We start from the raw sequence: 144,179 nt of genomic DNA, 5'->3' as shown, positions 1-144,179 counted from the left end.
GGCAGTAGCAAGCATCCTCTCAGCCCATGTGTTGATTAAAAGGCCCAGCACACATACATATGTTCCCTGTCTGTCTGGCTCAACAAGATACAGGCTGGTTACATGCTTTACTAATCATTCCAACAGCTCACGCTCTCCAGGGATGCAAGCCAAACCCTGTAATTCAGCACACTCTTGTCAACATAATGGTATCAACAGCCTTAGAAATATGATATTAAAAGAGAGGAAGGGAAACACTATCTTGGCATCATTTCCTGCCTCCTCAAAGAAAAAGAGACACTTAAATTAGCCAGTCATCGTAAAATGTCATTAACTCATGAAGGGCTGTCACGGTTGTTTATTTTATTATTGCTTAATCTGCTTATATTTGAACTTATCTTTAAGACAATGCAATTTCAGAAAATAATGTAAAACAAGACGCCTAATCTAAAGTAATTAAATAGCTTAAAGTCTAAAGACACTCAGTCAACCAGGAAACTGGAAATTTGAAATAAAAGAAAGTCTGGCATTTTTGCTGGACTTTAATAACCAATCAGCTGTCAGATTAGTTTCTCAATTGATTCTCTATCAGCTGATTAAGTGTTTCAGAAGAAACAGTCAATGCTGTGGGTGAAGATCTCTTCAACCACAATGTCCTGAGAACAAAAATGTAAAGAAGAGCAAAAGGTCAAAGCAACTGAGGCAAGTTTAATTTGGTTATTATTCTTCTACATGGTTTCTGATATTTTACCTATATTGATGTTTTGCACAGGTAATCAGAGAGTTTTTAACTTTGACTTTGTATTTTTTTCTTATATCAATTGTGTTTCTTTTTTTCCTCTGATGCTGATGCTGGCCAACTTTCTGAAAAGAGTTCACTACTCATAAATGCGTGCTAAAATCTTTAAACAAATATCTGCATATGAATACAGAGAATATGTAGGACCTGAAAGCTTTGTGGTTTTCTTGTCTGAATAGTATTTACAGTACCAATCCCATTTGATTTGGTATTTGGCCACATGCAAACAAACAGTCTCTGTGGAGAGCAAAAGAGGAAGACACTGGCCAAAAAATCTTAGAAATAAACACAGTAACAATTATGTCTTCATGAGTCCAGCTTAACAATCATTTAAACTCATCATCTCACTGCTTCTTTCATTTCTGCCTAAATGCACAGATCCCCTAGTGGTACTTTTCCCATTTTTAAGCATTGTATTATTCAGGCTTATCTCAACCAAAGAGGGAGATTATACGTGAAGAATGAACCCTCTTAGACATATGGTTTTCATTTCAGAGCCTTATTCAATTTAGATAACTAATGATGCTCTAATATTATATACTCCCTCTGGGTACACAGTTTAGTTTAATCTCTTTTGAGAGCGTCATTTACCCAAATATCAAATATAGCTGAAATCTAGTTGTTAAATTGACGTATTTTAGCACTTTATACTGAAACAAAGCAAGCCTCTAATGCATATTGTAAAACCTGCTCACTGCATAAAGCTCTCTGTCTCTGTGGCGTGAAACTGGAGGTACAGAGCAGTCGATCATCTTCACCCTGTCAGCACAAAGACAAAGAGCTGCCTCCGAGCAAGCAGAGCTGGTCATAGGTGAATCACACGTACGCATAGATACAGAGATAGCTCCGTGTGCTGTGACACACACACACACACACACACACACACACACACACACACACACACACACACACACACACACAGACACACACAGACACACACACAGTACCACTAGAGACGGGCCTGGCTAGAAGCGTAGCTGGCTGGAGTGCCCTTGGCGTGATCTTCAGGCCACTGTCAGTGGACACAATTGCTACACACTGCACTGTTTACACACACACACACACACACACACACACACACACACACACACACACACACACACACACACACACACACACACACGCGCGCGCGCTTTCATCCTGCCCCTCCATTCACTAACCTCTGTTGTTCCTTCGACCACCCACCTAGGGGCTCCTGCTGTCCTGTCACACTGCTGTGAGATCAACCCAAGTCTCCTGCTGGGCAACCAGGAGGTGGTGATCGGAGTGAGGGGCACGTTGTGAGAGTGTGTTTATGGTGGAAAAAAGGGCTTGTGGCATACTAGCATTTGACCGCCAGTTATCAGGTGCTCATTATTTCAACATCTCTCCCCTTTCATTTGTTTATCTTTTCCCTCTGTCTCTTTCCAAAGGTTGAATGGAAGCCAGCTGATTTTGAGGGGGGTGGGGGGGTGGGGGGGTGGGGGGTGGTGGCGGTGGTGGGGTGGTGGGATAAACAAAACCAAAAGCCAAAAGATTTCTCCTCTATTGACCTAGTGGCTTGTTTGTTTCGTTCAGGGTGCATAATTTCTAAAGCTGCTAGGGCATGTCATGTGATCACCTGCTACCCATCTGTAGTAGTTCAAATGACCAGCACAGTGCAGGGAAGGGAAGGGAATTGAAGGGAAGTCGAGATTGGTAGTGGTGCCACACTCACTCAAAGTTCTCAACAGTCTACTCTTGTGTTTTATCACAAACTGCCAGCAGGGATACTCTATGTGAGACTGGCCTAAAGACCAGTCAGTGACCATCTGGAAGCCAACGGTCGCTAGGGAAAAATGTGTATTCCCCAACTGGTTGGAGAGTGGTTGCTGGCAGCTGTTGTGAAATTGATTGCTGAAGCTCCATTCATGCAGACCCAGAGACCAGTGGCCACAACAGTGGTTGCTGGAAGTTGCCAGAAGTCGCTAGCTTGAAACGGTTGCAAAGAGGTAAATGGTGCTGCACCAAAAAACCTCCTTGTAATTACTTTGATCACTAGTAGGGTGCCTTTTCTGGTTTTCTGCTAACCAGAAAAGGAGATCATTCCCCCTCAAAGTAAAAGCTGAGCCTTTTGAAATGTGTTGGTTGCAGCAGTAACACCTGACATTTTTTATGCTTACAAACAGCATCTTCCACGCAAATTACGGGTGACTGCAGCAATCTGCTAGCAACCAAAGCAATCACAGGGAGGTTTATGATGCAACAGATGCAGGTCTGATATTCAGTCCATAAATAAAAAAAAAAAAAAAGGGACAAAAACAAAAGCCCTATTTGAGGTATTAATCCACTGGCAGTAATAGTAAAAATGGCTACAGTATGTAACTAGTTGACATCAGATTTTAGAAACAAGTTCTCTGGTTTCTTTGTGTGTTTTCCAGCCCAACCACAAAGCTGTGAGAATCGATTGGAAGGGAGCCACACTTCACGAGAGAATTTTTTTTTTTTTTTTACTGGAGAAAGCTTCTAAATATATGAATGCTTCTTCTTTAGTAACTTTACTAACTAATTAGAAATTATAAGAAGCGTGCCCGTTAATGCCAGATTTCCAAAATTCTGCCCTCTTCTGCAGTGAACTCCACCAATTTTATTCAGAGCACAGCTAGAGTCTCTGCAGCTGCGGTTTTAAGCCAGGACCACATTGCTGACCAACTGTGTTGCAGAGATATGAGCTGAGGCCGTAGGAAGTGTCTCCTGAAGGGAGATATTTTGGGGGAGGGGAAGATTACAGAATGCTCAGTAAAACCCACTCAGAGGGAAGCAGTAGGCAGTTTGAGCAGAGGCCAGATTATTAATTGATGTGAGTCCTCAATGGGTGTCCTCGCCAGTGTTTATGGCTTTTTCAAGACAGTTTTTTCCCCCCATGTCTTGGCACCAACAATATCCTTACTTTTCAGTTTTGCAGTTTTCTCTGACCTTGTTTTTTGAACAGGGTTTTGTTGTTGTTCTTTTTAATCTACTTTTTTCTCAGCTGTCTGATTCTTCAGCTTGAAAATGTCTGACTCTGCTGAACCTGACCTATGTGAAAGTTTGCTGTCCTTGGTGGAAATGCACATTTAATCCCATGCGACTATATATATATATATATATATATATATATATATATATATATATATATATATATATATATATATATATATATATATATATATATATATTCTGCTATTCTGCTTGTGTATGCATAAGGTTCACCCATATCCATGAACAGATGTATGTACAGTAAGTAGTGTGTGTGTGTATGCATGCAGCGTACAAATTCACCTCTCCCTACTCCTTCTTTCCATGGAGTGGTAATTCCTGGCCAAAGAGGAGCCTGTCCAGAGCCAGGGGACTTGCCCTCTGCTCCCTCCTCCTGTTCCTGCTTTGATTTCCAATATGTCCTCACATCACCACAGATGGATGCAGAGGAAACATTTCCTCGGCCGACAGTGCTAGCGAGGCCCCTGGGCCCCAGAAGTTGATAGGGGGCAGAAATCGGAGAATAATGTAATAGAATATTTGATTGGGCTCTGATGTGCGGGACACTGGGACGTCTGCCATAGTAATGTGTATGAGCTTGGCTGGAAAGGTGCACTTATTTCTTTTCCCCCTCTCTATCCTCCTCCTTTTCTCATCTTGGTCTAGCTGCAGGTTGCGATTTAATAATATTTGCTACTTGGCGCACATAGTCTGACACGCTTTTGTCAAGAAGGCCAAAGGAACCTTTCATTTAAAGATTTTATGGCAAGTCGAGGCACCTGACCAAAAACTATCTCATCTGGACTGAATTTAAGGGGTTCACAGACAGCAAGGAGAACCTAGGAATTTATTTTGCAGGCCAAAATGTGCAAAAGAACTTCCCTGGTGCTTTCGCAAGGGACCTGGCTGGGATTTTTTTACAAAGGGGTGGCAGCACACATCCTGGCAAGTATATACTGGTTTGCATTTTTGACTCAGGGTAAAAATATTGCACAATTTATTATGGAAAAGTCAGAGTTAGTCTATTACATGTACAGGATGGGGCTGGTGCTATTTTCTGAGTTGGCTTTTCATGACTGTGGCAACCGCAGCAACTTTGGCAGTAGCACTTCACATCTCTCTATTCCAACGCTGCTGAAAGAAGTGCTTCAGAAAGAGATGATATGTTTTAGTCACACCTAGCCACTGTGCCAAAGACAAAACAACTGGTAACAGGCAAAGAGCCTGCTTTACAACACTTCTATCAGAATCAACAGCAGCCACAGGTGACTACTTATGGTTCAAAATAGCTCCGCCCACGAAATAAGGTACCCTCTCACTCTTAATCAGCACTCCTGAAAAATGCTTATGTATAAGGGTGGGTTGGCCTCTTGAGCAGCCCACAGTTGTTCACAGGTTATGGTTAAACTCACACAATCTGAGAATGAGAGGTTGGACTGGGTGAGCTTGGAAGAGGTTGCAGGAATTCATCTGTCTCCCTTTTCCTGAATATGCTTCTGAGCTAGTGTCAAAAACAGCAGGATCAGCATCAGATAAAAATGAGTTGATGTGAGGTGTGTCCAAGACCTCCAGATTTTTCACATACAGAGTATCATTAAGCGTTTACAATGCTATGCCTCTACTCACAAGAGAGAAAATCCACTTTTAGCTGCAGTTGCGCATTGTACACACATCTAGAGATAGAACCAGTGTTTATGCCAGACCCATAATTTGGCTTCTGCTAATCAGTCATAGAGGCAGGAACAAAGAGAAGGCAGCAGAAATGCAAATCCAAGACTGGACAAAAGCATGTGCATACTCATTTGCATAGACAAAAAAAGGATGCTCAAAAGGTTAGACACAAAGATTGGGAATGCTGAGAGCCTTAACAACTATAATGAGTCTTTTCTGTGCCATTTCCACCCTCTAGAGCCAAAATTAGACAAACCTAAGGACTAAAAAAGAGAGAAACCACTGTGTAATAGCTGCTTAATATCTCTATTCAAAACTTCAAAAACAAACCTCTCTCCCTCTCTCTTTTATTTGCTCCCTTTTCCCCGGAGATAGGTGTCTTAAAAAATGCAGTTAATCACACGTCTTTAAACCAAACAGACGTTTACACTAACTCTCGGGTGGGTACCTGTTAATTGCCAGCTGTAACTTTGCCCACCTGGTAAGCTGCCGTGGGACACAGACTGGTAGAAAGAAGTATGAAATGAAGAAAGGACGGAAAATGAGGGATGTCTTAATGGAACAAACAGACGGTCATAACTGGCAATGAAAAGTGAGGCCAAAGAAAGCCAGATGACTTGTCTCAGAGTAGCAGCACAACACTCCTAATTCCTTTGTTAATTCATTGTGTTGCCTTCACTCCTCGCTGAGTTTGGTTTGCAGTCCTTCACCCCCACCCCACCCCCATAAACACTCCCGTTTTGTTGCTCTGCCATCCTGGGCTACTGTGGTGATTGTCATTATGCTGCCTCAGCAGTGCAGTACCCTGAAGAGAAGAGCAGTCATGCTGGAGGAGGATTTTAAATTTCACACCCGTACTGTGGGAGGGAATGGGACATGGGGGGCTTTGGACAAGGTGCTAATTGAGAAGACGATACACCACCTATGTGTGTTCCAAGGCGAGCATTCATCCAAAAAGCTGATGCAGGGGCTTCAAACTGGGCTGCGAAGGGAGGCATTGGCTCACTGCTTTCCTCGCCTGTAAGGATGCTGAGAAAAGCCATTCTGAATGGGACCCCAGATATGCTAGAAAATCTGTCTTAATTGCACTTGAATGTGGAAAACATCCAGCTTACTGGTATTTCATGTCTGTGTGGGCGTAATACACCACGGCCTTCCAAAAGCACAATTGTTTTTCATTGTGCAGGCATTTCATGCTTAGATATGCCACTGTTTCAAAACACAGAGCAATGCAGGCAGTTTAAGCAGCGAGCTCTGCCAGAGGTTGGGCATTGGGTGGCGGAGGGCCCAATTCCAATGTCCGCCCGGCGATTGGGGCTGTCAGATACACTGGTCAGGGGAAATCAGAGCAAAGCTGAAGACTTCTCCTCCGGTCATCAATCACCTGCCTATAGCCAGCGTGTGAGCCAATCTGCCCAGGCCTCGGGCCAGAGGATTCATCAGAGGGGACAATGCCTGACATCCAGAAAAATGAGCTCAACCCTCCACATGTCAGGACAAATTGGGGCCCAATGTCACTGACTTGCTCAGCAGGCGAGGTCTACATTCAAAAGGGATAAAAGAAACAGAAAGTGCATGCACACACTATCTTCTTCAAATTTTGACAGTTGGTCCCCAAAGTCTTCATTTTACTCCTATAGCAAGGAAACGTGGCAACGCCACACGTGTGAATGTATGCGCGCCCGTCTCTCATTCAGTCTCATCGCCTCACACAAACGCTCCTCTGGGTTGAGGAGATGAAGAGGAGAGTCATCAGGCTGAAAATGATTAATGCTCCTTCTGGTCCCTTCTGGCATCTGGAGCACATCTGCCCCTCTGGGACCGTGACAGCTATGGCACCTGCTTCAGGGATTAAATGCCCTTTGCCCCCTCTCTTGAGGTTGCAGGTATGGGATCCACCCCCCCACCCCCCCACCCCCCACATAACAAAAAAAAAAAGAAAGAAAGAAAAAAGCTAAAAACAAAAGCGCAGTCTGGGCCCACCCTGGAGCTCAGCACATTAAGCGGGGGTGATATTTATGATGTGGAAATGGCCTGCTATTTATTCCGCATACAGAGGAAGTGGAGATGAATCATCGTAGTCCCTCAGACCACTCTCTCTCTCTCTCTCTCCTTCTCCCCCACTACTTCTTCTTCACAAATCTTGTGAACTTGTCTCCTACTCTATATTGACTCCTAATCCATCTGCCAGGTTTTCTTTTTTCTAATTTTGAAAATATTAGCCGTGCATCGAAAATTCTCTGACTTTGTTTTATCGTTGTTGCACATTTAGTCTCACAGCCGGCTGACCTGACTCACAAATGACCAAAATACATTTAAAAAGCGGGTTGCCATATTTGTGTAGTTAAGTAGCAGAAGGCAGTGCAGATCAACACTCACAGTTTTCCACATTTTATAGATTAAAATCTACACACAGTTTGATAAAAGCATGAATATGTATCATATAGTGTAATCAACATAAAGTGCACACAATTTTTCCCCTTGATTTTTCCCATAATTGCATAGGAAAAGTTTCTGGGAATGAAAATGAATATACTATGAGATGTTGGGAGTATAACAGAACAATAAAAGGTCATTTTGCATTAGGAGTGTGGTGCCAGTCAAGAAAGGAAAATTAAAATTGATTTTGATAGAAGAGGAAAAAGTAATAACTAATAATCTGGCACGAGGTCACCCTCCACTCTTCTCCAGGAAGCTGAAATCCCCATATAATTTACAACATATGATCATAGTTCATATTTTGCACACATTCACTGCAGGCCATTTATGGCTATAAATAGATTTTAAAAAAAAGATGCAAAACATAATGCATAAGCCCACAGGATACATGGGACACCAGTAACACATCAATATCCCAATACCACATCAAGGGATCTGTGACCACTTTGGAGAGTGTTTTTTAGCCTGGTTGACACACACACGCACTCACGCACGCACACGCACACGCACACACACACACACACACACACACACACACACACACACACACACACACACACACACACACACACACACACACACACACACACACCCCAGTTGGCTAAGAGAAAAAGAGAAATGCCGAGGGTAGGAGTGTGTGAGAGCGTGACAGAGGATCAATAGTTGTGTTTGTGGCGGCAGTCCCACAGGAGTGAAGCAGTATATGAAAAGCCACTGCTGATGGCTGAAGGTCCTCTCAGAACATTCCCTGTGTGTTTAGCCCAGAGCCAAGGTTAACCCCAGCACAAAGACACCACAAAACCTCAGCCTGCCTCCCCGGGGCGACATACACTCACATAGGCGACAGCCCACAGGAGCCTTTCTTCTTTTCTTGTGTGTTTGTGTGTGTGTGTGTGTGTGTGTGTGTGTGTGTGTGTATCATGGCAACAAAACGGCGCATCCTCGAATACTATGACACAGCCACAGGCGTGAATAGAAGCTACTGTGTCATGTATCGTGCATCATCATTAATTTGTTTTACAACACAGCTGCAATTAAATTGAAGATAATTTTGTGTTTAATGTTATTCTTGCAGGGAAAACAATGCTAAGTGAGATTACACAATATGACAGATACATTAGTGCGTTTCTATACAGGGTTAATATTCCTGTTATGAATAAAGTAATGAATTTCATTGAAGGCACGCAGTAATTGCGAGCCAAAGCAGAGTTAACCTCAGTGATTTATCCGGACTTAATTTCCATCTTAACACCTCTTTATTGCTTTTACTAGCATTAAACAGCCCCTTTGAGAGAGAGGCAATAACTGTGGGGCCATAACACTGTTAAATCATGCATTTAAAGCAGTACAATGTGTATATGGAAGTTTCACTGCACCCTGGGTGACAAGAAAACTACTCATGCTCAGACAAATAAATGTAACATTGCTTTCTCTAGCTGAAGCTAGACAGGGGAAAAAAAAAAAGTCCCTCTCCTAAGGCTCATTTTCCTCCTAAATTATATCTTTCTCACCAGATTTTCAACAGACAAAGGATTCATGTTGTTGTTGATTACAGAGATGGAGGAAAATAAGAAGCTTGTCATGCTCTCTGCAGTAATCATAGGATACTCTGTCAAGCAGCTCTCAAGGTGTCTGCATTCCTTCTCTTCAGCCGGCCTGCTCCCGTACAGGCCGTAACTAGCTGTGATGAGCCTCGACAGGCCGTCATTGCCACAGAGGACTGATGGAATACTAATTAGCGTGCCACCATTTGAATTATTCATGCATCTTAATTAGGGGAGAGATTTCCCATTAGGCTTTTAGATGTGACTGAAGAGTTTGGCCGCTGTTTTGAGTGTGAGTTGGCTGGTATGTAAATAAATAAGCGCACACAAAACCATAGGGTGCCATGTTTGGTATATACATACACACCCCTCCAAAAGGATTGGAACAGTGAGGCCAATCCCTTTATTTTTGCTGTAGACTCAAAACATTTGGGTTTGACATTAAAAATGAATTTGAGCCAAAAAAAAAAAAAAGGTATCAACATCTCAGCTTTTATTTCCAGGTATTCCCATCTGGATCTGTTACACAGTTCAGAAGATAGCAGCTTTTGTCTTTTGTCATTTTTCTTGTGAGCAAAAGTATTGGAACATGTGACCGACAGGTGTGTTTTCTTGCACAGGTGTGTCCTGTTACATTGATTATTCAAACTAGAAATAGCGCTGAATGCCTACGCTCAGTTTCAGATTTGGGTTTTGCCTGTGCAGACTGTGCATTTATAGTTAGAGGAGTAACCAACATGAGAACCAGAGAGCTGTCTGTGGGTGAAAAACAAGCAACCATGAAACTGAGAGAAGATGGAAAATCAATCAGAGCCATTGCACAAACTTTGGCCTTAGCCAGTACAACCATCTGGAACGTCCTGAAGAAGAAAGTCATCACTGGTGTACTAAGTAACAGATGCGGAACAGGTAGAACAAGGAAAACAGCAGCAGCTGATGACAGAAACATTCTAAGTGCTGTAAAGAAAGACCCTAAAACAACTGTTAGTGACATCAGCAACAACCTCCAGTGGGCAGGAGTGAAGGTATCACAACCTACTGTTTGCAGAAGACTTCATGAATGGTCCAGAAGCTTCATCTGAAGATGCAAACCACTAATTAGTCAAGGCCAGGCTGGAATTTGCCAAGTAGCACAGAGACAAGCCTCAGAAATTTGGGACAAAATTTATGGATTGATGAGACAAAGATGAACTTTTACCAAGGTGATGGAACTGCTAAAGTTTGGAGAAAGAAAGGATCTGCTCATGATCCCAAACATACGAGCTCATCTGTGAAACAGTGGAGGTACAGTAATGCCATGGCTTGGGATTGCGTGGCTTCTTCTGGGATGGGCTCATTACTCTTCACTGATGATGTCACGCATGATGGCAGCTGTTCAACGAACTAATTAGTCTACAGAAACATTTTGTCTGTCAGTTTAAATAAAGATGCAACCAAACTGATTGGGAGATCTTTTGTTGTTCAGCAAGAAAATGACCCAGAACTACAGAGGAGTTCATCAGGGGCAGGAAAGAAAGATTTTAGACCAACCTAGTTTATCTCTAGACTTGAACTCTGTAGAACATTTTATCAGAGGAGACTGATGGAAGTAACCCCCCCCAAAACAAACACCTGACAGAGGCTGTGGTGAAAGCCTGAAAAGCATCACAAAAGAAGAATACAAAAGTTTAATGATGTCAGTGGGTCACAAGCTTGATGCAGTTATTGCAAGGGAAGGATTTGCAACTAAATATCAAGTCTTATTCACTTTATTTTATTATTCTAGTTTATCTGCTAAAAAAAAATAATGAAAAAAAAAATAATGGGTGAGTTGAGACAAGAGGTGATGTCTTCTGAATTGTGTAACAGATCCAGATGTAAATACCTGGAAATAAAAGCTGAGGTGTTGATATTACTGATTTTTTTTTTTTTTTTTTATGTTGTCAAACCCAAATGTTTTCAGACTACATCACCGTTCCAATACCTTTGGAGGGGAGTGTAGGTGTGTACCTCTTTAATGCAAGCTGAACATCCATCACTCCCTCCCCAAAACTTGCAGTTCAAGGTTAGAAAATGGTGTCTAAGAGGTCATTTACAACTGGATGCAAAAAAAAAAAAAAAATGTTCCCAAAATGTCAAACAGCCGCAACTTTTCAAGGAATAATTAATAGCAGCTGCTTCTCTGCAAGGCTGCACAGAAAACATACCCGTCCTGATGCCCTGATTTAGGGTTCACCAACTAACTAATGTTCTATAGCTAAAACAGCAGAGCAGCAACCAGTGCATGATATTCCTCTCCATCTCTGTGCTTTTCTTTTATGCTGAGGCACAAAGTGCTAGCCAGCTCGAGCCAAAGCCACATCCATCTGCTGCAGTTTAGCAGGGAAATTAGGCACTCAATGTAGCATATTTGTTTAAGTAATTGGAAAGTAATTAATAACCTGAAAATATAATAATGTGCTCAGCGGCAGCTCTTCTTCTGCAAACCATTCAGGGGGTATGCACCGTCTAAAGCCAAATATGTGTGTGTGTGTGTTTACATCTTGTCAGCATATTACACTGCAGCTGCTTTGTGAACATCTAGTAAGATAAACAGGAATGACAGTAGAAAAAAAGGTGGGGGGGGATTAAATGTTAATTCATATGTGAGGAACTGGCGAGGTGCTCTTCAAGACTTCACATGGCACGGTGCTCACTGGGCGCATATTTGGATGTAGACACTGCGGCACTGGTTTCCATAACTGCACAGTGAGGACGGCAGTGAAATCGGAGCCCGGGGATTGGGCCGACATTAAACCCGGTCTCTAATTATGCTGTTCTGAGATTGTTTTTTTATAAATATTTGATGAAATGTCATCTGCTGCTCTGAGGTGGTGGGCGGAGGACTTGCAGGGGGTGAGAACAGGCCTCAGTTTTCACACTTACACACATACAATGTGACCATGTGTGCTTTTGTTTTATCAAAGACAGACATTTACCTTTGCTTAATCAGTTCAATAAATGTGACTAATGATTTTAACCAAACTCTGACCTCGTCAAGAAGCAGCATTATTTAAGAGACAGTTAACAGCTAAATCTGCAGCACTGCTCTGCACAAGGTACAGGTATGCTTTATTTATTGTCCCTTGAAAAGATGAAATGGTTGCAAAGTGCACAAACTTCCATGTTTTTCTTCATTCTGTCACACAACTTTATGGAAAATTACACTCTGTGTGAATATGATGCAGACTGGAGATACCACCTAGTGGGAATTCGCAGCTATGTTGAGGTTATCAAAATCTAATGTTAGTCATAATTTGCTTAATATAGTTCTAACATAGTATTTCTGCAATTAGGATGGCACCTAAATGTCAGACATGCTCCCACCACGTTCATGCAGTTATCCAGTGATGCTGCAGCAGTTCAAGTGCATAAAATTGCGCAGGTGGGGCTTGAAACCTTTAAGTAATGCTCAAATTTTCCCGGTCTCTACAGTGGTGTTGATGAGAGAGGAAGAAGGGGAACAACCTGACTTTCGGGAGCAGAGAGAAAAGATCCATGTTCATTTAGACAACCAGCCTCTGCGAGGGTGGTGAGGACCAAAAAAAAAAAAAAATACATTCAACCCTTTTTTAAAAAAAAATCAGCAATAAGAAAATGTTTTGTGATGTAACGCTGGAACAACTGGTTGTAAAATATCACTGAAACAAACTGACCTGAAATCAGAGCTGCAGGCTCGATGTAATTTGGCGTACTGCTTCTCCTCAGCCCCGCTCTCAGTCTCTGACTTTTATCTTTTTGAGAAGACACAGAAAACTCCATCAACTTTTTCATACAGTTTTTTAAATACCTAATAAAATAACATAGAAACACACCTTATTCAATATCATTCTTACATATTACTTCATTCAAATCTTCAGTTATTTTTGTTTACATGGAGTCAAAGGAGTCCCTGAACCTTAACTCTGTTCGTTTAAAAAAATGATATGATGTGTTATCTGTATCTATAGCAATGGCTAACATGAGCATTGCTTTGACCACAGTTTGACATTTTTCATTGCTGATGCATGATAAACAGTGTAACACAAATGCTGTCTAAAGCTACTGTAGCTTGACAAACATGCCAGTGACCTCAGTGGGGATGCAGGAGATTTGCAAGCATGGAGGTGCAGCTGAAGAAAATTTGCAGAAATGATGTGAAACGTGACAATGTTGAGCAGAATTTCAAAGAAATGTTTCCAACATCCATGAAATGAAGAGCTGACGCTGTTTTGAGAGCAAAGGGCCTAGCCAGTATTAGCATGGTGCTATTGGAAGGACTCTACATACACACTTTCTCTTTCCATTAGATGCTCCTGTTTCTTTTTCACACCTACTTACACGCATCTCTTCCTGAGTGGCTGCCTGAGCATCTGCTGCTTTGGGCTCTTTGGGGGTCGTTGCTTACATTATTGAGCTCCTCTATGGGGTTTGCCAGGTGTCCTTGAAAGTGCGCATCAAGGGCGATGGATCCAGGTGGAGGAAGACGGGCGGGATCTCCCAGCTCACTGCCACTGCTTTGTAGCTCCACCAAGACGGTAAATTGACAGCTGTTTCACTGCTTGAGAGGGCTGTTTTGAAATTTCCATTTCACTGTTGAGCCACGGTGAAATGACTCATGAAGAACAGTGGGTGATGCAGAAACACTGAGCCATTGCTGTGTGGTCTAGTTGTTCATTGTATCAACTTAATATTATTATATTAGAATATATAGCGTATATACAGATATAATGGAGTGTAACTGACAATCAACTATTCTGGGTGTTTTATGACAAAAATGTTAATTTAGGTTTGAATGTAATGTCAAAATTTAAACAACTAATAAAATGACAGTGACAAAACCCGGGCAGAATGGTGGTGTGGTGGCTAGCACTACTGCCTCACAGCTGGAATGACATCTAGAAGGCCTGGGTTCGATTCCACCTGGGCCTTTCTGTGTGCAGTTTGCATGTTCTCCGGTTTTCTCCGGGTACTCTGGTTTCCTCCGGTTTCCAGTTACTGGGGTTAGGTTAATTGGTCACTCTAAATTGACTGAAGTGTGAATGGTTGTCTGTCTTTCTGTGTTGGCCCCATGACAGGCTGGCAACCTGTATGGGGTGTTCCCTGCCTCTCACCCTGTGTCAGCTGGGACAGGTTCCACCCTGAACAGGATCCCAGATGTCTTTGCACTGAATTTTGATTCACGCTCTGCCTCCATTCACAGGAGCCATGAAACAATTGATTAAATAGAGATGATACATTTATTTATTTCCATCCATCCATTCGCTTCCGCTTATCCTGTTCAGGGTCGCGGGGGGGCTGGAGCCTATCCCAGCTGTCATAGGGCGAGAGGCAGGGTACACCCTGAACAGGTCGCCAGCCTGTCACAGGGCCAACACAGAAAGACGAACAACCTTTCACACTCACATTCACACCTATGGGCAATTTAGATTAGCCAATTAACCTAACCCCAGTAAGTGCATGTCTTTGGAATGTGGGAGGAAACCGGAGTACCCGGAGAAAACCCACGCAAGCACGGGGAGAACATGCAAACTCCACACAGAGAGAGGGAGAGGCCTGGGCCAAGGTGGAATTATTTATTTATTTAATTTAATTAATTAATTAATTAATTTCATTAATTCATTCATGGCACATGTAATTAATTATTTAACGGTATAATTTAGATATTTCATTTTGGCACTCTTGGGTCTCCATAGAGGGAAGGCTACTTAGTGTTTTTCAGTTTTTCCTGCACATCAGCCTTAGACTAGGACTAGGCTGAATCCATATTCGGGAAACTTTTGTAAACAGTTTTTATGATCACCTCTGCTTCAGTCGTGGTCATCACTAGGCTACTGCATGTGCACCATGCTAGAGTAAAAAGGTTGGTACAGCAGTAATAATTACTGGCAGCTGGATGAGCCACCATATCTGCAAAAGAAATATGATGGGATCCCACAAACACAGCCAAATGACCACCAAAATTTACACATGTATAGCCATAACCTATTATTGTAATGTTGTCATGCTTGTAATTGTGAATGAGAACTGTGCTTTATGTGGTGTAATGTTAATTAGAACTTTCACAGTCTAATTTAGGTGTCCTGCCTTCCTGTTTCATCACTCTAACCTACCACAGATGTACGTACCGCACTAGTTGATGCCGTTCACTGGAACAATGCGTCAGTGCCACTTTTTCTATCCAAAATAATAATCATACACCTCACTGAATTTTCAACTGATTTTGATTCAATTACAAATGAGGATCCTTGAGACTTTTTAAAATGATACAAGTATGCTTTATCTCATGTTGAAATTGACCATAATAGTTCTATAATATAACATTTGGAATGAATACTAAAATTCTGCAGCTGCTCCAGTGATATCGAGCTGGAAGAACTGACTGTATGATATATGAAAACTGACAGAGTCACTTTATCATTTAAACAAGTTTTCCTGTCAAAGTTTGACTTGAAATCAGAGCTGCAGACAACTGAATGTAATTTGCCTCAAAGTCTCTTCTCCTCTGTGCCGCGGTCCATCAATATCTTCTAACTTTATTTTCTGGGACTCTACAGACAAGTCCACCTGAAAAACACTGTGCACTTCTGAATGCTACTGCAGCTGTGGTTTCCGCATATACGTACATTAGTAAATCTGGTAGATTTAGTACTATTTTATACAATAACACAAACAGCATCTCCGACTGACAAACAAGCTGTAATTTTCAATATCTTTCTGATTCATTATCAAATAAATTTTACCTATTTTTCATGATCCCCTTTGATGGCCTGGTGACCTGTCCAGAGTGTACCTGCCTCTCAGCCTATGGGGCTAGGATAGACTCCACCCCCCCATGTGACCCTGAACCATAGACTATAAAAAAAACATGGATGCATGTTCAAGGTCGAAAAAAATGAAGCTATTGTGGAAGTACCTTAAACCTGGATGCTATCTGAAGACTAGCTGTGGCCCCCAAAAGACTTGCAGTCCCATAGAAGTATATGGGAAAAGCTTTCTGTCTTGACCTCTGTAAACACTTTCCTGCTGAGTATACAGTACGGGCTCAGTCACTTATTTTGGGTCATATTGAATAGGTCAGGAAGTCTACTTTGAAAGCCTTGCTCAATGTTTCAAAACAGTGAATAATCTGTGGTATGAAACCACACACTCACTGGCTAATGACTTGTCATTACCACCAATATGGTGACAGTGGAAACCCTCATCCCAGGTGTGACATCACATTAGCTACATCCATCTTTTATGCTGTCTACACCCAGAACTAGATAGGAGTTTAAGAACATGGACGGATGAATGGATGGATGTCTGTTTTTTTTTTTTTTTGCCAATCTGACCTAAGATAGCGTCATCTTAGTGTCAGAACAGCCATGTTTAATCAATAAAAATATGAGCCAAATTCAACACTTTGGTAAGAGTAAAATTTTGTACAGAAACTTTTCACCTGTTAAGTGTTACTCCCTGGTTTTCTTATTTTATTTTAATTTTTGTTTTAGTTAAAAACAAGTCAGAGTCCTTTTTGCATGTGCAAATATAGATTGTAACAAGTGGACGTAATAACATGCTAATTAGCCATGTTGCTTATGCTAATTAGCCACATGCAGCTGTGGTGGTTAAGGCCTGGTTAAAGGATGCTAGTCTGGTGAAAGATGAAATGTTTTAAGAAGCTTTGACTTAAGGAACCTTCAAAACATCAGCATGTGTTTGATTTGTATAATCACTACAAACCAAAGCTTAATTTACAAAAAAATGTATTCCACGACTTTTAACTCTTCCTGTATTCTAGCAGTAGCCTCATCAGGACATGGACCTGTACAACGACACTCATATGCATAATTCTCTCTAATATTATTTCCCTTGAAAAAAAATCCACAAGCCAAAGGGCAGATTCAGGGGTGTCATCTGATTTGGTGTGAAATACTAATCCTCCACATCAATCCAGATAAGTTCATCCATGGCAGCAGAGCAGATAAATATGCATACTTTACTATGAAGCCGTACCCTGAGGCTGAAGTGGAGACAGCGCAGGTAACTGCAGTCTCAGCAAGAGGGAGCAGAGTTATACCAGAGAAATGCTATGTGTGTGTTGAGGATGGATGAGTTTCTGTTTATACCGACCTTGGTGGCTTTGTAGCTTGATGTGCGTCCATACATACACACACACACGCACACACACACACACACACACACCCACACCCACCCAAAGATGGTGAAATGATCTAGTGCAAACACACAGAGCCAGCACATGAAAAAGAAACGATATTTCCATGTGTCCGTGCCACCTGACCTTGTCGGCTTACCAGAACTCATTACAGAGGAAAGCAGCAGTGGGATGGGTGGCAATGAAAAGCAGACATGACCCTCAGATTGTTGGAGCCAACATGAAAGCACTCTGCTCACAGGAAGAGGGAGGGGGAGGAGAGGGTTGGTGCTGCAGAGCGAGCAAACGGAGCTGTCCACAAACTGGAATGGGAACTGGTCTGGTTTGCATAATTTAAGGTTAATGAGGAAACAACAGCGGATGAAACCTCCCTCATTTTCTCCCCCATTTAGCTTTGCTGTATTCGGGTGATTTTCATTAAAAAGGCATCTGAAGCAGGGCTTTAATCTTGTTCTTCTTTGGGCTGCTCCCTTTAGGGGTCACCACAGCAGTTCACCTGCCTACATCTCACCTTATCACTAGCATTCTGTCTGTCAAATGTCACATCAGCCCTCCGCATATCCTCCTTCACCACGTCCATGTATCTTCCCTGTGGTCTTCCTCTTTTCCTCATGCCTGGCAGTGCCATAATCAATATCCTATGTTCAATATAACCACTATCCCCCCTCTGCCCAAACCATCTCAGCCTTGCCTCTCTACCTCAACCTGAGCTGTCCATCTGACAAAGTCATTTCTAATCCTGTCCATTCTGGTCACTTAGCATCTTCAACTCTGCCACCTTCAGCTCGGCCTCCGGTCTTTTTGCCAGTGCCACCATCTCCAAACCATACATCATAGAGCAGGTCTAACTACCATCTTGTAAACCTTGGGTTTCACTCTTGCTGCCACTCTTTTTTCCCCAAATCACTCCTGACACTCCTCTCCACCCTGCCTGCACTCTCTTTTTTTGTGATGGTCCTCAAGTCCTCCTGCACTGGCTCACTCATTCTCTCTTTCCTCTCCCTCTAAGCAAGGAAAACGACCGAAAACTGAAATCGAAAAAACATTTTTGTTAACTGAAATAAATAATAATTAAAAGGAAACAACAATAACTAACTAAAATAAATAATAATTAAAAGGAAACAACAATAACTAACTAAAACGAACTGAAATTATAGATTAAATGACCTTGGTTTTTGTTATTTTATTTAAAAGCCTTGTGGATTGAAGCTCTTGCCATTAAAATTGGATAACACTGTTCTTGTAAATATTAGGGTGCCTTTTAAGATTGCCACGCATAGTTTTGTTTATCTAGGTGTTTCTGTAACTAAGGATTTTTCAGATCTTAAAAAAATAACTTTGATAAATTATTATTTAAAATCCAACAAGATTTGGCTAAATGGTCTCCCCTCCCACTTTCCATGCTTGTGGTGTTTGTCATTCGGGGCATATTATTACTCTTATTAAAAAAAGGCTCTATTTGGGTTGAACTGGAGAAACAATCTTGTGACTCTCTATTTCTATCAGCAGTAATTGGAGCATCGGTACCTTTTTCCATGAATCGGACAGTCACTAACCCCATAGTTAATAGCTCCATTAGAATTTATTCACAATTTAATTCAATTCAATTCAATTCAATTTTATTTATATAGCGCCAAATCACAACAAACAGTCACCTCAAGGCGCTTTGTAGTGTGGGTAAAGACCCTACAATAATACAGAGAAAACCCAACATTCAAAACGACCCCCTATGAGCAGCACTTGGCGACAGTGGAAAGGAAAAACTCCCTTTTAACAGGAAGAAACCTCCAGCAGCACCAGGCTCAGGGAGGGGCAGTCATCTGCCGAGACCGGTTGGGCTGAGGGGAGAGAAAGACATGCTGTGGAAGAGAGCCAGAGATTAATATCAATTAATGATTAAATGCAGAGTGGAGTATAAACAAAGTAAATAAGGTGAATGAGAAGAAACAGTGCATTATGTGAACTCCCCAGCAGACTAGGCCTATAGCAGCATAACTAAGGGATGGTTCAGGGTCACCTGATCCAGCCCTAACTATAAGCTTTATCATAAAGGAAAGTTTTAAGCCTAATCTTAAAAATAGAGAGGGTGTCTGTCTCCCGAATCCAAGCTGGAAGCTGGTTCCACAGAAGAGGCGCCTGAAAGCTGAAGGCTCTGCCTCCTATTCTACTCTTAAGTGCTCTATTGGGGTGATATGGTACTATGAGGTCTTTTAGATAAGATGGTGCCTGATTATTCAAGACCTTGTATGTGAGGAGAAGAATTTTAAATTCTATTCTAGATTTAACAGGGAGCCAATGAAGAGAAGCCAATATGGGAGAAATATGCTCTCTCTTTCTAGTCCCTGTCAGTACTCTAGCTGCAGCATTTTGGATCAGCTGAAGGCTTTTCAGGGAGCTTTTAGGACAGCCTGATAATAATGAATTACAATAGTCCACCCTAGAAGTAATAAATGCATGAATTAGCTTTTCAGCATCACTCTGAGAAAGGATGTTTCTAATTTTAGAAATATTGCGCAAATGCAAAAAAGCGGTCCTGCATATTTGTTTAAGGTGTGCATTGAAGGACATATCCTGGTCAAAAATGACTCCAAGATTTCTCACAGTGTTACTGGAGGCCAAAGTAATGCCATCCAGCGTAAGTAACTGGTTAGACACCATGTTTCTAAGATTTGTGGGGCCGAGAACAAGAATTTCAGTTTTATCTGAATTTAGAAGCAGGAAATTAGAGGTCATCCAGGCCTTAATGTCTTTAAGACATTCCTGCAGTTTAACTAATTGATGTGTGTCATCTGGCTTCATTGATAGGTAAAGCTGAGTATCATCTGCATAACAATGAAAATTGATGCAGTGCTTTCTAATAATACTGCCTAAGGGAAGCATGTATAATGTAAATAAAATTGGTCCTAGCACAGAACCCTGTGGAACTCCATAATTAACCTTACTGTCTGAAGAAGACTCCCTATTTACATGAATAAATTGGAGTCTATGAGATAAATATGATTCAAACCACTGCAGTGCAGTACCTTTAATACCTATAGTATGCTCTAATCTCTGTAATAAAATGTTATGGTCAACAGTATCAAAAGCTGCACTGAGGTCCAACAGGACAAGTACAGAGATGAGTCCACTGTCAGAGGCTGTAAGAAGATCATTTGTAACCTTCACTAATGCTGTTTCTGTACTGTGATGAATTCTGAAACCTGACTGAAACTCTTCAAATAAACCGTTCCTCTGCAGATGATTAGAAAATACTTTGGCTTTCAAAATATGAGCCTTTCATATAGCATAACATATTTTTTTTCCCCCTTTCCTTTCCTCCCTTGATGCAAGACGTCTTACTGAACACCACCTCACCACCTCTGTTCCCCTCACCCACACCACATCCCCACTCCATTTCTTTTCTTATCTACACCCTGGTAGAACAATTTGAATCCACCTCCAATGCTCCTGGCCTTGCTCCTTTTCCACCTGGTCTCCTGTGCACACAACATGGCTACCTTCCTGAACTCCCCATTTATCCAGGCTTGGTACAAACATTAGGAGTACACTGGTTTGCCCCCCCCCCCATGGCTGGGTTGAAGCAGTGCTTTAATGATTCGCAAGTTCATCAAAGTTTTACCTCATTTGATATTACATCACATATACAAATAAATATTGCATAAATATTAGGAAAGACAGATTTCCACCAATAAGTTGATAAATATAAAAGTGAACTCTTAATTAAAACGGGGATAAATGGAACACAAGTAGCCATTAACACTACTTAAATATGACTTAACAGGTAACCTAATGATGCAAAATTTTCAACACGACATAGTTACGACGTGCATTACTGGTAATTTACCAAAGAGCAAAAACAGGGTGAAGGTGTGTGTCTGCATGAATCCCATGCCAAGATACACAACCTTGACTCCTAATGAGTGTTTCGAGGCAGAGGGAGCCTTTGGCCCTCTATCTCTCAGTTATCCTTACAGGGGTAATTGAACAGAGGGACACATTGTTCTCCTCATCCCCAGCCGCGTCCACCCCGCCCCTCCCGTGTGCCTAATCACACCTCCATTTGCATGGAGAGCACTAAGAATCAGCCTCAATAACGCCGCACTGCCTTGAAAGATGAGTTTTTAATCTGGGAGAGGAGATGAGTTTCTGACCCGCACCTGTTTGTTTCCGTAGTTTCTTTTTCCTGTCGAACAAAAGTGACCCGCAGGTAAATTTGCAGAGGCAGGATAGCTGCTCGCCTCCCTAAGTACTGTCACTGTGCATTTATTAATATCCCCATATCTGACATGGCGGAGAAAATGGTTCTTGGCGATAAAGGGCACTTGTCGTGGTGGGTGAGACTGCCTAACAGGCAATCAGATGGGCTGACAGCAAGTGTCAGTCGGCGCGTGTGTGCATATTTGTGTGGAGGCAGCGAAGAGGGCTGCAGTCTTTGGGAGAGGGGTGGGTATTTATTCTTCTCCCATTGCCCTCTATTGACCCATGTAATAGAGAATTTTACAAGGGGAAGTGTTTGAAATATCCTTTGGATGTAGGTAATGTGTTCATCTAGGAAAAGTGGGCTCTGCTTTCTTTCCTAAACTATGTCCCTCTCTCTCTTTTCACACACACACACACACACACACACACACACACACACACACACACACACACACACACACACACACACACACACACACACACACACACACTATTGGACGTGATATGCAGATACACAACAGGCAATATTCTAATCCTTTTTCAAGGGTTTGGATTGATTGACAGAATATATTGAGTGGGAGGTTGATGTCTGAATCAGTTTTGTATGATGTAAGACTTGGTTCTAATTTTCAGTCAATAAGTAAATAGTATCAGTTGAGCTGCAGATACAATCAGATTTCCTGCTTGTTAAGATTGGAAAAAAACTGAGGTAAGTGAATGCAGCTTGTGTCAGTTTATTAAAGCTGCTGCTGCATTCACAAATGTAACTTGTACTGTAAAAAGACTAATATGCACCCACTGCCCACTTTGTTAGGTACACCTCACTAGTAACAGGTTGGAGACACTTTTGGCGTCAGAGCTTCCTTAATTCTTCGTGGGATGTATTAAAGAAGGTGCTGGAAACGCTGCTTAGAGATTTTGGTTTATATTAATGTGGTCGCACAATTGCTAAAGATTTGCCAGCTGCACGTCTGCAATGCGACTTTTCCATTTTATCCCAAAGGTGCTCCTTTGGCTGGAGATCTGATTTGAGCTTTGTGACATGGTGCATTATCCTGCTGGAAGCAGCCACCAGAAGATGGGTACTCTGTGATTACGCCAAATTCTGACCCTACCATCCAAATGTCACAGTAGAAATCAAAACTCATCAGACCAGGGAACAGTTTTCCAGTCTTCCTGTGCAACTTGTAGTCTCTGCTGCTGTAGCCCATCTGCTTCAAGGTTCAACCTACTGTGTGTTCAGAGATGCTCTTCTGCATACCTGGGTTGTAACAAGTGGCTATTCAAGTTACTCTTGCTTTCCCATCAGTTTGAAGCATTCTGGCCAGTCTCCACTGACGTCTGGCATCAACATCTGGCATTTTCACCCAATGAACTGCTGCTCAGTGGATATTTTCTCTTTTTCAGCCATACTCAGCTTTGAGGTGGTTGTGCAGAAAAATCCCAGTAGATCAGCAGTTTCTGAAATGCCACATTCAAAGTTCTTCCCCATTCTGATACTCTGTTTAAGATCGTCTTGATTATGTCTACAAGCCTAAATGCATTTAGTTTCTGCCACGTGATTGGCTGATTCGAAGCGTTAATAAACGATTGTTTTGCTTTCCAGAGTTGTAAAACCCAGCCCAATGATATTATCTGTGCAGGTTTGCTTTGTAATAAACTCATGGACCAAAAATGTCCCTCCTCCTCCTCCCTGCTGTGTAAAGACTGAACCAAGACTGCACAGCCCTACTAAGCATCATCTTGACCAACCACCATTAATATGCAAATTATCAAGGCTTTTAATCCCAAACTGCTCCACTGAGGCTGTTAAGCAGCCAAGAAAAGAAGAAGATGGCTGTGCTCTGAAGCCTGAGCTCCCACTAATGAATGTGCCGAGCTTGTGTACTCAGCAAAACTGCAGCAGGTAAACAAAGGTAAGGCAAAGTTTACTATTAGTCAGCGTATTCATCCCATGCAAATTGTTGCCATATGATTTAAATATTCCAGACTGAGATGCACTAAACTGTCATGAGTTTACCTTTTCAGAGGAAGCAAATCACTTGCAACCCTGAACACAAACAAACCTTCAAGCGTATTTCCCTACGCAAATACCTTCCCACTGTGAATAAACACAACACACACACACGGGCACAAATATGCACCAATTTGATGTTCATGTGGATTTTGACAAACATCCACAGACATCCACAAACATCCACAGAACACAAACAAGAATAAACACAAGCTTTATTCGAGCCACCCCTCCATCCTCCACAACGCACACATCTAGCACACTTACTAAAACTTCATCGCCTTATTTAATGTTTCTGTTCATAGCTGGATTTGTGCGAGCAGCCTTCATTTGGCTGGGACTGCTCTGCTTTATATTGTTGCCAAAATCACAGGTGACGGGCCACTTTTCTTTGGTGCTCGGCACAACCCCTCCCTCCAGCGCACATTGTAGGCAGAATCGTTTGACGGCGATGGCGCTCGACACACACAGGTCTCAAATATTCAGCCCGAGTATGAGACGACAAGAATAACGTTATCCCTATTAAGTGTCAAAGTCACCTTTCGCCCTGATGGGTGTGTGCGCGCGCGCGCATTGCACCCAATACAATGAATGAAGGTGATGGATCACGTCACTGCGTGCTATTTTGTGATCAGAAAGAGCTGGATACAACTTAATGTTCATCAACATACACACATTAAGCCATGTGAAGCAAGATAAGGTAAAATGTAAGGAATGTAATGAAGGGGAACAAAAAATTCCAAAGGAACACATGGGTATCAAAAGCATGATGTTGTCATTGCTGTGTCACACTGTGGGTGGTCACTCACACCTTTATTTTCAAAGAATGGCATTGTGGGACAACTGAGCATCTGAACACCTGCCGAATGCCACACCAGGATAACCTGGGAGCCTGATTATCGAGCAATTTGAAACTGCATTCTGTTGCCTCTGTTTTAATTAAGGGGCAGAAGCTTTCAGAGGTCACAGCAAATGAACATTTAACTACAGTCATTCCAGGAGTAGATTTTTTTCTCCACACTGACAGACGCTGTTCCCATGTTGCCCTGTGGACGACAGGATCGTAGGATGCTTAACAAAAATGAGGATGCAGGGGAAAGTTTATGAGGCAGAAAAGAACTCAGACAAAAAAAAAAAAACTTTTACCGATTGCACTTTCTGAAATTAAAGAAGGGTCACTACGCACCAGCTCTGAGGATAATAGAAAGTTAATAAAGACAGACAGTTTTACCTGCAAATGACCTTCTTAAGGCATGAGCCAGTACATAGCTACAACATGGCGTGGCTTTCCTTCGAGCTTTGCCTGTATACTCATCTCACTTCAAAGTGCCAGAAGATAATTTAGACATCTGTTAACAGCCCCTCGGTCTCCTTGCTGTCCTTCATGGCGTGTGGGTAGCAGCGTGGGTTCTGCTCACCACTCGGGATTTGATCTTCTCATTGTGTGCAGCATTATGAGTGGCACAGGAAACACTTTGAAATTGGATTTGAGTTGCCAGAGTTTCTAGACTGAGTGTAGAAATCTGACTGGAACTGCAGTTTAAAGCATAATGAGAACAAGGCTTTAAATACTGTCTCCATACAGCAGGGACTTTCTTCTAGCATGAATTTCATTTATCTAGATTTTAATCATATAAATATATTATTTCTAATATTTCAACAACCAGCATTAGTTACTATTTTCCCCCTGTGTTCGTCTTTGTTAGTGGTTGAGACACCTCAGAAAGAAAAAGAGATTATTGGATATTCAAACCAGCTGACAGTTAAGTCACCAAACCACCACACGCTCATGTCTGCATACCTACATCCTTCTTTATAAAAAAAATTCTCATCTTTCAGGCTGCTGCTGCTGGTGCAATGGTGTGGAAGATAGTTTCTTGGGATGCTTTGGGCCTCTTAGTACCAATCGAGTGTTGCTTAAACACCACAGCCTACCTGAGTATTGTTACTGAGCATGTCATCTTCTGACAGCTGCTTCCAGCAGAATAACATACCGTGCCATAAAGCTCAAATCATTTCAAACTGGTTGTGTGACGATGACGGTGAGTTCACTGCACTCAAACAGACTTCACAGTCTACAGGTCTCAATCCAACGGAGCACCTTTGGGGTGGAGCAGGAGATTCACATCGTGGAAGTGCAGCCGACAAATCTTTAGCGCCCGTGTGATGCTAGTGAGTGTATTTCTAAGTAAGTCCTTTCCCTTCACCCCGGTACATTGTAACTTTGTAACTTAAAGTCAAATTACACCTATCAAGTTCCACTTAAACCCCTGATGGTATAGTATTATTGCTATGAAAAAAAGCTACTTTTGGCTGCTCCCTTGTCACATGGGGTCACCACAGTGGAGTTTGATTTGGCAGAGCTTTATCCCAGATTCCCAGAGGGGATTTGTGCCTCTGGCTGGAAAACAAAGCAAAACAAAAAAAGACAGGTGAAGCTGAAAGGAACAGGAATGAAAGATAAAATGGTGAAAAAACAAAGAATGAATGAACAAATACAGCAAAAGGAAGAAAATAAGAGAAAGAAGTAGAAGTATTGATCACCTTTGGCTAACTTAGAATCACCAGCTAACCTAACACAAAGCATTTGTCTTTGCACTGTGGGAGGAAGCCTGAGTAACCAGAGAGAACCCACACAGGGATGAGAGAACATACAAACTCCACACAGAAAGGACCCGCACAGGCAGAGGGCAGTGAGTTTTGATCACAAAAATTCTAAAGCTCTAATTAGGGCAGGATAGATGGACAACAAACGTAAGGAGCAAATTGGGGCTTGATGGACGTAAAGGAAGATAGAAAAGCTTCGGTCCAAATCTGCAGGAAACATCCCCAGAAATTCTCTTTCATTCAAACTTTGGAAACTGAAAGAGATGCTGAAATTTTATTGATTGTGGAAGCAGGTGGGAGACAGACTGAAAACAAGAGATTGTCATGGAAAGAGGAGTGTTGCTTATTGCAACTTTTTAAATCTGCCTCCTCTTCGCTCAATTTCTCAAGACAGCCAAGGTAATTTAAATCGATTCCAAGTCCTTCAATTACAGACACACTGACAACAGTTTGGAGAGGGGGAAATGGATTTTTCTGCTCATCTGTGAGCCAAGGCCAAATCTGAGGACTTCCACAGCAGCGCTGTAACAAAGCGTGCTGCCGCCAACAAGGCTCCTCCTTCCTTTGACGTTTTTACCTCAGCCATATTGCTTTTTGCTCCATAAAATCTGTAAACAGCTATTTTTTTTTTTTTTTTTTTTACAATTTCAGGGTTGTGGTAAGACAATAATGGCTGTGGAGAGGCGAGGCCGGACCTTCCATCTCACTTGGCATTTCCATGACCAAGAAAAGGAAAACAATGTTTCCATTTGTATGATCCCAGAGAGCTGGATACCTTTGAGGTTTTTAGAACTTATGCATAAACACGTGTTCACAGTGCTCACAGGCATTGATAGAACAATCAATTCACACACACACACACACACACACACACACACACACACAGGCTTATCTATCCACTGCCTGGTCGACAGATGCACAGGCAGAAAATTGTAAATATTGAGCAACCCCTTGTCCCTGAAAAATGAAGTACAATAGCCGGAGGCAATTCATCCCACTATTGCTTTTTTATGAACTAATATGTTCATAGTTGCTGCTTCCAAATTACTCAATAAATATCCAATACTTCCTCAGAGACGGCCTTGACCCTGTTGTCTGAAAGAACGCTTTTCACGAGCGTCGCTTTTTCCCCCTCCAACACGCTTAAACACTGAAAGCAGCTTCATAAAGTGGCAATTACCATCCTGACATCAATTCACAACCACATAACAAACCTGCCCTGTTTCAAGAAAGCAAACTGGACAATTATAGAGGCAAATAAAGCCAGCCACCAAGAGCGGGAAAAAGAAAACTCCCGCGGCATAATAATTCAGCTTAATTAAAGGAGCAGCCAATCCAAAGGGTCATTTAAAACAACAGCCCTGTTTCTCTCACCTCCAGAGGTATTAGCGGAGTTAAGAGCAGCAGGCTGCATGATAGAAGTCGTCAGGCTGACCTCCAAAGCTTCTTCCCCGCCCTCATCTATATTTATATGAAGGAGCGGCACTAATTTTGCCCAGTAAATCAGTGTGCACATTTCGTTGTGACCTCCAGCTTGACACTGAATTAAACAATATCAGGGCTCGAGAAGCCCGCTTTAACAAGCCTTAAATTCCTCCGTCCAATCCATCAGCGGGGATATTTCTGACACACGGAGGGAAGAGCATGAAATAAGGCAATTATTGAACCCTTCAGCCCATTTTTACGGCTCGGCTGGCTGGCACGGTGCAGCACAGAGCCACAGAGCTCTGAGTCTTGAGATGGCTCTCGGTGATAGGGATGCTAAAAATTAATACAGTGAAAAGAAATTTCAGTAGATTGGCAACAATTTTTCCTAAAAATAGCCAGTTAATAAACAGCGTGTCACAAAGATGTGTAGCTGTTACCAGAGACCCTTCTGGAGTCCTCCTGACTTTGCTCAGTTTGAGTCACAGACCTGGTTTTCTCTTAGTGTTCTTCTCCTGCGCATACAGGAAGAAAAAAGTGCTGTGTGTGTGTGTGGCAGTCGATCCTGTCTGTGAGCCTGGGTGTCCTCTCAGATTGCCTGACAGATAATCCATCACACAGTCAGTGTGTCTGACAGGAAGAGGTCTCAGTCAACTCTCTGTCTTTCTGTACTACTCACACAGGCCCTATGAAGGACAATCACTCTTTTCAAGTCTCTCCTGGGACGACGTACACTTGAGTTTCATTAGACGACTGAAGGTGGATGATTTGAGGAGTTTGAGAGTGTGTGTGTGTGTGTGTGTGTGTGTGCGCACGCATTGATCTGCAGATGAGAAGCCAGAAAGAAAACAGATTTGGGGGCTGATAAATTCACATCAGTGTATTAAATACGTTACCATGGAATAAACATTGTTTCTGTAAGCTCTTAATTCTTATTGTTGTGGAGGTCAAAAGTATATATTTTTGTATCAGCTTTTTTAAAAAATTGCCTTTTATTCCACTTTGTCACATCAAAAAGCTGATTTGTTAAACTACTGAGTGACTTAGCACAAATTTTTAAAATCTATTTATTTATGCATTTTTAATCATAAATACGAAACATTTAAGAAAGAAAAGCCAACAGATGGAAGGCATTTTAGGAAATTGAATATCTTTAGACAACAGACATTTGAAGTTGGCACTTTGGCCTCTGGGTAACTTAAAGCTGATCTGATAACTACAAATTGTTATAGACTCTTAATAAAAAAGCAAGCTGTCAGAATAATGAAAAGTGCTTATATTAAACCTATAAATTACATATTATTCTTTTGCAAATTTGAGTCTTTTCACTAACTGCATGTCTTTGGACTGTGGGAACAAGCTGGAGTACCCGCAGCGAATCCACGCAGACACGTGGAGAACATGCAAACTCCACACAGAAAGGCCAGATGGTGGATTCAAACCCAGGACCTTTTCGCTGTGAGGCAGCAGCGCTAACCACTGCTCCACCGTGCTGCCCTCGTTTCAATATTGCACTGCAAACTGAATTTCTAAAATGATTTATTTCTTGGCCTAACAGAGTCTTGTGTACGCATCTGCAAACTAACCGGCCTGTTTCACGCTCGTGCAGTCAGTGGCGTTAAGAAAACATGCTGAGGATCTGCTCTCCCTCCCCACTCACATCACATTTATGCTGTAAGTGTGCTTCCTTCAGAAATGCCCAGGAGATGCAGCAGAATTTCTCTTTCTTCCCCACTTCCCACCTGCTGCCTGTTTTTCCCCTTCAGGATACTCCAATACGGGGTTGAACAAATTTAATGCACTAAAGTATATATTTTTTAAAACGTTTGCTTTTAATGTCACAAATTACATACACAGTTTTGGCACTGTATTTCAGACATCCTGTCAACATCCATTCATGATTATAAAAAAAAAAAAAAAAAAAGTACAATTTTTTAAAAAAATTCATTTTCCCAACAGCTGTGTAAGAAATTATTGCCAGAAGTAAGAAAGAGAGCTCCCCATTAGCCTTCATTTGATAGGCACAGATTAAAGCAGATAATGGACTGTCTCACAGCAGCACTTTATAAATAAGACACGATGCATAAATTCAGAGTGAGTGCACCATCTACTTCATTTGAAACACAGATGAGTCTTCATAACCAACTTTAACAATGAAGTATAAAGTGTTTGCTGCCTGATGCTTCCATTCATTTCTGATATTATGAACGGTGTGCGATAACATGGCTTTGACTTGGTGCAGGTCGAGGCTGGACGTGAAAATGGAAAATGCTTTTCTCATTTCATATTCCACAAACACCCCCCCCCCCCCAAAAAAAAACAACATGCACAAGAAGGCTTTAAGCTTGCCTTGGAAAATGGAATGGACAAAGTGTTGGGCGTCCTTTCAATATGTAAAATAATTCTCAGTATCTTAGTGGCTTTTCCTAAATAATATACACTTAATGGTTACAGAAATTAAAAGCAGCTAATCTGATCTGCAGAAAGGAAATGAGTGCAATAGCAGAATCATGTAAGAAACTGTGATATGGATCTCAGCTGGCAATCAAAGTAAGAAATGTACGCTGGTGTTAAATCAAAATATAAAGGCCGACAGCATGAAAGCAAAGGCTTGAGGTTTCGCAGGTCTGCATGTGGAAGACGAGGCTGATGGTGCAGCGCTGAGGCTGCAATGAAGGTTGGTGACAGGCGAAGAGCGCATAGAGAGGTTACTCGGAATTCTCTATTTCTTGATGGCCGCCACAGCTTTCTTAGCAGCGTCATCCAGGTCATCTGCTGCCGTGATGGGCAGGCCGCTCTCAGTCAGGATCCTCTTGGCCTCGTGGACGTTGGTCCCTGAGAGAAATGGAAAACAAAAGCAAGTTAAAAAAAAGTGTTACCACGGGTGACAACCAACATTACGAAAATGGCTAAACGAGGATGAACCTGATCCGCCATCTGCACTGATGTTAAAAACCACGCTGTGTGAAAGACGAAGAGTTCCTCTGGAGGAATCAATCCACACAGACAGATGCAGTCACGGGTCAGCGGTGACACATTCAACTGCTGATCCGAATGCTGTAGAGTGTGAACAACGGGCAAAAGGGCAATGTGTATGTGCGTGCGTGCACGCGTGTGGGTGGGTCTGCTCCCCTGGCTGCAGCGAGGTCAGGGGTAGCAGGTGCTGGGTGATACAGTGGCGCCCATGGTAGACCCACAACCAAGCAGAGAGAGGGAGAGAGGCAGACACCCGGATATCCTCTGTGCAGCCCCGAGGCTCTACACAGTGAACTGGCTGCCTCCCAGTGCTGCGCACCGCTTGGCCAAATACAAGCCTGACAAGCCTGTCACAACACAGCGCAGGGGGCGCCCTTAGTTGACGGAAGGACGCAGGAGGGGGCGGGGATGGGAGGTGGGGGCAACAGAGCAAAAGGTCAAATGAGGCAAAATCGCCCCCTCACAGCTAAAACAACAAAAGCCAGCTGTTTATGTGGCATTTACTGATTTCACACATGGATATGGGGAAAGAGAAAAGCCCAGAATTTGTCTGATCTGCTATCAACAACTCAGCACAGTGGTGGAGCATTTAATTATTAGCTTTACTTCTAATTACTTACATTTTTAGTTTTTTTTTTTTTTTCCCTCATTCAGATTTAAGATCTTATTGAGTATTTATTACTTAGTTTTTCCTGATATTTAACTGAATTTGAGGTTTTCCTGTTTATTCAGACAAGACAGTTGAAAAAGTCTCTAAAATGGTTGTGAAAATACTTTATTTACCGTTCTTGACACTGATTTACTGAATATGCACAAAAGGTGTGATGTGATTTTCTGTATATTAGTGTCTCCCTGTATTCACTCGGGTGTTAAACGAGTCGATGCGTGAGTGTTTGTGCATGCTCAGTCGCTTACAGGTTGACCTTAGCTCTCATGGCTGGCGTGTAATTAAGACCGCATGATATGTGAATTCTCCGGAGGCCCGGCCACCCTGATCAATAGACCTTTCACGAGGAATTCTATTACCAGTGCCACTTAACGCCTAATATTTCATCTCTTTTGTCCAGCCGTATAATAAGTCATTCCAAACACATTTCTGCAGGCTCACACTCTAAACAATCAATTCTGCAATGCAATTAATTAGAATAAGAGCAGGAAGAGACCTTGCTCTGGTGCATAAACAGGGGATAGGGTGTCTCAAGTCATTTTCTCATCAAACAGCAGATATTCTCTGTGTGAGTCTGTGCGTCTCAATTTGGTGCGGGGACTTGTAGTGAGAAGAGCGGTGCATTACTGTATGCTTTACATTCAACAGGCTAATCTGTGAACTGCACTGGGATTGATGGATCCGTGCTTCTATACTGACAGGCTTATCTGTCACAAGATTAAAACGAAGCTGCAGCACAACAAAGTTCAAAGAACACCAGATAAAACTGACAGAAGTGGAAGCAGCCATATGGGCCCACAGCAAATACATAATGCAAAAGGTATTCTGAAAAGACAAATATGCCTATGGAAAGTGTATACAGGAACACAATAAAGTAAAAATGTTTTTGGTTTTTTTTCAGTGCATACATATTCATGACCAGCAGGAGTATTTGGTGTATTATTTAGCCTGTGCTGCATCTGTGCCTTATTCATGTAAAGTGTGATGGAACAACCACACACGCTGGAGTGACACACAAGAGAGGTGCATTTATGTGAGTCTGTCTGTGACAGTGCGTGTGGAAGCTGACTGCAGTTCCACTGTGAGCAGCAGGGAGCACTGATAGCTCACGCCAGCAGCGGCAGCAGCAAGGGCCGAGTCCAGCTGGATACAGCATTGCTAGGCATGTGTGGAGGAGTATATGTGTGTGTGTGTAGCATATAATTCAAGTATGTGGATGTGTGTGTTCACCTGCAGCCACTAGGTGCTGCCAGAGACCTACTCACAGTCTGGATAGGGACACAGCATACACAGTCAGCTAATAACCGGAGGACTATTATTTTAAAATAAAATACTACATGATTAAATGTAAGAAACTGTCACTACAACATCACAACATGCAGACCGAGAAAATATTCATCAGTCGACTGGACCTGTTAATTACTGTGAAATCTCTAGACTTTAACACTAACTTGCTGGTCTCAACTTTTTTCTTTAATAACAATCAACTGCCAGAAATTCAATCAAATCTTAATCCACTTTTCACGATGCTAAATCCTGTCCAAACTGACAAAGCTAAAAAACAAAAAATAACCAAAGACTAATCAGCAGGTGGGAAGATTTCTGCCTTAAGATGTATTTTATGACTTCACAGCACAGTTTTTCACATCTCTGTGCCAATTAACCAGCCTACCTGTGACTATTGTGAAAATGTTGCTTTAATGCGTGACTTACAGGCCACTATATTTCAGCGGGATAATAAGGCTTGAACTGGAGCAGCTTTCTTGATGGTACAAATCCTACATTTATGACCAGCTTTATCCTAACAAGCTGTGTTTAGCACTGCCGTCATCTGATGAGGGAAGGATATGGTGCTATAGAGTCAGACATAGAGAGAAATTCAATAGCTTTAATGGTTCCTTATATGTCAAGGACACGATAAAGACCGTTTCCATACGAGACGAAGATAAGGGGAAAAAATGATGTGAAGTTTGATAAGTTATCTCTATCAGTTTCTGTTTGTGAAGTCGGTGCCACAACAAAAACTGGAAGCCCCTTAACCTTCACATTCTTTCACACTCAAGCCAGCTGGTTAAACAATCATGTGCTGATTGTCAGTCTGAGGCTGTGGTTTAAAAAAAAAAAAAAAAAAAAACACTTTTACCCTCAATGCAAACCAAAGGACGAGCCACAGTTACATCTGAGATGTTGTCAGGTCTGAGGGCCGTTGTTTGGATGCTTGGGTTAGCGTGCTTGGCACTGTCGGCATACTTTAACTGCATAACCCCCCCACCTCCACTAACAACAAAAGTAAATTGCACAATTATTTACAATATTATGAAGTGTGCATTACTGACTGGATCCTGGTTCCTTTTCTTTTTAAATCTATGGTAATTACATGGTAATTAGACCGGAAGCTTCTGCAGTTACTGTCCACTCACGGGCCTTCTTCTCGTTTCTCGAGCTGGTGGGTCGTCTGCACTGGTGTTGAGCGATGGTTTGCCCCACACTAGAAAGTGATTAGTTCCCCACTTAGTAATTTCCTGGCTGTCAATGAGGGCCTTTGATGTGTCACACTATCATAATTCCCGCCATCTGTCAGCTGTCTGAAGGCACTGGGGTACCCCGTGAAAGAATTTTTTGTTGGAAATAAGTTCATCCAAAGTACTAATACAGTAAATAATTCATTCATAACTTTTTTTGTGTATTTGCAGGTATGTCGTTGCAGTTGTCAGGAAATGAGTCAATACATGAGAAACAATTTGTATTACAAACATTTTTATTCATTTGATTTATGAAATTTTTAGTCTTGTCTGTTTATTTGTCCCATTGCCCCGACATAACATTGTGTGTTGGGAGTTTGCATAAACAGAACAATGCTGTAGTCCAATGATGCACTTAGTAAAGGCCGTTTAAATCAATGGAGGACCCTCTGACTCCAGACCAGCCTGATAAACTTCACATAGATTTTACAGGTAGCTGATACTGAGAAATAAAACTGTTCTTAAAAAAACTGAATATCATCATAGTCTGATCAGACAGCCAGACAATCTACACAACCAAAAATGAACACTGATATATTACATGGTAGTCTGTCATGAATCCACCTTTTCATATTTTTGATTCATATTGTGTCATAGTAACTGTTATTTAGGAGCAGCATACTGCAGCATCAGAGTTTATGTATTTATAAGTGCTCACTAACTGAGAGCCTGAGGGTATTAATATCTTCACACTGTGTTCCATATTTGCATGTTTCTATAACATGACGTTTATTCTCATGACCTGATCAATTCCTGTCTGATTCTTTGTAAGAGGCAAACAGTGCGATTTACTTTGAGATATAAGTTACAGGCTAAATTTCAAGGTAATACAAGAATGACAAATCAGAAATTGCATTTTTAATCACTAAACATGTAAATATTGAATATGAAAGACAATAAAACGTATGTATGTATGTGTGTGTGTTTGAATGTATATAGCTGCAGCAGGTGGCTATTTAAGCTATAATGATGCTGTCAGGACTGATGTTGCCATCTCAACCATTGATACAGGGCCTCAGATCTCTTTCTAATTATATATGAGGAAAAGCTTAAGGAGCATACAGCCTCCACTCTTTGACAGACAGTCGGGGAACGGCTTGTAATCGAGTTAAATGAATGTAGTCACCTTTTTCCTGGATGCCAAAGACTATTTAAGAGGATTTTTTCCCTTCATAGTGGCAGACAATACTACAGAGAAATACAGTATGTTCATCTTCACACTGTAGCTAAAGAGGGCAGCACAGCACTTCCTTATGTATTACTTCCTCTCTATACCTTCAATATTGATAGTGTGCCTGCATATCTGTTCTTTGCTCAATTTGCAACAGATGAGCAAAAGCACTAATGACGAAGATTACAGACTGTTTCAGATAGACTCAATCAGCTCACATCAAACACTTCATGCACACCCTATCAACTAACATACCCCTATTAGCATCTAGACCACATGGCCTCTCTTCCCTACATATGGGAATACATAACTCTCCGCCAATGCAATCAACCCTGGCCCTTTAGGGCCTTTCCAATTAAAAGTGTGCCTGTTAATCCATTCTGATCCTGTTGAAGAACGCTGGGCCATTTTCACTGCCCGGCAGTCAGCCTAGCAAGCTGAGCTGATTGATTCAAAGCCAATCCTCTCCACAAGGCTGCAGCCCAGGATGTAATGACCCACAACTAAGGCTTGGATTAGGCCCCGATCAGGGTAACATGGTTGGACCATCCACCAGAAGTGACTTTCTGGACAGTCAGAGTCATGTTGAATTACAGCTAGTATTAGAAACTTGTGGTGGATAATTAAGTATCCATGTTGATTGCCAGTCTAGTTGGTTCCTATGGCCCCTTAATCTCAGTGGTTGTGTACTCTAAAGACACAAATGTGCATCTTGAACCTTTTGTATTTGAACTAGCACCAGTGCTTCTTTCTCTGCTTGCTCATTCTGTGTAATGGTAATTGGCTTAATTCACATTTAAGTCACATTTATATCCTCACAATATTATTTCTGGTTCAGATTAAAGTTATTTCAGACACGGGGTAGAACTGCATACCTCCAGGAGATTTTTTCTTTGACTTCAGGAAAAATGAGTAGAAATGACACTTAAAAGTAAAATTCTCCCTCTACACTGTGCTCTGAACAACCATGCCCTCACTACTGTGCAGTACCTCAACACACAGTGGGCTTCTAGAAACAGCTTACACGCCCTGACCTACAAATAGCAGATTGTGTGCAGACATACAGTATGAAATGCTAAGCGCTAACACACATGCACACACATCCCTGCTCTATGCTCTGGACACACCACTCAGCAGGATCTTGACAATTAAGCTAACCACCAACTGGCCCCATGCCTCTGTGAGTCACCACTGCCATCCCAAACACACACACCCACACACACACACAGAGCAGGTTTCATTAGCATATACAGGTGAAAGGTGAGCCAATCAGTGCTGTCTCTACAGTTATTCTGGCTGGTGCTAATGACAGGTGCAGCAGAATGTGACATCTATGAGAAATGCACTGCTGTTCTTTCTGGGACACTGGGCCACAATGAAGATGGATATGCTCCTGAGAGCACGGCAGCAATAACACAATGACTCCGAAGTTTAAAACTAGGTGGGGGAAGAGTTCCTTTGTACCTAAAGCAAGCTACATTCTCAGTCTCTATCGAGTCGTGCATGTTTGTGTGACAGGAACCAGTTGCACCCTGAGTAAGGAGACTTTAAGTATCAATCAAGAAAAATTAAACTTACTGACATATAAATGCAAAACTGGAGTAAGATTATGTTGATGTCATGATGATGTTATTTATGTCAGGTCAAGGTGAACAACTCATCAAGATGTGTGACAAGTGACATAACTGTAAGCCTAGTTGCACATTATAGCTGTAGGACCAGCATCATTAACCATCATCATGAAACGCTCATTAAGGTTAAGTTCTTTCATCACAGGCTAGATGTTTCTGAGAGGAATGATGTCTGTATTGTGCGAGTGGGAACACCTGTTGTGACCAGCTTACTAAGAGTGTCAGAGAGGGAAAACAAAGACTTTTATGTGGTTCCCTGCGGGCAAGCATAATGTGCTGTTTTACCTTCCAACCTGACCACCAGTGGCACCTTGAGCTCCAGCTCTCGGCAAGCTTTGGTGATGCCATTGGCAATGATGGCACAGTTGACAATGCCCCCGAAGATGTTGACCAGGATGGCTTCAACCTGTGAAAGTAGGCAACAGAAAAAAGAATTAACCCAACAGCAAACGTGAAATAATAAGATGAATACAAATTTCAGCTGTACTGTCTGCATGCAGTAAGCAAACAGTAGCATAAAAAATGGCAGAGAATTGGTGACATGATTTAAAAAAAAGAAAAAAGATGATGCAGATCTGGCTGGTGTTCAGAACTTACTGAAGGAACGGGATAAGCAACATAAAGTACTACATGGGAGATCTGACTGATCTTGTCACATACAGTCATGGTAGAAGTACACTCTAATCTTGTCCTTAGCAGGTCTGAAAATTCGGTAAATACAGCCTCAGATAAAACATGACATATTATCCTATGTCAGAATTTATTTAACAAAAACTAAGCCAAAATTTATAAGAGCAGCAGTTTTGGCAGTTTGCTGGGCTGGCGCATTCAGGTGAAGAAAGACATCAACAATGATCGTAAACATCAGTGTTGCTGTCCATCAATCTGGGAAAGGTTATTGAGCCGTTTTCAAATAATCTGAAATCCATCATTCTACAGTGAGAAAGATTATTCCCAAGTGGAAAACATTCAAGACAGTTGCCATCTTCTTCCCAGGAGTGGACGTTCCAGCAAATTCACCTCAAGTTCAGACCGTGCAATGATCAGAACAAGTCCAAAAAACCCAAGAACTACATCTCAGACTCTACAGGCCTCAGTCAGCACGTTAAACGTTAAAGCTCATGATAGTATATTTAAAAAATACTGAACAAGTATGACTTGTTTCGATGGGTTGCCAGGAGAAAGCCTCTTCTCAGTAAGAAAACAACATGGGAGCACAGCTTAGGTTTGCAAAGCTGTATCTGAACAAACCACGAATGTCTGGAACAACGGAGCTCATTTACAAACAATGTGTATGCACAAATCCAGGCATGAACCATGTGTACAGACACTTCACGCACAAATCACTGACTCATCAATATTTGAAATGTTTGTACACACAATAAACCGTGTGTACAGACATTTCGCACACAAATCACTGACTCATCAATATTTGTGACCCAAATTTGTGTGAACTCTAGGAACAAATTTAGAAGTTCCTCTGAACATGTTTATAAAAAAATGATGAAGGCTTGGCGGTGTTAGAAAATCTAAACATGTTTTTGAGCTAAATCCTAATACTGCTACTGCTGTGACTACTCCTACTAATTAACGTTCATTAAAATGACCATTGCTGCTGGATTCTTGGCACTGTCCCATGGATGCTGGAGATGTTTTTTTCCCCTCTTTGCAGTGAGTTTCTCATCTCAGGCTGACATGCTCCTTATCCTACACCTGTTTTCTTCTTTTCTTATACTCTTTGATGATGCCCAAACTTTCTTTTTTACTTGAGCCACAGTATCTCAGGGGAAACAATATTCTGAACGTCCTTTATTACAACATGCCTCATTCACCCATTCACACATGCACTTCCTTCTACAGCCAAGTGCTCACACACATTCATACTCCATACATTCACACTGTGACGACTGCATCGGAGAGCAACTTGGGGTTCAGTATCTTGCCCAAGGATACTTTGGCATGCGGACTGATGTAGCCAGCCAGCCTTCCGATTAGTCGATGACCTTCTCTGCCTCCTGAGCAACAGCCACCCCAAGAAAGTTGTGCATAAGCAAATGCTTGCAAACCTCAATGAACTGAAGCAAGGCCGTAAAGAAGAGCAGACCAAAATTCCTCCACAATGACGTGAGAGACTGATAAAGTCAAGCAAAATGATTACTTCATGTTATTGTTGCTAAAGTTGTTTCTACAAGCTACTGAATCGTGAGGTGTACTTAGTTTTTCACACACTGATTCAGCCGTTTGGCTTAGTTTTTGTTACATAAATAATGACGCAGTGTATTGTGCCATTTGTCGTTCACAGACTTTGACTGGGTGAACCACTTCACTGCAAAGTTGCGGTGCAATGTGAAAGAGACAAACTCATGCAGAGACATATGAAATGTGTCTGTGCTCTGCTGGCAGTGTAAGGTGTGGAAAGTGCGAAGTTCACACTTTGTCAGGTGTGCATTAAAAACACATTTTGCTGCATAAAAAGAGCAGCTGTGAGTCGTCTGTGCTATTAACATGGGCAGACTAAGACTGTGAGACAGAGTCTGAAAGTGTGTTTCTCATGATAAAAGGCTGTAATTGCTGTTTAGGGCATTCACTAACACAGCAGTGTGCGTTATTGAGCTGTGTAACTCCAGAATGCAGGAGATGTTCGAGCCTATCTGTTAATGTTAGCATGCATTAGGTCAGCGTTCTGTGGAAAGCGATATGTAAATGTTATTTTGGATGACCTATCCAGATTGCTGTTGTGACTTTAATGAAAGAGTGACCAGTGTGCATGTTCAGGTGCTGTCAGATTACTGGAAAGTGGTTTAACATCTCATCATCTTTACTGTAGCACAACTGCCCTGAAACTATGAAGAAGTCCTCAACTTTCTTACAAAACACGCACAAAAGTGATACCACAAAGTAGGGAAGCAATGCAGCTTGTGTGTGTGTTTGCATGTGTGTGTGATTACATACTGACAATCTAGCACTTGGTAATTACCCTAGCTAGCTCAGTGGAAAAGTAGACTGAGAGCACACAGGATTAATCCTCCATGTTTGTTTATAATCACTGCTAATCTGTTAGCGCCGATTTGGATGAGCAGCTTGTGGGTGTGCGTTTGTGTGTTTGTGTGTGCGTGCCTGTTGTGCATGTGTATGTTGTCAGTGTGTGGTAATGATGTTTACAGGGAAAGAAGATCAAGGACTTGGATAACTATCAGAGCGACAGCCATGGCATTGTCCTCTATATGCTATCCAAATGAGCATCTCCGTATGAACAGCAGAGAATGACACGAGACCAGGGGAGAGCTCCCACAAACAAACACGAACATAGGCAATGCCATAAAAAAACTCATTCACCATGCAAAGAAACTGAGAAAGCAGTTCAGCTCACACAGGAAACTGTTTCATGCTGATTAAGTATATCACACACAGAAATGCCCCCCCCCCCCCCCAAAAAAGGGGAAAATACAGGAAATGAATAGTCTCAAATGCAAAGAAAGGTTACAAGATGAAATGTCTGTTCATGGTAAATACTTATATCTTTTAAACTCCCAAGTTTGCAATATGTGCTTTTTTTTAACTTCAGTGAAATCCCAATCTATGAGAAAGCTGAAGAGTCACTGAAAAATATGATTGTTTTCACAGGCTGAGTGCAACTCAACAGCTTTACAGGTACAAATACTCCTGGCTTAGTCATTCGTTTTCTTCATCTCTCTCTGATATTTTGCTATCATTTAAAAAGTATCAAACTAAATCTGTTTTGCCAAATGCACACTACCTAACACATTAATATTTACAAGCACACAACTTCCCCATCCGTTCACAGAAATTCTAATTGTCACCAGTGGAAACCACATTTTCATTAGAAGTTTTAGCTCACATCACAAAAGCACAATTGTCCTATTTCATTTAAACTTTTAGTCATTTTTTTCCCCCCTCTTTTTCTATGACTCTAATTTTATTATTGTAAATTAATCTTACATTTCTCATTAGTCTTACATTTCTTTTATGTTGTCCATATCTGAATAGAAAATGGGGGGGGGGAAACATTTGCAAACGACCACTAACCTCTAAATGCTAAGAAAGAAAAGATTGCTGCAACAAAGACTGCTTTCAGGCACAGTTTTGAAAGGAATGAAAAGGAAATTCTGTAAAAAGGGAAGCTATTATAAACTGCTCAAAAAATTAAAGGAACACTTTTTAATGAGACTATAACATCAAGTCACAAACATCTGGGATATTGATCTGGTCAGTTAAGTAGCAGAGGGGGGTGTTCATCAGCTTCAGCTGCTTTGGTGTCTATGAAATGAACAGGTGCACTAAAGGGGCAACAATGAGACAACCCGCAAAACGGGAATGGTTTTACAGGTGGAGGTCACTGATATTTTTCCCCTCCTCATCTTTTCTGACTTTTTTCACTAGTTTTGCATTTGGCCAGGGTCAGTGTCACTACTGGTAGTGTGAGGCGATACCTGGACCCTACAGAGGTTGCACAAATAGTTCACCTCCTCCAAGTTGGCACATATATACGTGGCATTGCCAGAAGGTTTGCTGTGTCTCCCAGCACAGTCTCAGGAGCATGGAGGAGACATCCAGGTGACAGGCAGTTACTCTAGGAGAGCTGGACAGGGACGTAGAAGGTCCTTAACCCATCAGCAGGACCAGTATCTGCTCCTTTGTGGGAGGAAGAACAGGATGAGCACTGCCAGAGCCCCACAGAATGACCTCCAGTAGACCACCTGTGTGAATGTCTCTGACCAAAGAATCAGAAACAGACTTCATGAGGGTCGCCTGAAGTCCCGAGAATGTCTAGTGGGCCCTGCGCTCACCGTCTGGCACTGTGGAGTCCAATTGGCATTTGCCATAAAATACCAGAATTGGCAGGTGGCCGGGCATTGCTGCCTTGGCGCCCTGTGCTTTTCACAGATGAATGCCGGTTCACCCTGAGCACATGCGACAGACGTCAAAGGGTCTGGAAAAGCTTTGGAGAACATGCTGCCTGTAATATTGTTCAGCATGACCAGTTTGCTGGTGGGTCAGTGATGGTCTGGGGAGGCATATTCATAGAGACCTCTACAGGCTGGGCAACGACACCCTGACTGCCATTAGGTATCAGGATGAATCCTTGGACCCACTGTCAGACCCTATGCTGGCGCAGTGGGTCCTGGGTTCCTCCTGGTGCACGACAATGCCTGGCCATCGACTGACCCCCCGCGCTCACCTGACTTTTCTCATTGTATATGTTGCCTCTAGGGTCGATTTTTAGGAAACATAATATTTGTTTCCACTGTTTTGCTGACGACATCCAGGTGTATATGCCCATCAAACTGAACAGCAGAGATCCATGGGAACCTCTGCTGAACTGTCTAAGTGACATCAAGTCCTGGATGAGAAACAATTTCCTAAAACTTAATGAAAGCAAAACCGAGGTCATATGCTTTGGTAAATTTGACCCCTCAAGCTACTCCTCTGGCACTCCGAGTCATTTGGTTCCTCACTGTCGTGATGCTGTGAAAAATCTGGGTGTCATTTTAGATAGTAGTTTTAAAATGGAGAAGCAAGTAAGTGCTGTTACCAAAATCAGTTTTTACCAACTCAGAGTCATTGCCAAGGTAAAACCTTATCTCCCACAGCAGGACCTGGAAAAAGTTATTCATGCTTTTATTACTTCCCGCCTGGACTACTGTAATTCTCTGTACTTTGGCATAGATCAATCATCTGTGCGCCGCCTGCAGGTAGTCCAGAATGCGGCAGCTCGTCTTTTAACCGGTTTAAAAAAGCATGAACACATTACCCCAGTCCTGTCATCCCTTCACTGGCTCCCTGTCCGTTTTAGAATCGATTTTAAGATTTTATTGCTTACTTTTAAAGCATAAAATGGACTGGCACCTTTGTATCTGTCTGAGCTGCTTCACTGTCACACCCCTGTAAGAGCTCTGAGGTCATCGAACCAGCTGCTCTTACAGAGGCCTAAAACTAGACTAAAACAGAGAGGTGATCGAGCTTTTGCAGCAGCAGCACCAAAGCTATGGAACGATCTACCTCTCCATATTCGCACAGCTCAGACGATACACACATTTAAATCTCTATTAAAAACACATTTCTTTTCCTTGGCATTTGGCTGCAGTGCTACCTCCTTTTAGATGATTGTTTTATGGTATTTTATGGTACTTGTTTTAAACGTTTTAATTTTTAATTTTCTTATGTTATTTATTGTTCTTAATGTTTTTATTTATTTATTTTTATTTTATTATTTTATTTATTTATTTATATATTTTTATTTTTATTTAGTATAGTCCTTGGGGTTACAGATCTTGTACAGCACTTTGGTCAACGTCGTTGTTTTAAATGTGCTTTATAAATAAACTTGACTTGACTTGACTTGACTTAAATCCAAAAAAAAAAACACCACTGGGACATTATGTTTCGATCCATTCAACACCACCAGGTTGCACCTCAGACTGTCCATGAGCTCAGTGATCCCCCGGTCCACCATCTGTTTTCTCATTAGGAGCATGCCCCGACGTTGTCAGGCATGCATACAAGCATGTGGGGGCCTTATAAGCTACTGAGTACCATTTTGTGTTGCTGCAATGAAATTTCAGCAAAATGGACTAACCTGCCGCATCTTTTTTTCCACTTTGATTTTCAATGTAAAAATGTACCTATTGTAAAACATCTATGTCTTATAAAGGAGAAGCTTTGAAGTATCTCTGCTGTTCATTACTGACACTACAGTACTGGTATGAATTTCTCTGCCACACAGTGTGTGATCTATGTGTTTGCATTAAACATGGGTCCACAGAAGTAGAGCCACGTACAAACTACCTGTGCAGTTGAAATAAGGGCGGATTCCCGTACTTTTTAGAGGAAACATATATTAGTGATAATGTTTTCTCTATGACCATAAATGAGAAATGACAGAAATTGTACCAACACATTACCTCAGACATCCCTGTCACTGCCAGCTGATGTGATGCAGAGTTCACTGAGTCTATATTTGTCTATAGTCTTTCCCTTTTCTGCCATATATGCTCTATCCTGCCTTAGGGCACATGTGGAAGTGTGTGTTTCTCCATTACCCTGTGCAGGTGCGGCACACAACAGGAATGACACTGCCAACGTTGTTGTCACAACAACAACTGTATATTATTCAGAGATCAAATATAGTCAACCAAATTCTTATGCTTGAGTCTACGTACGTAAGCAATTTTTATCCTGACCAACAGCGACCTATAGTAGATCAAGAAAAATGCAGAGCATAAACAGAGCTTTAAAGAAAGATCAAATGAGGGAAGATAATCATTGTAGCTGTTTGTGTTAGCAGTGAACAAACAATGCATGTATCATCATCACATGCGCAGTGCATTAACAATGTAATGTATTCAACATGACAGTTTTGTTGGAGTGCTCCTAATGTTACACAGCTGACACTGAGTAACAGCAACACGGGACACCAATTTATGATAACAGTATGCTTCTTTATTTCTGGTGGTTGAAACTGCACATATTGTATCACAGTTGTTTAGTGTCACAAGCACGCACACACCATTATGTAGAGTCCCACTTGGGGGCAGCAGAGATTTAGACCCTTTTGCAGATTCACTATAGAAGCCTCTATTCTCACCCCATCTACAGCCCATTTTTCAACTCTGTCTCTATGGGATGAACCATATTTCTTCCATTCATGCGTCTCCTATTGACACCAATGTATATTAATGATATATAAGACATGATTTATGTTGCTGGGCATAGAAGTAAATGCAGTTTATAGAAATATGGATGTGGCATGGAATAAGTTGCACTTTGCTGAAAGTTTGTTTTATTTTTTTTTTCCTGGTTTCGTTTTACGAGAATGTGCATCCTGAGGAGCATTATTCACCCTGTGCAAAGAGCCGACCACAAACAAGCAGACATTTGATATAAATGGTTATTCAGCTTCTTTATGTTCCAAGCAGAGATCACAGACCCATACCTATAACAACAGACACCTTACCAGAGGGAACAAGGCAGCAATAGAGGTGCTTTCTATTCATTTTTCTAATGATATTCTGTCCTGGAATGACTCACTTCAGAAATGTACGACGTGGTGCAGTGAACCATATTGTTCCTTTGTGGTAGAATGAAAACGGCGCATTAGCTATGAAATACTCCTGCTTCTCAGCAGGTTAGTGAGCTGTGGGGTTAAAATGCCACAACAGGGGGAAAAAAGCAAAAAGAATGGGAGCCAAATTTAGGGCCAATCCCCTTGGTTTGATGCCCTGTGCAATCAAAAGACTAACTTCTCTGCTCCACTCATCCTCTCAGCATCTCAGAAATCCAGATTTAAGGTGTGAAATAGCACTGCACCCCTCAATCCGGCTAAAACCTTCAACATCACATTCTGTACTTCTGTAACAGAAGGTAAAAAAAATGCTACAGTCTCTTTCCTTAAAGGCATTCATTTCAGGTGAGCAAAGTTGGCAGCGGGGAGGATTTCTTTCATCAGCGCTCAGCATAAAGGCATCAGGTATAATGTGCCAGCTCACTCTTTTAGGGGATCTTTGTGTGTTCTTTCAGGCAGAGTTACAGCATGAGCTGTTGCCTTCTACCTGGGTGCCGGTGAAATGATTCAAATTTTAGAAAATAGGATCATTGCTGCTGGCATTCAGATACTCAGCCAAGGTTTTTTTTTTTGCGTCAAAGTCAAAAAAAGGGCCTTCACGGGAGAAACAGGCTTTTCTGCCTGCTATTATACACCCCACTAACTGCATTTAGGACAAGAAAGAGCTATAACTCTGACAATTCAACATGCTCATGTGGACCTTCATTGTATTCCTCCTGTGTGTCTGTGCATGTGTGTTTTTTTATGAAACATGCCTGAATACATGTTTGGGGGGGGTAGACTGTGCATAATTATTATGGGCACATGCAGCTCTCTATCACTATATACATAAACAGTCATCTGTAAAATGAAGACAACTTTAGAAAGCAACATTCCATGTTCAGGATGTCTTGGTGCTCATTTCCATATACTGTTATAAGTAGCAAACAAACATGATGTACTTTTCTCCTCCAAATTTTAGCCCAGAAGGGAATAAAGGCATTGTATTCCTTCTCATTCTGCAAGGCTCCTTGTCACGAGTTGTGCGTGCGTTGCTGAATTATCACTCAAATACACATTTTTATGCCCATACCGCTGTTAAGCACTGCTAATCTCTCTGCAGGATAGAAAAGGGAAAGAATCTTGTTCCCTTTGTTACCAGCAAGCAGATAGGAGTATAAAAAAGGCAGGGATAGAGATGGGTGTGTGTCTCTCTGTGGCCTATTAAGGGCTATTGTTCTGTCTTATCTACTGGAGACAGCCTGTACTGTCACCGCCTTCTCTGGCAGGTCTTGTTTATTTGTTTTCGATCCGCTGGGGGCCCAGTACTTGGTCCTGGGGCCACAGGTTAACATTCACGGCTTCCAAATCAAGGCAGGCCTGCTGGCTCTAGTCAAACATCTTGGATTGAAAGGAAGAGCAGTTGGTGAGAAACGATTCTTCTGTTTCTGCCCATGTTTGAAGTAGAAAGCAGCAAGCTGCCTTAGATGGCCAATGGGTTGTTTGGGATTTCTTAATGTCTCTAGTTTAAAATTAATCTCAGAGAGCTTAATCTTAATGAAGGGACAACTGAAAGGCAGCTGAAAACTAGATCCATAAGGGCCCATAAGATGTTTGAGAGAAGTACTGAATTCACAAGTTATCCTCCAAAAAGAGCAACAATTGTAGCATTAAATTATAATTGCAGGGCACTGACACATATTTCAGTATTATTCACAAAAAGGAAATCAAACAGTAGAAGCAAAATAAAAGGTAAACACACTTGGACCCCCTTTTGCCCTCAGAACTGCCTTAAACTTTCGAGGCACAGATTCAACAAGGTGCTGGAACTATTCCTCAGAGATATGGGCCATATTGACACATGACAGCATCACACAGTTGCTGCAGGTTTGTCAGCTGCACATCCAAGGCAAAACTCCAGTTCCATCACATGATAAATGGTAAATGGACTGGTTCTTATATAGCACTTTTCTACTGTACTTTGAGCACTCAAAGCGCTATTTTCAACATGCCTTATTCACCCATTCACACGCATTCATACAAGACCTTCTTTCTACAATTAAGTGATTTCTGTCTCGCATACACACGCATTCATACTCCGATGGTTGCATCGGGGAACAACTTGGGGTTCAGTATCTTGCCCAAGGATAGTTTGGCATGCAGACTGGAGCAGCCAGGGATCGAGCCGCCAACCTTCCGATTCGGTGACCTCCTCTACCTCCTGAGCTACAGCCACCCCAAAGGTGTCAATATGGCCCAAATCTCTGAGGAATATTTCCAGCACCTTGTTAAATCCCAAAGGTGCTCTACTGGATTGAGATCTGGTGACTGTGGGGGGTATTTGAGTAACGTGAACTCACTGTTATGTTTAAGAGACCTGTTTAAGCTTTGTGACATGGTGCATTATCCTGCTGGAGGCATCCATTGGAAGATGGGTACAGCGTGGTCATAAAGGGGTAGAGATGGTGAACAACAGTAACCAGGAAGGCTGTTGCATTTAAACGATGCTCAGTTGGTACTAAGAGGCCCAAAATGTGCCAAGAAAGAATCCCACACATTACACCACCAGCAGCAGCAGCAGCCTGAACTGTTAATAAAAAGCAGGATGGATCCATGCTTTCATGTTGTTTACACCAAATTCAGACCACATCATCTGAATGTTGCGGCAGAAATCGAGACTCGTCAGACCAGGGAATGTTTTTCTAATCTTCTATTGTCCAATTTTGGTGAGTCTGTGTACACTGTAGCTTCATCTTCCTGTTCTTCATTAACAGGAGTAGCACTTAATGTGATGTTCTGGTGCTGCAGTCCATCTGCTTCAATGTGTTGAGCATTCAGAGATGCTCTTCTGCATACCTTGGCTGTAACAAGTGGTTATTTCCCTGGGGTATTGTTTTTTGGTATGTTTGGTATGCATGACTGTTAACAATATTACAGCAAAACTACCACTCCAATTCACACCAAAAGCTGGCCAGTGACCACCTAGATCACCTGATTACTTTTTTGCCATAATTGGGTCAAGCCAATAAAAAAAAAAAAAAAAAAACGCACGCCATGGTCTTCATTTCAACCTTAATCTCTCTGCTGTCCCAAAAACATTCAGGCATTTGACACTGATTGTGCCACAGTGTATATCTAGCAAGTTCAATCATCCAGAAACTTTGAAAGACCTTCAGAAAGCCTGGAGAACTATTACTCATGAGCACATTAAAAATTACAAGGAAGTCTGGATCCTTGGAAGCAAAATATAAAGAAATGAAGGGTGGCTGAAGACTTTTGCACAGCACTGTATATTTCTTGGTAGCATGCGATTCATTTTCCTTCTTTTTTTTTTTTAAATCTTGTTCGAGATACTCTGAGATAGGCAAACTGCTTGTCTGGAACATCAAAAGGGAATGATTGAAACAAATATAAACTTTTGCATTAAGTTTGTTTTCACCAGTTTCACTCTAGGCCCCAATCTCATGATTGTCAGCAGGGTAATTTGCTTTATTTTTAAGTTCATTGGAACACAACTGAAAAGTCCAAGTTTGTATGTCATTGTAGAGTAGCATCTGGGTGTCCAGACCCTGAGAAAAGGTCCAAAAACTAGGAATTAATTCACAAATCAACCTGGATATCAGCATAAAGGCAATTTTACATCCAGACTCTGCCTTTTTTTTTCTCCTTGATATTATCAGTCTATTTCATTCATTCAGTGAGTGGTGCAGTGAAAAATTCCAGGAGGAGTAATGAGCATACAAAACCCTGACAGAAACTTCTACTGCACCGCAAAGTGAAGAATTAAATTTAAAAAAAAGAACTGAATTTCATGTAACACTATCATCTTTGGGAAACTCAAAATTTCCCCCAACTTTGCATTAAATGACCACTTCACAGAATCAAACACCCCACATGGCAATTTTATGGAACATTTGCTACTTTGACCATTGATTCTGTCAAACAGAGTATCTATTTTACCATGCAAATCTATTCTTAGAGAGGATACAGAACAAGAAAGAAAATGACTGAGGAAAAAAGAAGGTCTTAAAGTCAGAGAGTGAGGTGAAGTGAAACAGATGGAAGAAGGGAGATGGAGAAGAAAAGAGACAGAAAGAACTGATGGGAAGTGGTGCAGGCCCTGACTTCTATTGAAGGCTAGGATTGGCCCTGGCAAGGAGGGATAAGAGGGAAATAATTATCCGGCCTGCTGAAGCATGACAGCCCCTTCTTGGGACTGCAGAGAGACAGACTGAGCATTATGTCAAAGATTGGCCATGTCACTGGCTGAGACACCTTTTGACAGACAGTGGCATCTGAAGTTTCAGCTGATGGTAAAAACCTACCGCAACAGGCAGCTGGATACCTGTCTGATTGATGCACAGTGGACATGGGGTTACATCTTGAGGGCATAAGGATGTGATTACTAAACTAAGTTTACTAACTGAACATACTCAGGTTAATTCCTGTTTCTGCACCAATTTCAAAAACTATGCAATGATTACATGTTTTAAGGGTGACTATATTTAAACAAACATTAGCTACTGAACTACAGTCTGAAAACAAATCCTCACTTGACATAGCTCAATTGTACTATTTCAGAACCTTAACTCTAGTATGCATCGATATGTCTTGCACGCATTCATCCACATCTCTGAGTCTTCTCACATATGCCCTGGCCAAGAGTCTTTTATGAGCACTCAGCCACCTCCAACCTCGAAGCCCCCTGGGATTCCATTTTTTTCCTGCAGGCCAAAGAATAGAAACCAATCAAGGAAAAGATGGCTTTGCTTCCAGCCAAAATCGGTTTGTGTGAAGATATGGGTAGGTAAAGAAAGGGAAATGAGGAAAAAAAATTGAGGTCTGGCATAACCTACATGAGCACAGAATGGGTCCTGAAAATGGCCTTTAACATGTCTTGTGAGTAAGCAGTGAGGTCATGGGCTGTGACAGTTTTCTCATTGCTCTTCTGTGTAACTCACCATTCTGGTCTCATCCTTTGTCACAGAAATTTTTACACTGCTTTTCAATCAGTCATTGCACACTGGGGCTCTGTAGAAGTCCAGCAACCCTTATGTATACAAAAATCTCCGGCTGATGAAGAAGAAAAAAAAAACTGTAGGAGATGAATATACATTGCAACTTCTGGAAAACTAATAGTTATGATTTGGATGTAATGATTGATTGGACCAAGTGGGATAAAATCTGTTCCAGTGTAGGCCAGTTGGTGTCGACAGTCGGGAGATAAAAATCACACAGCATGTGGAGTTTAATGATTGTAATCATTTGCCTTCTGATCCAGTCATTGCCAGGCATTCCCATTAAGATTAGTTTAAACATGTTTGACAGGTGTGAAAGGCACAAATAATGCTAATTAAACAAAAACTGTCTAATATGCCAAGCAAACACAAAAATTGTGCAATGTGTCGTGACTGAGAGGATTATTTTAGAGTTACTCCATTTTCCTTGTTTACCCCCAATTAATTTTTTTCCTTTGATTTTTCTCCAACAATGCAGGAAAAATTAACAAGCAAAGGATTTTTTCATGAATCTCATTTTCAGTTTTGCAAACATTTTGTGACAGTTTCTCTTGTGGGACTTTTGAGGTTGCCTAGTGACATGTGTTTTTACCACTTTTTCTACTCTGTCATTCAGTGTGTGATTCTTTCTGACTCTCGAGTCTAAACAAATTTCTCTTGGTTATTAAATATGAGGTGACTAATCTTTATACAAAAATAATCAAAAACACTCAAAGACACCTGTATGCAGACCAGTGTGAACAACACAGAAAACCTCGTGACAATCTTCCAATTATCTGTGTCACGTCTTGGGTTTAAATGTCAGTGTACAGAATGCTGCAAAGCTCTTGAGCCACCCGTCATTTCTTTATACTTTATACAGAAATGGTCTCCAGCAATAGATCACCAGGCTTTCTGAAGGTCTTTCAAATGTTTTCTATAGACATTGGCTACTTTTTCACTCATTTTCAGTCCAGTTCTTGTACTGGATCATTTTGAGAAGGATGTTTGCTAAACCACTTAACACTGACCTATGAATCGTTCAGGCATATAAAGGGAACCTAACTCAATGGATGAACCACTGCTGTGTTTACACAAAACATATAATTTAACAAAGAACCACTATATAAATTGTATCTTTAGGCACACTGTTGCAAAAACATCATTTGTTCCCATTTCTTTAGATGAATCTATTAAAAATGGCAATGATAACACAGTCTGACAGGCACAAAATAGTAATTTTGCTCATGCAGGTGAAAACTTGGCATATCTCAGCATGGTGTGTAGTGTGTTCTTAAAAAAATTTGAGAAAAATGGACAAAAGAAAACGTGGCATGGCTAAAAAAGAAACTATGCAGATCTACAGCAAATGAACTGTATTGGAAAGTCTCGCCTTTGAGAAATGGAGGAGGGGGGGGGGGGTTGGGGGTGGAATCAAGCAAAGAACTGACAGGACATGAGAGATGCATGTGGTCCTTCATTTCCTGTTTGCCAAACCCTCATCAGAAACGGTCTGAGTGGAAGGGTGGCTGTCAAGGAGCCATGCTTAAGGAATGCAAATGGGGAGAAAAGGCTGAGGAATGCCAAATTACATAAGAACTGGACTGAAAAATCAGTGGCAACAGGTTTTATGGAATGATGAATCCAAATGTGAAATTTTTGGTTCAAATCATCAATGTGTCCACAGCCATCTGTAAATCACGGTGGAGGCTCTGCCACGGTTTGGGGCTGCACTTCTGAATCTTGTCAGAATTGATGGAATTATGAACACAGAAAAGCACTGTCCATGCAATACCATCTGGAGAGCATCTGATTGGTAACAGCTTTATTTTGAAAATTCCAAATGTCCAAACAGTTGTTGCCTTATATACTGTATTTCCATGTTTGTTTAAACAAGTTTCAATAACTTTCTAAACCTGTTTCCAATTTTCCTATAAATATATAAAAAAATGAGGGGTGACTCAAAAGTTTTGTTTTACTGTACGTGAAAGGCAAGACACACTGTAAAAGTGAAACTCTCTCTCATTTATGTCCATGTCCTTTTTCTGCCTAAGAGACAACCAGATATAGAATAGTGACCAAAAGCCAAATGGATGTTTCTACTGTGATGCAGCTCCAGGAAATATAATATCACTTCAGTAAGGAAAAAAAAAACAAAATAAAATAAAACATTAGCTAGCTAGGTCAAGAGCTTCCTAGATTTACTGCAGAAAGGTGATGTTTACCACAGATAAACATTTAAGTTAAAAAAAAAATGGGGCCAAAGAAATATTGCACAATGCTCTTCAACCTGGCTTGCTCATTTGGAATTTCCACTCTTCCATCTTCACCACGTGCAACTCAAGCTTAGCTACTAAACCACCACAATGGTTATGTGAGACTCTTCGCCTGTGTGGACAAATGTGTGGTATTCTTGGAAATCTAATTTCATATTCAAGTAAGAGTCTCGCAACTTCTCAGACACCATGCGGCAAGAAGTTCAAAAAACTGCATTTTCTATGAAAAAGTTCCCAACAACACACTGTGAAGACATTCAGCTGTCATTTACATTATGATGATTCATATACACAAAAACAAGCTTTTATCTTGACACAGTTTGAGTTTAAGACCAACCATTTCAGCGCCTTAGGCCAAACAGAATGTTTGTGAGGATGCATTTGGTGAAGTATTTAATCTCATCCATGCTGCTGTGTTATAGACTAAACTCTAGCATTTTATTTAAGTATATGGGTATAATAGAGTGGGGAAAATGACATAATTGCTCCCATAACAATATCTATAACTTTCATAATGTACACATTTGAGGAATAGCTTTGATTTTTCTTCGTGTCAGTGTGTTTGTGTATTTGCCTTTAATGCACTTGAAATAAATGAAAATCCAGAAAGTACCTCTGAAGGTCAACTTTACAAAATATACTTTGCCACACTTCCCCTTTTGTCATGTAGATGGAAGCAGGGGGCGGATGCTGGTGGCTTAGAGGTTCAGAAGTGGGAAAACTTTGTTGTTGAAAGCCATGAAGGACAGGTTAAGATACTTTGAAAGCAGTGGATAGCTCTAATGAAGTAGGAATTGAGCATGCCTTGAGTGTGCTATATGCGGCTCATGTTCATATTCTTTTATGCTGCCAGAAAATCCCTTTAAACAACAGAGAGGACTGGAAGTCTCACTTACCAATCTCAGTGCACCTTAGCAAACTTCCTAAAGAAGTAAACTGCACCCCCCCATATAAAAAAAGCACAGCAGCATTTATGAACATTTGAAGAACCTTAAAAACTTGAAATTTTGAGAGCGAGAACAAACAAACATGATAAATAAAACAGTTAATTTTTGCAATGTTTATGTATTTAGATGCAGCTTTATCTAGTGTTGGGTTTATCTTTAATTTTTTTCTTTTTCTTTTCTCTTTTTTTTCCCCTTTCACTTAATGAATAAAGTTGCCATCAAGTGATTAATTAGATGATTAGACCAGAAATGCATGCACACTTCCCGAATCTTTGTTTCAGCAAATTCATGCAGTAGGCTAATGTTACATTAAACATGAATTCAAATCGTCACAGAAAACAGAAAAATTTGATCAGACTGACAATATACCGGGGTTGTAATGATACTAGAAATTCAAACTTGATACTGATACCCAGGAAAATACTCAACACCCAATACCATTTTTGATTCCACGAGGGAAAAAAAAAAAGATATATTTTTAGGTTGTGTGAAGTAGTGCTGTGCTTCTGGTGACTTATTAGCATATTTTCTTGGCTGATTATGCCCCCATGTGGCTATGTTTGTGGGTAATTTGCAGGTAATTACTAATAGTTAAGTGACAAACATTAATGCCTACTTCAATAGATTCGATAGCTCCTCCCTTCTTGCCAGTTGCCTGTGGTGCTTACTTGAGAGGTTGGTCCTCTCATATCTGAGACCCAAGGTGAAAAGAGGCATAGATCCCCTTCAGTTTGTGTACCAGCCAAGCATAGGAGTGGAAGACGCCCTCATCTACCTGCCGCAGAGAATGTATTGCCACCTGGACTCCTTGGATGCAACCATTGATGATGCAGGTAGAGTCAGCCCTGTTCACCTGAACCACGGACTACTTAACCTTCAGGCTACAGTATGCTTGCCTGAGGAACTGTGTCTCCAATAATCTGCTGACAAATAATGCTACAAGGGATCGTCCTGTCCCCCTTTCTCTTCACAATCTATACTGTACATCAGACTTCCAGTACAACTCAGACGCCTGCTTTCTTCAGAAATTCTCTGATGATTCAGCAATTGTGGGATGTTTCAGTGAAGGATGGGAAGAGGAATACAGGGGCATGATCAAGGACTTTGTGGACTGGTACAACCTCAAATGCCTTCAGCTAAATATTAGTAAAACCAAGGAGACGGTGATTGACTTTAGGAGGAAGAGATCCACAACGGCTTTAGTTACCATTCAAGGCACGGAGGTGGATATTGCGTCCAGCTACAGGTACTGTAACAGCTGGACGAAAAGCTGGACTGGTCCAGCCACACGGAGGCAGTGCACAAGAAGGGGAAACGCACACTATACTTCTTGAAAAGGTTAAAATCCTTCAACATCTGCAGACCTCTCCTGCTTACCTTCTACCACAGTATGTTGGCTAGTGCGCTGCTCTTTGGTAAGGTGTGCTGGGTGCTCACTCTAGTGACAGGAACAGACTGGATAAAAATCAAAGAGGGCGAGCTCCACAATCGGGGTCAACTGGACTTTGTTCAGCAGGTGGCTGGGGTGAGGATGCTAAAGAAAACTGAACAGCAGCTCACACTTCAGGAAAGCACCTTCAGCTACAGACTAATATCACCTCGGTGCTTGATGGAACGCAGCGGGAAGTCTTTCCTGCCAGCAGCAATCAGACTCTTTAACGTGAACCACTAATCTTAAAGCACAGTCGTGCTACTGCTGATTCATATTTATGTTGTGTATACAGTATTTATATTGCATTCTTATAGCATTGTCTATTGCATTAGTGTTAACTTTTACTGCTGCTGTAACGAAGCAATTTCCTGCAAAGGATCAATAAAGCGCTATTTTAATCTATTCTGTTAACATGTGTGCTGGCTAGATTAACACTTATGATGACTGTTCAATACCTGAATGTTGTTGATTAGTATCCAAGTACTGATTTTTTTGACAGCCGTACAATATACTGATTCTGGGGCCGACATATACATATTTATTTCATTCCAGAAAATTTCTCCCCTTCTTAGACCTTGACAACCTCAAACTAACAGAGGATGGAGCAGCGCTGCATGTGGGCAGAGAGTGAGAAGTGATCCCAGGGGCGGCAAAAGTCATTCACTACTGGTCCTAAAGCTAACTGTGGTGAGTGCATGGTGCGCGAAGGCAATCCATGAGACATTTTTAACAGAAAGGTTTGGGTGACTTTTTAGAGACATCTACATAAATATGTCAAACTGAAACTATAAAATGTATGAGGAAAAATATATGTGAATTTGGAAACAATTGTAGAAATGAGATTGCCGTTTGATATAGTAAAATTAAAGGATTGGATAATATTAGTTAACGATGTAGGTCAATTAAGCAATAGCTGTAATTTTATTGGAATGGAATTTCGTTTTTAATCCATTTCCATTTTAAGGTTATTCAAATTATATTCCATCATCTATACGGTCAGCATAGAAAGTGCAAACAGAATTCTGCCAGGCTGTAGGTTTCAGGACTTTTGTACAACCTTGCTATCTCACATGAGTTTCTAATTCTACTTCTGACATAATATTTAATTCTTTTATATATTTGCACATACTGAAGATTACATAGGAAGAGGAAAAGGAAAGAGAACAGATAGGAGGCAACGGAGACGCCATGCATGACGCAGAGCGAAGAGAGACCGACCTCTGCGGTGAGCGGGAGGTTTGTCAGATGTCAGTGAGGGATGTAGAACTCATCTCCTGCTGTTCACCTCAGGGTATCAGAGAGCCCCTGAACTGACACATGCACACGTACACAGTGTAAACCTATCAGCAGGCGCACCCACATGCACACACAAACCATTTTGCAGTGAATTAGACTCAACAATTGGAGCCAGTGTAGGGCAAGCATATTATTCATCCCCGGAGGGAGTCGTGCTACTGCTGACAGGCAGACATAAATATTCCTCAAACCCTTCACCAAGGGTTAATGGCTGTCCATCATGCAGCAATGACACATACAAAGCCGCATGTGCCCGGTGCAGACACACAGTACATGCTGCACTTTTACAGGAACAGCAAGGTCATTTGTGGAGATTAGAAAAAATAAAATGAAAATTGGGAAGACAAGTAACCACATGATCAAAGCAGCAATATTCCTCAACATGTTTGCCTGAACACAGACACAGATCAATATACATCACTGACCTACAAACCTGCAATATGTAAAGAAACTGCACGGGTGCACCCACTTACTCTTGCATGAATACTTTTTTTTGCTAAGTCAGGCTGAAGCTTTAAAAAGTTGGGTACTGCTGTGCGTCTATCTGTATTGTGCTCTACTCCACTCAGAGCAAGAATTATTTTATTAAACTGAAGAAATGCATAATAGTTTGGGGAATGGCATACATAATCACCTAAGAGACTGGGTACTACAAACCAGCAGTAGAATATAAAAGAGCCAACATTTCCCGCTTGTTCCTAATGCTGCACGGCCAATAAGAATTAATTTATTCTAATGTATGCACACAGAAGGTCAATTATCCAAATGATTCCAGTTCAGATAGCACCTGATCTTGGGAGCCAATGAGCCTTCGAGAGGGCAGATGGGTGTACTTTGCAAGGCAAATCATCGCCCAAGCTCTCATCTTTTGTCACCTCCCCACCATTTACATGTCTGAAAGTGCAGGCCGACTGCTCACTTTATAGTGCATTACACTAAAACAACATTTAAGTTGAGCAGGAAACCTAACAGAGCAGAAGCACTCAAAAGTAAACATTAGTGTGAACAATCAGCTGTCAGTTGACAGGGAAGGGTTAGACTGTTTACAGACTTTCAAGATGGCGGCGTGCATAGTCGCAGCGGCTCAGTGCTCTCCTTTTCGGTGCTCTGTGAAATTGTGTATGTTGTTATGTGTGCTTCAACTGTGGCTCAACACATCACCATTATGTCGGGCGGACATTATAACATACAGACGGCACGAACTCCTACATATAGGAGCACAAAGTGAGCAGGCGGTTATGGCTGACTTCCTCCACTCTCACAACATCCCGGTGGACATCGCCAGACCACCTGGCTCTTTGTGGTTCATCATCCCTGTGAGGGGGGGTCGCAGACGGAGACGGCGCAGAGAAAGGAGGCAGAAAAGAGGCGGCAGAGCTGGCGTTTTGGAGAGGCTACGTAAACGGCCTCATAGACCTCCGTTACCCAGTGTTTTCCTCGCCAATGTAAGATCACTCCCGAATAAAATGGATGAGTTGAGACTGCTGGTGGCTACAAACAGGACCGTGAAGGACTGCTGCGTTTTGCTCTTCACTGAGACCTGGCTTCATTCATCCATTCCTGATGCAGCCATCGAGCTAGCCGGCAGGACAACGCACCGGCATGACAGAATGCGGACCTCCGGTAAGAGCAGAGGAGGGGGTGTGTGCTTGTATGTAAACAACAGCTGGTGTACAGACAGTATGACTGTGAACAGCCACTGCTCTCCGGACCTGGAGTAAATGACTGTTAAATGCAGGCCCATCTATCTGCCCCGTGAGTTTACAGCTGTTTTGATCACTGTTGTTTATCTTCCCCCTGATGCTAATGCTAACTCGGCTGTTAGTCTCTTACATGACACGGTTTGCAGTCAACAGAGCAGATATCCTGAGGCTGTACACATCATTGCAGGAGACTTTAACCATGTCGATTTAAAGACTGTTCTACCCAAGTTCCATCAGCATGTTAAATGCCCTACAAGAGGGAACAACACACTGGATAAAGTCTACTCTAACATCAAGCTGGGTTTCAGGGCTGTGCCACTGCCACATCTGGGCCAGTCAGACCATCTGTCCCTGCTTATGATTCCAGCATACACCCCCCTCAGCAAAACTGCTCTTTCTACATCTAAGACTGTTCAGACCTGGCCTGAAGGTGCCTCTCAACAGCTGCAGGACTGCTTTGAAACAACTGACTGGGACGTATTCAAGCACCAGGACCTGGAGCAGTATACCTCGGCTGTTCTGGACTACATCAAGTTCTGCACCGACACTGTAACTGTGGACAAGAATATCCGGGTTTTTCCAAATAGAAAGCCATGGATGAATGGAAAGGTGCAGAGCTTACTCAGAGAAAGGAACATCGCCTTCAGAGCTGGTGATGGGGCGCTTTACAGCGCTGCCAGAGCCAACCTGAAGAGGGGCATCAGGGAGGCCAAGGCTGTGTATAAGAGGAGGATTGAGGACTGTTTCCAGAGCCACGACTTCAGGCAGGTGTGGCAAGGGGTTCGGCATATTTTGAACTACAAACCCAGCCTGTTAGTTGATCAGCGTAACATCAATCTGGCAGAGGAGCTGAACAGCTTCTTTGCACGCTTTGAGGTACAGCAATCAGAGACAGCCATCCAACATCCCTCAGCAGGCAGCAGCAGCATCCTCAGGCTGCAAGAGCAAGAGGTGAGGCGTATGCTGGAAACCGTGAACCCCAGGAAAGCTGTGGGGCCCGATGGTGTCTCTGGACGGATACTGAAGGTCTGTGCGGCTCAGCTGGCTGGTATTTTTACCAGCATTTTTAACCAGTCCCTGAGCCAGGCTGCTGTCCCTTCCTGCCTGAAGTCCTCCATTATCGTCCCCATCCCCAAGAAGAACACTATCAGAGGTTTGAATGACTACAGGCCAGTAGCACTCACACCAATTGTTATGAAGTGCTTTGAAAAGCTTGTCCGGGCTCACGTCATCTCCAGTCTCTCTCCCAGACTAGACCCCCACCAGTTTGCCTACAGAGCCAACCGGTCCACAGAGGACGCCATTGCCACGGCCCTCCACTCTGCCTTCTCTCACCTGGAGCAGGGGGGGAACTACGCTCGGCTGCTCTTTGTGGACTTCAGCTCGGCGTTTAACACCATCCTTCCTGGCAGACTGGTGACTAAACTGTCAGATCTGGGGATACCACGCTCCACCTGTCTTTGGATCAAGGACTTCCTGACAGACCGTTCCCAGAGGGTAAGAGTAGGTCCCCACCTCTCTTCAGCCATCAGCCTCAGCACCGGCTCTCCACAGGGCTGTGTGCTGAGTCCCCTACTCTTCACCCTCTACACACATGACTGCACCTCCATACATGCCAGTAACTGCATCATTAAGTTTGCGGATGACACCACTGTGGTGGGGCTCATATCAGGCGGGGATGAGTCAGCATACCGGGACGAGGTGCAGCGGCTGTCAAGGTGGTGCAGTGAGAATAACTTGATTCTGAACACCACTAAGACAAAGGAGATGGTAGTAGACTTTAGGAGGACAACACATGTCATTCAACCTCTGTTCATCGAGGGGGATGAAGTGGAGCTGGTTTCAGATTTTAGGTTCCTGGGAGTACATCTGCAGGATGATTTGACCTGGAGTATCAATACGACCAGCATTGTCAGGAAGGCCCAACAGAGACTGCATTTCCTGAGGGTTCTTAGGAGCAACTATCTGACCCAGAATCTGCTGGTGTCTTTCTACCGTTGCTGTGTAGAGAGCATCCTGACCTACTGTCTGTGCGTGTGGTTCAACAGCTGCACAGCAGCAGACAGGAAAACACTCCAGCGAATCATCAACACGGCTCAAAAGATCATAGGCTGTCCCCTGCCCTCCCTCCAGGAACTGTTCAATGCCCGCTGCCAGAGGAGGGCACAGAACATCCTCCAGGACCCCTCACACCCTGGACACTCCTTGTTTCAGCTACTGCCATCAGGCAGACGTTTCAGGACAATGAAGGCCAGAACAAACAGACTGAGGAACAGCTTTTATGCCAGGGCTATCATTGAACTGAACTCTGTGTGGTTTGGACAGTGATGTGGGGTGGTAGTGCTGACTGTGTGCGTGCGTTGGTGTGTGTATTGGGGCTAGATTCGTCTTAATTTACTATTGTGCACTGTATTTTAGTAATCATTTTTATCACTCATATTTTTATTATTTTATTATTTATTGTCTGAGGCACCTAGAAAGGAATGCATTTTAAATTTCGTTGTGCAACTTCTGTGTACAATGACAATAAAGATTCTGATTCTGATTCTGACTGTCTCCAGTCTTCATTCTGGGCTTTACATTCCTCCCCCTCACAATTAAGTGGCTCTGCAACTGCAATTTTCACCTTAACGCATCTTACAGAGTATTACATCAACATAGCACAAGATTTCTAAGAATACATGAGAACAAACCGTACCTTAGGGGCTCTGTAAAGTCGTGAGAGAATGGAAGGGCAGCCAATTAAGCAAGGGGCAGATGAATATGGAATGAATATGGTGTAGAGTGAGATTTTTCCATGTAAAAACAACTACATGTAACAAAGGGATTGCATATTACCTCCCTTATGTCAAGGAAGAGAGAAAAGGAAAAACATACTTAGAGGGACAACAACAGTATAGTGGATGGACTGAAATCAAAGCTCATATGTGCCAATATAAATACCAAAATCAGAACAGAAAAGCTTAATGAAAAACAAGCCTCTACATACAGTATAGAACTCCTTTCTACAAACCCACTTATTCATTTTTCATTTTGTCAATGACCAAATCACGGCAGCTAATGAACAGAGATGACAATTTCTCTACGGCACTCAGCCCCAGCTAAATGAGTAATTCAGAAATTGATAGAATAGACTCAATTTGCTCTCTATTTCAGCTTTCTCTCCTTCCCAGCCCCTGTGGATGCAACAAGGTCTGTGGAAGTGGGTGCTAAATTGCCAGGAACATCCAAACCTGGTCAAAACAGATGGGCACAATCAGGGTTTAATTTACAAGAAGCCAGACACAGACGCACACACTGATTGGGCATGTTAGCAACCCCAGCACATGCTTCTTCCTCTTCTGCAGTGAGAGCTCTTACATAAAAATTTCTCATGTCCTCAAGTCTCATCAAATAGAGATCGGGCCTTCCCACATATGCAAATGCAAAGGATTTTTCGTTGTCTTAGAGGGAAGGAGAGGGGAACCAATGGCTTTATGGCTGACATTTTGCCCTGCATACTTTTGATGGAGTTCAGGAGAACAGTGCAGCATATCAATTAGCCATTAAGGGTTTTGCTCAGGTATTAAAGGGATCAGAGAAACCAATAAAAGCCTTGGGAGAAGAGGAAGATACTGACTACATTCCAGATCAATGGAGGTCATGTCTAGGGGCTTGCTCAATGTCAGAAAGGCCATGTGAGGAGGACATATAATGTGACCTTTGAACTTCAAGTGGAAGCTAATGTCCATATCCTAATAAAGGCGTCTGTGATATTGCCTTTTCCTGATTTCTTCTGGACATCTGAGAAATGTTTGTAATTAGGCTGGCAACAACAGATTTTACAAAACCTGTTACAAAGCAGGTTAGCCCTGCAAAAAAAATAACCCATCCACCTTATCACTTATCTTCAGAAAGGTTGCAGCATGTGTACCAATTTTTAAAATGCCCAAAACCAAGACGTGATCGATGCATTCAAAAGCTGGGGCTAAATTTAACGTTACGCACCTGTGGGCTAATATGAAATACATCACTATTAATATACACTTTCTGCATTCTTTCTATAATTGAAAATAAACATTGTTTGGAACTACGCTCTCTACAAAGCGTTCCACTTGTAAGTTGCTTTGCTTTCATCCGACTGTCCAGTTCATCCCAAATAAATTGAGTGGGTTTAAATATGGACACTGTGCTGCTCTTCCATCATTTCAAGGCTAACATCTAATTCTTTTATTTTAATGTTTTGGGTTATCTATTGACCTGATATTCTGTCTTGCTTCTTGCAGTGCAGCACTGGTCTAATAATAAAATAGAAGTTGTAGTAGCATGTGAGAGAGGGTGGTTGTCCATCTCTCTCTGTTAGCCCTATCATATACAGGCGACTTACCCAGAGTGTATCCTGCCCTTCACCCAAAGTGTGCTGGGATAGGCTCCAGTTTCAAGGTAGTGTAAAATTTACATCTTTAATGTTCTGATCTCTTACCTGGAAACACTACTGGCAGCTGATGTGTAATGATCATGAAACAGAGCTTCCACTGACTCAGTACGTATGTAGGTGAAACAGGGACAGGCCTAAATATTACAGTGCTGATAAATTATGTTTTAGACATACTACCATGAACCGATTATTAACATGATGGGCTGACTATTTCTTCCAGACACAAACAGATATAGTAACCTGTGAGCTACATTAAAACTTTCAAGAGAACCTATTAAAATCAAATAGAATATGTTAATATCTGTTGTTCTTCATCTTTAAGGCTTAAATGGACAAAAAAAATCTGAGGACAAAGTTTCAGAGCACCTACTTAAATTGTTCTTGTGATGAGAGTGCTTGTTAGTATATGCAATTATTCCATCTCACACTGGTGTGTTTATTTAAATATAAGCCTTAATCATTACAGCTTACAGGCATTATGAACAAACACTACATTAACAAAAGTAAAACTAAGATTTTAAAGAAACAGTCGATTTCAGTTACCATCCATAACAGCAAAGTATTTTCACAGCTGAATTATGAATGCTTGTGATGGATATTACAAGTTATTCACTGCAGTGACATGTGCCACTGTTCACTTTATGCTACCGGCTGCAAATATTCTATGTGGTCCACTTTGACTAGCATGTCTATTCACTCCTATAGCACACACACGAGCAATGAAAGGGGGTCTTTGGTCCCACATCTCATTCGTTCTGCCACCCACTGTAGTAAAACTCCATTTAATTCGTTTTTTTCCACTCCATAAATCCTACCACCGGCACCTTTAAAATCAGCCGCGCATTCCCCACTCCTGCCATCAGTGAGCCAGTGAGTGAGGTGCCACGCTCGCCTCCTGTCCCCGCTGCTGCAGATAAAGTCTTTCAGTTTCTTAAGAATAAACAGGAACACTCCCATCTTACCACTCTATCAACCCACTGTCCCATATACCAGTGAACCACAGATGGCTCCCACTAGCCTGTTTGTTTGTGTGCATGCGTGCGTGCGTGTGTGTATGTATGTGTGGCACAAAGCGAATGGAAGTCTTCTTCGGGAAGATGAGCTCCAGTGATTACAGGCTGAGACAGTTTTCTAATTATTCTGTCAAACATCAATCCTGTGGGCTGATGCAGGCCATCCTGTGGCCTGATGGACAATGTAATCACTGCTAGAACTCCCCACCCCAGCCCCACTCCTCCACCCATTTTACCACTCTCTACACACTACACATCATCTGCACTCACTCACTTTCCTTTCTGTATTGCTCTTTTCACTCCAACTCTTTTACTCATTTTCTGCAACAGATTTCTACCATCACTATGCTCGCTACAATAAAAAAAATAAAAAATGAGTGTCATATGGCTGTTGAAATGACAGTCTGTTACAGTATACTGCAGGTAAGGAAACAAGCACACTACAAGGGAGGGGGGGGGGGGCTAGTGAAGAATAATGGAGAGGGGATCCCTTTGGGACTCAGCGAATTACATTTCTCAATAGTATCTCATTCAATTCATTTAAAAACAAGGTATGTTGGTGCTTATGCTTTGTAGAATCTTGTTGGATATTGACCACATGTATACAGGAAGATCTATAGATAGTCTATCAACAATGACAACTTGTAGTTTTCCCTCTGAAGTCCACTGTGGTGGTGTACAAACAGTCAAGCAACTGAAGTTTAGATTTTCACTCAAAGGGTTTAACAAAAGCACCGTATTAACATTTAAGATTTACAATAATTTCTATACATTTTACACAGTGGCTCAAAAGTAACTGGACAAAAATAATTTTAAATATATGGATCATTTGTAATAACTGGTTTAAAAATCACTTGCAGTCAGTGAATACCTGCAGTCTAGAACCAATAGACACCATCAAATTTCCTCCACTGCAGTCCTTTACTGCAGCTACCTTCAGATGCTGCTTGTTTGTGGCTCTCTCTGGCTTCAGCTCCTGTTGGGTTCCGATCAAGTGGCTGACTTGTTAATTTAAGAATATCTCATGTCTTTGCCTTGAGCAGCTCTCTGATTGCTTTTGCAGCCTGCTTTAGGCCATTACCCATTTGCACAGTAAAACACGGTCCAAACAGTTCTGAAGCCTTTGGCTGAATCTGAGTTTTAGGACTGTACACTTCAGAATTCATCCTGCTACATCTATCAGCCGTCACATCAACTCCAGATCTTTTATCAGCTTAATCTGCCATGGGAATAACATGGGAACAGGCCTCACCTGACCACGAAACTGCTCATCAGTCAACTGTACAATTACGTCTGAGCCTTTGAAAATGGGGGGTATGTATAAAACTGGCTGTAATTTTTAAACAGTTAATGCAATACATTTAACTCAGTGACTTAAAGCTGAAAGTCGGCATTTCAATCACACATCAACTGCTTGGTTTAAAATCCACTGTGGTGGTGTACAGAGGCAAAACTACAATAATTCTTTAACTATCCAAAAACTTATGGATCTAATTGTAGGTGGATGTACCACGAGGAGCCCAGGAATAATGACCAAAAATAATTGGAGATAAGATTCTACAGCAAGCAAGCAGTTGGTTCTCATCATCCACATCTTGGAAATGTAAGAACTGGGTTATAAAAAAAAGAGGAGCAATGACTTTACTGAAGAAATAATAAAGTGTAATAATAGGCCTACTTTGCTATTGAAAAGTCACTGCTGTGTGAGCAGGCGGTGTCCCTGGTTTCTCAGTCAGTTGCAACCTTCTCAGCCTCACATCCACTCTGAACACAGTGTGACAGCAACGGCAAACATGCTCAGCTTCAGGGACTCTAAAAACCGATGGGATAAATTAGCAGGGTCATGATGGAAATTCTATAAAAACACAGAATCAGTATTAAAAATATGTGAATGTGGTGGTCTAAGAAGCATATATTTTTCCACAAACAATTTTTTTAATAATAAATTAAACCCCAGCTGGCAGAAGACTTCACAGGGTGATGATGGTGTAGTTAAACCACAAGCGCAAACTACAGAAATGAAACTGGAATCATGCTTTTTTATTTCAAACAAATAAAAACACATTCTTTTCCATGCCTTCACAGTACTTTTCCATTTTCCCTGCACAAATCTCTTGTCCATCTGTATCTTCCTCTGGCAATAGCAGATAGTGACTGAGATAATAGTGGAGAAGAGCCGTGTTCAACATTGCCTCTGCTGCTTGGTGAACAAGGCAGACTGCCACAGCAGCAGACAGTCATGTCAGCTTGGACAGTGTACTAGGAATTGAACTGGATCATACAATCTGATAGCAAATTCTTCCAACCAGCTGTCACTTACCAGGAATGCAGGCACAAGAAGATCTGGATGAGGGAAATATGCTGTAGTACGTAACGGCAAAACATAGATAAACGTTTAATATATGAGATTTTAAACATTAATAAAGCAGCAAACTGTATGTAAACATACAGGAGTGTCCTCTGCAGAAAATGAAGCCTGTTGGAGCTTCTCTGATCCAAGTTTTGATTGGAAAGCATTGGGATGTAAAAGCCCAATAGCAGAGGACCAGTCTGTTCTAAATAATAGAAATTATAAAAAAAAAAAAAATTCTAGCTCTAGCAAAACAAAAGCATCAGCAGCTGAACAAATAGTAATAACATCAGAATTGGCCCAACAATCACCTGTAGGCACATACCCAGTTATGGATCTAATTTATGTGGACTGTTTAATTTCAGTTGTAAACTACAAGCAAAAGGAGGCTGATGCGCCCTTTTGTTTAGGCCAGATGCTATCGCTCTCACACACCATCCAGCAGTTCCGAATAGGGATGGAAATCAAGAACAGGATCCAAATTATCCATCAAAATCATATTCCTAGACACAATTCTTTTTAATCAGTAATGTCAATGTTTTTCTGACAGGTGTATCGATTAAAACGATGACACACCTGAGTCAGACTCAGAAAAAAAAAAAATGTTATCTTGGTAGTAAGTGCGCCCTGTGTGGGCATAATTAATAACGACACTAATAAAGAATCAGACCTATAAGCAGATCCTGGCACTGGTATAAAAAAAACTATTATCCATATCTAATATCATATAATCTTTGATTTAACTTCAGACAATCAATACAGGAAGTATAGTGTTCATTTTCAAGTACAGTATTCATTTTTTTCAAGACCATTTTCCTCCCCATGTCTGGAGCTCCAGATTTTACCATGTGTGTGTTTCTGTGGGCATTCAATCCTCACACAGATATACCGCCATCTACCCCGACCCAGAGCATGGAAACAAAACACAAGAGGTGATTTCGCTGGAGATATGATGAGGCAAGCGTTTTATGTGAGCCTCATCGTCTTTCCATTACACTTGATAATAAAGAAGTGTGTGGATCAGACAAGAGGCTTGTATCAAATCAGGCCTGGAAAAGCCAATTACTGTGACAATAATCTCTCGCTGTACTGCTGCCGGCATGTCTCGCCATACAAAGCAGCAACTACCTGAAACATGACGAGTGGAGAGGAGGGGCACTGACAAGAGACAGGACATCTAAACAGATAAAGCATTCCTGAATGCACTAAGCTATAACATCTGTAGAAAGACACCACATTTTAAGAGCAACTACTTAAGAATTTTTAGAATTTTGGTGGCCGTCTTTTGAAACAGGAAGTATTAAAGTAAATGAAAGTACGATTTAATTTTCATTTAAGCTGAGTGTGGACAAAGATGCGAAAACAGCTCTCCTTGCAAGTGCCTTTCTAAGGACATTATGGAGCGGATGGCACAAAGGAGCTAGAGGAATGGAGATGGCGTCTCAACCCGTGACCCCGTCAAAGCCCAGAGGGCTTTAACAGCAGAGAGGGCAGAGGGGCTGCTGGATTTTAGAGCCAAGTCCGACTAAAATCAGAAGGTTAATGTGAGTTTAGAGCCGAAGGCCTTGTTAAAGTAAACACAAGCTTTATAGAGCTACACCCAAGAATGCAATCTACAGACAAGACAAAGAAGAAACACTGGATGCATAAACCGATTAAAAAAAAAAAAAAGTGGTGCTGATTAAATATGCTCAGATAAACATCACAGCCACACAAGAATTAACCCGGCGTATTTTTAAACTAAGCATTGATATTTCATGCAGTTTTAGTATTTTTAGTTTGCTGTGTGTGGAGGAGCTGCCTGAGTCCCACCCGCAGCGAAAATGCAGCACAGAAGCAGCGTGACCAGAAAAGACAGTTAGGTCCACATATTTTTGGATGCTGACACAATTTGGGCTTTTTTAGCTGTTTACCGAAACATATTCAAGTTTCAATCCAATGATGAATAAGTGATGAATAAGTGTAAAATCTCAGCTTTCATTCAAGGAGCTGAACAAAAATACTGTGTTATGCAGTCCCCTATTTGCAGTTGCAGAATCCTACAACATGTGAGCCTCTAGGAGGTTTTTTTTTTTTTTTTTTAAAAAACAAAAAAACTTTAAAGAGAATGAAATTTCAGAGTTTATTTAACAAATCATCAGCAAATATGCGCTGGTATTACACCATTAGCACTGCTGTAAAGTACATGTATCTCCTGGAGTGATGAGTTATGCATCTTATAGTGACTCATACTGCGGTTAATGAGGTGCACTTTGATCACCTCGAGCCAAAAAGAGAAGGCTTCGACGTGCTGTTTGATTATCAGCTACCACGTTTACTCTGCTAATTCGTTTACTGCAACTTTGAATAGCTTTCCCTGAAATTAAGCAGTGCATCGATGAACAAGAGGCCACATTAAAAACACATCCACCTTGATAGCATGAGAGCAGAGGAGGGTACAGTGTTTGTGGTGTCAGTACATGGCTCACAGAGCACGGATGATCTCATCAACTGAGTGTTTGAGTGGCCATATATAATCCCCCGCCCCCCGCTCCCACCCCTCAGTGTGCACACATAAGCGCCAAAGGAGCATGAAATGAGGGAGTCACATTTCTGTGGCAATGTCTCTCAGCGCTGCATAGGGAAAAATCTGTGATGGTCATACTCTCTCAAGTCTTGGAACATGGACAGATGGAAGGATGGGAACTGGAACTGGTGGCAAAGGGTGGTGTGATGACAGCAGATGGTTTGGATGGAAGAAATCACCATTTACTCAACACTCAGAAGAGGAGAACATTGGCTAGCAACAGCATGCCACATTTAATATGAGGCATTATTGTGGGTGAGTGATCCATGACTATGTTGAAACCATGTGTGGAGTGTAAACACAGCACAACTGCTGCTTTCATGTTATGATATTTAAGGCCAAAAAGAATCAGGGGTTTAAACTGCCAAGACAACGGTTTAAGTCTCTTTTAATTTATTCTCTGGATGTCTTGCAGTTAGTTCTGAGTTGTAAAATACATGCAAATAGATGCAATGACCAATATGGAGTTCTAACAAGGATTAGCCTGAGCGAACTAAAAAAAGAAATGATGATCGCTGCTGAAATCATTAAACTTTCCAAAACCTAAAATATATTTCTACTTCTTTTATCACTCGGTGAAAAGGAGCAGCTTTTAAAGAAGCAAATGAAAATAAATGAGGACCGTCTTTGGTATGCCCTTCCTCTGAGTGCTTGACTTCACAAGGTTGCTCAATCACATGCGGCTCACCTCCCTGTGGCATCCAAAGCCCCTATCTGATCGCTGACTGGCTCCCCCTGGCCCCGTGGTGTGAACCAGGTGCTGTGATGACAAAATGCTCCTGGCAGCAATAAGAGAACAGAGAGAGCAGAGCTCAATTAGCCCAAGCTCCAATCCCAGATCCTCTATTGATTTCCCTTGGATGAGGAATGGCAGACAGGAGAAAGCTCAATCAGACATACCCATGGGACCTGTCTCTCTCTTTGTCTGTGTGTGTGTGTGCGCGCGCAAGAGTGTGTGTGTGTGTCTCAACGGGGGACAAATTGGTGCCAAGTCAAGGTGCTGAGATGAGGTGAATACATTAGTGATCCATGGTCTTCATGCATACATGATGGTTAAGTAATAGTGTTGTCTGCTGACGGTGCTGTGGAAAATGACATGAGTCTTTAAAAGCATGCTGTGCTGTTCCAACCCAGATCAAGTGGAGAAGACGACAGACGAGGCATTAGTTCCCTGAAGGGCAAATCAATCTGACAAGTCATCAGTTCCACTGGACGTGTCCGGACAATCCCTTCAATTCCACAAATTAACCCAGAGTACACAAATTAGAAAGCAAATATACAATATTTAGTCTGAAAGCCCCGTTTGTTCTTCATTTATGCCATAAGCCTCCCTTATCGCGTGAAAAGCAGATATTTTTGCGCAGATTTGTCACCCTGCATACTTTTTACTTTTTGGTCCATGACTTGGTATGAGTGCTATGTATACTTTTCAGTGCAAAAGAGCAACACAGTGAATGCCTTTATTCTCAGTTCACAGTTAATTGACCTGTCTCAACATTCACCTATTCAGTACTGCTTTCAGAGAGCAGGCTTGTGTATGTCGCGGGTCTAATTTCACTCTCGTTCAACCTGCATTAAAGGCACTCGTGGGACAGCTGTAAATTATCCCTGATAAGAGCGAAGTGCTTTACATTTCACAGTTAAGGCTAAAAATGACAGAATTACATCCAGGGGGAAAAAAAAAAAAGTTAGTTTCTCTCCCTCCTCCCTTTCTCTTCAACACCAAAATTTCTGTCTCCAACTCTTTATCACTCTCTCTCTTTCCGCCCTCATCCCCCACTCCCATGCTTTCTTCCACCAGTGGGTAAATGACATTTAAAAGTTAAGACTCTTTCTGTTCCAGACAGCAATGGAAAGTGACCAAAGCCAGGCAGCATTTGACCCACATCAAACCCAGGTGGAGAGGATGGTCAAACCACCCAGACAGTCCAGCAAGGTTTACTTAACCTGCATCAATGTGCCAAAAGAGTTGATACATTTGTAACCTTCTGACATGCTGTGTTTATACGATATACCACAACAGACCTGCTTTTTGGAGACTGCTGTGGTTCTGTTTAACCTCTTCTGTCACTGCATACACACTTTCTATAGTTATACATTGTACTGTAATATTCATTTTTTGACATCTCCTACCTAAAAAGATTATGTAGGCAGAAGATATTTTTTTCCCCCACCTGTATCATGACCGAGGGGGTTAAGATCAAAACGTTGATTTGATGAGTGTTGCGAAGGTCATCGCAAGTAAAAAGCAGATGTCGTCATTACATGGAGTACAGGGTTGTCACCATACTAGAATTTCAAACTGGATACTGCCAGGAAAATATTTGATACTTGATACCATTTTTGATACCACTGGGGAAGAGGGGTGGGGGGTGGGGTGGTGGTGACAATAGATAAATAGGCACTTCTAATATAAAGATGAAAAAAAAAAACAACAACACAACTCTGAGATATATACATATGACAAATATTTGTGCAAAAAAGGACAATATTTCCTGTGCTCAGTATTTTGATCAAATAGAGTTAGTACTGTAGGCTGCTGCTGTTTCTGTACTTTAATACAAACACTTTATATACACAAATATTTGTGTTATAAGCTAAGAAAAAAACATTTTGTATGAATTACACCTCAGCGAGGGTGGAAGCATCTTTAAATCTACTGCTTACTTTCAGCACACAGAAAAGATATAAGACACCATCTGCAATTCCCTCTGCAGCACAGATACACTTTACATATGTGAAGCGAGAGAGAGCGCTTCCAACACTGGCATTAATTCACACAAATGGAAAAAATATATATGTTCATATAGAAACAGAAACAAACATGAATCCATATGCCATCCTGGGTCTCTACCAATCAACACTTCAACACAACAGCCGCTGTGGCTACCATATAAACACACGATTTCATGGTCATTAAAAATATGAGGGAAAAAAATGAGAAAGGTCTCAGCAAGCATGTTCACCCACGCTGCATCACAAAGTTGCACAATGAGGGTTTTGAACTTTTGCCCTATATCTTGGAAGCTTAGAATGGAAAAGCCTTGAAATTTACATGTGCCCACATTCAAAAACTATATGTTCAAATGGGGAAAAAAAAGAAAAGAAAAGGTGAATACATCTCAAGGACTAATGCCAGGGTCAGTGTACTCTGGGGTTAGTCTATAGTATAAGCTTGCCACATTGCCGCATTGATTTTAAATGAACTGGAGGAAAAAAGGTCCTCAAAAGGTACCCAAGAGGTACACAAATCCTAACCCTATATCTATCACTGCAGGACTTAATGCACTATAAGCAAATCTGCAGAAAAACACAATATGAGATGGAGGCTTTCTCAAATAATGGCAAGCCAATACAATGACCTACGCAAGCCATAACTGGGAAAAAAAAAAGGAAATGCATCAAACAGAGAGCCACCGCTCCCTCTGAGTGCACAAACTGTCTCCCTGTCTTAAGCAACGTTCACTCTTCCTGTGGCATGGCCTCAATATAGCAGCCCCAGTGCATTGACTGGACCAAGTATGCGTCCCTTTATGGCTGCCTCCCTACTTAGTACTTGTGTAATACTCTGCACACTGGGAATGAACCCCATTACTGGGGTAGCTTGTTTTCTTCTCTCTCCCCTTTTCTCACCAGCTTGCATTGCGTTGTGTTTATAACACAGGGGACCAGAATCTCCCCAAAGGCCTCCGGCTTCAGGCTGAAAGGTGATTTCTTTCCTTCTAAAATAACAACATGGGACTCTAATATCGCAGGTGACTGTTGTGATTAAAAGTTGTTTGTCTCCCTGGAGGTCTACATGTGTGTGTCAATGTCAGTATGATGCGGGATACCACAATACAAGCATCTATTTGCACCTATTTGCATTTCTTAACAGTGAAGGGAAGAGCCGCGCGATTTCCATCGCAACCGTGTGTTGTAAAACCCTAAGGAAACAGCCCTGCAACACAGAGCTCTTTTCCTTCTTTCCAGTGAGGAAAGGATGATGTGCTTTTCACAACACATTTCCTCTGGCTCACCTGGCTTGGACCTGAGCTTGCTTTGACTGCACACATGTGAAGCACACTGGACACGGGTTCAGACATCTCCATACAGGGATGAGAAACAGTGCCTGGGCACCTGCAGGATTTAACTAGCAGGCATGAAACTGAAGGAAGCTCTTCACATTGACTTTAACAGGATTTAGTGAGATGAAAGTCTGCTGGGAAGAAAGGAGAGGCACAAAGAAGGAGGGAGAGATAAAGCATGGAGAAGTAGAAGCTGAAAACACAAGAGGAACTAGTGAAATGACAGACTAGCAGGAATAGACAGGATGTTAAAATAAATGCCAGGGTGTATATAAGAAAATAAGTAGTTGTGTATAATGACAGTAAAGAGTGTTTCACAGATAACACAAGACAGTGCTGGAGAGGTAGTAATAGTGGTGTGTTCCCTGTAGAGGGTGAGATGGGGCTTAGAGCCGGCAGGGCTCAGGAGTGTCACTGCAACAACGAGGAAAGTGGTTAAAGGGGAACCACAGGTGAGTTAAAGCAGAGTCACTGAGCTGGAAAGAGGTAAAATTGTGTGTAGTTTTCTTTGAGGGCAATGGGGGCTGGAGCGACACGCATAATAATCCCACACAAAGAGAGCGAGAGAGAGAGAGATAGAGAAAGAGACAGTACATGTGAGAATGCTCTCTAGAGTAGAAACTTAAAATTACATACACACAGGTGAGTCTCAGCATTTCAAACTGTCATCACACACATGCACACACACACACGCCAGTGGGAGTGGGAGCTAAAAGATGTTTCACGATCAGCAGCGTGATTATGCAACGCCAAAAAAAGGAATATGAACGCCTCTGTTTTTGCCTCAGAGGTGGGTCCCCCAGCTGACTAATGCTAATGTGCTAGTCTGTGCCTCTTTCACCTCATAGCATGCCCACTATGCAGAGACATGACACACTAATGCAGTATGCAACAAGCCTAAAGGTAACCGTGTCCGTCCGTCCACTTCTGCTTATCCAATTCAGGGTCGCAGGGTTTGGGGGTGGGGGTGGGGTCCCTGGAGCCTATCCCAGCTGCCATAGGGCGAGAGGCAGGGTACACCAATCTGTCGCAGGGCTAACACAGAGAGACAGAAAACCATTCACATTCACACCTATGGGCAATTTAGAATCACCAGTTGACCTAACCCCACTAACTGCATGTCTTTGGACTGTGGGAGGAGGAGAGTACCTGGAGAGAACCCACGCAGGCACGGGGAGAACATGCAAACTCCCATAACGATGTACAAATAAAAACAAATAAATAAATAAGATACAATACTTGGTATAAGAAGTAGAACCACATACTGCATACATGAGCAGTGATAAAGGTCACAATACAGGCAGACCAGGTTTCATGATTATTGTATCTGATATATAAATGCATAATTTCCTAGCCTTGATGACATCATCAGAAAAAGTTGCATAGTTCCCACTTTCACCTAAACTTGGATTCTTTTATTTCATTTACACCTTTCAACATTATATTTTTGTTCTTTCTTCATCTCCTTCACTTTGAACACGTGCAGAACAACTGAGTGGGAGGCAGAACGCTGACAACTCGCTCACTACTCTCCTGCAAGCAATGCAGCGACACAACCCTACTCTGAGAGGGAAAGACTTGATCTGCCCTGAACGCCAGCTCACTCTATAGTTGGAGTACTTTGGATTCAGTAAAACTGGAGTCTTGAGTTTTCATGAATTGTAAAATGGAAACGCAGAGCTGTTGGTCAAGAAAAAGAATGAACCTCAGCATTCATCCCCAGGGTCCCCGCCCTGCTACTCTGCAACATAATTTGGTTTGTTTTGCAGTAAACTGGAACGTAAGGTGGATTAGTGAACACATACACAGTCAATGTAATGTTAACCGAGCTTCCCACACAAACTCATAGGAGTCAGCATGACCAAAAAAAAATAAAAAAATGTATGTGGTTATTTTCATTCATTTGAAAATAAAGTTTTCTAATAAGATGAGGGTTTAGATGTTTCATTATAATAAACCTTTTTAAAATGGCCCTTTATGCATTTGCAGCAAGGAGCGTGAATATGGAAATAAAAGGTTAAACAGAACAGAATCTGAATTATATAACAGTGACATAATAAATCTCAAGATAATAACGCGCCTTGACAATTAGTAGTTTGATATAACGGTGGTCCTAATACAGACATGCACCCACAGCACGAGCGTGTTTTAGAAAAATGTCATCATTTACTCTAGCCTATAAAAATTATAGAAAACAGCCTTAAGCCCTGAGAACAAAATGGATGTCGAGTTTGGACAAAACATCCATCTGCCACCTTCTTTACGGCACAGGCGCAAGGCAATAACGAGGTTATTTGGCTGTTGGTATTTGCTGCCTGCTCCTGTGCCTACAGGTGATGTGAGGGAAAGCTCAATAAATTCAGCCATTCTGTCATCAAACTGTTCTATACGTGGATGTGAAGAAAGTGGAGCTATTTATTTTAGCATGGAAGATAAATATGCTGCTTTTAAAAAAGCCAGAGGCCTAAATTCAAGCAAACCTTACTGGCCTAGTAGACCCAGCTGAGCTACATAACATTTCACATATTTAACACACACACACACACACACACAGCTCTATGATTCACTTATTCTTCTTGCATTCATTTTATTCTGACTCTCTTTTCTGTCTTGTTCCCACTTCTCATGCAGTATCCCATTTTATCTGTTTTCTCTTCTCTTTTCACTCAGAACATAATAATTTTAAGGTAATGAATGCTTTAAGGGTAGATACTGGAGAAGTGAGCAAACAAGAAAAAGAAGGCTTTGTCATCTCATGCTCCATCTCTGCTATTCAGTGCCAGCAGTACACTCGCACTGCTTCCACTCCTCTCAGCACAATGAGCCAGAGACATCAAAGCAGAGATTGAGAGGGAGCGAGTGCGAGAAAGACAGGGAGGGAGACAAAAGCGTAAAAGCGACTGAGGAAGAAAGATGGAAAGAAGAGACGGACAGCAAAATACCTGTTTTTTTGTGCAAGTGTAAGGTGTCATTACAGTGAAATATTTCCTGCTGAATGGACGTCTGTCTGTTTTTTTGTTGTGGGACATAAACCATTTTAATCTTGGCACTCTAAACTTGCAGCGGTTCCTAATAAAAAGCACATATTCATATATGCAACACAGCATTAAAGGCCTTCCCAACAGCAGCTACCAAACTCACTTTATTCAATGCCAGTGGAACTAAGCATCCTTATAAGACATTCTATCAGCACTATTATGCAAAAGGTTTTTTTTTTAATCAGTAGAAAAATAATGATGCAAGTAGACCAGGCTGTCTGAGACGGTAAACTTTGAATAAATAGTCAACAAAGGGCTGCAAATTTGAAGGAAATAAGCGCTGATGCCTTGATGTTTACAGCAAATAGGAAAGCAGAACTTACCAACACTTGGTCTCAATCAATTTTGCCCTGGCACCTCATCTCATCCACGTTTACCCAGGGTGTGATTTTAGCGTTACTTACTGCTCATATTTCTTATAAGATCTGGGAGTAATAATTTGTGTGGGGCGAAAAAAAGAGAAGAAACTAAATGCTAATGAGCAGCTTGCTCTTATTGTGAAATGATTAACATTCCCTCCACAGATCAGGGCAGGTTTCTCAGCTCCTCTGGTTGAAATGCTAATGGTGCTTCCAACCCAGTTTAATGTCAATCCTACTCTACTTTTTTCACTGTTAGGGAGGAGCTCCCTGTCTCCATTTCCATACACAGCAGCAGGAGGGACAGGCAGCAGGCCTACTCCCCCATCTGGATTTGGGGAATCAGCCCAAGACAAAAAGAGAAAGAGGAACAGGAGGAGGGCAAGGTAGGGGGGGACGGTGGGGGGGCTGAGCCAGTGAATACAGACTATAAAACCTGATCTTGCCTTTGAAGATTGGATTCGGGAGACAGACACCCTCTCTATTTTTAAGATTAGGCTTAAAACTTTCCTTTATGATAAAGCTTATAGTTAGGGCTGGATCAGGTGACCCTGAACCATCCCTTAGTTATGCTGCTATAGGCCTAGTCTGCTGGGGGGTTCACATAATGCACTGTTTCTCATTCACCTTATTTACGTTGTTTATACTCCACTCTGCATTTAATCATTAATTGATATTAATCTCTGGCTCTCTTCCACAGCATGTCTTTCTCTCCCCTCAGCCCAACCGGTCGCGGCAGATGACTGCCCCTCCCTGAGCCTGGTTCTGCTGGAGGTTTCTTCCTGTTAAAAGGGAGTTTTTCCTTTCCACTGTCGCCAAGTGCTTGCTCATAGGGGGTCGTTTTGACTGTTGGGTTTTTTCTGTATTATTGTAGGGTCTTTACCCACAATACAAAGCGCCTTGAGGCGACAGTTTGTTGTGATTTGGCGCTATATAAATAAAATTGAATTGAATTGAATTGAATTTGAATACATCCAACTTCTTTTAAAAGGGTATAATAGTAATAAAAATGAGGCTCCCGTGAGGGAAGAGAGCAGCAAATCTACCCTGTTGATTGCATTTCTTTTTTAACCACCATATTCATTTTTATTTTTCTCCACAGCCTACTGACTTGAATTCATGAAACCAAATCGATCACACAGTGGATTTTTGAGTCAGGCAATGTATCACCTGCTGGAGTGTTAAGGTTAGCAAGATTTTAGCATTCATCCACAAAAGGTGTGCAACACTGCTGTGTTTAAAAATGTGACCGTGAAAAATTCTACTTCAGTGTTTGAGGTTTAGATGAAATAAAGTATTCTGGTAGTGTAATGTATACAGAATATCTATTTTTAAGAGTAGCCTGTGTATCACACGCCATACAGTGTATGTATGCATCTGTATTGTTCAGTAGCCTGTCCTGGAAAGCTATTATGGAAAATTCCAGTTACCAAGATAGCTTTTAAAATAGATGTGAAACAAATCCTTCAAAAATATTTACTGCCAAGTCAAGATTAAATTTTTTTTTTAAAAAAAAAGGTGAGCTGAGGACTGAATTTCAGTTTAATTCTACTCTGTATTCAACACAACCAAGTGTTACTAAAGACGCTCCAGAGAGGGAACCCATGATCATTCCTGGGATATAGGAGTGACAGCAGTGAGGGATTTACTGATGTGATAACTGTCAACACACAATCAGCACTGCGGTATCGTTACAAGGCTTACATTGTTTAGTTTGGCGTTATTAGCTTTCTGAACATAGAGCAGAATCACTTGTAAAACACCCCAAGCTGCCACTCAGAGCTGCAAGAATTTCAGTAGCGTGCATTTCATTTAGAGTTTTATATGTGCATTAAATCTGAGCTACATATGAGCCTGTGTTGCGTGTTCAGAGTGCACATCTTTTCCCTTCTTTACAAGCACAGTTACTGCGGAATACGGAGCGCCAATTTATCATGCCACAGTAACTGAAATGATGGCATATAATCATAGAGCCTCCCACAGTCTGTTTTCCTAAGTTAAATATGGACATTTGCCAAGGTCCCTGGTCTAATGAGTTGCACTGACAGAGCTCTAACCAGGCAGACAGAGCTTCATGAATGTACTGTGACAAGATACATGACCGCAATATCAAAGACAATTCAACAGGTGGCAAAATTGCTTTTTTCAGTCTGATTTTTCTTTCAAGCTGTGTTTTAAAATAAGTAACCAATCTGGCCTATGTACTCGACTGTTACAGTCAAGCTGCTCAAGAAGTAGACGCACAATCTTATTGTTAAAACGGTTTGTTCCTACCTTTGGGTCAGCAGTGAGCAGCTTAAAGGCCTCATACACCTGCCTCTCTTTGACTCCACCACCCAGGTCCAGGAAGTTTGCTGGTTTTCCTCCATGCAGGTCAATGATGTCACACGTGGCCATGGCCAAACCAGCGCCATTCACTGTTTTAAAAAAAATAAAAAAAAATAAAATAGGGGAGGAGTGAGTGCAGACAGAGAGACTGACCTTTTGTATTAGGTAAACTCATTTTATGCACTTTTACAAGTTTTTGTTAATGGCTCTATAGCTTAATAAATGCCTAAAATACAACACATTTAAAGAACAATGAGCCTACATTTGGACATTAAGTACAGGCTAATATCCTGAAACAGAAGTGCCCGATAACAAAGTGTGGCGCATGCTGACACAAGTTCATTAAAGTAACATTACTGGCACTGAAGGAAAGATGACATGAACTGTAATAACCCACAAAGGGATTCAACGCTAAATCATCCACTAAATAAGAGCAAATAGCTGAAGAAAAAAAGAAAAAAAAAAAAGGCGCACTTAAAAAGTGAATCTGTTGGAAATCTTCTAATCAGAAACATTCAAGTCAAGCAACACAGAGAAAATTTGATTACAACTCAACTCCTGACTTCAGAGAAAAGAGTGTTGATTAGAAGAGGTTCTGCTATGCTTTTGGACTGTGTCATCATTTAGCCAACTGCCAGTGTCTCTACCCTGCTGAGTTGTGCGGGAGCCAAGTGCACAAAAATGTCCTACATAATTTGGTTTAGCCAAGCTGAACTTGTGTCCTGGCAAGATCCCCAACCGAGGTCTCAATAAAAGGGAAATTCGCTTTAACAGCTGTCACTTTGGTGGCTTACAGGGCTCTCAAGGAAGCTGCAGGGCCTTAAAAGCTGTTGTTACTTTAAGAGAGCCTGGGAGCTGGGGATCCAGAATGGGGTTTGTGTGCAGAATGGGGGAGAAGTGCTAACAGACATCTAATGTGTTTATGAGGCTACAGGGTAAGAAGCGAGAGCACCTGTTAGTGCTGTTGTACACTGTAAAAGCTTTGATTTATGACAAGAGAGAGGGCCTTTAATGAGAATGCTAACAATCTGGCTCACAGGAGACTTTCAGGGCGGATTATAGCTAATTAGAACGCATTGGTTACGGCATCGTTCCTTCTGGAGTCTTCAGAAAGCTGCTTGTAATGTGGACTGGAGGAGAGCCCAGACTGCCTTTAGTTTGACTAAGTTTTAACTGTGTCCGAGCTTTTCACTTACGTGACTTAAGAGACACATTAAAGCCATATGGCAGGAGGGGGTAGGCTTATGGGAGAATTCATTTGCTGGGTGGTGTACGTGCGTGCAGGTGTCAGCTCTGATAGAGAGGTTTGTTTCCTTACCAAAGCAGGCGATGTTTCCATCCAGTCCGATGTATTTAAGATCCCACTTTGCTGCTGCCATCTCCGTGGGGTCGGCCTCGGTCATGTCGTCCATGGCAAACACGGCTTTCTGACGGAACTCGGCGTTGTCGTCAAAGTTGATCTTAGCATCAAAGCAAACCACTAGGGTAAACGTGGAAAAACAGAGAGAGGAAAAAGGAAAAAGACAGCAATGGGGGGGGGGGGGGGGGGGGGGGGGGGGGGGAACGAACAAGTGAGATTGAGAAAAAGGAATTCAGACATAAAAAACACCTAATTACCATTTCTAAAACCTGAAAGTAATGAACTCAAGGGTGTCCCCTCAGCCTGCTGGTCTTAATTATTTCAGAAGTTGGCTCACTAAGGTATGTGGTTCTGACACTGCCTCTAAGGAAAAGACTATTATAGGAAATGGACATTTCCTTTATTCATCAAAGAGTGTGTATTTCAAAGACTTCCCACTCTTAAAGCTACCTGAAACTATAGCAGGCTAATAATGTAACAAATTAGTAAAGGCGCTTCCACTTACATAGTGACTTAAATGTCACAATGGACATTCAGGAGAAATAAACTTATTTGTTTATGTTTATTATCATTTGAAAACTCTGGCATCAGTGTCACACCTACAGGCTAAATTTGTAGCTGAAACCAGAAGCCAGTCAGCTCAGCTTATTATAAAATCAAGAAAAGAGGAGGAAAAGGCAAGGCTGGGCAGCTTTCGCTTGAAAAGGTAACAAATTCAGACTACTAGCGGCTCTTTTTTGAGGGTCAATGCTAACTTATGCATTAAAGCTCTTTCCTCTAGTTCATAAAAAACCTGAATTTCCCCCACTCTGGCTTTAAAGAACAGAAAAGGCAAGCCTTACATCAAAAATATATTTAATATGGGTTTAAAATAACCTATAAATAATAATGTTGTGGAACACCTTCACATATTACATTTAAACAGGCAAGCAACCCAGATGCAAAACTGAGGAAAGGAAACAAAACACTGAAATGTGCAAATATGCTTTATGAGTGAAACGCAGACAACACACATACATGGACACCAGACACATGCAGCAGGCAGACTCTCCTGGGACCGGGGAGTCGGCATACTGTGTCCTCCAGGTGAAGTGTTTTCCCCACTACACAATTCCTTTTTGTTTTGTTTTGACACATCCATTATTGCAGTCTATCTACAAAATGTATTCAGCTATTACTAAACGAGACAAAAAAAAAAATACAAATTTTCCACCCTTGAGAAATTTTCCTTCTCCAAACACGTCTGTCGAAAGCCTGCAAGAAAATAGCTGTGCTCCCTGGTGACGTGTGAACAAATCGAAGCAAAGAATGAGTTGATGTTAATGTGAAGCCCTTCTACAAAGCCTGCCTCCATCACAGCACCTGCTACTTCCTACCAGTAAAAGAAAGGAAACTCATCCTTCAGTATAAATTCATTTTTTAAAGGGCTCATTTTCTGCATTATTATTCATAAGGAATCACAAAAAAAAAAAAAACTTGTCAGTGTTTGATAACTTTGGGCAAGTATCTGTTTTTGAGGAAACTAAAGATCAAAGAAGTGATGCGTCTTCAGCATGTTGTAATAGTCTATGGCACATCACACTCAATCTGTACTCAGCTCCAAAAGACAAGACAATAACGCTTATTTCTTTGAGAGAAAAAACAAAGTTTGGCACAAGTTCAACAAAAGCAGCGTCACAGGAGCTGGAATCATGCTTTGTGACTGCGTACAACATCTGAATGACGAGCACTCGAACTGCTATCCTAACCATTGTTGTTACAACGTGCAATTTTTTTGTGCTAGGCGATATCAAGGTGACTGAACTTCACTCATCTCTCTGTTCTTCTGTGTGATTTAAAGTGCGTTCTTCCAAAAGGGATTACTCAGTAAAGGAAAAATGAATACATAAATGACAGAAGCAGGCTTTTTAATATTGCATTTACTGGACACAACGGTTTGCTCGTGCCTGCTACAAATGGGAGGACATTGAAGAGAACATACTTTAATGACTTTCAATTAAAGTGTGGTATAAAAGTAAAGGTATTTTACTTTACAACAGTAGGGTCCCTGTAGATATCAGCTACCACTGTACTGTACTCAGCCAAAGACTCAAGTCATTTCTTTATTTTTTGCTTCAGACTTTGTTATTTTTCTTAAATTGGTCTTGAGCAACAATTCTCCAGGTTTTCTGAACATTTTCAAAGTTTTCTTTGTGTGTTGGGTGCTTTTTCTTTCTTTTTCAGTCCAGTACTTGTACCTGGTCATTTTCAGAGGAAGGTTTTTTTTTTTTTTTTTTTGGTGTTAAGCCATGTTACACTGATCAATGAATCATTCAAGCATAAAAAAAGGAATCTAACTCAAGGAATGAAGTGTTGTGTCTACACATAAGATAATTTAGCAAAGAGCCGATTTTAAACAGTATCTTTGCTACAAGCAGCCTGTCGCAAAACCTCTTCATTTGTTCCCATTTCTCTAACTGAATCTAAATATTAAAAAAAAAAAAGAAAGTGTCATGCCAAAAAACAAAACTATCTAGAGCAGATGAACAGTATCTGAAAGTCAAGTCCTTAAGAAATAGAAACAAATCCAGCAAAGACCTGATAGAGGACCTGAGAGATGCATCTGGCCCTTCAACTGTTCACCGAAGTCTCATCAGAAATTGTCTTGGTGGACGGGTGTCCGTCAAGAAGCCATTTTTAAGGAGCCCAAAAAGGGGAGAAAAGACTGAGGGTATGCCCAATTACACAGGAACTGGGTTGAAAATCAGTGGCAACAGGTTTTATGTACTGATGAATCCAAATTTGGTTCAAACTGTCATCACTATTTATGGAGGAGGTCAGGAGAGAGGTACAACAGTGTAAAACACAGTGGAGGCTGTATCATGGTTTAGAGCTGCATTTCAGCCAGTGGTGTTGGAGATCCTGTCAGAACTGGTGGAACTGTGAATGCAGAAAAGGACCATCAGATTTTGATCCATCATGCAGTCATGGATTGGCCTCCCCAGAGCCCGGACCTCAACATCAGTCTGAAGCAGTGTGGAATCATCTTGACAGGATGGAAACAAAAAGCAGCCAAAATCTAAAGAAGAGCTTTGAATGTCCTTCAAGAAGCCTGGAGAACTATTCCTGAAGATTTCTTAAAGAAACTACAAGAAAGCTGCCTCAGAGAGTTCAGGTTGTGCTGAAGAATAAAGGTGTTCATACCAAATGTTGACTTTCAACCTCGTTAAAATTGCACCAACTCTGTTTTCGCCTTATAAACTGTATTTCAATGTATGCTTGCACATTTTAATAAACCAAAAACCTATTTCCTATTTTCTTAGCAAAATCTATAGAAATGAATGGCGGCTCAAGCACAGTTCTGTACTTTACTAATCTAGGACACTCTTCAATGATAGTTAACAAAAGATGAGACATTTCTAGAATTTCTGAGTTTGCTTTTAGAGATTTTAATCTGCTGCAACAGAAAGTCAGACATGCTGATCAAGGCCAATAGCTAAATCATTGCTTATTTCTTATAAAATAACTCGTGCCATTTCACACTTTTCTCATCTGACTCATGTGGCACACTCATTTGATAATTTATACATGAAGCATCAAGAGTTAAGAGATAATATTTATTGCTTCACGACACAATAAATGTATCTTGAATATAATTACTGAAAGTTAATTTCAATAGACTGAGCGTGTAATAGGCTAAGCTTCATTCCAATAAACATTGTCAAGTGAAGATGATAATTGCTCAACCTTTTAATAATCTCCCTTTCATCCATTCAAAGACACTTACAGACATATTCCAAGTTAAGTACTTTTGGCTGAGCACATGCAATGGGAATAAGGGCAATCTACAACTAGACAATTGCAGGAAACAGTTCCTCAGAGTGGAATACCTGAACAGTATGATAAATCAAACAATTATAGATTTTTTTAAAAAGAACTTTCGTTTCTGATTCTCAGTTGTAAAGTTTTTAGCTAGGCTTTGGGTTTTATGTGCTTTGCTCCCAGAGAGCAATTTCCTCTACAACTTAAAATTAAACACATTAATAAACAAATAATTTTAATGATTTTGGAGGTCTTAATATTTCTAGTTGATATATGTAGCTACAAAATGTTAAAGTGCCACTTAGATCAAGCAAGACTAGTCTTCATACTGTCTTTTTCATTATAACTACATTTCCTGACCTTTTCTTGTTAGCAACTCAGGTTCTTACCTCACCAATATAGCACAAAGCTTTATTTTGACTGGCTCCCGTTTGTCCTGTTCTTGCATGTTGTTGGGTAATGCAGTTTCGAGCGGTGATCAGATCAGTGAGACAACAAATTTATTTGTGCAGAGCTTGATTTTCTCTGCACAAATACATGTTAACAAGCGCACTACTCTAAAACACATCTGTTTGTGGCAGCAGGGCTATTGCCATCAACCCAGCAATGCAGTGTATGAACGGCTTTTCAAAAACAAATCTGACATAAAACAGCGAGTGCAGTATCGTGCATCTATCCAGGAGATTCTCCAGGAGTCTGTGCTCACTAATATTCTGGCTGTCTTAAAAGTAAAATTCAGAATGAGGAAAACATCCTGCAACCTGTGACACCTTCGACTTACATTGAAACTGAGTAACTAACAACACCGTTACTTGTTGTCAACTTTCCTGACAGGATTTGCTGGGATTTAGTAAAAAAAAAAAAAAAATATCTCGTTAAGAACAATCAAAATATCTGATTTAAATATATACTGATCAATTCAAACCTACATCTTCTTGTACTATGTTCAAATAAAGTTATGTATATCAACATATATTTTTTTATTGTGATACTTTATTATTACATTTACACTCCACTCAGAGTCCATAAGAGTTTCACAGACCACCTTAGAGTGGTTAATCTTCCCCCACAATAAATTAAAGGGACATGTCTGAAGTTGCTGCTGCCATTTGCAGTACCTCATTACTTGCCGATGATAGATTATACACCTTTAGTTAATCATCGGCAACTAAGAAACATCAACAAACACGAGCATGCTGTGAATATGGAAAGCTCTGCTCCCTGAAGCCATTTGGATTTTCATCCAGACAAAGTCATGCTGACAAGAAGCTGATGTCACTGTGTTGCAATTACAGTACACTTCACATTCTAAAATGCATTTAGACCAGAGGAGTGAAGAGCTGCCTCTATCTTGCAGTCCGCAATTAATATGTGGCTGTATCATGCTGAAATGTTGGATTCAGCGTTTAAAATGTTTAACAGAAATTACCGACAGTTAGTAGAAGGAACACACACATCCAAAAGGCACACAGAAAAAACACACAAAGCAGGCCAGTCAACACACAAACACAAAGACAAGCATTTTTTTTTTTTTTTTTTTTTTTAATGATACAAGGTACCTTGTCCTTCGGGAGTCTCTCCGAGAGGATTGACTTCAACTTGAGTGGCGTCGACTTTCAGGAACAGATCATAGAGCCTCTTAATCTGATCTGCTGCCTGCGAGGTCCACAGAGGACAGTAATTACCTGATGGTTCGGCTCTGAGTAGTCAGCCCTGACAAGGCCGCTCAGCCTCCCACACAGGCTACATAAAACATGGCAAATCATCTTCACCATCATGGTGTCTGATGGTGTTTTTGGCATTAATGTGTATGGAATCCAAAGTTAAATTAGTTTATTTTTTCAAAAACAGAGATTAAATGGTATAATTAAACATTTCAGTTGATTGCACATAGATGTAGTACCCATGCATACCTCTGTTCTTTTCCATCTGAAACAACTTGATATTTACAATATGGGAAACAGACTGATGTTATCAGTGAAAATAGGGGCTTTGAAATGCCACAGCAATTAATCATGAACAGCAAAGTCCTCCTCCTTTAAAAAGGGACTTCATTCTATTTCTCTACAGCTTCTCTTCTTTAGTTATGAAGGCAGCTCGACAGCACAGACAGACACATACAAAACTGCATCTGCTCCTGTCGCCACACAGCTCCTTCAGAACGGTAAAGGTATTTTAGAAATGCTGTAATTATCTCTGAATTAAACAGCCTGGCAGCTGACAAACAGCAACCAAGGACAAGCTTACCAACAATGCACACAATTAACCAGTAATTTTCTATTTCTCCCATTGCCTGTTTAAAAATCAATTTCCTTTCAGTAGCCAGCAGAAATAGACCACAAAAAGGGATGCAATAAAAAATGTCATCAACTCAAGTTTGTTTCACAGAGCCAGATTTATTTTTGTAACTTGTGTATGTCATTATTCCATGTGCTAGGATTTGAGCTTATCTGATTTCTCATGCCAGTCAGAGCTTGTGCAAAAGGAAACAAATTAAGCCCTTTATAAACTGGACAAACATCTGACTTTTCTTTTCAGTGGGAAAGGGTACAGTTGTATTTATTATCGGTCAAATGACTCTAGTCCGCTTGACAGCAATTCCGGGTATTTATTGGCTCTGGCTTCAATCTGCAAGTCATGTTTCCATCACTGCAGATTTTCTGTCCTTTTCCAGCACAAAGCTGTGACGCAGACTTACAATCTTTACATAGGATGCAAGGCTAAACGTCTATCAGCTGTGCGGCTTTGGGCCGGCACTGTGAAGTCTTTCATGGCTCACAAACACTGTAAACACTCCTGTCACCTTCCCAGCAAGGTGCTGTTAAACTACAAACACAATGCAGTGCTGTTATACTGTATGTGTGCCACAGCCAGCTTGGCTGTGCTAATGATTCCAATCATGCTAACCAGAAGTTCACCAGTAGTGTTTTTCAGTGCTCGTGACATCAAATGTGAAACACCACATAGGAAATAATAAAAGTCAAACTCATCTACTGGCAATGGGAGAGGTTTTGTGGAGTCAGACATATTAAAAAAAAAAAAATACCTGTAATCTTGGCATAAAAATAGTAATATTAAGGTAATAGTAAAGGATCTAAAATGACCTGAACCAAGCGCACATTTTATTCTGTGAGCTTGGCCTGCTGCTGTGCTGCTCCTCATCTTTATTTTCAGAGTAAATGCCTGAACATGATTCATAAAACTACCACAAACAAGAGTAAATGTTTGTTTCACTGTCCTCAAAATAATAGCTGGCCCACTGAGTTGCGTTTTAGTGGTTAACACACAACTCACTCCTAAAATCAATGTGTGGCATGTTCTATCAAATAATGATATCGTTAGTAGTGTAAGCTCCCCAAGCCTGGCACAGTGCTGCGCCTCACTGCCAAGTATGACAACAGACCACCTGGCAAGTCAGCACAGTGTAATGACACTTCACAACTTGCTTCTGGAAAACTAATAATAGCCAAAGTATGGCCTATTTATGAATGGGCACGCATCTGTCTGCCTATATATGAATGCAAGCATCACTAATCCTTCTTTGTGACTTTAAAGCCTTCTATGGGGCCCGTTACCTGTCTCTGCAGATCTCCTTTGAAACCCAAATTAGCTGCCATGCCAAGTGCCTGGTCATCTCGCACGCCTTCAAAGATATCTATGGCTTCCTGGTTGATGTGTAGAGAATATGCAAGAGAGAGGAAGACAAACAAATGAGGACAGGAAGTAACAGGAGCCGCAAATGCTGTGCTATAATATGACAAAAACAATGTACAGTATGTTTATATTAAGCTGGATCCTAATTAAGCTATTTGACAGATTTCCAATAATCATACCCTGCACAGACCAATTCTCTAACAGCAACAGACTGCCTGTAAAGAGGAACAACATAACAGCTCCCAAGAAAAGAAGCCAGTATATCTGAAATTGCCACCTGCTGGTTAGTTGATATTGGCCACAAATCCCAAAATACTTTGGAATATATTCCACACGGGAAATTCTTCAGACATGTTTGCGCTTCTGGAAATAATCTATGAGGCACTAAAAAGAAAATTGACATCAAATAATTATTTCCAACAATAATTAAAAACTTAAAACAAACAAACAAAAACAAAAAAAACCCAAAAAACCCCAGAAGAACATAATATAGGCAGCACCTTAATCATTTGTTGGTTCGTTTATTTTTTTATATTTGTTTACGATTAGTTTATTAATGCCATAAAAAGTGTTTATGTAGTCATGATAAATAGCTGTGATTGACAGTATCAGCGTAAATCTGTTCAGGAACTGTGCACATGTACAAAAGAGATGTTTTTTCTAATTAGTAAAGTCTGAAAGCACATTTAATTAGCAAGCTAACACTAATGTTATAGCCTCATGGTAAAATCTCAGGCAGCGTATCCTCCACGAACACCAACACCAGATTTTGCAAATTTATAGAAACTGATCTAGATCCATGCCAAAATGTAATGGGTTCTCCTTTTACCCAAATTCCATCAGGTTTTTAGAACATGCAGTTCGGTACTTTATGTGTAATCTTCCTGACGGATACGCTGCAGTGGCTGATCTGTGGGAAGTTCTGGGGCTGTGCGCTTATTGAGATTGAGCGATTTGCTCAGTAGTCCAATTGTCCTATCCTCCCCTTTTGGCACCGCCAATGGCCGATAGCATCACTGCTGGTGGCAGGAGAGGTTATCCACCCTCCATAATCCACAATGTGTGCCCCCTCCCCCCAAAAAAGCACATGGTAGAGAGAGAAACAGTGGCTGGATAAAAGCTGAACAGCTATAAATAATAATTCTCTCTTTTGATGATGATGGATCGGTGTCACTGCTCCACAGACACGTTCATTTCAAAGGATCGCAAGAGTCCGAGCATGAACCTGTGTGCACGCGCCTGTGCAGACACGTCTGTGCTGCAAGTGTTGGTTATATGTAAAGGTGCAAAAATCACACTGCAGTGAGGCATATTCAAGCCATCATTAATCTCATAATAATGATAATAGTTTAATGCATCAATGAAGAGCCATTGCAACTCATTTTGACCATCAGCGATCTCCAATGGCACAACAAAGCATTTATATTTGAGCTGGACAGGAAGCGGGACTTCTATAGCAATGTTACAGCAGCTCAATATTAACCACAGGGCCCCTTGTTACAGCATCATTACTGCTTCACTTAATGATGACATTTCATCCATCTATACAGACATCAGGCCTGGATGATAACTATTTTAATCATCTTTGTTTATTAGCAACATTTCCAATTTCTATAAAATCTGAAGTCTTTGGAGGAAATAAAGATGAACTCTTTGACAATGCAGATTAGCAAAACAAGATACATGTATATAACCACAGGAGGTCGGCATCTGTAATGCCGAAAGTTTACATCTGTTAACTATGATGAGACATGTTGTCAAGAAGCTGTAAACAATGGCAAAATACAACATAGAAGGCTGTGTGTATTTGTACACACTAAACTCCAGTGTTTTTCTGCATGTGTGCTGTGTTCAGCTTCTGCTCTTTTTGTGTGTGTGTGTGTGTGTGTGTGTGTGTGTGTGTGTGTGTGTGTGTGTGTGTGTGTGTGTGTGTGTGAACAGATCTCAGCTTCCATCTGGAAATCTGGCATAATTTCAAACCAAATTAAAAAACAGAAAAACAAAAAAAATGCACACAAAACAAAAACCAACAACTTTGTTATAAACTAAGCAATTTAAGCAAAGCTGGTGAGGTGAAGCGTTCCACTGTGCCAGTAAAGAACAAGTATCATAGTAAGATGTCTAATTCACGTAAGTTTTCAGGGACGACCCCCCCCCCCCCCCCCCCCCCTCTTATTCTTGTAGCTGGTAATCATTGACATTTTAGTAATGAATGAAATGCAGACATTTCTAACCTTAAAGATGAGTTCTGGGGTGCTAGCAGCCACCTCCTCGATATCCATACCACCCTGTGGGCTTCCTACCATAACAGGACCGTTGCAGGAACGGTCCATTAGGATGGCAAAGTACGTCTCCCTAGTAATATCCAGGGCCTCAGCAACCATCACCTGTGCATTGCAAAGCAGAAAAAGAAGGGCTGGATGGAAGAAGGCAGTTCTGTTACTGACCTGACGTCATATTCACTTTCTTTTTTTTTTTTTTAAATGAAGCAATCTCATTTGATTTTCCTTTATTCCTTCAAGTATTTAGAAAACCTTTGAAAATGTTTCACATTTAATCTTTAAAAGTAACACATTTACAACTAGCTCTACAAAGCAAGAAAATAAGCAGGGTGCACAGATTGGCACAGTCTATGCGCAGCAGCTCTGAGGAAATGTCATCTGTTAGGACTAAATGAAACAGAGGCAAATAGAGAGGAATTGTGTGTTCAGTCAGAAAGGGAGGTAAGAAGAAACAAGCTAGAAGCCCATTTGAAAAAGAAAGAAAGAAAAAAAAAGACTTGACAGGAAACTATCAGTGCTGTGGTGGTTAATGGGGTGCAGGTTTTGCAGATGGGATGTTGGTTTGAACATGCACAGCCCTCATGTTCTGCTTCCACCCCATCGTCCAGTGAATGAGGATGGATCGGCTTCTCGATGCCCCGTGTTAACAGACAAGCGCACCCATCTTCTTGTCCAGAAGTTGTTTTTTCCACTCACTCAAACAGCTGTTTAAGTTGCCTGTAGTTTGACTTGTACCAGTTTCCTCTCTCAAACTAAACATATTCTTTTCCCACAGTCCATTTCTATCTTTCATTGCTTCACTCATCTGTCCCACCTTGTTTCCTCGTCTCTCATTCAGTGCTATGAGAGTAAAATCCATGTAGATACAGGAGTGCTGCCCCTTATCTGTGTTGTAGGATGTGCTGAGGGTTGATGTGACCTCTGGCTGTCATCTTGAAACACCAGGTTCTGGCTACACCGTTATGGTACTCGAGCCATTAGGTTAGTCAATGGCTGCTCTTGCCAGGTCCGATTTCTGCACCATATGCAATTTTCTTGGTAAGACAATAACCACAGATGTCCAATTGGTGGTCACGTCTCTTCTCACACATCTAACTCAGGTTTGGGTCATCTGCCTTTCCCTTCTGCCTTTCTTTGCTGAATTTTCTGCAGGTGCCTTCAATAAAAATTACGTGTGACACTCATTTGATTCAAACTAAAGTTTGCAAGAGAAATAGAAGCAGATGGCTGGAAGTTGGGGGGAGGGGGGGGGGGGGGGGGGGGGGGGGGGGGGGGCAAAGAGGAAGGCAGCAGGACCCACAAACAAGCCACACACTGAAGAAGGCTTCATCACCTGGACGCTTCTGTTTTGAGGGGGTATGACATGCAGCATGCGAGCAGAGAAAATGGTATTCCTGCTTGTTAGTGGCACACAGAAACAGTTGTTTACCAAACACTTTAAATTCACAGTGGGCCATGTTCAATTTATGCAATGAGCCATAACACCAGCTAGTGAAATCTGACAGTAAACAGTAGCTAGCTACTATTTAAACCCACCACAAAACAACAAAATAACACACACAAAAAAAAAGGGAGGAACCAAAATGCCTTCACAGATGTTAATTTTACAGAAAATAAATACTGGACTCAAAATGACTTGAAATGAAGTCAGAAAAAAAAAAAATGGGGAAAAGTCTTCTTCCCTTCATCTCTGCCGTGGCTCACCGTTTTCACTTTCACTCCCTCTTTTGGTGTCTGCTTAGTAGTCAGGTTGAAACCCAGCATCTTATTGGCCAGCTCACCAACGATAGCAGGGCTAAAGGACAGAGGTTATAGGTCAAACAATATCACTTCTTTGAAATAAATTTTTATTGTGGAAAAAAAAAAAAACTTACAAAATAAAGATGGGAAAAGCAGGTGGGTATACAGATGAAAGTACACTTCTTCCCCTCTCAATAACTTTGTTCAGTTGAAAAGAAATTAGCCTCAGCACTTTCTGAGTATTAGTGTAACATATCTGGATGAAGGACAGCTTTTGGAGACACTCTGGTACATCTGCACATCACTGTGAATGAACCTCCGCTTATTCTCTCCATTTAAAAGCAGCCCGCATGCTGAGGCTGCTTCTGTTAGCCTGCTCTGCTTTTGTAAGTGAATACAAATGAAGCTAGGGGTTCATCCTTTGATAGATGAGAGGAAGGTGAACTGTGCACTCGTGTCACTGTCTGGGGACGATGAACTTCAGTGTATCTCACTTTGAAAAAGTTTCCGGCCTTTCCGAACCCTGAAGTAGGGTGATGATGATACATGCTTGGGACAATTGTCATAAATCACCTTTTTGCCTTTACCGTGGCAGTAAGTTGTAGCTACCGTTACTAAAAAGACAGCATATTTTTTCATACGGGGAAACGTGGTAGAGGGAAATGCAGTTCCTGTGCAAAGGAAAGCTCTTTTAAGATTTGTTTAGGCTTTTGAAAAATGCATAAGATTTCAGAGTGAGCCCTCATTGAAGAAATACATCCATCACACTTTGCAACTCTGAGCTAGAACAAAATAGTGGCACAAAACCCAATAAACCAGAGAGAGGAAACTCAAAATGGGGTGTATAATGCTTCAGTCGACCTTAAAGCCCCTTTTTCAACATTTAATTGAGGGTAGTTGTTCGAAAACGAGATACTGGAAGAAGGAAAAATGTTTATTTGCAGCACAAGTAATCCTGACTGTGTCTCTGTGCCTAGGGAGCATCTTCAGAAAGCTCTTTGAGCCTCCTCACCGTAAAAGCTGCTGTTGTTGGAGAAAATAACATCAATCTATTTCCTACAGTAACTCACAGTGTGAAATGCACGTAGGAGCATACTTACTCCTTCGTTAAGTGCACTCCACCTTTAAGGCCACTGTCGAACACACCCTTGCCTCTGCCCCCGGCCAGAATCTGAGCTTTCAGCACGATCTCTTTGGCATCTGAAAGACAGAGTGAGACAGATAGAGAGATAAAGGAAGAGAGAGACAAAAGGAGAAGAGAAAGTCAGACAGAGCACTTAAGATATGGGCTCACGCCCTTGAATGGCCCCTTGAGCCTGTCAATTATTTGTCCATATGATTGAAGGAGGCAAGGAGGGAGGAAGAAAACAGAAGGGTGGTCCTTAGTAGAGTGGTCATCTGCAAGACTTTGACTTTACAGCAGGACTTCAGTGTGAAGTAATGTATCACAAAGTTAACTCTAAGAAAGTCTACTGAGTGCCAAATAGTGGAAAAATAAAGACCTTCTCTAGCCTAATGTTAAGCTACTTGGGTCAGATAGTGACGTGTGCTAACTTTCATGGAATTGGAGCTTCAAGGTAGCACTGCCCACAAACCCCGCAGGACTCCAGACAAGATCTGACATCATTTCAAACACATTTCACATATAATTTCCTTTAATACTAATTATAGTATATTTCAGACCCAGGAATAGTAAACTGTTAACCATCACGTGGGTATGTCTCAGTTGTTGAGACATTTGACAGAAAATGATAAATATGAACATCAACGGACATTAGCAAGAATGCAGCACAACATGGATGTACAGTAAAAGCAGTGTGATGCTTACGTGACAGTGCAATAAAAACATTTTCGTCACTAAGATCAATGCTCAATTGCGATGTCAATAAAGCCACGTTCAGCAGTATTCACAAGGGGTCGCCACAGCAGGCAGCGCTGCTTGTTTCATTTGGCAGATTTTTTTTTTTATTTTTTATTTATTTATTTATTTTTTTTTATAAACACCAGATGCCCTTCCTTGCTAGGTGAATGTGTAAACCACTACAATATGAAGCCACAACTGTGATCTCAATATTGATCAAAATAATCATTTTGGCTATAATGGTGCAGCCCTAGTAGAGCTATTTTATCAAAGAAATGAAAACTTTGCTGGCTGTGCTGGACAGAATAGGAAAGCTGGAGTTGGTAGGATTCATCCACTAAAGAGCATAAATGTCTCTAAAAATTTCAAGGTAATGTACTCAAAAGACAAAGACAGACAGATCAACATCAATAGTTCTGGGGTTGCATTGCTACCATGGCAAAAAACAGAAATACAGTAAATAAATAAAAAAAAAACAAATAGTTTTAATGGTGTGCTTCCTTAGAATGGATGTCAAAAACAATGCTAGTTCAAGAAAGAAAATAAAAAAACTTCAAGGACTGGAAACCTCGCAAGTTTGGAAACATGACCTTGTCTTAATCATATAACAACCCAACATCCCCTTTGCTGTCACCACCGTCCAGGCACTCACATCAGGAGGCGGCCCCTGAGCTGTCTATTCAGCATCTTGCCCACAATCTCGCACTATTCAAATGGATAAGAGGACACCTGATGAAAGATGGTTTGTGGCTACGTTATTATTATCTAGGTTGTGGGAGTTCAACCATTGACAGGCGGCTGCCATCAGGGTGGGGAGTGGGTGGTAGGGAGAGTGCAAGGAGATGATCTGTGATGGTTAGAAAGACACCTTGACCTTGGGGCTGAAGAGAAGCTCCTCCCTTGATGGCATATATATTTAAAAAAAAACAAAGCCATCTAAGAGAAGGGTGGGGTACATCTAGGACCCGGTGAAGCAGGAGCGGCTGAAAATGTTTCTTGTGCTCACCGTTGCTGCAGAAAGGACCCAGAGAATATAGGCTTGGACAGGGTGACAGGGATTAAACTAACACTGCATTAGCGAGGAGAGTTCTGCGAGGAGAGTTAAAGACTGAGGGGGAGAGGGGAAACAAAAACATGAAGAGGTAGAGAGAGAATGTAAGGTGTGCTCGTATGCAAAAGGCTTTGAGAGGAGTTATAAATGAATAAATATGTTAATAAAAAACTGCTACTGCGCAAAATTAAAAAGGAGTTCAAAGCGAGATGAGAAAGCATGTCCTGTGGGCATGTGCAGTCGAGAGGGACAGCACAGAGGAAATGACTTTTGCTTTAAAAGAAGAAGGAAGAGTGTGTGTGTGTGTGTGTGTGTGTGTGTGTGTGTGTGTGTGTGTGTTGGGGGGGGAGTTAAAGAGCAGGGATGGGGAGGCTGCATCGTTAAGGTGTGAAGAAAGGTAAAGAACTCAAAAAAAAAAAGCAAGATATCATAGCAAATACTTTAAAATATGGGGGGAAAAAAGGGTATGTAATGTGTTAAGGAAGGTAATGATGTGAGAACAAGACAGGTGTTCATTCCTGCTGCACCAGTAATTGATGGCAAATCTGCACACAATAAGATTTACAAGCAATATCAGCATTAATGAATAGGTACAGAAGCTGTAATGTGCTGATAATAAGAAAAAAAACTTCACAGAGGAAAAACAAAAGAAGCAGATCTAATGTGAAAACCAGTGGGTATTACAAATCACAAAGAGAGCATGATTAAAAGTACACAATTCCTTCTCCCCCTCTCTCTCTCTTGCACACACACTGCAGTATCCTCACAAATGCTCTGGTTAACACTGAAACATTAATCTTAGTTGAAATGCATGGAAAAGATAACGATGTCCTAAAAGATCAGGGTGAACATGGTGCATGGTAAAGAGCAGAGTGACCATTATCTGGTAGTATGACAGACAGGAGATGGCCTCTAATGCTGAGACAAAGGTTGGTCCATTATGAGAGTGGAGCAGTGTGAGGACAGGCTGGGGAAAAAAAAAAAAAGAGTAAGAAAATGTAAATCAGACACAGCTCAGGCTCATTTTATGTCTAACTGTAAAGAAAAAAGGAGAAAGAAAAGCACATGTCTGAAGTTAATCAATAAAGATACCAGAAAGCACTGCCGATGAGTCAGAGCTCAAGGTGTTCACACAGTGGAAATAAACGCAACATTTCATCTGTAAACATCTGAAAGGTGACACAAGTGGGCGTTCTATCAGATGGCAGTATTTTATATTCTGATTAAGATTCTTTGGTGAGCGTTTTCATTACTGAATTTGCAATACACAGAGCAAAGATGTACTGGGGAAGACTTTACTTTATAATCAGAAATACCTCCTCCAACATATCAGTTTGGTTATTAGCTGAATCAGAATCCTTTCCCTGGTTGGAAGGAGACAGTGTTTCATAATCAGTTAACTGCTTCCATTTGTATCATGCATGGCCCACTGTGAAGAAAGAGAGCAAGATTTTCATCTCCATTTATTTTCTATTTCTTGGGGACAGACAGAAGATTAACATTGCACAACATCTCCAATCTCATCATATGCAATTTGAGTAATGCGGTCATCATCCTCAGGCCTCACTTATTTCCCAGTAATGAGTGCAAATCAACTCCCAGTCTGCTTGCCAGTGACAGCAGCTGGCAAGGAGGATGTTACTTCTACAATCAGTGTCTCTTTCACCCCGTTCTTTGTGTGCACTTTTGAAAGGTCTATTCTCTTCTCCCACCCTCCCCCTTTGCATGTAGCTCATGAGCAGCCAACAGCACAGTTAGCTTTGGTCTGATATTTAATTAAGCCTTCGAGGCTGCGCCATGAGGGAAATGCTGCCTGGTAAGGGACAGATGCAGGCTGTGCGCCAATCCAGAGAGAGCAAGATGAGGCTACCATCTGCAAGGAGAGAGAAAAAGATCAGGGTGGCCCTCCCCGACGCTCGTGTGCTGTAATGAAAGTAACGCGGCTAAATGGGGAAGACTAATCAAACTCTTGGGAGTAAGGAGAAAACAAACACAAGCCACGAATATCTACAATCAAACACCACATGTCTGAGTCTCAGTCCTCCTATGGATAAATACTATTAACGCCAGAGGAAAGACGGCAAATAAAACACAGAGTTAAACCCTCAACATCTGTGCTCTACTATGATGGCAGGCAGTGCTGATTGCTGTCAAACAGGTGGAAATTGGTCTTTAGAAAAAAAGAGAAGTTGGAAATGTCAGTCTACAGATCATTAAAACAAGTAGTGTAGCCATAATTAAACTTTCACAGTATAGAGCTATTTTACAATAAGTATAAAAAAACCCCCCCAAAAAAACAAAAAAAACAAACAGTCTGCACTTCCATTTGCTTCCCTCTAGAAGCACATAGTGTACCTTTAAATAACTTCAATTATGCTGTCAACTGCATATTGATGTCAAGAAAGCTAGTGACTCTATCGACTCTAGTTTATGACTCACTTTGCCGCAGTGATTTTTGGCTGTGTCACAACTATGTATCAGTAAAATTGTGAAAATGGACTCATAATCTACTATAGCGCCACAGGCAATGCAGGATACTAATGATCCCAAACAAAGAAACTAACTGATGAGCTTTGCTAACTGTTTAAGCGCAAAAGTGAATGTATGCGAAGTGTTTTCCATTCCATGTGTATTAAAAGGCAAATTCAGGTCAGCACTTACTTCTGTAAAATGCTTTAGTGTAATAGCCTTACCAACGTATTTTATTTTAATTACACTTAGGCACCATTAGGGCCAGTGCACAGAGCAGGTCATGTTTAATGACTACTTGTATAATGATTTCATTTACAACCCCATTTACAGAAATGCTGGAATGCGGTGCAAAATGTAACTCAAAACAAAAAGGCAATGATTTGCAAATCATTTAAAACGTACATTTAATTAAAAATGGCACAGAGATGAATCATCACATTTTCATTGTTTTTTTTAAAAGTTGTACTCATCAATTATTTGATGACAGCAACAGGTTTGAAATCTGTTTGGCCTTGACAAGATAAGAATATATTATTCAAATAACAATAAAATTTCCCAGGTGCAGTATTCCACAAGTTGGAAATTTGATTTTACAAAGACAATCAAGTATGGCAAAATCATTGTTTTCTGTTTCTATTTATTTATTTATTATCTACACTATATTTCCAAAAGTATTCATTCACCCATCTGAATCACTGAATTCCGGTGTTCCAGTCACCTCCATGGCCACAGGTGTATAAACCGAGCACCTTGGCATGCAGACTGCTTCTGCAACATTAAAGAATGGGTCGTTCTCAGGAGCTCAGTGAATTCCAGCATGGTACTGTGATAGGATGTCACCTGTGTAAGAAGTCCAGCCGTGAAATTTCCTCGCTACTAAATATTCCACAGTCAACTGTTAGTGGTATTATGAGTATAGCAAAGGTGAAGTGATTGGGAACGACAGCAGCTCAGCCACAAAGTGGCAGGCCACGTAAAATCACGGGGTGGGATCAGAAGATGCTGAGGCGCATAGTGCGCAGAGGTCACCAACTTTCTCCACCTCCAAACTTCACGTGGCCTTCAGATTAGCTCAAGACCAGTGCATAGAGAGCTTCATGGAATGGGTTTCCATGGCCAAGCAGGCACAATCTGATGGATGAGGCTGGGTTTGGTGGTTGCCAGGAGAACAGTATCACTTTTACCACCACCAGTGTAAAGTTTGGTGGAGGGGGGATTATGCTGTGGGGTTGTTTTTCAGGAGTTGCGCTCGGCTGCTTAGTTCCAGTGAAAGGAACTCTTAATGCTTCAGCATACCAAGACATTTTGGACAATTTCATGCTCCCAACTTTGTGGGAACAGTTTGGGGATGGCCCCTTCCTGTTCCAACATGACTGCACACCAGTGCACAAAGCAGGTCCATAAAGACATGGATGAGAGAGTTTGGTTTGGAAGAACTTGACTGCCCTGCACAGAGTCCTGACCTCAACCTGCTACAACACCTTTGGGGTGAATTAGAGCAGAGACTCTGAGCCAGGCCTTCTGATCCAACATCAGTGTCTGACCTCACAAATGAGTTTCTGTAAGAATGGTCAAAAAATCCCATAAACACTCCTAAACCTTGTGGAAAGCCTTCCCAGAAGAGTTGAAGCTGTTATAGCTGTCGACGTCATATTAAACCGCATGGATTAAGAATGGGATGTTACTCAAGTGTGTGTGTGTGTGTGTGTGTGTGTGTGTGTGTGTGTGAGAAGGCAGACGAGTGAATAATTCTGGCAATATAGCGCATTTATTTTTACAAAGTAACCGAGGTTTTTAGAAGATGGGGTTGTAAGTGCAAGATGATATTATCTTGGAAAAGTTCAGCTTTCCATAAACTTTTACCTTTTTTCCAATTCTACCAGACTGTGAAAAGGTCAGACATAAAATGGTTTTCTATTCATGCAGTGATGGCAAGTGAACCGAAAGGCGAGACAGGAAAATAAAACCTTCTGTTTTGCATCTACCTTGACATATAATGGTCTTGAAATTCTTTAAGCAAAATATGTTGCCCGTTCAGTTGAGGTTGAAAAGTCAACCAACAATTATATTATTTTTATATATATATAAAAGCATGCTTGGCAAAAGCCCTCTTGCTACTGGCATGTCAGTTAAAACCAGATATAAGGGTCCAAGAAGAGACTAACAAAACGGATTTGAACACCAAAATAGCCAAAGACTGCAACAATTTATCCTCTCTGTTTACTACAACTAAATAAATAATTACCATGTCACTGTCTTGTCTGGTTAAACCCAGTGCCCATGTGTCTCTGCATCTAATGATGCATCTCAGTGCTACACAGTGAAAAAGAATATCAGTTTCCCTGACCAACAATGGCACCTCTTTGTGACACTCCTCCAGTCACTGCTTGCATGACAGCTGAGTCCTCATTAGAGGACAAGTCCACCTGAATTTCAGACATAGGACAGCATCTCTAATGACAACTCGAGATGCCCCTGGTCTACTTTCAGTCTCAGAGAGGTGCAGTTCAAACCCCTGGTTCAGAGTTTGTTTTTTTTTACTGCCATACAAGCAGAAGGGTGACTATAATGATAATGGTGTTCTGTAGCAATGGGTGCTAAGTGACCACGGAGATATCTGCAAAGCGAATCACTCGTCTCGGAGCGAAGCCTGCGCGAAGACATTTACTTCTATCAAAGATCATCGTGAAACAGTTAAGTAGAAAAATGACCAACTTTGGTTAAGAGACAGAAAAACGCCAGCAAACAGTTTAAACTAGCGGAGCAAGATGCTACATAAGAGGCCCTCTTACTGACTGATACAATTTCATCACTTCAGCATCAACAACTGCAGAGAAAAACTTTAAAAGCTACCAACATCTGCTGCTGCATTAGTGGGCAGGAGGAAAGCAATACCAATTCCACTGATGAGTAATGAAGTGTACCTAATGGCTGGCGCTCACTACAACAAAGCACAATGGTGTTTGCACATTTCTGCTCCACAATTTCTACGTCTAATTCAACAACTTTCAACTCCAGCACGACTAGGTGCCCCATTATTTATGCAATGTGCCCTGCCAACAAACAATAGGCAACATGTTCACTTCTACTGGCACATTAGAATCATCATAATACGACAGAGAAGATGTGTGAAAAATAATTCCGCATCTCACCCACAACATGAATAGGTTGGGGCGCGTAATGAGGAGGTGGAAACACTAAGCTGCTTACGGAAATCAGCTCTTTGAGAGACAGGCTGCTTTACCCTGCAAAGCCTATTTACAGCTGTTAAGACAATTTCAGATGCATTGCTTTTTCTTTTTTTTCCCTAACTGACGAAAGACCTAAGAGCCAGCTAATATAACGGATAACAACAGGTCCTTGGAGAGGGCAGTATTATATGCATCTGGGCAGGCTTGCTTGTCTATTTTTGAACTCTCATATTGTGCTTGCAGATTCTCAACATTTTTATGCGTATGCGTGTTCACAGTTATCATGCTGCCTACGGGTGGTTTCTGCTTTGTCTCCAAATCGGTGGGTCGCTGTGTCTGTGTTAATAACCTTTTGTTTCACACCTGCGCCCCTCCCCATACCCCCACATTCTCTCCACATTGCATGCTATGTGCGTTATCTTGGCAGGTAGTGAAAAACTAACATCTGTCTTCCTGTGTGACAGAGAAGCACTATGGAGGGAGAAGAGAGCTGTTCTGTCCATCAGCAGGAGCCCCGCAGTGAGTGAGGCGGTGAGACAGAGATACTGTTTCTGCAGTTCACTCCAGCTAACAACCTGCTTTTGTTTACTTATCCCCTGCAATGTGATTAAAGTGGCAAATGAGGATTTTACAAATGGTCTGGGCAAAATTTGAGGGGGTGTTAGGAAACACTAAATATAGGGGAGGCTACACTGTGGATACGTAGGCGAGAGCAACAACAGCCTCAAGTAAAGAAAGAATGAAAAGGAAAACTCATATGGAAAAGAAACAGAAAAAATGTGAAGTAAAAAAAATGCTTATTCTGCACTGTATATCTAAAAAGATTTGTCTCTCATAGTATGATCTACTCACGAATTAAATATGAATCAAGTCAACCTTGCATTGTACAAGAAAAGGAGAAAATGGCCACTTGGCAAGTAAAATTTACATTACTTATAAAGAAATGTTCACTATTAGAGATAATTTGATTTGCCTATTTTTCTCCATTTAGAAATGAAAATGTGAGCACACACACACACAAAAAAAACCAGAGGTAAAAACATTATGGTGCTGAAAACCAAGGAGAAGGTAAAGGGCAGAGTGTGTGGGTTGAATACATAAGAAAAAGCATTGCTGTTTTCAGTTGACACTCACTAGTTAATAGCTATATAACTGAACCTCAGCCTGTTTAGAAGATATCCCAATAGTCTTGTTTCATCCAAAATAAAAATGTACAAAGAAGTCAAGTAGGAAGCCACAGACTCAAGACATGAACCACTGAAACATGAGTCTCTGTCATATAGAGGTTTGTATGACATGTCCAAAAAAAGCCAGTGAACTGATCTTCGCCTGCATATTTGCATACTGTTCTCTTCACAGTGACTCAAAAGCTCACCCATTTGAATAGATGTCACTGAACAGACCTAATCTCAGCATAGTGCCACTCACCCATACTGTTTAGAGTGGAAACAGCAAAGGTGGTAAAGCCAACAACTCTGATGGAAATTGCTGGAAGCAAGAGCACAAAGATAGCAGCAACACAAGTACAATATTCATAGAGACTCAGGCTGCATATTCTCTTGAAGTACAAGAACCTGTTGTAACATCAAGTGCCTTGATACATGAGCAGCTGCTTCAGTGTCCTCTGTCCAGTAGACCAACGCGGAGAGGACGCAATGTGGGCTCCAGCTGCTGTAACACAGCCACACAAACCAACTTCTGAGAGGGTCGTCTCATCTCTCAATACTTCAGACAAAGACAGAAGTAAAAGGGCTGCGGTTGAGCCAACACCACTCAGCACTAACTGCTACTGTCAGCGCTTTTCACCAGAGACTTTGCCTCATTTTCTGAAGGGGGAAGATGAAAGTGGTCTTAAAAGGCGCTTGAAATGTTGAAGTGCACGAGGCAGCTCCAGTGGGGACAGTGTGAATGAGAAGGCAGGGAATGCACAGGAAGGAAGGAGAGATCTGGCCATTTTCCATGTTTTAACCATGTTTGACAGTAAGATATTTGCCTGTCCCTAGCTGAAAAGAAAGAGGGCCCCATGGGTACATGATGTGTACAGTAGTTTTTTTTTCTTCTTCTTCTTCAATGCTCTATTGAAGTGTTAGATATGTCCAAACATTTGTCATTGATAGAACAGGAGACTTATCACACACAGAGCTGAGCATAATAGAATTCGATGACAAAAGACCCAGGTCTTATACAACAGTGCTATCCAAATTAAGGTAGGCAAAATTGGATCTGAACTGGAGAGAATACACACACATGCACACACACAAAGGGAAAGCAACAGAGAGAAAATATCACTGCATTGCTTCTTACAAATTCACTGCTCAATGAATCATGGAATAGCCTTAATAAAACATGCAATTTAGGGCTAGTATTATTCAGATAATGGCTCTATAACTGCAAGTATTGGGACACAAAGGCATAAAAGAGCTCAAGTGAACTGAAGCATGAGTAACACTAATGCGCCATATAAATACCCAAAGCCCAAGACAAGGGTTTCGATATCTTTTTGAGTGTGAAGTGCTACAACACGTATCTTATACCAAGTCAATCAACAGCCACATCTGTAGACTGGGTTACATTCAATTACATGTACAGCACACTGATAATCATCAGTTCAATTTTCACTGCTTTTGTTTATGTATCATAAAATCTGTTAGTGCACATTTGGTTTCATTGGTTTCAGGTTTAGTAGCTGGCAAGCACCATCTTTCTGGAAGTCAGCAAGTATGTGTACATTCCAGCTAGAGAAATAAATAGAATACAACCGAAAAGGCTGGACTGGTGCTCATACTGATTTGCACAAGTTTGAATAAAGGGAAAGAAAATGAAATGTATTTCAATTAATTTGAATGCATTTTATGTAACCTCATTTTAACTATTTAAAATGTAGAATTAATATTTATTTATAATTCATTTAATGTAATTTACACTAATTCAATCCAATGGCAAGCTAAGATGCAGTGTTGGGAATATTATTGCGGTCATGTCGCTGCAAGACAGAAGAGAACACCACCTTTCCATCTGCGCTGTTGAATCCAAAATGTTTCCACTCATAACTTCTCGGGATGATTATCCATTCAGGCCTTTACTTCATCCGCTGGCTGCATGACATTTGCATTCAGTATTTACTGCTGTCTGTGCAGCGGTTCCTGTACCGCTACAGTAGCTGCCTTAGAGGCACAAAGCAGAGAATTTTCACTCCCATTCTTAAAGGTTGGAAAGGTTTTCTTTTCATAAAATTGTGAGCCTTCTTTACTCTAATCACACCTTTGGTGATTATAGCCAAAGTACTCAATTTGAACTTCACTCGTCCATAGAGCTTGCTTCCAAATGTTGCTTCGCATACTTCAGATGTTCACATCTGAGACGAGGTGGCAGGTTGGGTTTCCCTCTGATGATTGTTGTGACTATGTTCACAAGAAACACTACTACTTATGTAAATAACACGCTAAGAAAGAAATTGCTCATTTCCAAGCCACCGGGCTCTGCTGACTAAAGGAATGATTTTTAGGGAGGAGTCGGTGATCTATTTTGTCTGACTTTTGCAAACAAAAATAACTTTTTGTCAGTGGAGTCTGCTACAGCGTAATGGCTTTACTACCTCATTGGGAAAAAGCTGTCTGATGGCACTAGTTTGACAGACTAGTATTTCTGGGCAGATGCCACCTAGTTTAACCAATAAATCAAGTAATCAGTCACATACCTAACTACTGTGAAAAGAACCATCGTGAAGCGTTAAGCCTGCTGAAATGTCAGGGAGGTGTGAAAGGTTGAAAAAATAGAAACCACCCGAGTCTAATCTGTTTGCCTCATTTTTTAGATCCTTGTGGCTGTTGAGTGTTATCACAAGGTTTGAAGAGTTATACAATTTATCATCTATGGAAGTGTCATCGGCTGAATAAGAAATCTTGACCTTCATAAAATTCTACATGCCAGTGTCCTAAAAGAAAGAAGAAACTATTGCACCTCTTCAGAGTTGTACAATTGTAACACTAATTTAATGAAGAGGCCACTTGCTGACTGCGTGTGTCAGTGTGCATTTATGTAGTTTGGGCAGGCATGCGCATCGGCAGTGCTCCCGGTGACCTGTCATTTATGGTCATTTGTGGATGAAGCTACAAAACAAATGTCACAGAAAGGACCTTTTCCTCTTGGGCAGAGAGGAGGATAAAGAGAAGATTAAAGGATGGGAAAAAAAAGACACAGGTACAGTGGCTTGCAAAAGTATTCATACCCCTTGAACTTTTCCATATTTTGTCACATTACAACCACAAACAAATATATTTCACTGGAATTTAATGTGAAAGACCAACACAAAGTGGTACACAATTGTGAAGTGGAAAGAAAATTATACATGATTCAAAACATTTTTTACAAATAAAAAACTGAAAAGTGCAGTGTGCAAAAGTACTCAGCCCCCCTGAGTCAATACTTTGTGGAGCCACCTTTTTCTGCAATTACAGCTGCAAGTCTTTTAGGGTGTGTCTCCACCAGCTTTGCATGTCTAGTGACTGAAATTTTTGCCCATTCTTCTTTGCAAAACAGCTCAAGCTCAGTCAGATTAGATGGAGAGCGTTTGTGAACAGCAGTTTTCAGATCTTGCCACAAATTCTCGATTGGGTTTAGGTCTGGACTTTGACTGGGCCATTCTAACACATGAATATGTTTGGTTTAAACCATTCCATTGTAGCCCTGGCTTTATGTTTAGGGTCGTTGTCCTGCTGGAAGGTGAACCTCTGCCCCAATGTCAAGTTTTTTGCAGACTCCAACAGGTTCTCTTCCAAGATTGCCCTGTATTTGGCTCCATCCATCTTCCCATCAACTCTGACCAACTTCCCTGTCCCTGCTGAAGAGAAGCAGCCCCAGAGCATGATGCTGCCACCACCATATTTGACAGTGGGGATGGTGTGTTCAGAGTGGTGTGCAGTGTTAATTCCCCGCCACACATAGCGTTTTGTATTTGTGCCAAAAAGTTCAATTTTGGTCTCATCTGACCAAAGCACCTTGTTCCACATGTTTGCTGTGTCCCCAGCATGGCTTCTGGCAAACTGCAAACAGGACTTTTTATGGTTTTCTTTTAACAATGGCTTTCTTCTTGCCACTCTTCCATAAAGACCACATTTGTGCAGCGCACTACTAATAGTTGTCCTGTGGACAGATTCCCCCACCTGAGCTGTGGATCTCTGCATTTCGTCCAGAGTCACCACTTGGCTGCATCTCAGATCAGTGCTCTCCTTGTTCGGCCTGCAAGTTTAGGTGGACGGCCTTGTCTTGGTAGGTTTACAGTTGTGTCATACTCTTTCCATTTCTGGATAATGGATTGAACAGAGCTCCGTGAGATGTAAAAAAGCTTGGGAAATCTTTTTGTAGCCTAAGCCTGCTTTAAACTTCTCCACAACCTTATTCCTGACCTGTCTGGTGTGTTCTTTGGACTTCATGATGCTGTTTACTCCCCAATATTCTCTTAACCAACCTCTGAGGCCGTCACGGAGCAGCTGTATTTGTACTGAGATTAGATTACACACAGGTGGACTCTTTTTAGTCATTCGCAGTCATCAGGCAACTTCTGAATGCAATTGGTTGCACTCAGAGAAAAGGGGGCTGAATACTTTTGCACACCGCACTTTTCAGTTTTTTATTTTTAAAATATGTTTTGAATCATGTATAATTTTCTTTCAACTTTACAATTGTATTCCACTTTGTGTTGGTCTTTCACATTAAATTCCAGTGAAATATATATTTATGTTTGTGGTTGTAATGTGACAAAATATGGAAAAGTTCAAGGGGTATGAATACTTTTGCAAGCCACTGTATGTTTCAGTGAGCAATTAGAATACATTTAGTTGGTAACCAACTCTAAATGTAGTTAGCTATCGCTAGCTGGCTAGATGTAGGCATGGTATTTATCATGTTGCTATATCTCTATGAAAAACAACCTGTCAGCCTGTGTCACCATCCTCAGTGTGCTTCTAGTTAATATATGTTTTGCTTGGATTTTACTGTCACCCAGAGTTTTTAGTTTTTGGACTTTCATTTTTGTATTGTTTAACGTTACTGTTTGATTCCTAGTATCTTGTGTTTTTGCGGTTTAGAATTTGTATCTCTTTCTGGTCATTCCTGGTTGTTTCATTGTTTATATCCTCAGGCTTCTTGTTTTAGTTATCCAAGTTCTGTTCTTGGCTGTTGTTCACTTTCCATTTAATCCTTTGTTTCAGTTCTCGGGGTTCCTGTGTTCCCAGCTCTGTTTGTTTTACTGTTTCTGTTAAGTGGATTTAGTCCTGGTCTCTGTTCCTTGTACTGTAGTTTAAGTCCTCCTCTTGTGTCTAGTTACCCATTATAATCTTTTTCCTCTAGTGTAGGTGTTGTAGTCCCTCAGTGTGTCTGCTTCCCTGAGTTGTGTCAAGTCAGCAGTTGTTTTCATGTCTACTTCCTGTTTTACATTGGCAGTTCTTTGCATTGTATTCAGTTTTACTCCCCTCATCTTGTTCCGCTGTGCTCCCTGGTGTGTCCTATCTCCCTGATCACCTCGTGTGTATATCATCTGTGTCCTCCTGTTCCTTTTCACATCGTCTCACTTAGGGAGTGTGTTTACTGTTTCAGAGTTTCCCTGAGTATTCCTAGTTATTGACTTATTAGCTCCAGTTGAGCTTTCCTAGTTTCCTTGTACCTGATGTACACCCAATAAAGTTGTGTATTTCTGAGTTCACACTTTCCCTCCTGAGTCCTGTGTTTGGGCCCTTTTCCTGCCTGCCACACTGCAGAATCGTGACTCTTATATGTCTGGGTTGTTCAGTATTTACAAGTTTCAGTGGATGGGACATGCTAGCTGGGCATATCTTGGCTTTAATCATACACGCATTTTCAGACATAACTGTGCCTTTGTGAGTTGTGGTGGTTTAATCCAACTGGTTTACTCACTGTTCCTGTGGTGACAGCATTTTGTTGTTTTCATACTGTGGTCAGGTTGCATGGATAAACTAGTAGAGTTCACTCTTATGTCTCATTTGTTCTCTTGGGGTGCCACCATGCATGTATAACATATTTACAGCACTTCTTTTAGCACTGGGCCAATTTGTTGCTGACCATTTGTGTTCGATATTATTCCATTGATGCTCAGCAATTCTGTATGCTGAATAGTAATGCAAAAATATACATCGTTTGGATGAAAAGCAGGTGTCCAAAAGCAGGTCAAACACCCTAAATCACATTTCCTAAAAAGCCTATTCCCTCTAGATTGGATATGGCATGCATTGATACTTGTCCCACTCTCCTCAATGTCATGGAGGAGGAATGTCCGATATATATCGTCTACAATAATATCTTAATTTCCGTGTTAACAATGTGCGAGCTGATGTTATCGAGAATGTTATTTTTCCCTGTCAGTAGCAATCTAAACGCCTCAACTCCACGTGCTCACTACTTCATGCTTTAGTATAGGCTGCTGTGCGTGCGCATTGAGAGTGCTTATACTGTGTACTAGCATAGCTGCCTAAACAACACACCTAAAGCTGGAAATGAATGAACACACTGTGCCAGGGAAAGAAATTCAGATATCGCCAGCCTTGCAGTGTACCGCCTTAGATTTAATTCCTAAGCAAGGATCATCTTCACTCACGTGGAGGTGGTTTGGATTTGAAAATACTGACATTGCTGAAAAGACGGCAGTTTGCAGACTTTGTAAGAAAATGGTTACCGTTAAAGATAGCTCGACAACTAACCTGTTCCATCATCTCCGAACAAACCACTGAGTATGTGGAATAAGGTGTCTGGCAAAATATAGCAAACAACATAGTTTTACAAAGAATTTATATTCAACTTCAACCTTCCAGCATTAATAACGGTTAGGCTCAGGGGACAATGAAGTGGTATGAGGGGGGCCCCAAATCAAACTTTGCTTAGGGACCCTTCAAAGCTTGGGCCGGCTCTGTATGCCATAATTGAAGTTAAATCATTTCCCCTAATTTTTTAAGTAGTGCAGGTTTTATTTGCTTCTTTTCATGAAAAGAAAAAAAAAATCTGATGTTAAAGTGAATTCTAAGAATGCCTCATGCTCACCCTTTTGTGCTTATCCAGTGCAACTATGGCACATGTTCATTAAGAAATAAAGGTACCCTAAAAACAGCATTCAAGTAGCTATAATGATGACCAAACATCTTTATTTCTCTAATACCAAATACAATAAAAAAATTAAAAAATCAAACTGAGAAAGAAGAGCACAGAATCTCTGCTGGCAAACAGGCCAGGTACGAGTGGGAGGACTCAGGTGAGATGTGTCACAGATGGATAAGAATGTCCTCAAAATGGCTTGTGGTGATGCCCATGGTAGGAAAACTGCATTTTCATGACAGATGGCACAGGTTAGCCCGAGTGTTGGGTTGGTGTTAAAGCATATGGTACCCTCTAGATGATCTCACACAGAAGCGCCAGGCTCAGTCAGAGGCGTAAATGTTTCTCTGCACCCTGCCAGAGGAAGTGAAACCATTCGCATCAAAAGCAAACATGTAAGCATGGGTTACGCCATAACTTGTAAGATTTTGGCAGTTTAATAAAGACTAATGAACTATTCTGATGTATCAACACCTCTGACCACATAAAACCTTCTGAGCAGACTCACTTTAAGAAGATAGCTGCTTGACTGTTAAACAGTGAATCAAAATGTCAGCAGTGACTGTTTCTTCATCCAGTCACATTTACTACTGAAATATCAACCCTTTGCCACATAGATTTTGGTATACAAAGGCACTGCTTTGCCTAGAGTGCGTCAAACACACACTTGGTGAATTTCCACATTTTGCTGAATTCTGAAGTGAACAAAAAGACAAATATAAATAATACAGCTACAAGCAACAATTACAGGGGCCAAGTAGTTCTGAAAGGCATGGACAGACTGACAGATGGTGGGGAAAAAAAAAATTAAACTTTCTGTGCAGAAAATCACCAAAGCACCAAAGTTGTCAGTGGAACCTAAAAATCTAGATTCCACAAAAAACGGATGAAATAATTTTCCCCATCATGCTGTTATTCCTCAGATATTATGATGCAGGTTGAAGCGTGCAGCACATTTTGATGGAACGTGTACTAAAAATATCAAACAAATAATAACTAATACAAACAAGACAAGTCTAAAACCAGTCACACAATGCTAGGATGGTTGCAGTGATTGCATTAGAAACTGGCTGCCTGATCAACATTACATATATTTTATAATACCAACGATCTAAATGCGCACATAACCTACATTTAATTCATGTACTGCACTGGATAGGAGCGCAACAGTTACTGAATCCACGACACTAAAGATTTTCATATGATGAGTTCAGAAAGTGTTCGTACATATCATAAATATAGGTTGAGCTTTGATGTGGTTATGCTGCGTATGCAAATTTGAGACATGGAGATGTGACTGTTAAGGTTTGGTGTGGTTAGAGCATGACAGTCTGATGAAAGCTGCAAAGTTTAAAGATCATTGGAGTAAAGAGTGAACTGGAAACACAGCAGATTGGATTTTTTCCACCCACAATCAAATCAAGTTGTCATGCATGTGATAAAAATATTTTATATATAGTAATGTGTGAAAGCCTTGAGTCACCCCTCATTTCTTTACATTTTGCTTCCAAGGAATCACTTTCCTGTAATTTTTTTTTAAAAGTGCTTTTGAGCAATACTTCTCCGATCTTTCTGGAGGTTTTTCAAAGTGTTGCTTTGGACAATTGCTGCTTTTTCACTCACTTTCAGTCCAGTCCTGATAACTGATCTTTTTCAGATAATTGCATAAAACAGACAACCTAGCAAGGAAACCTTTTTTTTTTTTTTAAATCTAGGTGCTTTTTTACTAGCAACCTGTCGCAAACATTTCTTTAGCTGAATCTAGGAAAAATGCCAAAAATAAAAGGTAGACAAAAAAATAGTATTTTTACACCAACAAAAGAGCTATTAGCTGAAAAATCCAGCACAGGACCTGTGACATGCATCTGGCCCATCAGCTGATCCATCTACCGCTCTCCAAATCCTCACCAGAAATGTTCTCAGTGGAAGGGTGGCTGTTAAGATGCCATTCTTAATGAAGGGAACCCGGGAGAAAAGGCTGAGGTATGCAGTAAGTGTCTACAGTCACCTATAAAACACAGTGATGGCTCTGTCCTGGTTTGCTGCTAATAAATAAAAACACAAAATGTAACACAATCAGTTATAGATTGGCCTCCCCAAAACCTGGACCTCAACATTATTAAAGCATGTGTGGGATCATCTTAATATGCTGCATTTCCATTCATGTTTACACGTTTCAATAAAACGCTGCACCCATCGCCTGTTTCTGTGAAGACTAATATTTTAACACTAAAAACAAACAAAAATAACACAAGCATGACAAAATAAGCATTAGGTCAGTGCTGTTTGGAAGCATGCTAGCTCCTGTTTTTACAATGAGCTCAATCTGATGATCACAGAGGCATAGAGGGGGATCAGAGCAGCCAAAGAGTGCAGACCACTAAACGTGCAGATTGAAAACATTCACTTTAAGTTTTATTAAAACATGACATAAGGCACAGTATAAGCTTCTGTCACTTGAGTATAAGGAGACCCTGAAGAGCCTTCTTCTTCTTCTAAAACCACTACACATAGAATACGCACTAAAAAAAAAAAGGTTTTTGATTTGGGGATTGATGTTTATATTATCCAACAATCTGAGTGCTTTTAAGCAGGTCAACTTCAGAGAAAAATGACCTGAACTGGTGAAGATGTGTTTGTGAGCCATAGATCCCTCTCGCTCCCTCTCCATCAAGCAACATCACAAAATATACAAGAATAACCAAATTTGCAAACCTACACACACACACACACACACACACACACACACACACACACACACACACACACACACGCACACACACACAGACACACGCACACACACACAGACACACGCACACACACACAGACACACGCACACACACACACACACACACACACACACGCGCACACACACCTCTTTAAAGGTTTGCTAATATCAAGGTAGCTTGCTATTATTCAGTAAGCCAACATATCAAACCAACTATCCTTTTAATAAGCACACATGAGATTTGACAGCCATGCATAAAAACTGTTTACACTGAATATTCATAACAGACTGAAAAAAATTAAAATGTTTCCTTCCTCTGTTAATTTTCATTCTGGCAATGAGGCTGTGCTAAGCACAAAGAGGGGAAAAGAGCAGTACAGAGAGACTAAGGTGAGGAAGGATTGAGAAAAAAAAAAATTAAGGTAAACATAAAAACTGAAAACAAGAAAGGAAAAAGAAAAGATGCAGAAAATACAATTTGTCAAAGAAAAGTCAGAAAGATGACAATGGTAAAGAAGAACACTTTGCCATCTGATATGAGCTGTACATATACACAAGTACATGTTGCTCACATTCATCACAGAGGCTCAACATGCGGTTAAGATAAGAATCCAAACCGATGTTTTCTTCCATCACTGTTTTGTCAATGAATGAGTTCTGTGGGAGGCAGAGGAAATGGCAGGCATGAAGGGCTGTCGTACTAAGAAAAGAGGGAGAAAATGTGGTTTTGATTTAGAATTCAGACTGAAAATCCATCAAGATTTGCTCTGCAGATGCATCTGTCAGGCGGGTGGCGACACACAAAGTGGACTGCATAATCATATTCTCTTTGGCAGTGGCAGGGCACAGGTATGTGTGTTTGTATATTTGTGTGCATGGCCGTGCAAATCTGCTTCGCAGGCAAACACAAAATCTATATTCATTACTGCAGTTACCCTGACATCTCAAACAAAGCATGTGTGAAACATCTGGGGGTATGAAAGCTTTAGGCCTTAGAAGATAAGAAATACATTTCAGAACTCCATTAAAGTTATTTTTTTAAACTGTCTTATAAAGTGGAATATGCAGGGGAAAAAAAACAACAACAATCATATCAATATTTAGTATGACTGCACCACTTCTCTTAGTTACACTTTGTCTTGTTTGGCACAGACATGGGACGTCTGGGGTGTCCTGTTTCTGGCACAGGATGCTGGCAACAGATGCTTTATGTCTAGCAGGTTCCTGGGTTGTGGCTCCTGGATGGGAATTGTCTCTGGCCTGCCCTGCAAACATTGGACTGGATCTGCATTTGATGAGTATGGAAGCTGGGTCAACACCTTGGGCTTTGTGTGCAATTGTGAGCCTGTTATACTGTGTGGCATCCCACACTGTTCTACTTGGGATCCCTTTGGGAAGTGTCATTGCCATGGAACACTGTGCTTGGTCTGCAGAAATGCTTAGGTTGGCAGGATGTGTCAAACTAACATCCACATGAATGCCTGGACCCAAGGTTTCCCAGGAGAACACTGCATTGTGACAAGGTAGTTGGTGTCATTCACTTCATCTGAAAAAACTATAAGATATATACAACAGATTTGTGCTGCTGCTTATCAGTGTAGTTATAGGGATATATACACTGTAGATACACTGCTGGGATAGTGTCCAAGAAATCTGTCCAGTATGGGACAGTCCCATTGGGACTTTGGGACATCCAAGCAAAACTGGTTGAGAATAGTTGAGCCTGAAAGTTACAAGCAGTTCGTAGGAACACGGTGGTGGCTGACAAGCAAAAGACAGTAGTTGTGATAGATGTGGTAATCCCAAGAAGGAGCACAAGAACAGTGAGACGTACCAGTAGCTGAAGGAACAAAAAAAAAAAACAGATGTGGAAGGTGGAAGTTCAAAGTGATCCCTGTGGAAAAACGAGCATCAGGTTGCTGTAAACCCAAGCAGGGGGTCGGCTCCAGGCACAGCATCTGAAACAATGCAGTCATGAAGTGACAGAACTGATTTCCAAGTTACTGTTAAAATATTTTGGGCCACGGTGATACAAATCTAGCTAAAGAAAGCAATTTGTTCCAAATTTGTTGGCCTAGCCTGCAAGTTTCTTTTTTTGTTTTATTGTTTTGTTTTTCCACAAGATGGGACTATTTTACTATATTAGCAAACAATGAGACAACCCCCAAAATAGGAATGATGAGGCTACTGATGTTTTTTTCCCACCTTATCTTTTCTGACTGTTTTTCTGCTACTTTTGCATTTGGCTAGGGTCAGTGTCACTACAGGTAGCATGAGGTCATACCTGGACCCTACAGAGGTTGCACAGGTATTCCTCCAAGCTGGCACCATCAATATGTGTCATTGCCAGAAGGTTTGCTGTGTCTCCCAGCAGTCTTAAGAGCATGGAAGCGATTCCAGGAGACACACAGCTACTCTAGGATAGCTGTACAGGAAGGTCCTTAAACCCATTAGCAGGACTGCTAACTGCTCTTTTGCGCAAGAAGGAACAAGATGAGCATTGCCAGAGTCCTACAAAATGATGTCCAGCAGGCTGCTGGTATAAATGTCTCTGACCAAACAATCAGGAACAGACTTCATGAGGGTGATCTGAGGGCTTGACATCCTCTAGTGGGCCCTGTGCTCACTGCCTGGCACCGGAGGAGGAGGCAAATCAATGGAGGGATGCACAGACATCTCAAGGGTAGGCAACAACATCCTGACTGCCATTAGGTATTGGGATGAAATCCTTGGAACCATTGTCAGACCCTATACTAGTGCGGTGGGTCCAATAGAACACCTCTGGGAAATTATGCTTTGGTCCATCCGACGTCACCAGGTTGTACCTCAGACTGTCCAGGAGCTCAGTGATGCCCTGGTCCAGATCTAGGAGGAGATCCCCCAGGACACCATCCATCATCTCATTAGTAGCATGCACCAACGTTGTCAAGCATGTATACAAGCACGTGGGGGCCAGACAAACTATTAGATTTCAGTAAAATGGACTATCCTGCTGAATTATTTTTTCCACTTTGATTTTTCGGGGGTATCTTTGCATTCAGCCCTCGGTAGGTTGATAAATCTCATTTATCATCTCATTTCCATCAAAGGAAGTGGCATCCTTTCATTCCTAACACATTACCCAGTCCACATCAATATAGATCTCCAGCATGATTTTTTTTTCCCCCACTGAAATCTGATGTGTTTTCAAAGTGGTCCTTTAATGTTTTGGAGAAGTATAGTATTACTTTTATACACACCTCAAACTAGACATATTTGCATCATGAAATATGTGCAGTATACCACAGAGGGCCAATTTTTTATTGCGATGCACAGTGTGTGTGTGCGCTTACCTAAACTTTACTATAATCTGTTTTCTAATTATTCAACTGATAAAATCTTTTTTTTTTTTAATTCAACGCATGGGTACCATTACTACTTAGTGTGTGAAATTAAATACTCTGAGTGAAGTGGTCTCTTAAATCTGGTTCATCAGTCTGATGAAAAAAGCCTCCTTGAGTGTATATATTTTAATCAAATCTTAATACTGCAGAAATGTGTAGTTTGTGTTTCCTCCTTATTTTAGGTCGCATTTTAGGAAGACCCAAAATGAAAAAGCTATTGAGACGTGACTCCTGCGTGCCACTGTTTTGCATCAGATTGCATATATTAATCATTCATGTTGCCATCCAATTTGATGGATATTTGCTTACATTTATTGCTAAAGAGCAGAGCACATTTTTAGCACAATGCAGGAGCTCTATCACATAATCAAATGGGAAAAAGGACTAAATGCCTAAATTATCAGGCAAGAGAAATAAATTCACATATGGAACACACTAATGAAAAAAAGACAAAAAAACAACTTTCATTTAATGTATTTAGATATTAAGGTAACACTTAGGTTCAAAAGTTTATTTTTCTAAATTCTAACCTGTACACACACGTTCACACACACAATACAAAAATTGAAAGGCTGTGTATATGAATAGTGGATGTGGGTCACTGGTTTTGGACAGACAGCAGCAGTTAGTGTGCTACCCGTTCAATGTCTCAGTGGAAGTTAAAAGGGAATTAAGAGTCTGCTTTAGATGTTTTTTTTTTAATGTTTTGATAGAAAAGGTGGAAACTGTTTGTCCTCAGCAGCAATAGAAAAAAATCAGTCTGTGCTGACTTTACCAGAGCTGGAGCACTCCAGTGTCCGTGATAGGAATAAGTTTTGTTTTTATTTTCTATACAGCATTTCTGTGACTCAACTGTCAATTTAACCCCTTCATGGTTAAGTGAGGAGAGAGCAGAGCAGAGAGGAGAATACTAGTTGGTGTGAATGTTTAAGGAATTTGTGTGCTCATAGAGGCAAGCATACTCCATGAATGTCATTCATCTGTGCCTGTGCTTCAATGTTTGAGGAGTTCATTCAATTGTGTGTACACCAGGGGTTCACAGCAGGATATCACCTCAACACAGAAATCCATGTGAGTTGCTCTGATCAGCTTAGATACCCCAAATATCCATATCTTTTGTAGAGAGCCCGACCATGTGTCCTCTACAGTGGAAAGCCATGAAATAGATCTTCATCCCGGGCTGGGTGCATTCCCTGCCTTCCCGTCACACCCTCAGACTCAAAGCTTGGCAGCCCTCAGTTTGAATATCAGCACCACAGATCTCAACTAAAGACATTATTAATCTCAGTCTTCCTTTCACTTTCTCACACATTTAAGCATGACCTAACATGGCCCGAGACAAAGCCGGTCTGCGTCTCTGAAGAAATGAACCATATGTGGATGCTCACTTGCATGCTTTATTAGTGAGCCAGCAATAGTCACAAAGTACAAAACGTACAAGATACACACAGATAAGGACAAACCAAAGTCTGGTGCATAAAATGAGATATTAGGACAAAGCTACTCTGAGGGACTGTAGGAACCAAAGGACTGGTTAATTAAGCTGACTGGAACAACCGCAAAAACTTGTTGTTAATGTGGCTTGAATTATAGTCACAACATAAATGGTCAGTAGCTTTAATCTGAATGTGTTTCTACTAATTTTCAGCTTGTAATTCTATCAAGTGACTTGTCTACAATAAAATAAGAAATAAGGTCAATAAAAAAAAGAACAAAATTGAGATCTGGTGACTGTGGAGGTTATCTGAGTACAGTGAACTCACTGTCATGTTCAAGAAAAACATGAGATGACTTGAGCTTTATGCGCATTAAAAGAATGAACATGGTCAGAGATCATACTCAGGCCATGGCATTTAAACAATGCTCAATGCTCAATGGATACTAAGGGACCAAGAAAATATCCCCCACATCATTGGACTACCACCAGCAACCTCAACTGGAAGCATCGACCCATGTTTTCATATTGTTTATGCTAAATCGTGACCCTGCCATCCAAATGTTGCAGCAGAAATTGAGACTCAATCAAACCAGGCAAAATTTTCACGAGCTTCTATTGTCCAACACTGGTGAGCCAGTGCAAACTGAAGCCTCGGTTTTCTGTTTTTAGCTGACACGGTCGGTGTGGTCTTCTGCTGCTGCAGCCCATCTGCTTCAAGGTTCAACATGTTGTGCATACAGAGATGCTCTTATGCACATCTTTGTTGTAACAAGTAGTTATGTGTTGCTTTCCTCTCAGCTCGAAGCACTCTGGCCATTCTCCTCTGCCTCTGCAGGCATCAACAAGGCATTTTCAACCAGAGAGCTGATGCTCACTGAATATTTTCCCTTATTCAGACCATTCCCTATAAATCCTAGAGATGGTTGTGTGGGGGGAAATCCCAGTAGATCAGCAGTTCCTGAAATACACAGACCAGCCCATCTGGCACTAACAACCATGCAACATTCAAAGTCACTTAAACCACCTTTCTGATTGAACTTCAGCAGGTCACCTTGACCATGTCTAGATGCATAAATGCACTGAGCTGCTGCCACATGACTGGCTGTTTAGATATTTGCATGAAAAAGAAAACTTGAACAGGAGTATGTAATACATTGGCGGGTGAGTATACGTCCTGTCAATGGATAAATGCTTCTAAACTGTGAACAAACTAACCTTTAAGACTGTCCTGAGTTTTATTAGACTGTCTATGCCACTGTAGGGCTGTAGTTAAGGTGATAGCGTGGGGTGTAAACTAATGGCAGGGCTAGCAGGAGATGAACCCCAGGTTGTTCCTGATGGCAGATGAGCGCTGCCATTTGTATGTTAATTTATTTGTTTGTTAATGAGTGAATGAGAAAGATGTAAACAGCTTTAAAACCCAGGTAAGGTTAAAATAAGCTATGTTAAGTGTAGAAAAATTACATTTTACCCTTCTAAACTCTCTGACCAAGTTTCATCCCCTACCAAGCAATATAAAGTAGATACTGTCATGAAAATATATATTCTCCTCCCCTATTCAGTTTATCTTTGCCAGCATCTTAACCAGGGCCACTGAAAGCAGCGCCCCAGGCGCTCGAGCCCAAAGGCAGCAGTAAGAGTGGCACCTCACTGGCTGACAACCAACCTGGAGGCACTATCAGAAAGCTGCTGCTGTAGCTAGAGAGGACACTGAATAAAATATAAAGCTGGGGGTGGAAATACACACTGTGTGTTGGACAATTTGGTGTGTGAAAGGAAAGTAGAACAGGGAAGATAGAGGGCAGGTGTAGGTTCATATATACATGTGTGTGTGCTTAATACTGTTCATGCTGTGCTTATCCATAAGATGTATTTATATTAAAACATTTTTTTTTTTAAATCACAATTTTCTTTACACAGCTTTGTGTGACTGTGTGGGGCAATAATTTAAATAAAAAAAAAAAAAAAAACGTGTGCACACACACACACACACACACACACACACACACACAAGAAAATCTTGAGAAACTTAATACGAGAGGTTGTGAAACGAATTAGTACGGATGAATGCCATGATGAAAAACGAAACAGGCACTACTACTAAACTGCAAAAACACAGGCTCCCACACAAACAGCAAAGATGCAATTTAACTTGATAAAACTTCGACCCTTGTTAAACACAGCCGTTTGCACATTCTGTAGCGGGGCCAAAAAGACATGTGGCACAAATAGGACCGTTAAGATTTTACTGGGTACAGCAATACAATTACATCTACCATTATACTAACTCATTAACACTTGAGTTAAAGAATAATTAGGAATTAGCTTATGTCTCAGTACATCTGTGGTTAAAAGAGAAAATGTAATGTAATGTAGTCAAGTACAGTTGCTGAATTTATACAACATGAAAATACTTCTACAGTCTGAAGGCTGGTGTGGTACATGTTTAAGCGTTTTCAAAATAATCTGAAATACTGACCACCATAACACAGGCCCATCAAATTATTTGTCACATAGATCATCTCAAACCCTCTCAGCTAAAATATAGCTGAATAATTATTTGAACCTCAAATAATTTTAGGAGACTGACCTAACAACTGCTTTGCATTAAGTGTTTTTGCAGAATTCCAACATATTGTTTCAAGTAACATATCAATGAAGTGCATGACTGAGCACTGGCACAAACCACTATTAAACAGCATGCTGCAGCTGCTGACATAAGTGAATCCCATGTCTCTGTGTGGGTCTGTCTTCTACTCACTGAGTCTCTTTGCAGCCTCCAGTGCCTCAGAAGCTGTGTCAGCCACATAGAAGCGTTGGACAGCCACGCCACTCTCTTGCATCAGCTTCTTGCTCTGGTACTCTTGGAGATTCAGCCATCTCCTGGAACTTAAACAGGTGCACTGGAGGAAAGAGTGAGATAGGAGTAAAAATGAAAGTGAAAGAAAGTTAATCGAGTGCAATAAGCTATCCGGTCCTAAAGCTTCCACCATGTCTACCAATAAATATTTTTCCCCTTGAGCTCAGCATCTCACCAAGCCTGTCCACTCTGCTGCGGTATTTAACATTATACATACCAAAACATGCCTAGGAACTACCTTGAAGTGTATATGCTATATTTCCTACTCCTCTCCTCACAACCCTTCCCCTCCAACCATCTTACGCTCTCTTTTCCTGTAATGAGGCAGGTATCCAGGCTTAAACTGCAGGACAGCTAAGGAGCTGTTTGCGCAATCAGCAAGACGCTGGTCCTGTCAGCTCCAGCTGTTGTTGCTATTAAAAAGAAATTGGCTTTTTAATGTGACAGTGAGACATGGACTGTGTTAAGAGTTAGAATCCCTCTGCACCAGCACAAACTACTGCAAGCATGCTTGTATGTGAGCCTGCATGCAAATGTTTTCACAGGAAAGGTCTCTGGGGAGTGATTAAGGAGAGAAACTCCATTAAAGTAAAGGAAAAACAAGAACTGTGAACTAAATCACGGTCGGCATGAAAAGTACGCGTCAGTATTTCTGTTTCTCTACCGCGTAAAGATTAAACTGACATCAGGATAACATTAGTATTGCAACACAATACATTATGCTGACTCAGTCGAGTTAAACCGAGATAGGACGCCGTTGCACAAGATATTACTTATTCAGGGGTGCCTGCAAGAACATACACACATACATGGTCTTTAATGCAGAAGACTGACATCTTGTGATACTGAAAATGTTTGCGTCTAGTGTACCGTATAATCTGCAGCTATTGTGTACTACTGGAACTCTGTTAGTAATAGACCATCAAAATATCAATGCAGCAACATCAAATGCTACAACAAATGAATTGTGCTTAAGGCAGTACTGTCGATTTCTCTAGGACTCACCCTGAGGCAAGCAGGCAAAAACAAAACAAAAAAAATCTTTATGACTGCAAAAAAAAAAAAAAATAAATCATAAAAAAAAAAAAGAGCTTAATAGAAATCACCTCCAATAAATTACTTATACAGTACACATTTATTTATAAGCAGATGTTTGAATTAAACAAAAAAACTTGACAAAACTGTCTTCCTGTGCGTCCTAAATCATGTTAAACTATTCTGACCACCCCAGAAAATGGCAAAATGTTTGCAAGTAAGCAAACATGTTTACATGCTTCTGGTTCACACTTACATCCATATTACAGTGTAAAACCACTGTGCAGTGAATGAATAATGTAGTCTGAATTCAAGAGGAACAAAGACAGAGGAGGAGAAACTAAATTTTTGAAAGGTTCTTACAGTAGAACTAAACAGGCAACTATAATAACCATTTTCTGTGCACTGGAGTGCATGCACATGTACTGTGTCCACATTTTTAGGCTGCAATTTGACTCAGTGGTTCATGGGGTGTGACAAGGCCACTCAGTGTTTCACTCGGGGTGGGGGCACAAAAGAGTGCGGGAACTGAAATAGAGAGATGTTTGTTCTTTCAACCATTTTAGTGATTGGGGCAGTAAGATGTAACCCTGACTAGCACTTAATGGTGATTAGTGATTAAAGGATAATGAGCCTGACATGGTCCCTTCAATAGGCAACAGCCAAGTTAAACCCTTTCAATCTAGAACCAAGCAAAATCATCAACGCACCTCAACTGAAAACAAAACCGCAAGACCAGCAATCCACAATTCACGGCAAAACCAATGCTCTTTGCCACAGCACACTATTAGCATGCTTTCTCCTTTCCAGCTCGAGTGAAAGCCTGTCGAGAGACTTCATTAGAGCCAAAATAGGTTGTTTTCTAGGAGAGCGGTGCACACTGATATATGCTGGCCTACACTAAACAGGGGCATGTGCAGGTCACCTCTGCAGTATTGTTTGTAATACTATACTATTCATATGTTTTAGCTATTACAGCTTGTACTGTACACTCATATGCTTTCAAGTCTATTACCTATATCCCTCTAATGCAGCACAAACTGCGTGGATGGGGTTCAAAGGAAGGGCAAGAAATTAACTGCACTGTGTGCCATTGGCCAAATCTTGGCTGATGTGTATGACTTTAAAACGTCACTTCTTTTTCTGCCCGTCGCTCATTCCTTCATGTCCACTTTAGCGGAAAATCTCACACAGCCTTAACAAACCAAGCTGCAAAACAAGTTTCCTGTGTTTTATGGACTCCCTTGACTGCTGTCAGGTACCTGCAGGGCCTTCGCTCTTAAAACATCCAGTTCCCTTGCCACCCAACTGTTTGCCCTAGGAGGATCAGCTCTGCTGCCTAAATGCATATCTCCATCTGTCAGTCTCTTAGTCTATAATAGGCTTAAAAGAAAGTGGCAAATGGGAGCCTGTCCCAGGACCAGGTTAAACGGCTTAATAGGAAGTATCATCAGATCTCACCAACGCATATTAACAGACAGCTGACAGTTTTGATCCTAGTGACCTAAGACATATCACAGTATGGCCAGACTTGCAGTGTGCTCAGATGCTTGTTAAGTGTGAGAAGTCTTATGCTCATCACTAATGCCAGTATATGCAGTCAATTCAACTCCACAGGTGCAAGTTTGTGCATGGAAAACATAAAAATCTTTTAATTCATTAGTTTACAGTGTAATATTGTAACTTGTGGTTTCATTTTTAGAGTTAAGAGTGATCAGCAATGAATACATCAGCATAAAAAAAAATGGCATACTGGCTATTATTTCACTAATTATTTGAATGACCACAACAGCAATTATTTTGATTATCAGCCACCATGTCAATTACTTTTTGTTCACTTTGTCTGAAAAAAAACAAAAAACAAAAATGTGTCAGTGCCCTTTATACTCTTCCACAGAAGGTATCTGCAACTATCTTTGAAGGTTTGTCTAATCAACACTCTAGTGATGAATAATAGGAATGTATGCATCATAAACTTTATACAGAAAATATTAGGAACAATTGCTAGAAACACTGATGTGATCTAGAACAGCTACTTAGGAAAATGAAACCCATTCAAACTAATACAGCTTTGCTGTCACCCAAAGAAAGGGTGGAAAATATATCCAGACTTCCCAAAATAACAACCACTGCATGCTGAGGAAGTCAGGTAGAGATTGAGGTGGCCCTCCAGGCACTGACAGTTACCTTGGGCAAAACACCAGAGAATGGAAAGAAACCTGAGGCGCATTTTACAGTGTAGCAGATCCACAGTCACAGTCTGGATCAAAGATCGACTCTTACTACCGCTAATAACAATATAAAAATGGGTGCCAAACTAAAGCAAGAATCCACATAGTGATAGTGTTGCGCCAACATGTGCCCCTATAATGGCTTCAGTGCGCCCTGGCATGAGATGCTAAAGTTAGGGCTGCTAATTAATGTTAAAAAAAGAAAAAAAAATTCATATTTACAATTATTCTGGTCAATACGGACATCATGACTAATGCAATTAGGTGACAACTCTGGAAACATAATTTATAAAAATTCAACCCTGTTTGGGCTTTAGGGGAGTGGCAAAATGTACCACTGTAATGGAAAAGATGGATTTATAACACAAGGACACACAAGAGCAACACTGCAAAAGGAAATGCAGCACAATAATATTTTTATTTTAGTTTTGCAATTACTGTTTCTCAATCATTGCTTTGATTTCATTTTCAATCTGTTTGCTTTGTTTTAATTAAAAAAAAAAAAAAAAAAAAATCAATTAATTGCCCAGACCACGCTACTTCTTTCTTTCATGTTTAAACAGGCAGACGCTACATTCACTCACAGTCAGATCTTAGAGTACAGGTAGGTATTAATCTAATATCATACTGTATTAAAGCTAAATCTCTCATATATCTTTAATTAAACCCCCCATATTTTAAAGTTGATTAACAATACAGGAAAACAGTAAACCCAAAAGAAACATTTTAGATGGGATTTACAGTATTATGAAACCTTCTATACCTGGTAACAGCAGGCAGTACAATTCAGAATACAAATATATATTCCACCTAAACAATAGATAAAGATATCACTACTTTGAAATCCCTTTCAGACTAATCATCAGCACGGTTATGGTTTCAGCCACTTCTAGTCCTGCTCTGTGCTATCAGATAGGAAACTTATGATAGTGCTGACATCTTGACAGGAAGAGAAATAATCTGAGTGCTGCATGGCTGCCCTGGAGAAAAAAAAATGCAAGTGGTGGATGACAGTATGGCAGTAAGGCAGGGAGGCAAGCAGGCAGCTGGCCTGCAGTCCCTCGAGACACACTCTCTACAGTAATTATCATCAGCACCACTCCAGAGACAATCCTACACAGTCCTTCAGCCTAACTACTGCTCTACTTATTCTTAATGCACACACAAAGATGACAGGAATAGACACACAAGATGTACTGTGCACAATGGTGACTAGACACTGGCACAAACAAAGTTGTAGGCAATGGGCCCAAGATGGGATAAAGTATTCACAGCAAACTTATCTACAGACAAAAGCACTCAGGATCTCTCTTATGAATGTATCCAAGTGAAGGAAATGGGACACGGTGGCAAAAAGAGATGTGGAGTGGTGACAATGATAAATAATGATCTCTATTAATATATGAAGGTAAGGAAAGAGGAGGGGGAAAAAAAAACAAAACACTGAAGGTACAACTTCTTTGTAAAACAAAAAGTAAAAATGTCCCTTTTCTCTTTCCAGCCACACTTTCAAAGAACTTGGCCCACTGACAACACATCACATGACCACACAAAGTGTCTCCGGCTTTCTCTTCAGGTCAGGAACACGAAAATGTCCAGGAGGTAGGAATAACCCAGAACTAACCATGAAGTCATACAGTATTAATACCATACCACTCCATTATTAAATCAACCTTGTCTTCTTTATACCTGTGCAACTGCATTTCATATTTGATGCAAAAAGCAGACAAAAAAAAAAAAACTTTACTAAAAACATTTAAATTAGGCATAAAAAAGAAGGAAGCTGAAGTTATACTGAACGAGCACTTATTCTGAGAAAGATTTTGCTTTTGGCATGCTTACAGCAAGAGTCTTGACATTCAGCGAGCGATCAGAAAATGTCACAGCAATACACTGTAGCAAAGGTGGATCCTAGCAGGGCTTTTTATTTAAAGCAAAAAAAAAAAAGCAAACAGCCTACTTTCAGTCAGATCTTGATGGTGGATTTGCTTATTTACTTGATCAACATTTCTAATTGTTTTTTTTAAGACGGTAAAGTTCATAACCATGCGAGTTTCAACAAAACTCAAACAAAGGTAACAATCGTGGTGCACAAGGTTATTTCTGTAAACTGTGAATAAAATTTGATTAGAAAAGTATGGTAAAGGTGAGACGAGATTTGCAAATAGCTTAAGTTCTAAAGAATTACAAAAAAAAGCAATAGTTGGAACACTGAAATGTGTGGAATAAACATACAGACGCTCTCTTTTCAGAACACTCACAGGTTGTGTCCTTGCACAAAGAGGCACAGGGAGGCCAGATAGTGCCATGGCAGCAGATGCATCAGATTGCCAAGTCCTTGTTGCAGCTGTACTGATCCACCAGTGGTGTTGAAGGACAAAATCTTGGTATATGCAACACTAGTCCCAAAACACCTCTTTGGCTGGACCATATGGTTATCAGCGCAGCATCATGCAACATCAGGACTTCTCTTCCTCCTAAGAGGCACAAAATTGTGCAGTCTCATGCTTAGTTGAGAGCAGGATGCACAATGTCAAACAACACTTGTTGTGAGACGTGTCATCACAGTGAGGGGATGTCTGATCTTGGCACTTTGCAAAGTCATTTCAAGACATGCCACTACTTTGTCATTTGCCCTTCTGCTAAACTTAAGGAGTCAATATCCTAGGGCTAATTTAGAGCAGTTGTCTTTATCACTATGAGAGTAGAACAATGTCAAAAAGTCACCATCTGACAGAACAGTTCCAGCTCCCTTGAAAATTTATTGGAGCCATAAGCCTTAATTTACAGGGGAAGGTTACAAAGCAGGCAATCACTACTGATCAGGCCCATAAGCAGCCAAAAGTCAATGCTGCACTGCTCGTCAATCTGTTACTCAAAAATTCAAAGGTTGACATGGCAGGTCAAACAACACATTTGTTTCTTGGAAGTAAGGCTAGACAGGATCCAGCGAATAGTGAGTGAAGATGTGATTCTGCCTTGGCAGTTGTTAACAGTAAGGGAACATTATCTCTCAACACAAGCTATTCATCTTACTAGAGACTTCTGCACTGTGGCTTTAAAAAAAATAAATCCCACCCCATGTTATCTTTCAGCAGTGTCCTGAAATTCACATTACATGTGTACTCATGTCATATAACGTCAAATAGCATAATATAATGAAATAATTCATTTGATTACAGAATAAATCCATCCATCCATCCATCTCCGCTTATCCTTTTTAGGCGTCGCGGAGAGTGCTCCAGATTGCTGTACATGTAGCAGCACAAAACAAACAATCACTGGCCACTTTATTAGGTATGTCTGTTCAGCTTCTCATTAACACAATATCTAATTGGCTAACGACATGGCAGCAACTCAATACATTTAGGTACATGGTCAAAGGTGCCATGTGACAAAGGTCAGATCTTCTCATATTGGTTTCTTGAACATGACAATGAGTTCACTGCATTCAAATGACCTCCACAGTCACCAGATCTCAATTCAATAGAGCACCTTTGAGACGTGGTGGAACAGGAGATTTGTTGGCTGCATACATGATGCACAGCCAACAAATCTGCAGCAACTGCTTGATGCCACGATATAACAAAATCTCTGGGGAATGTTTTCAGCACCTTGCTGTATTGATGAAGGCTGCCGTGAAGGATTAAGGCAGTACTGAAGGAAAAAGGGGATCCAACCTGGTAGTAACAGGCTGTAAAGAACAAAGTGTGCGATGCGTGTATAAACATAAAGAATATCAACCGATAAATCAGTATCAGTGTTTACCCCCAAAATCCAGTTTCAATCTAACTCTACTATGAGCTTTATTCAAACATCAGCTTTATAAAACATTACATTTGTAACAGTTATATTAAAACAATTCTTTAAACAGAGACATGGTGATAAAACTCAGTATCTCATGAAAATTATTGTAATGCAATGTGAGCAATATGAAAACTTAATGCTTCTCTTTATCTAGTGATAAAGTGAAAAGTGGTGAAGCAGAAGACACAGCCAAAGTGGTTGCTGCTGCAAGAGACAATACCTTATATGACACACCTTAACAAGAGCCATGATCAGTCACCACCTTTCAGAACTGAATAAATACAAATAATACCTTACTGAGTAAACAATTCAGTGAGGTAATGTAAGTCTATATATTATGAATATAGATAAAGCTTTTATATGCACCATGAAGAGCTACATTACGGCAGTAAACACGGAGTCAGAAATGCACCTTGAACAAGACACCATCCCACTTACAGAAAGCCGATCATCAATCAAAAGTCTTGATGGAGGTACAAAGTGAGTTCCATTAGAGGAAATTTTCAATAAGTCGACCCTGGATTGATCCCTACTAGTTTCTATGCAAAAACAAAGAAAGGCTATTGACAACATTAGAGAAGCTAGGAACAATTTTAATCAGGCACATTCATGAGGACAATGCAAATCTGTATCGATGCAACCTGCATGACACTTCTTTAAGAGCTGAAAAGTTCGCAATAGTCCAATCAGGATATTTCAAAGGGGCTTTTGAGATATTTAAGGATTCTGAAAGTCCTCGTTGTCCTTCTAATGACTGCTGAGAATTGCCACCCTGTCAAATCTGAAATGACCTGCCTTGTTGGGTTTTTTCTCCATATTCAGGAAAAAGCAGATCTTTATAATAGAGATGCACCAAACAAACAGCCGGGCACTGGAATCAGCCAATTTGCAGTATTCTCAGCCCAGACCACTGACCAGCCCAACAGAATCCCATACTGTATGTCTGATTACAAGCTGGTCCATTTTATGCATACACAGCGCACGCAGAGAAGCAAATAAAAGCCACAGACTAACATGACAGTAGATTGGAAACTCTTCACTGTGAGAGAAGAAAGGACCAAAGCAGTGCTGAGGAAAATTTCAGGGATGAGTTACAAAGAGAAAAGAGTCCTGTTACTGGAAATAATCCAAGTAACTTGCTTTGTTACATAAATCTGCTGCACCTGGTTTTGTTTGGTAAGGTAAAATATATCAAGCGAAGATTTTCAGTTGATTATCTGCGCCTCTTTCCAGTAGCAGCACTTTATTTCCAGTTGTAACTTTCCTGTAACTTTCTGTAAGTTTGGGGAAAATTGTAAAGTTTAATCATCTTTTTATATTATTAAAATAAAAAAATTGCTTTTGAAGAAAAGCTGATTTTTGTTTGTATATGCTGTCAGGAAAATCAAAATCTTCAAAAATCTGTATTTGCAGGACACAATATTTTAAAAAAAAAAATCAAATGGCCAAGAAAACTTCCAATTTATGCATCATTAGTTTTTAATTACACTCAAAATCTAATATAATAAAAAATAATATTTGCACTAGGAAAAGACTCTGCAGTCTGCTGGCCTGGCCCACTTCTTTATATTAAAATATGTATGCAATGAACTGCCAAAAGATCTGGTGAATTTTAACTACACACATTCAGTCTTTTAACTTCATCTCCCATCTTTTCATATAGCATCATTATGAGGCTAACATTTGTGGTTTGAGTAAAATATCCTGACAGCTATTGGACACACTGTCTTGCACACCAACATTTTCCCTTCAGGATCATCTGCAATAACTCTGAAGAGCCACTGACACGCTGTCCAACATTTATGAACATATACATCACCATTATCAATGTGCCCATCACCCCCAGCTGTACTTTGACATTCAGAAATAATTAACAGATGTTAGCATGCTAATGTGCGTGAATAAGAACGTGGGAAAAACATAATTCCAAGAGTGAAAATGAGAAAGTCCCAACAGGACAAGCTAAATGAAGGACAGGGGCCTAACACCACCATGTACTATACTTCATACACAATCCAAACAGAAGATCCATATTTCCCACACTGTCACCATGAATCATGGGGGAAGAAAGACACACAATGACATTCAGAGCTTTAATTAATTTTAAAAACCAATAGTAGATAGGACAAAGGACAATTTGTATCCATTAGTGCTACCCATCAGGAAACTAAACCTCCATCATGATGGCATCTGGAACTCAACATAAAAAGAGTGATGAGACTGTCTATGCCTTTAATATGATTCTTATTCGTTCAAATGCTGATGCACATCTTCATCCAACTTCCCAGACATGGATAAAATATAAAAATCCACCGAAAATAAGACTTTGAACTAGGCCTAATACATGTCTGGGGAACTGGTCCTAAGAGTAAGACCAGCAGTTTTATGGCACAGCCCAACCTGCTCTCCAGTTTGGCCAGCAACTACTTATACTTGTGGGAGGGGCATTATGTGTTAATTACCTTGCGGTCCTGTCCTGAACCAATCAGGAAAACTTTGCTGTAACCGACGACTTAACCTGGCATGCACCTCCCAAGAAATGTAACAGCAGCTCGGGTTGCCCCAACTCGCAAGGATTAATTTGACCTGTTCAGCACAGTCGATTGCTCCCATGCATTTCCGGCCACTTTTTTTACTGCAGTTTTTGAAGTTATCAATGAAAGAATAACAATCATAGTGGAATAATAATCATAGCATCAATATGAGGACTCGTAAATGTCAGTAAAGTCCTGGAGGACGACTGCTGAAACAACCTGAATGGATGTGAGAGAATGAACAAAGAAGTGGAAAACCTAGAAGGACAAATATGTTTGCACCTGAAAAAAACGCTGAGCACAACGAAGAGCGAGGACCCGGGGGGGGTGGGGGGTGGGGGTGTTCCTCAGCATTTTATTTGTTTCTATCGGCTGGCACCGCATGTAAAACACCGGGACACAACCGTAAGGTAATTAACACATAAATTAATACGGATTTTCTGCACAGTGGTATCTGCACCATCCGGCAACACGACCAATCTGTTCTACCACCTGAAGTTCAAACACCGCAGCCCTGCCAGCATAACCAGTATTTACTGTGTTGGCCTGAATAATTCTGATTTAGTCTGAAGCTTTACATGTTTTGTGTTTGCTCTGGGTTATTATGGGTCAGCTTTCCAAGTTCTTGGATTGAGTTATTGACTGGAATTAACTGCATATAAATTTTGAATACATGTACAGAATTTTTCAGTATGTTGTGGCAGTGCACTAAAATGTGAGTACATTTGGTCTAAAGAATTTGGTCCTATTACTTTGTAGTATTATTAGTCTTGATAACTGATATTACCTTTTGATTTATTTATTTTATTTGTATTTATTGTGTTTAATTTATAATGTATATATTTTTTATATTTTTGTATTTTCAGTTTAGTTTCAATTTAGTATTTTTATTTTCAAGAGATTGTAGATGTGCAGTAGATTTCATGGCATGGCAATACATGCAGTGTATTTACAAAGTCAAGGAGTAATTGTGTTAACCGTGATTTCAATACTGACCAAAATAATCATGATTATGATTTTTTTTTTTTCCATTATCAAGCAGCCCTAAGTTTGTTCCTATTTTTTTAAGACTGTCAAACCAGCAAATAATAGAAAATGAAAGGAAACACCCTCCTCAGTGTCAAGTCCACATGTAACCTTTGCAACATCTTTAAAAAGACCAATGGTTTATTTGTTTTATCACAGAGCATTTATAAATATAAGAAACATACAGACGTGGACAAAATTGTTGGTACCCTTCCATTAAAGAAAGAAAAACCCACAAAGATCACTGAAATTCAAACTGACAAAAATATGAATTAATAAAGATTTACTGAAAATTAACAATGAAAATCAGACATTGCTTTTGAATTGTGGTTCAAGAGAAGGGTGCCTTCTCCAGGCTGCATGTTTCAGCTCCTTCCACTGATGTTCAATAGGATTTAGATCAGGTGTCACAGAAGGCCCCTTCAGAACAGTCCAGTGATTTGTTCTTGTGTTTTGAATCACTATCCTGTTGGAGGACCCATGACCTGCGACTGAAACAAAGCTTTCTGACACCGGGCAGCACATTTCACCTTTGATCTCTTTGGAAGTTGTTTTGGGCTCTTACCATTCGCATTATCGTAGGTCTCTTCAGTTTCTCTTGTAGCCACATCCAGGGAGGCTGGCTACAGTCCCGTGAACCTTAAACTTCTGAATAATATGTTCAACTGTAGGCACAGGAACATCAAACTGCTTGGAGTTTGTCTTCAAGCCTTTACCTTTAACATACTTGTCAATAATTGTCTCTCTCATCTCCTGAGACAGCTCTCTCCATGGCTTCCTGTGGTCCATATTCAGTGTAGTGCACACCATGATACCAAACAGCACAGTGACTACTATGAGCCCTTTGAATAGGAAGACTGACTGATTATAATACACCTGTGATGCTAATTACAGGAAACACCTCAGTTTAACACATCCCTGTGGTCAGCTTATTTTCAGTCTTTTCTAGAGGTACCATCATTTTTGTCCAGACCATTTTCATTAGTTTGTTTTTTTGTAATAATTATTTTGAACCACAAATCAAAAACAATGTCTGATTTTAATTTCTTAAATCTTTAGTGAATTATTTCTTTATTTCAGTGATCGTTGTGCTATTTTGTTTTGATGGAAGGGTACCAACAATTTTGTCCATGTCTGCACAGTTTCATCTAGTGCACAAATGAACTGCTGCCATATGTTCAAACATAAGCACAAATAGTGCAGAAGGAAGGAGGTCTCTGATGAAATACCTTTTTTTTTTTTTTTCATTGAATAACATTTCTTTGGTTTTAGCAATATTTATTTGGAGGAAAGACTGGTCACACATTCATCAAGGACTGGGCAATGATCTTGCACCACACTGCGCAGAAGATGCACACTGTTCAGCACACTTAACAACAAAACCAAAAAGTATGTTAGAAAAGTCTTTGTTGGCATGTTAGCATGGAGACTAGCATTTAGCTGCAGTGCTTCTGTGGTATATAAAGACATGGGCCTATTAATCATACAGTAAGAAAGCTGGATATCACATCTTGTTAGTGGCCACACTGAAAATGGGTCAATCCCCAATTTGGGTCTTCTGGGGTTTTTCAACTGTTTTTTTTGGTGGATCTGCTTTTGTCTTCTAAATGGAAACTGATCAATTTTTTTTTTTTTTTTACAAATTCTAGGCCACAGCTTCTGAGTGATAACTTTGTTTTTGTAGGAGGAACACCGAAAAGGACAGTAGAAAGTAAAATAAATGCAGAACTTGCATATAGGCCTGAGGGACTATTGAAATTTCAATATATTCTATGCTATTTTACATAAGATAAGAAATACCCATGGTCATAATATCAAATATGCTTTGGATAACAGTTAAACTTAATTTGGGGATTATCTATACACTTTATAGACAATATCACCAACTGCATGCACTTCACAGTAGTGGTAGCTTACTGTATGACACGCTCAGTGAAAAGTGGCACCTACTTCTTACAACAAGAGCTGACAAGGCCAGATTGTTAAACGAAGGCTTGGTCGGTACACCACTCTCACCACTCATGCACACCTATTTGCATAGTTTTTGTTAAGTACATTTTTATTCATGTACAGAAACTATTACTTTTCAATATATCATTGCGTGTTTTGTGACACAAATAAACACTGAGACATTAGCCGTCACAACACCATTGCTCTTAAGCCTTTTTTTTTTTTTTTAAAGCAATTTTAGCAGTGCATTTAGATATTAGTGCTGGGTCTTAAGTCCCTTTTTTCCCCCTGCACAAAAAGGAGCCCTCACTCTCACCTATACAAACCTGTGCACTTGTTCCAAACTGCAAATCAAAGCTACTGAATAACACATATTAAGCGGTATTCCCAGATGTCTGGTGAGGATAAAATCCTCATTATTTGTCATGGCCAGTCCCTAACCCTTTGAAATGACACTGCCTAATTAGTTATGACAAATGACTGCAGAGTTAATTAACCAGAATGCTCCTTAAGGGGCATTATCAAATGTTTAAGAAATTAACAGATTGCCAGTTCATCAATTCTATGTAATTGATTTGTTCCCATTCAGGTTATGAACTCGTCTCTTTTCCCCATCCGTTTAGCTAACCATCCAAGGAAAAATTAAAAGGGGAAATTTATAGTGTCCACTTGCACGAGCCCATGCTGAATCACATCGAGCAGTCCTCTGTGTGACTATCAGAGTCATTGCTATCCTGATCGCAGAGTGTTACTCTGTTAATGAGGTGGCACTTGGCTACTTCGTTGCAACTCATAAATACAAACTGTCTTGCGATTAGACAAGCACTGCATAGTAAGCTGTGCTAGAGGCGACATAAAATAAAAGAGATGGACGATGCAAAGAAGTCGTGTTCACAAACATGCCAGTGTGAATCACAGCCATATTTCCATTTAAAGCAGCATGAGTATGCTTCATGAAGCTTTAGTGGACTAATTCAAAAAGCCTTATCTGCTCTAATTAATATAGTACTTGAGTGTTTGTGGCAGAAGTACCTCTCTCTACCCCTCAACTGTGGCAGTGGCTCTATAGATTTGGATGAAAAGCAAAGGGCCATTTAGTTTATCAAAAGAATGCTCAAAAAAAAACCCCACAAAAAACACTGTAGGTTAGATAACTGCCTTTAAACAGTTAGGTATGTTAAAGCTAAGGTTTCAAATGATTAGCCTGTATTTTCTGCTCTGCTCTGTGTATGGCCTAAAAGATGTGCAGTTGCTCTTATTAACTGCTACTACCCACTTGTAGCTCTTTGGCCTTGCCTCTTAAAAAGCTAAGGCCATGCTCAGACCATTTCAGTAAGAAGAGAGAAATGACATCTGCCTGTTACAGAGCTGGGGACAGAACAGTAGAGCAGAGATGGAGGCGGGAGCAGTAGAGCGTGGCTCCAGGATTTAGATCAGTGAGATTTGCATCATTGGCAGGTCTTTAGGCAGGGCAGGTCTAATCTCCTGCAGACAGGCTTAAGAAAGGAAAACCTGACTGTTGTGTCTCTACAGATAGGGATTTCAGTAATTAGCATAGTTAATATGAGGAGGGAGTCAAATTCAAAGGTGTCAGAGCTAAAGGGAAGATAATGCAGTAAATAAGAAGAAGTTAAAACAAGGATACGCAACTGTGGCAAAGTTCAGTCCCATATATCTGAACTTTACCACAGGCTCAACCCTTCAGCAACAACTCATGAATTGCAAACATAGTTAAAAGTCATCCCCTTGTGCTTTAATGGTGATGCAGTTCTTTTAGCATGGGGCTTAATTACCTTGTTCATCAATAAGTTCAAATAAATATGCTTTCACCACTTTAAAAATTATCATGCTTCCATGGCAAGGTTAAGCAGGCTAGATGGTCAAGCTGTGATATAAAGGCAAATCTGTGTAAGAGAACTAGGGTTCTTATTACAAGTAGAAGCAGCCATTGTGCTCTATAACACAATATCTTCACTCATGCCGTTCTAAAGTGGAATCATCACTGCCTTTATGGCACAGAGAGATAGCCAGCCAGTCAGCCAGCCAGACCCTGTCGAAATTGTCAATGACTCAGATCCCTGTGACTTGCACAAATTTCACAAAGAGCACTTCCAAGAAAACTCAATCTTTGAAGGTCTAATTTCAGAGATGATAGAGAGGCTGAACATAATCTTCAATATACTGCACTTTTAATGAATTATGCCTGTCAGCCATCACTGACATTGTTTTCTCAAGTAATTTTCAGCATCACTCCCACTACTCCCTCATTATCTGCACTGGAACAACAGCATAAGTTAAGCTGATAGGAGCGCATTTACTCATTGCAGAGGCTGGCAACATTTCCTAATGACTGCAGCCGTTCTAAATTATTGAAAAAGCCTAAGCACCTCACCAGCTACAGAAATGGCTATTAACCTTGGTGAACGATATTCAAATCCAGTTAGAGCCAACTTCGTCCTCCAGTATCCCTTGCGGGGAGGAAATGTAAATGTGTTCTTGCTGAGACAGATGGGGGAGCCTCCCGTCGTTTGAAGTTCCAGCAAAAGAAGTCGTTGCAAGCAGAGGGCTCTCCACCCTGTTCTGTAAAATATTCAGGACCGAGTCTCATTGAGACACCTTTCTTCCCAGTGTACCCCTTCAAATCATGCTGGGCTTCAACACAGTTGGGGTATTACTAAGCATGCACGCCTTACAAAAAAATAAAAACTTAAGCGAAGGTTTACAAATTCATCCCTGTGCAGCGACAGTGAAAAACAGCCTGAGGATTATCTCGGTGTGCAGACAAGAATTCAGGAGATTTGATTTATGAGAGAGAGTGTGAGAGAGAAAATAAAAAAAAACATCTCACTCCCCCTTTTAGGAGCATCCTGGAGCCTAACCATCTGAATATTGCAATGTCCTCTGCATTGTTGTTGACAAATCATTGCAAATTGAATTCCACAGCTTAGTTGACATACTGTCAAAGCTGATTTGATTCTATTGTAGCGATACCTGGCTGTCAATCTGTTCAGGCCCTGATACTATGCTATAAACCAGGAGAAAATCCCCGATCATTACTCTTATCACCTCGCCCGAGAGAGAGAGAAAGAAGCGAAAGAAATGAAAGAAGCAGAAGATGAGCAGGTAAAGAGCCAGTAAAGGTGAGATAAAAACTTTTGTTAGAGTTTACTTTTTTAAAGGAACAGTTCACCCCAGGCCTCAGGCCTCTACTGACACATATGCATCTTTTTTTGATGCAAGTTCCCCAGTTTCTGAGTCATTTCATATAGAAATGTATGTTTTCTGGTGCTAAAAAATAGGCTTGAAATACTCAGCAGTATTGTCATGTGCTACAAAAAAATAAATAAATAAATCTACAAACGTGACCACTTTCATATGCAAACTACACCCACCAACGCAGAACAACGTGTCCATCTACAATAGTAAATTCGTAGATTTGTTTTCTTAGACAGATGGAAAAAAAGAATAAAAAATAAAATAATGTTAACATGAATCATGAAATGCGCTATGATGTCTGTTACTATACCGGGTTTGAGCTGTCCAAGTAAAATGTGTGTAGAAAACACTTGACAGGCTATTTCTGTAAAGTAGCTGAATTATACAACCCATTAAAATTCTCTTTCATTTTAATCGTGACTCTTTACTGCCACTTCTAAAAGAAGAAAATATTTAACAATACTTTAACATATTTCACATCCTCTTAGCAGCTAAAAGGCAGATTTGGTAATCCTGTAGCAAAGAAAAAGAATTAATTGATGCTGGAAATTAAAAAAAAAAAAAATTAAATTACAGAGACTGTCGCATTACCTGCTCTAAGGAACGCGTCTAATTTCTATTTTTTTTTTTAAAATGTCACTTTAGAGATTTTGCTCACTGGATGCAAATGTTTCAGTTAATTTAATGTCTTTATTGAAACAAAAATATTGATTTACAGTAGTTAACAATATTAACCAAACAAAGTTTTACAGTTTGTAAAAATACACAGACACACATCTAAATAGAAGGCACAGCGTGAGCAGCACATTAGCATAAACACAACATCCATGGCTCTGGTGTCTGCACACAAGGTGTTCTGACAAGACGAGCTGTAGGTTGCCCACATTTTGGAAGGACTCAGTCACTCAGAACATAATGCACAATCACTGTAGCTACGTGCAGTAACTGCATGAAAGCAGGATTGAAGCATGGATATATGCAGGTTTATAGCCTGAGTAAAATGCAGGCTAATACTTGCCCTGTGTATACAAAGAGCGTTGGGAATTTCTTTAGACTTTTTAATGGCTGCAGAGACAAACAAGCAACTGGCCTAAATACTAGGAACTTACCAAACTAATCTGGATAAATAAGGGTCCTGCAGCAGCTAGGATAAGCTCCTGCCCAGCCTGCGATCCTGAATTGGCTATGCAGAAGAAAATGAATGGATGGATGAGTGGACGGACGGAAGGACGAATGAATGGACAGATGAATGGATGTTTTTTGTTTTTTTTTTTCCCCCAGCATAAAGCACAATTACTTTTCAGTCAAATTGTGTTTCCTTCAGGCACAATAGCCATCAAAATACTCTGCCACGATGCACATAAAATCTGTTTTACTTGTAAAGACAAAAGGCCTCATCAATATAAATCTATCTGGGCAAGACACCAGGAGTAAATATGACAAGTAAATATAACATGAGAAGTTCAAGGTCCTATTTGGCTGGGCCTTTGTAGCCAATCCATTATCAACAAGTTCCTGCTTTGTCCACCCAGGATGGGCATTAATACTAATGTTACAAGTACCTATGCAGGGACGGCAAAATTAAAAACCAGATCTCAGATACTGACTGAGCAGAAAAGCATGAAACTGAGTACAGCATAACATGATAATTTATTCATCTGTTTGTCCTGGAGCTTTGAAATTTATTATGAAAGCACAACTCTGCGAGACCGGATTTTGTTTGTTAGTCAATACGGTGCAGCGGGATTTACGTCAGATTCTGTTTTGTGGCTTTGGCAGCATTTTTAAGTCTCTTTGCAATTACTACACCAAATGCTTTGTTTGCTAAATGAGAAACTGTGCAACAGTAAGCATTTGCCACTGTGTACTTAGAAAACTCTAATCAGGCCAATTCTGTTAGCTGTTGTTCCCAGCTCACAAACAGATACTGGAAGCTCAAAGTGCAAAACTTAACCTTTTTACTCGGGTCTTATCTGAAATGGGTCTTGGGGCGAGAACCTCTGGGGACATTGCTCACTTTGAGGTTTACCCTTTAAGGTCACACAGCCCACAGTGGGAGTACTCACCCGAAACATATCGCGTAGCGAAGAGAAAATCTTTAGAATTCAATTTTACGTAATAAAAAATGAAAACGTCGTATACACGCAAACTTACAGACGCATGTTAAAGTGACAGATACAGTCTACAGACAGAACTGCATTAGGAAAGCTTTCTTCAACAATAACTATGATTTCCAGAGGAGCTCGTATATTCAACAACCCCCATGATTAGAGCTACTGAAGGACTTGAAGACGGCGTTGTTGCATCACCTGTGGACTGGCACACTATTCAACTTTGATCTGTCAAACCTCTGTCCGCTCAGACATGCTAACCTGCTAGCTACGCTGACCCTAACCCTGAGACGGTGACAGCAGACGTACAGTAACGCAACCATCCCGCCTGAGCAGAAGACCGTATACCCAGCAATACAAGCTGTAACGGTACCTTCACTTTGTCGAGAAGTATGTGCTTTGAAGTAGCTATCCTCAGTCCTTTCGCTGCAGCCTGGGATGCCATGGAAGCCGCCATGTTGACACGCAAGTCCAAAGGGAGATGACGCTGAAAGCATGTGCGTGATCATAGGTCAGGAGGCAGAAAGGGGCGGTGCTTCTAAAAGAAGCATACACACCGTAGAGTCAGGTGTGCACGTTTAGCAGGCATGAACATATTTAGAGCTGTCGACAGCAGTCTATAGCACAGAGGCAGAGTAGACTGAAAATCTAACAGTTACTTAATAGTGTGAAACATTTCTACAACATTCTCAGCATCCAGCCTGTACTGCAACCTGATGATTGCAGTACACCCCTCTTTTTTTTAAATTTTTTTAATTCAGTTGTGTTACTCTTAACACCCAGGACAGGGTTAAGGATAAAACTGTAACGCCAAAATATATGTGTCTATTTATAATAAATTTAGCAAATCAAAGCCCAACCCCCATGACCCTGAATTGGATAAGGTGAAGAAAATGGATGGATGGATGGCTGGCTGGATGGATGGACCAACACCAACACTAGAGGTGACAAGAAAGCCTCAAATGAGAAGTGCCTGACTCCCTGGCATAACTCACAAACACACAGTTTAAAGCACATAACCCGTAAGCTGGAGAGGGAATGGTGTCTCATTTAGAAGATCTTCATTTAGCCTGGAAAAAGAGTTTGTTGCTCTATAAAAAAAAAAAGCCCTCGGTAAAGCTAGGACATCTTCCTTTTCATCACTGATTGAAGAAAATAAGAACAACCCCAGGTTTCTTTTCAGCACTGTAGCCAGGCTGACAAAAAGTCAGAGCTCTGTTGAGCTGAGTATTCCTTGAATTTTAACTAATGACGTTATGAATTTCTTCACCAATAAAATTTTAACCATTAGAGAAAAATTATTCCTAACAATCTCATTAACATATATTTATTTACAGCAACTTCTGATATTTATTTAGACTCTTTCACTCTGATTGATCTTTCTGAGTTAACCTCAATAGTTACTTCCTCCAAACCATCAACTTGTCTATTAGACCCCATTCCTACAAGACTGCTCAAAGAAGTCCTACCATTAATTAATGCTTCAATCTTAAATATTAATTGGCTACATACCACAGGCCTTTAAGGCAGCAGTAATTAAGCCATTACTTAAAAAGCCATTACTTGACCCCGCTGTCCAAGCTAATTATAGGCCAATCTCCAACCTTCCTTTTCTCTCAAAAATTTCTTGAAAGAGTAGTTGTAAAACAGCTAACTGATCATCTGCAGAGGAACGGTTTATTTGGAGAGTTTCAGTCAGGTTTCAGAATTCATCACAGTACAGAAACAGCATTAGTGAAGGTTACAAGTGATCTTCTTATGGCCTCTGACAGTCGACTCATCTCTATGCTAGTCTTGTTAGACCTCAGTGCAGCTTCTGATACTGTTGACCATAACATTTTATTACAGAGATTAGAGCATGCCATGAGTATTAAAGGTACTGCACTGCAGTGGTTCAAATCATATTTAATAGACACCAATTTCTTTATGTAAATGGCGAGTCTTCTTCACACACTAAGGTTAATTATGGAGTTCCACAGGGTTCTGTACTAGGACCACTTCTGTTTACATTATACATGCTTCCCTTAGTAAGTATTATTAGAAAGCATTGTATTCATTTAAGCATAAATGCATTGAAGGATATGTCCTTCAATATGTAGGACAAATATGTAGGACTGCTTTCTTGCATTAGCACAATATCTCTAAAAGTAGAAAAATTCTGTCTCAGAGTGATGCTGAAAAGCTAGTTCATGCATTTATTACATCTAGGCTGGACTATTGTAATTCATTATTATCAGTCTATCCTAAAAGCTCCCTGAAAAGCCTTCAGCTGATCCAAAATGCTACAATAAGAGTACGAACAGGAACTAGAAAGAGAGAGCATATTTATCCCATGCCGATATCTCTTCGCTGGCTCACTGTTAAATTCAGAATTGAATTTAAAAAATTTCTTCTCACAGAAAAGGCTCCATCTTATCTTAAAGACCTCATAATACTGCATGACCCCAACAGAGCACTTCGCTCTCAGACTACTGGCTTACTTGTGGTTCCTAGGATACTTAAGAGTAGAATGGGAGGCAGAGCCTTCAGCTTTCAGGCCCCTCTTCTGTGGAACCAGCTCCCAGTTTGGATTTGGGAGATGGACACCCTCTCTATTTTTAAGATTAGGCTTAAATCTTACTTTTTTGATCAAGCTTATAGTTAGAGCTGGATCCGGTGACTCTGAACTCTCCCGTAGTGAAGCTACAATAGCCCTTGGCTGTTGGGGGAGTTCCCATGATACACCGTGTTTCTTTTTCACTCACCTCTTTTGGGATGTTATACACCACTCCCCATTTAATCATTACCTATTATTGATTTCTGGCTCTCTTCCACAAGGTGTCTTTTGCCCTGTGTCCCTCCCCTCACACTCAATCGATGACAGATGCATGCCCCTCCCTGAGCCTGGTTTTGCTGGAGGTTTCTTCCTGTTTAAAGGGAGTTTTTCCTTCCCATCATCACCAAGTGCTCATAGGGGATAATTTTGATAGTTAAGTTTTATCTGTATTATTATATGGTCTTGACCTTACAATATAAAGTGCCTAAGGCAACTGTTTGTTGTGATCTTGAGCTATATAAGTAAAATTACAATGAATTGAACATCTTTTAAAATTTCTACAAAAGATTTGTTATATCTTCTAGAAGAGAAAACTGTCTGATTTTAGGTAAAGATATATTTCTCATATAAAAGACCAAATTACCTGTCAGCCTGCCTTCCACCCTCATCCATGACAGCCTGGCATGCATCCTGTCTACCCTGTCCTTCAACGAACAGCAGAGTGCAAGGTGGGCAGTTCTGTTTTGACCTTGCTGAGGCCTTGACGCTCAGTACATTTAAGCACTAAACCAAATAACCGAGCAATAGTCAATGTGGGATAAAAGCAAAGACTATAAGATTTAATGTCATTAATTTTAAATTTTAACATACATGCTACAAAAGTAATACATTTTAGAGTATGTATCATGTCCTGTACAGCTACCACACTGTAAACCCAGATAAGTTGAATCTACTTAAAAAAAACCAAGGTAACTCATTGCCTTAAATTTTTTAAGTAATGAAACAGTTCATTTAACTCAGCCTGTTAAGTAAGCACTACTCCATATCCAATTGAACTAAATTGTATGTTCTAATTGACCAAAATTATCTTTTATAGTTTTGATCAATCAATTCCCCCCTATCCTTTTCATGGTTGTGTGGGGGTGGTGGGGGCTGGAGCCTATCCCAGCTGACAAGGCAGTAAGATGCAGGGTACACCCCATACAGGTTACCAGCCTGTTGCAGGACTGACACAGACAACCATTCACACCTGTGGGCAATTTAGAGAGACCAATTAACCTTACCCCAGTAACTGCATGTCTTCAGATTGTGGGAGAAAACCCACACAGACACAGGGAGAACATACGTGAGTCCACACAGCAAGAGTCCCAGGCTAAGGTGGAACTGAACCCAGACTATCAGATAACTATTCTAGCTGTGAGGCAGCAGTGCCAACCACCACACCACCATGCTGCCCAGTAACACAAATATTTTTTACAGTGTTGAACTGTGTCTGTTTAAATTTGGTAAATAAACATGATAAAACTCATCCCTGCTGAATGCTGGTACATTAACATTTACACATAACATTTGTCCATGGAACAATAAAAAACTATACGAGAGAGCGTTGTGAACAAAAACCAAACAAGCACACCAAATGTCTACTATTCCAAACAGCGAGAGGCCTGGGCCAAGCCAGAATTGACCCCAGACCTTCTAGAAGGTGTTCGACCTGTGAGGCAGCAGCGCTGACCATCACACCACCATGCAGCTGCACATTAAGCCAGTCTGTTAAAACTGGTATAAACTAGATTTTTAGTAGCTTCAAAACTTGATGATATTAAGTTGTTTGAACTCAAACACATAAGATAAAATAAGATAGACCATCAAAAAGTACAGTCCACTCAGCATTAACAAGTAATGTTCACATTCTAGGCAATTTTAAGTAATATGAACTCAATATTTTTAAGTGGAATCAAAATCTGCATGTAATTTCTTGTAATGTGATTTAAAATGGATAAGCTACAAACGTGATGAACGATTACAACTGAAAACCAGGCGCAGATGTGATTAACCAGCAATAATACAACAAGTTAATTTTCCATGAATGTTCAAAAACAAAAACATCCAAATTGCATATGTATAATGTGGGCTTATAATATGCTAACTGAGATAAGCTACCGCACATAGTCTTTGTTTTTTGTGTGGGGGTTGATTGTTTGGATGGATGTGAGGATGTGTGTATGTATTAGTTTCAGTCTCATTGTTGGAAATTCATCCATCCGTTTTCTTAACTGGGGATAAATTCAACAATTACCGTAACATGCATGGCTTTGGACTGTGGGAGGAAACCAGAGCACCCAGAGACAACCCACACAAGCAGAGAGAACATGCATTACAGGAAGAATTTATTCATGTTCCCTGTCCACAGAAGCACTCGTGGACTTAATTTGTTTGTCTGGTGAGTGCAGAGGGTCGTACTGTAAGATTTTCTTTTGGCCGTAATAGAACTGATATTATTTGTAGCTCATTAATGTGTCTGTAAATAGCATGTACAAGCAGTACTTGCAAATCAAGGTTAATGTGTTCTGGCAGTATTGCAAAGAAATGAATTACATGTAGCTGAGGTAAAATATTAGCAGATGCATTCACACACTGTGCACAGATTTTGGTGATTGGTTAATTTGATTAGGAAGGTATCAGGTAAATAGCCAGAAATAAAAATAAAACCATTCTTTCTTTCATTCATTTGAAAGTAATCTCCATGGAAATTGTAAGTGGGAGGAAATCCATCCATTTTCTTCCGCTTATTAAATTCGGGGTCGTGGGAGGGGCTGGAGCCTATCCCAGCTGCCATAGGGCGACAGGCAGGGTACATCCTGGACAGGTCGCCAGTTTCACACCCATGGGCAATTTAGAATCACCATTTAACCTAACGCCACTAATCACATGTCTTTGGACTGTGGGAGGAAGCTGGAATAACCACAAAAGCTCCACACAGAAAGGCCGGATGGCCAGGACCTTCTTGCTATGAGGCAACAGCGCTAATCACCCCACCACCATGCTGACCACGGGCAAAACTATATCTCTTACTTTTTTCTTTTTACATTTTTTTTTTAAATTCGGGTGAACGAACCTTTTCCCATGTTGTAGGTTGCCAAATGCTGAAGCTCTGTTACCTATTAAGTTCTGTAAAATAATTTAATAGTACTGTTGGATTGAATATTCAAATTGCCAGTTTTAATCATTCAATCAATTTACATGTAGTGAACAGACACTAAGAGGCCCGTCATGGATGTTGGATGTGGGAGCTGCTCTGGCTCCATCCAGAGTGTGACCTTGTGAGCAGGACAAACAGTCACCGTGCTCAGCTGAAAGGTATTGGTAGGGAGTCGAGTGAGAGAGCGTGGGATGTGTGAGCTGATCTTGTCTGAATAGCTAAATAGCCCACTCACATAGTTCTCCAGAGCCCTCATTACACGCCGCATCTTGAAAGGGCAGAGAGGGCAAACCGATCATAAAGAGCAGTGATTATGACAGAAGGAGAGAGAGAGCTGGATGAGATACTCACTTAGAAACCATCAGTGTCAGCAGGCTAGAGAGGACATGACAGAGGGGAGGAGACGATGATGAACAGCTACAACCAAGAAATCTTTTTCGGAGACCTTTTATGGTCAAATAACTAAGTTGAAATGATAAACCCTTGAAAAACTTAGAAAGAAAAAATTGCAAATGTGAACCACTTTAATGTCAACTGGGAGAGAATTTGCCTCATGTTTATTTGATATTTTTTGCTCTTAACCCCCAGCTTGTGGGTAAGAGCTTTTGGAAGTCAGTGATCCACATTTCACACAGTAAAATATTCCGTGGTTGCCGGCTTCTTCTTCTTCTTCTTTTTTTTTAAAAATGTAACCACAGTAAGAGCACAAATGAAGTGAAAAGTGCTGCACTAGCATAATATCTGGGTGTGTCAACAAATCCTGCTGAATGTGTCAGCGAAGAGTGGCATGCCCAACTTAAAGCTAAAAAAAAAACACACTGAGAGCGAAAGCCAAGCAGAATGACTAAAAGATGATTCACTCGAACATTTTAAAGCATCCCCCCACCCCCACCCCACCCCCATCTCACCAGGGACTTTTTCTTCTCTCAAAGGAATTGATATTCAGACAGGACTGTCAGAATATCAATGGCCCTAACTAATATAATTCAACTTTTTTTCATTTGGGATGTTGTCCTGTCGCTCAGAACAAAAATTGTTTTTGTCTGCAGTTGTAGCAATCATGTCATTTTAATCCCAGAATACAAAGCAGGCATTGTTGCTTTGTCTTCTTTCCTAACCACCTAAAGTTTCTAACAAAATTTGAATTTGTCTTCAATGGTAATTCACAAAATACATCTGCATATCCATATATATGAATACATATCTAAGAGTGCTAATTTTGAAGTCTGTGGTGCTTTGTAAACACACTAGACAAGCAGGGTATTTTTTTTTTTTTTTTGCACATCCTTTCTTTCATTAATTTCTAAAACAGAAATTAATGAAAAAGAAAAACTAATGCACCAAAGACTGGACCATTTTTAATCATACATATAAAATTCTTAAAATGTTTTGCTTCCATGCAGGGATGAGTCATTATACTTTATAGTCACACGAATGCCTGTGATTCAGGTGAATCATAAGGTTTGATGTGAAAATTCTACAGAGTAAAAATAATAAAATGGAAAATCAAGCATACAAAATAACCTAAATGCAGTGCAAAAGAAATTCCAGTTCAAATATTTCAACTAATACTTTACATACTTCAGTAGTTAGGTTTTTAGCAGTGATGCTTTGAAGCACAAAATTCTAAGGTTGCAGCTAAAACTGATCCATAACATATGTGATCTTGTCTTTTTTTTCCTGTCCTCTCCCTAGAGGAACACGAGTAAGTGTGCAGGCAGAGCAACTAATTTGTGGTTTCCCTCAATTATCTATTGTCAGTTTCCACTCAATAAGCTGAAAGTCATCAAAATACCAGGGATGAAGCGCCACTGTTCCCAACAGGCTGTGTGGTTAGCCCTGATGCTTCAGTGACCAAAATAGCCGAGTGTCTGTTGGCTTACAACCCACAGTGATCAGGCTAGGAGCTGACACACCGAGCCTGCCCACAGCCTGGACCACACAGTCGATCTCTGCTCTTCTGCCATCTTTTTTTTTTTTTTTTGAGTCTCAGGTGTCTCTCACTTCCTCTGTTTGCACTCCACTGCTATGCTACTTTGACACTTTTCTTGCCCTTTGTTTTTCTTCCAGTGTCTCTTTGTTTCTGCTTTCGCTGCCCCTTCCTCTGTGTTTGTCTCCTTTTCTCCAACCTGCCTGTTAAACACAATTCTCGCATGTGAGCTCAAACGAGAATTCTCCACAGTGATCCTGACTGCAGGACCCTCTTCAAACGTCAATGAGGCCATGACAGCAACACTTTGCCCTTCTCATTAATGTGACTGCTTGGACAGTATAGCAGATCACACAAAAGAGAAAGACGAAACTAAAAGCATCCAACACACACACACACACACACACACACACACACACACACACACACACACACACACACACACACACACACACACACACACATACTTTTTTTGATTGAATTTAGACCAGAGTGTTCATTTTATTCAACCTGCACTCACACTTCATATCGCATCCTTTAAGTAAAAGTAGAAATGGACAAGCACCAACTTACAAAGTCTGACCTCTCTGAATAAATGTATATGATGCAGCCAAACCAAAAGTACTATATGATGCAGTACAGGCGGTGCATTAAAGAGTAGGGGCATATCTTCACATTCAAGTTCTAAAAGTAGGTGTTAGAGGCTTGTAACAGAACTGTGATCTCATTGAAAACTACAGTAGAGCTTTAGATGCTGTTTTATAATATGTTTATGTATAGATTTATGTGGCTTTAGCTAGCCAGAGAACAGTTTTGTTTTTTATCCAACAGAATACCAAAGTAGTGCGAGAGATGGGGAATTAATGCACTTAACTGCTGAGTCAACAAGCAGGGAATCTAGGGGCTTAGCCACACAGACAGAAAGCAGACTGCCTGACAGGGAAATTAAAACAGGCAAGAAAGATGCTACCAAGAACTGAGAATGACAGAGATCGGACAAGAGAGAAAGTGAAGGGGGGGTATCGGGTCATTGCCACCCTGTGCTCAGCCCATCTT

The 144,179-nt window shown here is 40.9% G+C and overlaps 1 protein-coding gene across 1 annotated transcript; it reads right to left on the bottom strand.

The window, feature by feature from the left end:
- Nucleotides 1–29,649: 29,649 nt before the first annotated feature.
- On the bottom strand, nucleotides 29,650–135,938 carry suclg2 (succinate-CoA ligase GDP-forming subunit beta). Its single transcript, XM_030729341.1, has 11 exons — nucleotides 135,832–135,938; nucleotides 117,450–117,591; nucleotides 91,565–91,664; nucleotides 90,429–90,519; nucleotides 88,677–88,829; nucleotides 86,364–86,453; nucleotides 84,348–84,444; nucleotides 78,946–79,107; nucleotides 77,574–77,716; nucleotides 37,062–37,182; nucleotides 29,650–30,644 (listed from the first exon to the last, which is right to left on the bottom strand). The coding sequence occupies exons 1-11, from the start codon at nucleotides 135,913–135,915 to the stop codon at nucleotides 30,532–30,534; spliced, it is 1,296 nt and encodes a 431-aa protein (XP_030585201.1). The 5' UTR covers nucleotides 135,916–135,938; the 3' UTR covers nucleotides 29,650–30,531.
- Between the last annotated feature and the right edge of the window lie 8,241 nt (nucleotides 135,939–144,179).

The sequence above is a fragment of the Archocentrus centrarchus genome, chromosome 5 (genome assembly GCF_007364275.1).
Source record: "Archocentrus centrarchus isolate MPI-CPG fArcCen1 chromosome 5, fArcCen1, whole genome shotgun sequence".
Lineage (NCBI taxonomy): Eukaryota > Metazoa > Chordata > Actinopteri > Cichliformes > Cichlidae > Archocentrus > Archocentrus centrarchus.
The sequence above is the reverse complement of the archived record's forward strand: the minus strand, read 5'-3'. Positions and strand labels throughout refer to the sequence as shown.

Coding starts and splice junctions, on each gene's coding strand:
- suclg2 (XM_030729341.1), bottom strand. CDS start 135,915: ATGGCGGCTTCCATGGCATCCCAGGCTGCAGCGAAAGGACTGAGGATA. Junction 117,592..135,831: donor TACTTCTCGACAAAGTGAAG/GTACCGTTACAG, acceptor TCTTTCCTCCAG/TGCACCTGTTTAAGTTCCAG. Junction 90,520..91,564: donor GGAGTGCACTTAACGAAGGA/GTAAGTATGCTC, acceptor TCTGTCCTTTAG/CCCTGCTATCGTTGGTGAGC.